General features: G+C 38.9%; 1 long non-coding RNA gene and 2 pseudogenes across 1 annotated transcript; all 3 read right to left on the bottom strand.

The window, feature by feature from the left end:
• Nucleotides 1-16,411: 16,411 nt before the first annotated feature.
• Nucleotides 16,412-25,866, bottom strand: LOC128379718 (uncharacterized). Its single transcript, XR_008323459.1, has 3 exons — nucleotides 25,595-25,866; nucleotides 24,753-24,893; nucleotides 16,412-16,451 (listed from the first exon to the last, which is right to left on the bottom strand). It is a non-coding gene; the product is annotated as an uncharacterized LOC128379718 (long non-coding RNA).
• A 9,922-nt stretch (nucleotides 25,867-35,788) lies between these two features.
• Nucleotides 35,789-39,636, bottom strand: LOC128365923 (uncharacterized protein K02A2.6-like; annotated as a pseudogene).
• Nucleotides 39,637-48,664: 9,028 nt separating this feature from the next.
• Nucleotides 48,665-68,342, bottom strand: LOC128365914 (uncharacterized protein K02A2.6-like; annotated as a pseudogene).
• Nucleotides 68,343-119,920: the final 51,578 nt, after the last annotated feature.

The following is a 119,920-nucleotide window of genomic DNA, read 5'->3' as shown; positions in this document are numbered from 1 at the left end:
ACCCGATTCAGTCTTGTTTGGCCTCTAGTGTCAGGTGTTTGCTCATCAACTTCAGGTTCCTTAGCTGCAGAAACAAATACATGATTATAAAATGGATAGATAGATAGATAGATAGATAGATAGATAGATAGATAGAAGTGCAACATCTTCTCCCATTCATTTCACTGTTTCATCAGTAAAATCCTGGTCATCACACCTTGTTATAGCCAAATTCATATAATAACAAATTACAGGTTTATCTGAATCCAGGTTTCTTTGTGATTCAAGGTTCATTTTGTAGATTAGAGAATTGAAATAAAAAAGCAAAACATAAAAAGTGACATACACAGCAGTTACCTGTTTTGTGACTAAGGTGATAAACCAACAGAGACGAAAGGAGAGAGGAGACAACGGCAAATGTTGGACACAGAGAGAACAGTATCCAGGATGAACTGCAGTCTGGTGGAGTCTCACAGTGAGGTTCAGGAGAGTCTGGATCAAATACAAAGCTCAGTCAGTTCCTTTCATTGAACGCTGATGCTATAGAAGAAAAGAACCCTGCGAAAATGCAAACGTGTTTTTATGTGTCATATATGCATTCACACCGTAGATTTTCAGTTCATTCCAGCAATAAGTGCAATGTGAAACTGTTGTCTCCGTTCATAAGTCACAATGAAGAGGTCACTTATTTGGAGGGAATTCTTCATTTTAAAAAATTACTATTTAAATTCAGATTTTTGTGTGTTGCAGCTAATTTTCACATACATGTTGAACGTACACTTTTATATGGTAGACTTCAGAACATAGATACAGTATTTCAGTCAAATGATTACATTTCTTGAAACCATTCATAGTCACAGATCTTAAATCCACAAAGAAACTTACCAACTAGGATCCTTGTTATGACATTGCCATATTCATAAACATTTCTTTGCTTAATATATTCTTTATCCTCCACTCTTGTCTCTTCAGTTCCACAGTAGTAGAGACCCTCATCCAAACTAGTGATGTTTAAAATGAGAAGGTCATAGGAAGAAAAGTTTCTCAAAAATTGAAAATGGTGAAAGGGCTGCAAATGGCTGCTGTGCATTGTTTTTAAAACAAGAGACGGCTGGTTTTCATGAGAACAGTTCCTGTACCACAGTATGAATACTCCTGTTGAGAATTTGCAATCACAGTAGAGAGTGATATTGTCTCCTGGTCTGACTGTAACCTCCAACACTGATCCAGAAGACTGATCCTGACTGCAGGAAACAACTCCTGGAAAAGAAAACACAATCACAAAAACAGGTTAAAATGTACACAATGTTACATGATTTTCATAGCAGCAAAAGTAACACTGAGAATAGGTATTGCTTGATTGTCATAATGGAACCTAACAATTGTAACCAAATCATCAAACAAAGAGAATTAAGTGAATTACCTAACAGAATGACCAGAGTGTGTACTGTATCCATGTCTAAAAGTGTCCAAGAGTTAAAAGAGAGAGAAACAGGTAATACTTATAGACATCATGACCTGCAGAGACATTTCCATTAAAGGAAATGTAAGCGGTGATTGGCCAGATGAGTGGAAATTTTTTTACTGTGGTTTTTTCTATAGGTGTTGATGTTTTCTAAGTGATGACCTGGGTTCTGATCTTTCCTCAGTAAACACTTGATAGTATGTGCAACCTGCTAAACACCACTACATTTTAACATTCACATGAGGCGTTACCATTTACACGTTAGACTGCAGCCTAACTATATTTGCTGTAGCACCTTTGTTGTCGGTGTATTGGTTGGCGGCTACAGACATTGAGATTCTGATACATATAAACCAGATGTAGACAGTACTCTAATCTGGCAAAGCTATGATATAAACAGCATATGGATAAGAGGTTTACTAATAGAGCATTATAATAGTAGCTTCCAGTTGCAACAAGTTCAACACATATTTATGTGCCTTGTAAGGTGTCCTTGAGTGCTTTGAAAGGCACCTTTAAATAAAATGCATTATTATTATTATTATCATTATTATTATTATTATATGGCTGCTTGAAAAATAATGAACTTGAGCATTTTCTAATCAACCAAATTCACCAAATAACACACCCCAGCCTTTTTTCAAGGACTTGTGACAATGCCACATCTGCTTTTCTACACAAGAGGATTGACAATATTTGCTTGAGTACAAAATATCTCATGTCAGGAAAATGTAATGTTGACTGCTTTAAAAGAAAATATTTAAAACAAACCCTAAATGCTGTTTCTATAGTTATACTATTGATCAGGCTGGAAAGAATGATAAAAATACCCACTAAAGTGCACAAGAACCTTATTTTCTTTGAAAGTGATGTTAAATGTGTTTAGGGTCGTTGATGTCTTGAGGGCTATCTTTTTTGAGAAATGTTATTATTGAAGTAAAACAGTACTAGTATATAAGTCAGCTATTTCTCAAAGTATATATTGGACAAAATCATGTTGTGTTGAAGACTGCACTCACAAGAAAAAAACAGGATCAGTAGTTTATGCAAGTCCCTCAAAACAAAACATTTTCACACTCATATAAAAGAGGCCCAGTGTCCGTTAGATGGTAGATCACTGTACTGTGTTTCTAAATGCAAGTCGACTCTGTATACCATGTCCATTATCATCACCTAATCTTAATCATGTAGTTATTATTGTACCCATGACAACAAAGGTCTCCTAATCTTAAGACAGCATTCATTTGAACTTTGTAAGGCAAAGACAAAATATGTCTCCCTAAATACTGTTGATAGGAGGAGATAATACATCGGAAAAATGATTGCATTTGTCACTCTATATACTATAGCCTGTGAGGGTAACAAGTGTTTGGCTTTTCCTGTAGCTAAAAATACTTTTGCAGCATTCACACCTACAGTAAACAGCAGATCACTTTCATTTAGTGCAGATCAGTACCATGTAAACAATTCATAAACATTTTTAAAGTAAACTTATAAAATGAATGTTTTAATTGATCTCTTTAGTTCAATTTTGGTTATTATTCAAAGTAAAAACAAACAAAACTACAAGTAAAATTAAAATATTATTAATAATAAAAAACACAGTATAAGGGTGTGCACCAACACCTTCAACAGACCACTAAATAGCAGCTTTAGTCCATCTGCAACATGCAACATGTGCTGTTGCATGAGGGGCTGTTTCAGTGTGGGTTTCCTGTGAGCCTTACTCATATCAGGGGCTACATGATGGTTGATGTTAACTTCACTTTTCACTCTTTATCGTCTGGTAACATCTTTGAATCTGCAAACCAGTTTGTAATACATTTATTGAAGAAGGAAAAAGTATCCATGAAACACATTCATTATTTTGAGTCTTACTCTCTGAGAAGAATCAGACCCAACATTACAAGTACTTGGAACTGTATAAAACAGGGGATCAGGGCTAACGACTAACTTGAGACAAACTCCTGAAAACTTATCATGATACAGACAAGCAGTTCTAACTGACATTTTTAATCTAACAGATTGATTAGATTGACAAAAAACATAAAAACAAAACTTAAAGCACAAACAAACAGTTTATATTGACTGATTAATTAAACAGTGACATGACAAAAACACACAAGATGCATTTGTTTAGTTGTAAATCGATATGAAGAGAAGAAAAGCAACAAACCCATATGTAATGTGGTTAATGTCACTACCACCAAAGCACCAATCACCTCCTCATCCAAGCATACACCTGTTTACATACATGCACACACTGCTGTCAGACATCAAGCATCATTTCTTACTGTTGGAGAGAACAGCAAGGTTCAGACAATATTAACTGCCCCACATTTAGCTATTCATTCTGTAGCCTTTGTCACCAAGGTTGGGTTGGGCTAAAACATTTACAGATGTACTTATTTCAGAAGTTTCCATTTTGAGTAAAGAACAAGAAAAAGAAGTGAAATCCAACTCTGTTTAAGTGGGAACCGTTGGAGGTCTGTTGAGCGTCCAAGAAGCTAAGTAGAACACAGTGGGCTCAATGGGACGGTGTGCTCAGAGAGACAAGAGCTAAAATGGTTTCAGACAAAAGCTGAACTGGGGGGCTTTGTAAAGGCTCAGTACTGGTAAATAAGGAGTTTTTAGACTTTAAGTCATACAAAGATATTCCAGTAGAGCCCCAGAATATAACTATAGACCTGGGAAATTGCATGTTTGACTATAATCTACTTCCGGGGTCAAAGGTCAAGTTTAAATTCAAGTGTCTCTGTGACTAAAAAAAATGGTTGATTTGAGTAGTGAAAATGTGTCAGATTTTTAGAATCCTGAGTAAAACTTTTGATACCATTGTTTTTATATTGGCTTACAGAACATACATCACTATGTTTCAGCAGGGGTCAGAAACAAAACTGTTTGTGTTGGTAGTTTGCTTTATTGTTCAACTTTACCAAAGCATGGGAGCTAAATGACACAAGACTTCTAATTCATTTCTAATGTCAACTTCCTTAATAGTGGGTACTAAATTGCGTGCACAGTTTTTTGTCTGGACACATGACATCGCACACTTTACTCATACACCGCTCTCTCCTCGGTAAAAGGCCAGGCTATTTTTTCAACTACCAGCTTTTACAGCTGCCTCACTTTGTGATTTTACTTTTGTGAACATAGTCTGCTGTGACACCAGAGTCCTTTTGAACTAATCTGCCTTCTGCTGTGTCTGCTGTCTGTCTGCTTGAATGTGTCTTGGTGTTTTGTGTCATAGTGCTGTCTTATGTTATATTCTTTAATTATGGCCACGCCAGCTCCACAAACAAGGCAAACTGTTTAACTATTTCTTTTGAGAAGCTTGTTGAAAAGTAATTACAGGTAAAGAGCATAGTTGGCTTTTGACCTCTGATGAATGGGAAACAGACTGGGGGGGCAGGGGGAAGGTGTAGCTGGTCTCGCAGGACATGACATGCTTGCTGTTGCAATGCATTCTGGGACTTGTAGTATCAGCAGTGTGCGCCCTACATACTGTCAGACCAGTTATGATGGACATATGATATTTTATATAATTGTACTGCTGGCTGAATGTGGCCTGCGGTCCTTGAGTTTGACATGCCTGCACTAGAGAAAGCAAAACATTATTGCCTGGTCATTTCTGCATTAAAATGATAATATTGAGCTGAAAGTCTTCAGGAAGAATGTTTGGGGTATTGTCACAGTAGCTGTAAATAGTAAAGCTACTGTTTTTTACTGACTTTATTCTGTTTGAAAAACATCTGGACTCTTACCTTTTTAACCACATGGATCAGAAACCAGTATTTGGACATTGGCTGCATGGTCATAACTTACAACAACTAACAACAAACAACTTACTCATTCTGAATTAATACAGTGCATATCTCTGTTTCTGCTCAAGTATACATGCTCATGACTGTTGGTGTGCACATAAGGTGTGATCTGCTCAGCAACCTGCTCTGTTGTTTTAAAACCACTCTGCTCACCACATAGTTATACGCTGTGAAAGTTTATGTCTTCATGAGAGCAAACATGTCCGTTTGTCTCTGGCTGAGAGCATTAAGGTGTTTTTTGTGGTCACTCTATGACATAGTTGGAAACACACTCTACATTAAAACATAGTTGTGGTAGCTGCAGAGCTGCTAAAATGTTATAGTATCTGCTTTAACAAGAACCACCAGTTCAACAATTAGTGGAGATTTACTGTATACCATTGTACCATTTTAAAGCATTTATTAATTTTGAATAATGTAATGATCCAGATGGAAAAAAAACTAACCATACATTTTTCATCATCAGTGGTTTGTGTGTGTATGATTTGAAGGATGATCTGTCTTTTCAACATCTACAATGAAATGTGTAAAATTAAGCTGTTTAACACCTTCAGCAGGCCACAAACCTGCAGCCTCAGTCTGTCTGCATGTTGAGTGCTGCAGTCATATTATGGACTACAGGATGTGGCATCACTGCCAACTGTGTATTATTTTCTAACTTGGAAACTAGGTGGCAGGGCTATTCTGTAAATAAATAAGCTAAGGGAACAATATTTAAAAACAACATTTTTATTTAATCTCAGTAACATAGTCAGCTTCAACACAACAAATAATGTTGTACAAAAGCTCTACAGGTGAAGGACCAGGGCTGATGGCTAACTTGAGATAGAAGCAAGAAATTGCCTGAAAACAGCCACCGATTCTTGTTACAGACAAGCAGTCATTACTACCTTTATGAACTATGACAGATCGATTTCAAAATGAGTGACTCTGAAGTAATTTAGTTATCCAAATATCAATAAATTATTAAAATGGTGTTTGTTAACTGTCAGGTTCAGGCAACCTAAAACATTCAAATATCAGACAAAGGGAGACAAGACACAGCGTTTAGAGTTTTTACTTGCAAGGAGAACAGAGAGATATGCCCAGTACACATCCCCTTCCTGTTCTGGGGCATATCTCTCGAACCCTTGCTATTTATTAGATTTAGGGAAGTTCCTGGTTACATAATTGTTGTTGCGCTAAAGGATGGGGGTCACATAGCAACAACGTAATCAAGACTAACATCTTTGCATATTAACATATCAGTTTCTTTGCACATGTTGTTTTCCTCTCGTCGGACGGCTCTTTCGTAAGATTGGTTCCGCTTCTCTCTTGAAGTCCAGCGCGGCTCCTGTTTCGCAACGACAACCCGAACTTCTGCGAGTCATCCATCTCCAGACACGTACGCACTTACAGAACTTCCTGAAAAACAACTCAAAGCACACAGCACACTTGTACAAACTAATAACAGATTAGTTACAGTAGTATAATAGGTAAATATGAGATAACTTATGTACAATTATTCCAACATTAACATTGTCAAAAAAGTGATAATTCTACTTTACTGAGGTCGTACTGAATGGTGGTTGCATACTGGGGTGCATTATACTGACTGGTGTTCCTAATATTTTGTCCGTCTCATGTAGGCATACGTTAATGGAGTGGACAAAATATTATGAACACCATTCAGTGTAATCGGTGTTGGGCACGTTACTTTGAAAAAGTAATTAATTATAGTTACTCATTACTTCTCCCAAAAAGTAACTGAGTTAGTAACTGAGTTACATCAATGACAAAGTAATTAATTACCAGGAAAAAATTGTTCAAATATGTCAAATTACTTGGCTGTCCCAATCAACAACAACTGGCCCAAAACACATTCAAAATTAAATTATGCTTAAGAAATGTATTAAAAAGAAGTAAATAATAAAATTGTACATATAGCAGATGTGCAGCAATTGAATTTTATTCCTCAAAAAGAAAAAAAAATACAAACTTCTCTTAATATAACTACAGAAGAGGATTAGGGCCACTGTAAAAAAAAAAAAAAAGAAAGAAAGTGAGTTCTGACTTTTTTCTCAGAATTCTGACTTTCTGAGAAACATATCAAAACACATATCGACGGGGGAATAGACTTCAACATAACACAGTGGAGGGAGCGGCTCGGTGGCAGCATTAAAACTTTCAAAGTAAAATATTATTGGTTGCATTTGAAGGTGGGTGTTTCAGTAAAAAAAATAAAGAAAGAAAGAAAGGTGCCATTGTAGCTGTGGTCTCGACTGATCTTGAAAAAAAATCCTGAGTCTATATGTATCACCACGATTCATTATACAACATCTTACAGCCTTGTATAAATGATGGCAGTATAAGTGCTGAAGTCAGGAGTACTCCTCTTCTTTGGTCTCTGTGACACCTGATAGATTTCCAGCGCAGCGTAACACACATCTTCACCCTATAATTTTACATTAGTTATTTAGAATCATGTACATGTATTATAATGATGTATGACTTTGATTTCCTATAATTCACTATTAAACACAATGTAGCAAGAATCGGGTATCAGTGTTTTTTAGTGTAAAACATCACATACTGTACATACACAAATGGAAAGATCTCTGTAATTAGAGATGAAACATGCAGACATTTCTCATTGTCAACACTTTAAATCACACATCTTTCTCAGTGTATTAATGATTAGTAATTATTAGGCATCATGAATAATTGCTTCATTATATTTAGCTGTGCCAGTGAGTCAGTATACACAATACCAAGTTCCCAACATTAAAACAGCAAATTAAATGGGGTCATCATTAGTTTAATTAGATAACATATTTTATCTGAGATAGGATTTATACCTGTGTGACAAGTGAAAATGTTCAGCATGAGAAAGTCACATACTTCTAATGAGTGATTCAAGTTTATTTAGTAAATTACCAGATTCCCTGTTATTCCTCTGGTGTCAGGTCTTTGTCGATCCACTTGAGGTTTTTTGCCTGCAGACATGAATATATTATCATCGCACCATAAAAACCAACCTCAAAAATACAAAAAAATTGAGATTAATTTTTGACAATGTCTCTGGTTAAGAAAAACATTTAAGGAGTCAAAGTAATGTTATGAACTGTGAGGATAGGAAAACAAAATGGATAAAAGTGACATCCTGTAAAGTAGGTACCTGTTTTCTGGCAGAGCTGATAAACCAAAAGAGAGATGTGTAGAGAGGGGAGAACAGCCAGAGATGGACAGAGAGAGAGCAGCAGTGTCCAGCACACGCTACAGTCTTGGAGTCTGGAGTCTGAATCAAACACAAACAATGACTGAATGTTTGTGATTTTAATTTTATAGATATATGATGGAAATGAAAACTGTTTTATTTTGTTGGACAAACTTGTAACTTATATTCTGCATGTGTTATTTGTTCGAGTCCCTAATATCAGTAAATGCAACATGAAATATTTTCTCCATTCGAGCCTGTTATCTGTAAATGGAAAATCATCTAAAAATGTACTCTGCATTAAAATAAATGAATAAAATCTTGAGTTTACATTCATCAGAATACATAACATTTCAGTCCTTTGTAACAATTAAACAGCATTTCCTTTGAGATTGGCAGTTGTTTCCCTGTTAATTCAACCTCATAACTAGCTAATGATAATGTCTTTAATATATTTTATATGTGAACTGTGACATCATGAATCTGACATCTACTTTTTATTTTTTAAATGTCCACATTAATGTAAAATCACATTTGTTGCCTGTGTGGTAATTAGTTGGTCAAATGGTGGTCAAATGTACTCTGTAGAATATTCACACATATAAAGAATAGAAGATTAGACTACTTACTGACTACGATCCTTGTGGCATTTCCATAAGTGTAAACAGTTCTGGAAGAAATTATTGTGCTATCCTCCACCTTGGTCTTTTCAGTTCCACAGTAGTAGAGGCCCTCATCTGAATCTGTGATGTTCTTGATCAACAAGTCATAGGATTCAGTTGATTGGTTCTTCACCAAATGAAAACGAGGGAGTGGATTCTCCCATTTTGGTTTCAGAACAAGAGAAAGCTGGTTCTCATGAGAATAGTTCCTGTACCACACAATGAATACTCCTGTTGGTGCTTTGCAGTCACAGTAAAGAGTGATGTTTTCTCCTGGTCTGACTTTAACCTCCGACACTGATCCAGAGATCCCAACATGACTGCAGGAAAGAACTCCTGGAATACAAACACAACAATAAAAGCAGGTTGAAATGTTACGGTACAGTATTTCACATTACAAAAGATACAGGTTACTGCATGAGTTCATTCTGAAAATGGGAGCAATTATAAATCTTCAAAATGTAATATCAAAATAATTACCTGAAAGAACAATCAGAAAACCATGCAGCCCGTCCATGTGTGATGATGACCTGTAAGTAACAGGCAGCAACATTGTTATTACTTACGGATGTCACCAACGCACACTTTTCCATTAAAGGAAATGTAAGTTATGATTGGCTAGTCAAATGGAACATTTTTTTCTGTGGTTGTTTTCTATTGGTGCAATGCTAAGTGTTGGTTTTTGTATTGATGTTAAGATTCGAAAGATTTCTTCAGAAGACACTTGAAGAAAAGTACCTCATAAAATCCACTGAGGAGCCAATATAGAAGTGCATTTTTATGCTCATGACTATACTGATGTATAGAGACTACAAATTCTAATAAAGCAAAGGTATAAAACATGAGGACACAGACACATAGTGCACTGTACAGTATTGTTAGACTTTAAATTGTCAATTTGTTTTCACTGTTACTCCAACAGGGATGTGATCTACTAGAGGAAGCAAAACATTATTGTCTGCTTATGTCTGCATTAAATTGATCATATGGAGCTGAATGGCTGTAAAAGTAGGAAGACTGTTTTGGGGTAATGTCACAGTAGCTGTAAATAGTAGGCCTACTGTTTATTACTGACTTTATTCTGTTTGAAAGTTTGAAGCTCTTTATTGAAAAACATCTGGACTCTTGATAAGAACCTTTTTAACCAAATGGATCAGAAACTAGCATTTGGACATGGGCTGTATGGTCATCATAACTTACAACAAATAATTTACTCATTATGAATTAATAAAGAACATATCTCTGTTTGTGCTCAAGTATATGTGCTCATGCCTGTGTTGTTGTGCACGTAAGGTGTGACCTGCTCTGCAACCTGCTTTGTTTAACAACTCTGTTCATCACATACAGTATACAGTGTGAAGTGTGACACAAAGGTTTATGTCTACATGAGAACAAAACATTTCTTCGTCTCGGGCTGAGAGCAATAAGGTGTTTTCATATTCAAATACAAGTGACATGTTTTACTTTGCTCAAGAATGTCTACTTCTGGTGTTGACTCTAAGACATAGTTTGAAAGAGTGGACATCAAAATGTAGATTCTGGCTTTGTTGTATAGTGTTGTTGTATAGCTTTGTTGCTTTAACAATCAGTTCAATAGATGCTAGAGATTTACTGTTTTCTATGTAATATCAACTGTCCTAAAGCATGTTTTGAGTTAGAATTATGTAACTGTAATGTTACATGAATTAATATTAATGCCATTTTCTCCTCCGTGTATTTTGCACACTGGGGTTGAAATGCCCCATATTACATATTCATTATGGCAAACGTACTGAATGGACAGCGCAATGCACAGTTGAAAGACGCAAACCTCAGTGCGCTGCGTTAGTAAATCAGCTTGCACATTTTTTGCAGGTGATGTCAAGTTTGCACATGTTTTTACACACCTTTAGTAAATCAGGCCCTCTGTGTATACTTCCAACCCAGTCTCACGATAATTTGTGAAATAGTCATGATAAAAAAAGGCTCTGATGTAAAGCAATGGGAGACCACACACTTTGCTATATATGTGTCAGAAATGTTAATGTAGGTAGTACAATCTCATGTTGTGTTGGTTGTCCTTGGACTCAAACCTTTTCTGGTGGTCATTTTGGTGTATTATTTCACATATCTTACAAGACTGTCAAAAGAAAAAGACGGGATCAGTGTTTCTAAATGTCAGTCAACTCACTCTTTTTATACCATGTCCATTATCATTACTTACAGTAGTTTTAACAATGTAGTTATTATTGTACCCATGACAACAAAGGTCTCCTAACCTAAGAGCGCACTCACACTAGGGCCAGTTGTTCCGTACCGTGCTGAATCACAAATGTCCCCCCTCCCCTGTCCCCCGCTGACCTGCACTCACATTATATTACTCAAACCCAAGTGTACTCAAGCACGGTTGCCTCCGACACATGCGTTGCACAAAATCATATAGGCAGACAGTTTACTCTCATAAAACATGCACAGGTGTGTGTCTGTGTGCTATGTGCCGGTAAAACACAACACAACCGATCAATTAACACAACGTACTATGATTAAAAAGTGCAAGCTTGTTCTTCTGAGTCATGCCTGTGTAGTATGCAGTACTACAGATACTTGTGTAAAAAAGACTTGTAAAAGCAGACGTACTGATTCAACTCTTTACTCCAGTAAAAGTAAGACTTAGTTTAATGACTTAGAAGTCGCTAAATGACTTACTTTAACAGATTTCGTTAGTTTATATAATGCAGATTTGTAAAATATTACTTTTATGAGGGTCACAGTCACAGACAATAAACTTACCATTTCATAATTGATATTGATATACGCCAGCTCCACAAACAAGGCAAACTGGTTTACAGCTAATGCAAGAAAAGAAATAATCTGCCTCCCACCTGACTTGAATGTCCACCTTTTGTTTAACAATTTCTTTTGGGAAGTTTGTTGAAAAGTAATTACAGGTAAAGAGCATAGTTGGCTTTTGACCTCAGATGAATGGGAAACAGACTGATGGGCAGGGGGAAGGTGTAGCTGGTCTCGCAGGACTTGACATGCTTGCTGTTGCAATGCATTCTGGGACTTTTTATATAATTGTACTGCTGGCTGAATGTGGCCTGCGGTCCTTGAGTTTAACATGCCTGCACTAGAGAAAGCTAAACATTATTGCCTGGTCATTTCTGCATTAAAATTAATAATATCGAGCTGAAAGTCTTCATGAAGAATGTTTGGGGTAATGTCACAGTAGCTGTAAATAGTAAAGCTACTGTTTTTTACTGACTTTATTCTGTTTGAAAGTTTAAACCCCTCATTGAAAAACATCTGGACTCTTACCTTTTTAACCACATGGATCAGAAACCAGTATTTGGACATTGGCTGCATGGTCATAACTTACAACAACTAACAACAAACAACTTACTCATTCTGAATTAATACAGTGCATATCTCTGTTTCTGCTCAAGTATACATGCTCATGACTGTTGGTGTGCACATAAGGTGTGATCTGCTCAGCAACCTGCTCTGTTGTTTTAAAACCACTCTGCTCACCACATAGTTATACGCTGTGAAAGTTTATGTCTTCATGACAACAAAACATGTCTGTTTGTCTCTGGCTGAGAGCATTAAGGTGTTTTTTGTGGTCACTCTATGACATAGTTGGAAACACACTCTACATTAAAACATAGTTGTGGTAGCTGCAGAGCTGCTAAAATGTTATAGTATCTGCTTTAACAACAACCACCAGTTCAACAATTAGTGGAGATTTACTGTATACCATTGTATCATTTTAAAGTATTTATTAATTTTGAATAATGTAATGATCCATATGGAAAAAAACTAACCATACATTTTTCATCATCTTTGGTTTGTGTGTGTATGATTTGAAGGATGATCTGTCTTTTCAACATCTACAATGAAATGTATAAAATAAAGCTGTTTAACACCTTCAGCAGGCCACTAACCTGCAGCCTCAGTCTGTCTGCATGTTGAGTGCTGCAGTCATATTATGGACTACAGGATGTGGCATCACTGCCAACTGTGTATTATTTTGTAACTTGGAAACTAGGTGGCAGAGCCATTCTGCAAATAAATAAGCTAAGAGAACAAGATTTAAAAACTACATTTTTATTTAATTTCAGTAACATAATCAGCTTCAACACAACAAATATTGTTGTACAAAAGCTCTACAGGTGAAGGACCAGGGCTGATGGCTAACTTGAAAACTGAAAACAGATTCTTGTTACAGACAAGCAGTCATTACTACCTTTATGAACTATGACAGATCGATTTCAAAATAAGTGACACTGAAATAATTTAGTTATCCAAATATCAATAAATTATTAAAATGGTGTTGGGAGCAAGCAGACAGTGCCTAAATTACTGAATGAAGTTGTGATAACTGCTGTCTCTGTGTCTGCATGGAGGACTCAGCTCCACCCTCACTGAGACAGAGGAGAGGAGCAGCTAACATTATCCTCTGCTGTTGTTAGTTGTTATTGCATTGCTCTCCTCTGCTCTCAGAGAGTCTGTTCCATGCAAGAATACTACTCCTTTATTCCTCCTTGCTGTTCTGTATAAAAGGTCTGGACACTGAATAGCAGATAGAGTAGCTCTGCCAATAAGAGGCTTCAGAACGCTGTTGTATTAGCTGTGGTGGAGTGAGGTAGAGAGTGAATGAAGTGAGGGAGCGTTGACAGTAAGAGAGCCGGTGAATCAGATCAATAAAATGTTATTTTCTGACTATTTCACAGCCGTTACGTTCAACAGCATAAATAAACTTTCCCACACACGTCCACTCAACCCTGCAGCTTCACCTCAAACCTCTGAATCTGAAACACCTGCATGCTATTTAAAAGTATACAGCAGAGACATTATGCTAGTTTTGGTTGCTTCAATCAATGTTACCCAGGATTTCCACTGCATACTCTGAGAGAGAAATATGTCTGTTGCACTGTTAATACAGTAATTACGGCAGCCCAATCAAATCCCAACAAGTGCATTTAGTCTATTATTACTGTATAGCAGCACAACTAAATGGCCGGATTTTGTTAACTTGCTCAAATTTAGTTGATTTAGTAATTTTCTTTGATTTTTGTGCTTCTATCGTGGGTCAGTAGGCTACATACATAAACGGGGTCTTTATTTGTCTCTTTTATTCATGTTTGTTGTTGGAATACGATCGGGAGGCTGCACGGGTTGTCTTATTTTGAAAGTGGACGGAAGTTTTATTATGCTGATTCTGTGTCTGACTTCCTCTCTGGTGCGATCTGTTCAGTTAAGCTTGACGCGATTTAGAAACAGCTGTTTTGTTTCTGAGTTGTGCATTTGAGTCCTTGTCTTATTTATTTTTTTATTTATTCATTTTCATAGACCATCCATTTTCAGTCATTTATTTAAGTGGTGGAAGAAAATAAAATACAGAAGATGTACAATATCATACTATCGTTATATAGCATTTATATAGTGCTTCACATACAAACAACCACAGCAATAAAAAAAGAATAAAAGTTGCTGCTAAACAAGCATAAAAGTACAAGAAGAGAAACACAAACTGAGATAAAACGTACAATGAAAACCAGAATTACGTGAAATGAGGGAAGCTGTGCTATAAGTACACTTTGAGCTTAGATGAAAAGGAAGCCACTGACTCAGCCTGCCTCATTTCGTTGGGGCTCTTATTTTAAAAGCTCTGTCAGGTCAGTGACTATAGCGTTGTGGTCAAGACCACCTAACCCGAGACCGAGTCAAGACCAAGACCAGAGTATACCAAGACCAAGACAAGACCAAGACTTTAAGGGGGCGAGACCGAGTGAAGACCAAATCAATACAAGACCATTTTCTAGACCAGTACTGTAATCATAGTCATGTGGCTCAAAATGTGCATTATTCCTCTGCTAAAAAGAAAAGGGGGTGGGGGGGGGTGCTTTGCTCACACATGCTGCATTGATAGTCACTTAAACACACACGCGCAGTCATACACCGCACTCTTGCTCCCTCGCTCCAGATTCCAGTAGATTGTGTCTCATTTGCGTCCTACTCTGTCTTTGGTTTATACCCCTCAGTGCAACCACTCTTTGGTAGGGAGACAGAGAGAGAGCAGCGCTTGCTCGGGCATAAACCGCTTCAGTGAAGCTTTTTTGGCAGTAATGGTAATGGTATATGAGTGTATGACGAGAGAAACACCTATATTGTTTCATATTTTGCTGTAGCCCAACGTTTATCGTCAGATCACTCATCATTTGGAGTCTTTTTTCATGCAGATTATGTTGTTAACTTCAATTATGACAACTCCACCTGTCTGTGTCTGCCGCACATGGAGGACTAAGCTCCGCCCCAATGAGACAGGAGAGAGGAGAGGAGCAGCTAACATTAGCCTCTGCTACTATTTGCTGTCATTTCTCATGGTGCTGCTCTCCTCTACTCAGGATGAGAATGCTGCCACTTTATTCCGCCTCGCTGTAAAGGTCCAGATACTGAATCGGGGGAGTTTCTGCTTCTTTCTTATGTCTGTTTCTTAAGTCTGTTCCCCCATGAATAATGTTCCTCTCCTTATAAAATTGTGCTTCTCGTGGCACCACATCTGCATATCAAAACACATATCAACGGGGGAACAAACTTCAACATAACACGGTGGAGGGGGCAGCTCGGTGACAGCTTTAAAACTTTCAAAGTAAAATATTATTGGTTGCATTTGAAGGTGGGTGTTTCAGTAAAAAGATAAAAAAGATAGAAAGAAAGAAAGAAAGGTGCCATTGTAGCTGTGGTCTGGAGTGGTCTTGAAAAAAAATCCTGAGTCTATATGTATCACCACGATTCATTATACAACATCTTACAGCCTTGTATAAATGATGGCAGTATAAGTGCTGAAGTCAGGAGTATTCCTCTTCTTTGGTCTCTGTGACACCTGATAGATTTCCAGCGCAGCGTAACACACATCTTCACCCTATAATTTTACATTAGTTATTTAGAATCATGTACATGTATTATAATGATGTATTACTTTGATTTCCTATAATTCACTATTAAACAATGTTTAAATCACAATCTTTCTCAGTGTATCAATGATTAGTAATTATTAGGCATGATGAATAATTGCTTCATTATATTTAGCTGTGCCAGTGAGTCAGTATGCACAATACCAAGGTCCCAGCATTAAAACAGCAAATTAAATGGGGTCATCATTAGTTTAATTAGATAACATATTTGATCTGAGATAGGATTTATACCTGTGTGACAAGTGAATATGTTCAGCATGAGAAAGTCACATACTTTTAATGAGTGATTCAAGCTTATTTAGTAAATTACCAGATTCCCTGTTATTCCTCTGGTGTCAGGTCTTTGTCGATCCACTTGAGGTTCTTTGCCTGCAGACATGAATATATTATCATCGCACCATAAAAACCAACCTCAAAAATACCTTAAAGCAGATTGTAGTAGGACTACTATTGTAGTAAGTTCTAAGATTCATTTTTTACAATATCTCTGGTTAAGAAAAACATTTAAGGAGTCAAAGTAATGCTATGACCTTAGGATAGAACAACAAAATGGATAAAAGTGACATAATGTAAAGTAGGTACCTGTTTTCTGGCAGAGCTGATAAACCAAAAGAGAGATGTGGAGAGAGGGGAGAACAGCCAGAGATGGACAGAGAGAGAGCAGCAGTGTCCAGCACACGCCACAGTCTTGGGTTGAGGTTGTGTCATCTGGCTCACTGGAGTCTGAATCAAACACAAACCAGTGAGATATGTAATGGAAATTAAAACTTTATGTTTTATGTTCCTGCACAAACCATAATTTATATTATGCATTTTTGTTATTTGTACCAGTAGTACCATTAATCATGAACAAATTCATGCCAATGTTGAGGTGAGATTGTTGTTTTTAATGAAATAGTTATTGTGGCAAACTGTTTAAATGGGCAACAATGACTTGATGCTGCATTTCCATGATGTGCTGCTCTTGATGTAATATCTACCCTGTATGGCACTTATTAAGAATGTTTTAAAAACAAACAAATAATCATGATCATTATTATTCCAGAAAATGATGTAATGTGTAATTTAGATTAGTCAACATCTCAAACTCAACATGTCTCCGATGCATGAATATTTCATGCATCAGAGTTTTTTTTCTGTAGATTCTGTATATACACAGCCTCATTTTCACACACACACACACACACACACACACACACACACACATACTGTACATACAGTAAATATATCGTATGCAAAATCTTGTGTTGGATTTAGCATCATGATGCTGATTTACATACTCCATCCCATCATCTCTTTGGCCCAAATTCAGAATTTCCTTTAGACTAAAGAAACAACCAGAATAACATTAACAATAATTCTAATTTGGCCAATGTCTTGAATTATGATTTAACAGTAAGTGCAACATGAATCATTTTCTCCATTCGAGGAAAAGTCATCTGAAAACTTACTCTGCATTAAAGTAGATATAGAAAATATTGGGTTAATATTCAACATGATTCATAACACTTCAGATCCACGAGGTCTCTGATTTGGCAGAAATCCTTTGTTACAATTTCCTTCCAGATTGGCAGTTTTTTTACTGTCCGGCGAATGATGATTAAGTTAATATATATTGCATATGAACTGTGACAACATGAATCTGACATCTACTTTTTATTTTTAAAAATGTCTACATGAATCTAAACCTAGGGGAGACCAGGTACAGTTGTAACACAGTACGGTTGTAACACCTCAAATTGCTCCAATCAGAAACAAGCTGGAGTGATGACACTCACTGTGCACATGTTCAGTTAGATTGTCTTCTTGCCCTCAAAAAAGGAGCCAAATCTAACCTTAGCTAGCATAACATCAGCTAACTAAATTACATCACCACAGCTAGCCAAATGGGAATGGTGAAATGTGATTGGTTGATGCTTCACTGTGTCTTATTACTTATTACTAGCTTATTACCAGCTTAGGCTGGCTTATTTGTACACACGCAGCAACAAGTGTCAGGTGTCAGAAGCATAGCTCCATGTTGCTGGCTTCCATTCACAATGAATTGTAGCCTGTCGCCTTGCAGCCGGTAGTGTGAATGCCTTCACTAGCCACGTTTCTTTTAGTTTAATGTATATCTTTAAAAACCTAAATGTCCATATAAACTAGATTATATGCTTGTTTTAATTATTAAAAAGTTGTTAAGAGATGTTGCATGATAATAGTCAGTTTAAACACTTGTTTGCTTACAGCATGCCAAATATCAGAAAGAGGAAGACAGACAGGGGAGTCCCACTTCCTGTGCTGGAGAGGGCTTCAGATGAAGTGAAGCAGGGAGAGAAAGTCAGGGCAGCTACCAAATCATATGGCATTTGCCATGTGACCCTGTACCGCTTTCATAAGAATGCTAAGTAATATTTACCCTTTTGGATATTGTTGATTAATTATTTATTTCTTAATTATGTAGCCTTGCAGACATGTTACAACCGTCCCTGGCATGTGTTACAACTGTCCCTGTACACTGGGACGGTTGTAACATTGGAGTCACTGTCTTTAGATGCATTTTGCAACCTGAATATATTTCTTAAAAGCACTTTAATACATTGTTTCTGTAGTTGACACATTAAAGTTTTTAATATAGCAAGACGGTTTCTGATTTATTGGGAAAAGTGCTACAACCGTACCTAGTCTCCCCTACTATACATAACGAGTTTTGTAAAATACTGGGTGTGCATACAGGAATGGAACCCAATAAAGGGGTCATTTACCAGTATTTGGAAATAATTATTTATTAAAACTATTCTACACTATTTTACTTCAGATTCAGTTAATTTAGCCATACTGTATAAGTTACACATGAACTTTTAAATGGTAGACTTCAGAGCATACATATTTCAGTCAAACAATTATTTTACATTACTTGAAGCCATTCATAGTCACATATTCCATTCACACACAAAAATCCTTACCAACTATGATCCTTGTTGAGTCATATCCATAAACTGTTTGATTAAAGCATCCTTTATACTCCGTTCTTCCCATTTCAATTCCACAGTAGTAGAGACCAACATCTGAATTAGTGATGTTTCCAATGAGAAGGTCGTAGGATTGAGAAGAATCGTTTCTCACAAAATGAAAACGGTGGGAGAACTTCACAGGACCAGCAACCATAGTGCCTTTCACGTAATTGCGTTCTGGTCTTATAGCAAGATTCGGCTGGTTCTCATGAGAACAGTTCCTATACCATGTTATGTATACTCCTTTTGAGAATTTGCAACGACAGTAGAGAGTGATGTTGTCTCCTGGTCTGACTGTAACCTCCAACACTGATCCAGAAGACTGATCCTGACTGCAGGAAACAACTCCTGGAAATCAAACACAATCACAAAAACAGGTTCAAATGAGCACAACGTTACATGATTTTCAAAGCAGATGCTAAACAGCAACAGTAACAAAGAAAATAAGTATTGCTTGATTGCATAATGGAACCTAACAATTGTAAAATAAAAATAATCTAATCGTCCAAAATGTTATCATGTGAATTACCTAACAGAAAGACCAGAAAAGTGTGCACCCTCTCCATGTCTGATGGTGTCCAAGAGTTAAAAGAGAGAGAAACAGGTAATACTTATAGACATCATGACCTACGTACACGTTTCCATTAAAGGAAATGTAAGCAGTGATTGGCCAGATGAGTGGAACATTTTTTACTGTGTTTTTTTCTATAGGTGTTGTTTTCTGAGTGATAACCTGGGTATTGATGTTTCCTCAGTGAACATTTGATAATACATACAATCTGTTAAACACCACTACATTTTAACTGCAGCCTTACTATACTTGCTGTGGCGCCTTTGTTGTCTGTGTATCTGTTGGCAGTTACAGTCATAGAGATTGTGATACATATAAACCAGCTGTTGGCAGTAGCTACTCTAATCTGGCAAAACTATTAAATAAAATGCACATTTGTACATTGCAGAGAGGTCCTTGTCTTGGGATTGATTCAAGCCTAATAATCAGCCCTAAACCTATTCTTATTCATCTCTCATTTGAAAGCCTTGTGCTTCATCTTTCACACCCACCCTGGAAAACATTACAGCCAGTTCAAATAGTTACAGTGAACTGTCCTCCTTCATCAAGATAAAGTAATTATCGTAGATGATTTTAACATTCATGTGGATGTCAATAATGATAACCTTAGCACCGCATTTATCTCATTATTGGGCTCAAATGGCTTCTCTCACAGTGTAAATAAACTCACTCACTGTCTAAACACACCCTTGACCTTGACCTTCACCCTTCCCAATGACACGCTCAGCTGTCCTCACCACCCACTGCAGATTCCTTCTGCTGTGCAGCTTCCGTATCACACAGTGCAGCTGTAGGTCAGGAGGCTTTCCATGGTAGCTCGATAAAAGTTTGTCATTGTGGGAGGTGGGCTTGTGTGAGTGCACTCTAAATGTGAGTGCACCCTAAGGCATCACTCATTTTAACTTTGTATGGCACAGACAAAATATATCTCCTTGATAACTGTTGATAGAGCAGATAATACATCAGAAAATGATTGTGTGTCACTCTATATACTATAGCCTGTGATTGTGAAGGTAACAAGTGGTTGGCTTTTCCTGTAGCTAAAAATACCTTAGCAGCATTCACACCTACAGCAAACAGCAGATCACTTTCTTTTAGTGCAGATCAGTACCATGTGAACATTCGACTTTTACAGTAAACTTATATGATGCATGTTTTAATTTAAAACAAGAAAAACACAGTATAAGGGTGTGCACCAACACCTTCAACAGACCACTAAATAGCAGCTTTAGTCCATCTGCATGTTGTAGTGTGCTGTTGCATAAAGGTCTGTTTATCACTGTGGGTTTCCTGTGAGCCTTACTAATTTTTTGGGGGTTCAAGATGGGCGGTTAACTTCACTGTTAACTCTTTATCGTCTGGTAACATCTTTGAATCTGCAAACCAGTTTGTAATAAATTTATTGAAGGAAAAAGTATTCCTGTGGTTGTGCCATACACTGATTTTATTACCAAAAGTTCCTCTGTAAGCACAAACTGGAGTCCACAGCAAGAGAATATGCAATAAGTTTTTTAACATTTCCACCAACTGCTCTTGTAAATCGTTGGCACGTTCACATACATGATCAGCAACAGTATTTCTACTTAAGCTTATATTTGAAAACGCTTTTCGTCTGGACACATGACATCGCACACTTTACTCATACACCGCTTTAGAAACTCTCTCCTCGCTAAAAGGGCAGGCTATTTCTTCGGCTACAACAAAACTAGCTTTCACAGCTGCCTCACTTTGTGATTTTGCTTTTATGAACACCAGAGTCCTTTTTAACTAATCTGCCTCCTGCTGTGTCTGCTGTCTGTCTGCTTTAATGTGTCTTGGTGTTTTGTGTCATAGTGCTGTCTTATGTTATATTCTTTAATTATGGCCACGCCAGCTCCACAAACAAGGCAAACTGGTTTACAACTAATGCAAGAAAAGAAATAATCTGCCTCCCACCTGACTTGAATGTCCACCTTTTGTTTAACAATTTCTTTTGGGAAGCTTGTTGAAAAGTAATTACAGGTAAAGAGCATATTTGGCTTTTGACCTCTGATGAATGGGAAACAAACTGGGGGGCAGGGGGGAGGTGTAGCTGGTCTCACAGGATTTGACATGCTTGCTGTTGCAATGCATTCTGGGACTTGTAGTATCAGCGGTGTGCACTCTACATACCGGCAGACCAGTTATGATGGACATATGATATTTTATATAATTGTACTGCTGGCTGAATGTGGCCTGGGGTCCTTGAGTTTGACATGCCTGCACTAGAGAAAGCAAAACATTATTGCCTGGTCATTTCTGCATTAAATTGATAATATCGAGCTGAAAGTCTTCAGGAAGAATGTTTGGGGTAATGTCACAGTAGCTGTAAATAGTAAAGCTACTGTTTTTTACTGACTTTATTCTGTTTGAAAGTTTAAACCCCTCTTCATTGAAAAACATCTGGACTCTTACCTTTTTAACCACATGGATCAGAAACCAGTATTTGGACATTGGCTGCATGGTCATAACTTACAACAACTAACATCAAACAACTTACTCATTCTGAATTAATACAGTGCATATCTCTGTTTCTGTTCAAGTATACATGCTCATGACTGTTGGTGTGCACATAAGGTGTGATCTGCTCAGCAACCTGCTCTGTTGTTTTAAAACCACTCTGCTCACCACATAGTTATACGCTGTGAAAGTTTATGTCTTCATGACAACAAACATGTCCGTTTGTCTCTGGCTGAGAGCATTAAGGTGTTTTTTTGTGGTCACTCTATGACATAGTTGGAAACACACTCTACATTAAAACATAGTTGTGGTAGCTGCAGAGCTGCTAAAATGTTATAGTATCTGCTTTAACAACAACCACCAGTTCAACAATTAGTGGAGATTTACTGTCTACCATTCATCATCTGTTGTTTGTGTGTGTATGATTTGATTCTATCGTGGGTCAGTAGGCTACGTACATAAATGGGGTCTTTATTTGTCTCTTTTATTCATGTTTGTTGCTGGAATACGATCGGGAGGCTGCAAGGGTTGTCTTATTTTGAAAGTGGACGGAAGTTTTATTATGCTGATTCTGTGTCTGACTTCCTCTCTGGTGCGATCTGTTCTGTTGAGCTTGACGCGATTTAGAAACGGCTCCATCAAAAATAGAAATGCTGTGGATTGATAGCGCTGTGGCGTGGAGAGCCGCTGCTGAGACGTGCCGTGTAGTGGCACTCCCAGTGGGGTTACAGTCACATTCATTGATTAGAGTGGCAGTGATCAGCTGACGTTCCGCGTTGTGACGATCCTGGTGGAAATTGGGCTTTAAGTCTTTTTTATGGCCATGATGATGATCTCTGTATTAAAGAGCCATATGTTTCACCTGGTGGAGCTGAGCCCTGTTCACACTGAGACAGTGAACCATGTGAAAACTGGAGGTGACAACTACACTCGTTATGTTACTGTAAATGCAATAAAATCTACCAGAGTAAACAACCAAGAAGAGTAATTTAATTTAAACCACCCAAAAAACTAGTGGTTACTTGATTTATATTTTAAAATACAAAATATTAAATTGAAATACACACTGTTTTTTTCCTGGTCAAATAGGGATGAGGAGAAATTTGGAATAATAAAAGATAAAATCACTGGCCATAAGAAATGAAAAATGACCAGAATTGCTGAAATGAAGGAAGCTGTTTAATATTTTTGAGGTTTATTTCTTTATTATCATTGTTTGTTAATTTTCAATATTTTATTCAAGAGGTGAAGGTAAGTGAAATAGATAAGGTGTACATTATGTATTCTTACAATAACAACAATAACAATAATACAAAGCACCTCACATAAAAGCAAACAAAACACAGCAATCAGGGTGAAATCAGGGAGGGAGGTGTGATAAAAGTACTTTTTGAGCATGGATGCCACTGACTCAGCCTGCCTCATTTCCTCAGACTACATGTTCCAGAGCCTCGGGGCTCTTATTTCAAATGCCCTTAGTCTTCAGGCCAGAGTCTGCGAGCAGTCAGGGATAAACGACCTGAGATATATTGAGGAGTCAGACAATATAATATGACTTCAAATAAGCTTGAAATTAATTATAAACTGGAGGCCAGCGTAAAGGGGCTAAAAGTGGACTGATGTGACCTGTTTACTGTTTCAAAGCCTGGCAGCTGAGTTCTGTACTGTCTAGGGCCGCTCTACCGTTTTTCTATTTAGGCATGTAAAAAGTTGTTACAGTAATCCAGCTGTGATGAGATAAAACCATGTATATTCTTAGAAGAATGAATGAGCAAATTAAACCATGAATGAATGAATATAAATCGTGGTTAAGGTCATTAACAGTGGACAGTGGATTTAGTCTCATGGGAGAATTGACACAAAAAAGGAGTTTAATGTGAACTTTTCCAAACAATTGCTCTCAACTTTCACCAGAACGGCTACATACACACCTTCTTACAGGTCAGTTATTGATGGCCATGACTGTTGCTTAACTCTAAACTAAATGACAGAATAGTCCCTATTTATCACCACTAATTAATTCATTATGTACCCTCTTGTGTCCTTTTACATCCTAGAAGTATTGATGGCAGAATAAGTGCTGAAGTCAGAACTCTGAGTTTTCTTCTTCTTTGGTCTCTGTGATGCCTGACGGATTTCCAGCGCAGCATAACACACATCTTCACCCTATGATTTGACAGTTGTTATTCAAAATCATGACAATATGCATATTTAATAATACCGGTTTGATATATTATGAACTACTGTTAAACCTTTATTTTAATATTATGTGTATCATCTGTAAGTGTAACATATGCTCACTTATTGGCACAAATGAAAAGATGAGTCTAGTATGAAAAGAACAAAACCCTGCAAACTAGAATCCATAAACTTCTGTAAATTACCTCATTCAGTCTTGTTTGACCTCTTGTGTCAGGTGTTTGCTCATCAACTTGATGTTCTTTAGCTGCAGAAACAAATATAAGTTCTTCAAACCATGTTATAGCCAAGCTTACATAATAAATTACAAAGGGAGAGCTTATCTGAATGCAGGTTTCTTTTTTGATTCATTTTGTAGATTAATATTACATTTTATTCCTGGATGATTGGAAGTGAAATGTAAAAAGTGACAAATACAGTACTTACCTGTTTTATGACAAAGGTGATAAACCAACAGAGATGAAAGGAGAGAGGAGAGAACACCAAAAGTTGGACAAAGATAGAACAGCAGAGTCCAGCATGAGCTGCATTCTTGTGGAGTCTCACAGTGCTGAGGCTCAGAGGAGTCTGGCTCAAATACAAGAATAAGTCAGTTCACTTTGTTAAAGTCATGAAGACATGACATGTGTTCATGTGTGCAATCATACAGTATGTAGTTGTTCCATGACAATAGTAATATAGAAATACAGTATTTATATTATGTATTTATTTATATTTTATATGAATAATATTTCTAAGGATTAACAATTATAAATTGCACAAGACTTTCTGTTGAAGAAAAATCATAGATTTCATTTGTCATTGTGTCTGATCCCTCTTTCAGGGTTTCTGGTAATATTTTGACCCTGCACTTTGATGGATATTTTCATCTTGGTGCTTAAATTTTATATTTTTAATCATTTTTATTTGAATAATAGATTTTGAGCTTATTCCAGCAGTAAGTGGAATGTAAAACTTTTTCCCCTGTTTTCAAATCTAAACGTTTCCCAAAACGTATAGTACTATACATAAAGAGTTATGTAAAATACTGGGTGTGCATACAGGAATGGCACCCAATAAAGGGGTCATTTACCAGTATTTGGAAATAATTATTTATTAAAACTGTTCTACAATACTTTACTTCAGATTCGGTTAATTTAGCCATATAAGTTACACATGAACTTTTAAATGGTAGACTTCAGAGCATAGATATTTCACTCAAACAATTATTTTACATTACTTGAAGCCATTCATAGTCACATATTCCATTCACACAAAAAAATCCTTACCAACTGTGATCCTTGTTGAGCCATATCCATAACCTGTTTGATGAATGCATTCTTTATACTCCATTCTTCCCTGTTCATTTACACAGTAGTAGAGACCATCATCTGAATTAGTGATGTTTACAATGAGAAGGTCGTAGGATTGAGAAGAATCGTTTCTCACTAAATGAAAACGGTGGGAGAACTTCACAGGACCAGCATCCATAGTGCCGTTCATGTAATTGCGTTCTGTTTTTATAGCAAGAGTCGGCTGGTTTTCATGAGAACAAAACCTAAACCATCCTACGAATACTCCTTTTGAGAATTTGCAACGACAGTAGAGAGTAATGTTGTCTCCTGGTCTGACTGTAACCTCCAACACTGATCCAGAAGACTGATCCTGACTGCAGGAAACAACTCCTGGAAAACAAACACAATCACAAAAACAGGTTCAAATGAGCACAATGTTACATGATTTTCAAAGCAGATGCTAAACAGCAACAGTAACAAAGAAAATAAGTATTGCTTGATTGCATAATGGAACCTAACAATTGTAAAATAAAAATAATCTAATCGTCCAAAATGTAATCATGTGAATTACCTAACAGCAAGACCAGAAAAGTGTGCACCCTCTCCATGTCTGATGGTGTCCAAGAGTTAAAAGAGAGAGAAACAGGTAATACTTATAGACATCATGACCTACGTAGACGTTTCCATTAAAGGAAATGTAAGCAGTGATTGGCCAGATGAGTGGAACATTTTTTACTGTGTTTTTTTCTATAGGTGTTGTTTTCTGAATGATAACCTGGGTATTGATGTTTCCTCAGTGAACATTTGATAATACATACAATCTGTTAAACACCACTACATGTTAACTGCAGCCTTACTATACTTGCTGTGGTACCTTTGTTGTCTGTGCATCTGTTGGCAGTTACAGTCATAGAGATTGTGATACATATAAACCAGCTGTTGGCAGTAGCTACTCTAATCTGGCAAAACTATTAAATAAAATGCACATTTGTACATTGCAGAGAGGGATCCTTGTCTTGGGCTTGAATTCAAGCCTAATAATCAGCCCTAAACCTATTCTTATTTATCTCTCGTTTGAAAGCCTTGTGCTTCATCTTTCACACCCACCCTGGAAAACATTACAGCCAGTTTGATTGAATGATTTTAACATTCATGTGGATGTCAATAATGATAACCTTAGCACTGCATTTATCTCATTATTGGGCTCATTTGGCTTCTCTCACATTGTAAATAAACTCACTCACTGTCTTAAACACACACTTGACCTTGACCTTCACCCTTCCCAATGACACGCTCAGCTGTCCTCACCACCCACTGCAGGTTCCTTCTGCTGTGCAGCTGCCGTATCACACAGTGCAGCAGTAGGTCAGGAGGCTTTCCATGGTAGCTCCATAAAAGTTTGTCATTGTGGGAGGTGGGCTTGTTTCAACTTTCTGAGGAAGTCAAGTCTTTGCTGGGCCTTCTTCTGGTGAGAGATGTGTGTGGACAACCCAGTCTCACATCAAAACGTATCACAGCTACTCACGTGTGTAAGTGGGAGGGGGCAGCGGGGCAGAGGGGTTTCCTTATGGGAGCGCATGATGTCACTCCGGATTCCTCCGGTTGTCCTGTTTTTTCTTTATTCCTCCCAACAATGACAGACAGCTGATCAAAAAGTGGTTATGATGCACAAAACATGAGATATCAGTGGAGCTATAAGATACACAGGAATTATAAATGAATCTATTAATTAAAATGAGCATGTACCGTGAAAAAAGTTTATATTTTTTAAAGATTTGGGCAGGACCCTCTTTAAGTTGCCATGATTAAAATCTCCTGCTGCTATTACACTGCTGTCTGGGTGTGCTGACAGGTGGCTGCTGATAGTACTCTGTAGTACTCCAACACTAGTCTAGTGTGAGTTTGCAGTGGCACATAGACAGCTGTTATGATGACTGATGTAAACGCCCTCGGTAAGTAAAAAGATCTACAATTTAACATCAGAAACTCTGGTGAACAGTGTGTGTCGATTACTCTGACATCATCTTTTTAAACGTGCGATTAGTGCACGAATGTTGTGTTTGACATTTGTATTGGGCTGTAGTTTGGAAATAAGGAAGTGATGCAGCAGTAATGTTTTGGATAACAAGCAGAAATGGATCAAGAGAAGAGTCTTATGAATAGCAAATTCAGCTCAAAGCCCTGCCAGATGTTCTATCCACAAGACCAAAGTTATTTTCATTACGGAATACGTTGAGTCTCAAATACCAGTCACTGGCCAAGCAGCTGATACAGAGAGACCTCCTCCTGCTCAACAAAGGCAGACCACAGTAGGTGTGTATGTGTGTGTGTGTGTGTGTGAAAAAGAGAGAAAGAGAGAGCAAGAGAGAGAGAGAGAGAGAGTGTGTGTGTGAATGTAACTAGTTCCTAACTGATATTATAACTGACAGCAGGTTTTTGGAGCATGCAGTATTTCATTGTCACTGCCTGAAAACATTCAAAAAATGTTTCAAGATAGAGAAGGTAAATATCATCTCAGAGGAAAACTACATTTTAAACAACCTTGTGTAAGTACTGCTCTTAAAAGCATGTGCATATCAGTCTGTGGGGTAACATTGTGGAATGGTCTTCAAGAAGAACTCAAACAAAGCACTAGCTCTATACAGTTTAGAAACAGATACAAGAAAACAATTCTTGACAAATATAAAAATAAGGACCTCTAAACAACTCTATTTACTTTCTGTATGTATTTCTTCTATAATATTTCTGTTCTTTATATGAAACAATACGTATAATACAAATATAACTAACTGCAATCTTGGCTGGGTCATGGATCATTGAACATGTTACTTTGATGGTATATGGGGAGTGACTGGGGAATACATTTTTTGAGTCATTGTCATTATTTTGTATTTCTTTTGTTGTATTTATTTATTTATTTTTCATTATTTTATATTTTTTTGTTGTATTTTATTTTATGGTGTTCTGAGGAAGTAGTGAAGTAGGGACAGGACTAAATAAGCTTTCTGTTTCCTCCTGTTCCCTCTCCAACACATTATTATGTTGTTCTGACATTTCATTTTGATGACTATTTGTTGTTGTTGTTCGAGATCAAACCAAACAATAAGCAATAAAAACATTGTTGTGGATTGTTTCAATAATAATAAACATTAATTTGCATAAAGCAAGCACATGTATCCACTCCCATGTTAATAAGAGTATCACAAACTTGATAAAATATTCCTTTAATGTACATTTAGATACAAATATTTTGGCATCAAACCTCATATGGTCGTCTTTTTGGTGTATTATTTCACATATCTACCAAGACTGTACTCACAAGAAAAGACAGGATCATTAGTTTATGCAAATGTACATTCAAATATGTTTGAACTCTGTCAAGTCAACTTTTTATTATTTATCGTTATACTATGTCCACTGTCATCACTTAAACATAACCATGTACTTATTATTGTGCCCATGACAATGACGGACTTCTGCTGTTAAATTTGGAGGACATCTTTGAGACACTGTAACCCATAACAGTAACCACTGTTTCCTCTAGCTAAAAATACTTCAGCAGCATTCACACCTACAGTAAACAGTGGACTACTTTCTTTTAGTGCAGATCAGTGCCATGTGAACAATTCATAACCACTTTACACTAAACTTATATGTTTTAATAGATCTTTTTAATTTAATTTGGGTAATTATTCAAAACAAAATTAAAACAAGAAAAACACAGTATAAGGGTGTGCAGCAACACCTTCAACAGACCACTGAATAGCAGCTTTAGTCCATCTGCATGTTGCACTGTGCTGTTGCATGAGGGTCTGTTTGTCAGTGTGGGTTTCCTGTGAACCTTACTCATATCAGGGGCTACATGATGTGTTGATGGTAACTGCACTGTTAACCCTGTATTGTCTACAGGAAAGCACTTATTGCTGCCATTTTTAATGTAACACATTGATTACAATAAATAATAAAACAACTTGAAACAAATTGTGATCTACAACAACAAACAGTTGATGTAAAGCTGATTAATGAAGTGGTGACATGAAAAAACCCACACAAGATGCATCTGCTCTCTTGTATATCTATATGAAGGAAAGAACAGCAACAAATCCATGTGGTTAATGTCATTACCATTGTGGACAACCCTAACAACTTTAAAACTATTAAGAAGCAGTCAACAACAACAAAATGAAAATAAAGAAAAGCACAGTAGTACAATTTACAGTGAAATGTGATGCTCTCTACAATGGGATATGATAATAATACATCAAGCTTTTATTGCTGGAAGCCAAAAAAAGGTCACATTTAATCAAAGTGAGGATAAATGTCAGCAGTTAAGAGAGAAGGGAGATAAGTTTTGCCACTTTGCAGTGACAACGGTGCCATTAACCAAAAGGAGCCAATCAAATGCAGGAACCGGTGAGCCAATCACAGTGGTTAGATACATTCTCATACTCCTGTCACAAGCACACATTCATACTGATGGATAAAACACAGACTTCTGAAAATAAAATATGAGTGTGGTCTTAACAGCAGGGTTCAGAAAGTATTAACACTTCTTATCTGGTGCCCACATTCAGCTGTCTGTTCTGTAGTCTTTGTTGCTTGAACATGTATGAATGTATGTATTTGAGAAGTTTCCATTTTGAGTAATGAAAGAGAGAAAGAAGTGAAATCCGACTTCTGTTTAAGTGGTCTCTAGAAGCAGCAGAAATCTACACAGTGGGCTAACTGGGATGGGGGCCATAACGAGACAAGAACTAAAATGGCCTGTTTCAGACAGAGGTTGAACTGAGGGGCTTCAGCATTGATAAACAAGGAGTTTTTAAAACTTTAAATCATGCAAAGATATTCCAGTTGAGCCCCAGAATATAAATATAAACCTGTAAAATTGCACAATGAAGTAGATTCCCTTTAACAGTCTGTTTCAGGGGCCAAAGGTCAAAGAGAATAGTTGATAGGATGATGGTAAACAATGATTTATTTTTCTTTTAGAAAGCCTTGGCATTACTATTGTTTCATATTGACACCCCTACTTCACACCCCAGAAGTATTGATGGCAGAATAAGTGCTGAAGTCAGAACTCTGGATTTTCTTCTTCTTTGGTCTCTGTGACGCCTGACGAATTTCCAGTGCAGCATAACACACATCTTCATCCTGAGATTTGACATTTGTAATTTAGAATCATGAACATGTACTATAAATGATGTATTATTTTGATTTTGTGTAATTCGCTATAAAACACATTGTAGTGAGAATCAGGGATCAGTGTTGTTAGTGTAAAACATCACATACATGCAAAAGTGAAACGATCTCTGTAGTGAGGGATAAATTGAAACATGCAAACCAAATTACATTTCTCATATTCCAATATTTTCTCTTGTCATAGCAGAAAAACAGACATTAGTGTATTAATGATTAGTAATTATTAGGCATGATGAATAAATGCTTCATTATATTTAGCTGGGCCAGTCAGTCAGTATACACAATACCAAGGTCCCAGCATTGAAACACCAAATGAAATGCATAATTATTTTTATTGTTTATATTGTTTAATTAGATGACATTTTATCTGACACAGGATTTATACCTGTGTGACAAGAGAAAATGTTCACCATGAGTCACATACTATTGAAGAGTGATTCAAGTTACGCTGTAAATTACCAGATTTCCTACTGTTCCTCTGGTGTCAGGTCTTTGTCGATCCACTTGAGCTTCTTTAGCTGCAGATATTAATATATGATGATTACACCATGAAAGCCAACCTCAAAAAATACCTTAAAAAGCATTACATTAAAAAACAAGTTTTTAGATACAATTTTGATGATACCTCTGGATAACAAGTTGAGCTAAAACATTCAAAGAACTAGTCATCAAAGTAATGCTATGACCTTTAGGATAGAACAACAAAATGGATAAAAGTGACATACTGAACAGTAGGTACCTGTTTTCTGGCAGAGCTGATAAACCAAAAGAGAGGAGAGGAGAGAGGAGAGAACAGCCAGAGATGGACAGAGAGAGAGCAGCAGTGTCCAGCACACGCTACAGTCTTGTTGGGTTGAGGTTGGGTTGTAGTCTGAATCAAACACAAACAAGTGACTGAATGTTTGTGATTCTAATTTTATAGATATATGATGGAAATGAAAACTCTTTTATTTTGTCAGACAAACTTGTGACTTATATTTTGCATGTGTTATTTGTTCGAGTCCCTAATATCAGTAAATGCAAGATGAAATATTTTCTCCATTCGAGCCTGTTATCTGTAAATGGAAAAACATCTAAAAATGTACTCTGCATTAAAATAAATGAATAAAATATTGAGTTTACATTCATCAGAATACATAACATTTCAGTCCTTTATAACAATTAAACAGCATTTCCTTTGAGATTGGCAGTTGTTTCAATGTTAATTCAACCTCATAACTAGCTAATGATAATGCTGTTAATATATTTTATATGTGAACTGTGACATCATGAATCTGACATCTACTTTTTATTGTTTAAATGTCCACATTAATGTAAACTCACATTTTTTGCCTGTGTGGTAATTAGTTGGTCAAATGTACTCTGTAGAATATTCACACATATAAAGAATAGAAGATTAGACTACTTACTGACTACCATCCTTGTGGCATTTCCATAAGTGTAAACAGTTCTGGTAGAAATGTGTGTGGTATCCTCCACCTTGGTCTTTTCAGTTCCACAGTAGTAGAGGCCCTCATCTGAATCTGTGATGTTCTTGATCAACAGGTCATAGGATTCAGTTGATGGGTTCTTCACCAAATGAAAACGAGGGAATGGATTCATAAGGTCTCTAAAACCAGTTTGCTCCTGTTTTGTTGTCAGAACAAGAGAAGGCTGGTTCTCATGAGAACAGTTCCTGAACCACACAATGTATATTCCTGATGATGGTTTGCAGTCACAGTACAGAGTGATGTTTTCTCCTGGTCTGACTTTAACCTCCAACACTGATCCAGAGATCCCAACATGACTGCAGGAAAGAACTCCTGGAATACAAACACAACAATAAAAGCAGGTTGAAATGTTACAGTACAGTATTTCACATTACAAAAGATACAGGTTACTGCATGAGTTCATTCTGAAAATGGGAGCAATTATAAATCTTCAAAATGTAATATCAAAATAATTACCTGAAAGAACAATCAGAAAAGCATGCAGCCCGTCCATGTGTGATGATGACCTGTAAGTAACAGGCAGCAACATTGTTATTACTTACGGATGTCACCAACGCACACTTTTCCATTAAAGGAAATGTAAGTTATGATTGGCTAGTCAAATGGAACATTTTTTTCTGTGCTTGTTTTCTATTGGTGCAATGCTAAGTGTTGGTTTTTGCATTGATGTTAAGATTCGAAAGATTTCTTGAGAAGACACTTGAAGAAAAGTACCTCATAAAATCCACTCAGGAGCCAATATAGAAGTGCATTTTTATGCTCATGACTATACTGATGTATAGAGACTACACATTCTAATAAAGCAAAGGTATAAAACATGAGGACACAGACACATAGTGCACTGTACAGTATTGTTAGACTTTAAATTGTCAATTTGTTTTCACTGTTACTCCAACAGGGATGTGATCTACTAGAGGAAGCAACACATTATTGTCTGCTTATGTCTGCATTAAATTGATCATATCGAGCTGAATGGCTGTAAAAGTAGGAAGACTGTTTTGGGGTAATGTCACAGTAGCTGTAAATAGTAGGCCTACTGTTTATTACTGACTTTATTCTGTTTGAAAGTTTGAAGCTCTTTATTGAAAAACATCTGGACTCTTGATAAGAACCTTTTTAACCAAATGGATCAGAAACTAGCATTTGGACATGGGCTGTATGGTCATCATAACTTACAACAAATCATTTACTCTTTATGAATTAATAAAGAGCATATCTCTGTTTGTGCTCAAGTATATGTGCTCATGCCTGTGTTGTTGTGCACATAAGGTGTGATCTGCTCTGCAACCTGCTTTGTTTAACAACTCTGTTCATCACATACAGTATACAGTGTGAAGTGTGACACAAAGGTTTATGTCTACATGAGAGCAATAAGGTGTTTTCATATTCAAATACAAGTGACATGTTTTGCTTTGCTCAAGAATGTCTACTTCTGGTGTTGACTCTAAGACATAGTTTGAAAGAGTGTACATAGTATAGTATAGTGTTGTTGTATAGCTTTGTTGCTTTAACAATCAGTTCAATAGATGCTCGAGATTTACTGTATTCTATGTAATATCAACTGTTCTAAAGCATGTTTTGAGTTAGAATCATGTAACTGTAATGTTACATGAATTAATATTCATGTGCCTTAATCGAGACTTAGATTTATGAAACCTGTTTTGTTTCTGAGTTGTGCATTTGAGTCCATGCCTTATTTATTTTTTTATTTATTCATTTTCAGTTCATTTATTTAAGTGGTGGAAGAAAATAAAATACAGAAGATGTACAATATCATAATGTCTTTATATAGCATTTATATAGTGCTAACAACCACAGCAATAAAAAAGAATAAAAGTTGCTGCTAAACAAGCATAAAAGTACAAGAAGAGAAACACAAAACTAAGATAAAACATACAATGAAAACCAGAATTACGTGAAATGAGGAAGCTGTTTAATATTTGTGAGGTTTATTTCTTTATTATCATTGCTTGTTATTTTTCAATATTTTATTCAAGAGGTGAAGGTAAATGAAATACATAAGATGTACGTTATCTATTCTTACAATAACAACAATAACAATAATACAAAGCACCTCACATAAAAGCAAACAAAACACAGCAATCAGGGTGAAATCAGGGAAGGAGGTGTGATAAAAGTACTTTTTGAGCATGTATGCCATTGACTCAGCCTGCCTCATTTCCTCAGACTACATGTTCCAGAGCCTCGGGCTCTTATTTCAAATGCCCTTAGTCTTCAGCCCAGAGTCTGCGAGCAGTCAGGGATAAACGACCTGAGATATATTGAGGAGTCAGACAATATAATATGACTTCAAATAAGCTTGAAATTAATTCTAAACTGGAGGCCAGTTTAAAGGGGCTAAAAGTGGACTGATGTGACCTGTTTACTGTTTCAAAGCCTGGCAGCTGAGTTCTGTACTGTCTGGGGCCACTCTACCGTTTTTCTATTTCGGCATGTAAAAAGTTGTTACAGTAATCCAGCTGTGATGAGATAAAACCATGTATATTCTTAGAAGAATGAATGAGCAAATTAAAACATGAATGAATGAATATAAACGGTGGTTAAGGTCATTAACAGTGGACAGTGGATTTAGTCTCATGGGAGAATTGACACAAAAAATAAGGAGTTTAATGTGAACTTTTCCAAACAATTTCTCTCAACTTTCACCAAAAAGGCTACACACACTTTCTTACATGTCAGTTATTGATGGCCATGACTGTTGCTTAACTCTAAATGACAGAATAGTCCCTATTTATCACCACTAATTAATTCATTATGTACCCTCTTGTGTCCTTTTACATCCTAGAAGTATTGATGGCAGAATAAGTGCTGAAGTCAGAAGTCAGAACTCTTTCAGTTCCACAGTAGTAAAGACCATCATCTGAATTAGTGATGTTTACAGTGAGAAGGTTGTAGGATTGAGAAGAATCGTTTCTCACAAAATGAAAACGGTGGAAGGACTTCACAGGACCAGCAACCATAGTGCCTGTCTTGTAATCGCGTTCTGGTCTTATAACAAGAGTCGGCTGGTTCTCATGAGAACAGTTCTGTGGTGTATGAACGAGAGTGAGGCCGACATGCTGTTCATTGCTTGTTTACTCAGCCATGCTGCTTTTCTGAACAATGCGCATGCGCGCAGCACCTTGACCTGCCCTGGTTACACATAGATCTAGCCAACATAGATCATGAACATAGTTACCATACAATAACTAGCTGGTAAATAGAATATGTGGTAAATCAATAAACCACATTATCTCCCCTTTTAGTTGAGAATAACCATGGAAATATTAACAATATCAATTTTCCTGTTTTGTTAGTAAACATGTTATGTCAAGAGACAAGTAACAAGAAATGGCTACAATCGAACTCCAATTACTCACAATAACATTATGTAGCATTTTTGGTATTATCCTTTCTGATCTACATCATACAGTATCAGTACTTCTGGCAAATTGGCAACAACCATTTATGACCATTTACACAGTGTAAACGTACAGTCTCATTGCATAAATATCTGGGGTGGTTTAGTCACTCGTGTGGAGCGCCTCAGAGCCACAGGTTCAGGCTCCAGGAGCTCCGGTGACTGCACAGTGGAGTCAACAATGTCCTGAGAACTACTACAGTCCTTATCAACTAACTGTTCAAAATGAGGGTCAGTTAACACAGTGTCAGGTTCAGCCATGGCCCGAGCTCTTAGCTGGTCTCCATGGCGTCTGTGTACTGTGTCAGAATCCCGCTCTCTGACCTCATATGACACAGGGCCAGTCTGTCTCACCACCAACCCTGGAATCCACTTGGTGTCTCCTCCCACAGTGCTACGCAGGTACACAGCATCATCCACGCTAAACGATCGGTCTGCAGCACTGCAGTCATGGCGGTCTTTCTGTTGGTACTGTCTTTTGCACACTCTCTCTTTTGTGCAAGACTTCAGAAAATCCAGCCTTGTACGGACGTGTCTGTGTAAAAACAGATCAGCTGGAGACTGTCCTGTTGTGCAGTTTGGTGTTGTCCGATACTGCAACAAGAACAGGGACAGTCTGTCATCAATGTTCACAGTTGTGTGGGCAAGTTTTTTCATACCCGTTTTAAAAGTCTGGACATATCTTTCAGCCAGACCATTTGTCGCTGGATGTCCTGGGGCACTTGTTGTGTGCAGAATCCCATTCTGCTTGACAAAAGTCTGAAACTCCTCGGAAGTGAAAGTGGTGGCGTTGTCTGTAACAATCCATAGGAGGCAAACAGTCTCCTCAGCTTTGTCACAGTAGCCTGCGAAGTGATTTGTGACATGCGAAACACTTCCAACCACTTTGTATAAGCATCCTCGACAATCATGAACATGTTGTTTAGAAAAGGTCCAGCAAAGCCCAAATGAAGTCTCTTCCAGGACTTACCAGGAAATTCCCATGGGTTTAGTGGAACGTGTTGAGGCCTTTTTTGCTCCATTTGACATGTTTCACATTCTTTACACATTTGCTCCACATCTGAGTCAAGATTTGGCCACCATACAAAGTTACGAGCAAAAGCTTTAGTCTTCACTTTACCTTGGTGCCCTGAGTGAATTTCCTTTAACACTGCTTTTCTAATTTTTGAGGGTACAATGACTCTGGTCCCCCAAAGGACACAACCTTGCTCTGTAGATAACTCGCTTCTCTTAGTGAAAAACACTTTCAATATATTTTCTACTTTGTCTGGCCAACCCGCCATGACATACTTGTAGACATGGGCTAGCTCACTGTCAGTGCGTGTCATCTGGGCGACTGAAGTGGCTTTGAGCGGCGCCTTTTGTAGATGTTCTGCTAGCAGTGAGTGGACAGTAGCCGATGCTACAGTAGTTCCTGTGTCGCTGGTCTCAGGTAAAGGGCACCGGGAGAGTCCATCAGCATTACTGTGCTTTTCTGACTTACGATAGACGATGTTGTAGTCATACGCTGACAGTATAATTGCCCACCGCTGAATGCGTGCAGTGGCCAATGTAGGCAGACTCTTGTGCTCGCCAAAAGGTGTCAATAGGGGGCGATGGTCTGTGACTAAAGTAAAATATCTACCCCATAAATACTAGTGGAATTTCTTTACACCATAAATCAATCCAAGAGCCTCCTTGTCAATTTGAGAATACTTTTTCTCCGCTGGAGACAATGTGCGGGAAGCATAAGCGATTGGTCTCTCCTCCCCATTTGACATGGTGTGTTGGATCACTGCTCCAATGCCATATGCCGAGGCATCGCATGCTAGAGTGAGAGGAAGATTGGGATCATAGTGTGCTAAAACCTGGTCACTCATCAACAGGTCCTTGCACTTCACAAAAGCAGACTGTTCTGCCTCAGTCCATTTCCAAACTACATTTCCTCGAAGAAGTCTGTACAGTGGTGCCAACACTGTGCTCTGTTGGGGCAAGAATCTCCCATAATAGTTCAAAAGACCCAAAAAAGCTTGTAGCTCTTTAACATTGGTAGGTGCAGGGGCCTCTTGTATTGCCCTCACCTTTTCCTCTGAAGGGTGAATGCCACGCTCGTCCAGTACGTGACCCAAATACTCGAGCTGAGTTTTCCCAAACTCACACTTTGAGCGTTTAACTCGTAGTCCATTTTCCTGTAAGCGTTGCAGGACTCTTTGAAGGTTGCGGAGGTGATCTTCCTCCGAGCGTCCCGTAATGAGAAGATCATCAAGGAAAACTACCACAGGTAAATCTTTCATTATGTTTTACATAATCCGCTGGAAGATCGAGGGAGCGGAACTGATCCAAAAAGGAAGTCTGTTATACACAAACAGCCCTCTGTGGGTGTTGATGGTAGTGTATTTCTTGGAGTCATCATCAAGCAAAACTTGCTGATAAGCTGCTCCTAAGTCAATCTTAGAGAAAATCTTACCTCCACTAAGGGTAGCTAAAAGCTCTTCTAAGCGAGGTAAGGGGTAAGTGTCTGTTTAAAGTGCCTGATTAACTGACACCTTATAATCGCCACACAGGCGAAGTGACTGATCCTTCTTTACCACCAGAACTATTGGCGCTGCCCAGTCACTATGCTTTACTGGAGATATAATGTTAGCTTCCTCCAGCCTTTTGAACTCTATCTCTACCCTTTCCTTCATTGCAAATGGGAGGGGCCTGTGTTTGCAGAATTTAGGAGGCACCTCTGGTCTGACCATGATTGAGTGTCCCTAACTCCTCATGAAACACTTCTGAATATTTCTTTAGCAACTCCCCGACTGAGCTACATTTTGTTTCCTTCAAAAAACTGAGTATCCTCAGTCAGTCTCTACCACATAATGTTGATCCATGCCCTTTAATAACTAGAAGTGGCAAAACTGCTCTCTGACCCTGATACTCAACTGTGGGTGTGATCTGACCCAAAACAGGGACGCGACCTCCATTGTAAGCTCTAAGCTTTACGTTAGCTCTCTGCAGTGGTATGTGTGAAAACTGCCTTCTATATGTTCTCTCTGAAATGATGCTTCTTCTGGCACCAGTATCAATTTCCATCACTAAGTCTACACCATTAACTGAGAATGTTGCTTCATACAGCTCAGTATCTTCACTTGTGACAGTCAAAACAGTAAACATTTCAAGGTCAGAATTTTCTTCTGCTGTAACATATTTAGTGTTCTTCTTTTGCTGTCTTTTGTCTCTTGATCTTGTATCTTCAGCCCTTGCCTTTGCACGACATGCCTTTTTAATGTGTCCAATCTTTCCACAGTTATGGCATTTAGTCTCTTTAAAATGGCACTCATTTGCATTGTGATTTTTCCCATTGCACCTGTAACAGGTCCTGGCTCTTTGCAGCTTCACTTCATGGACGCTTGCAGCTCCGCCTGTTTCGCTCTCCATCCCTCTCAACTGACGTGCGTCCCTATCAGCCGTCTCCATGTTGAGGGCGAACTCAAACGCTTTGGCAAACGTGAGGTCACTTTTGGAGAGTAGCCTCCGCTGGCAGGCTTCGTTTCTTATTCCACTGACGAACCGATCTCGTAGTGATGCGTCCAGGTTCGTGCCGAACTCACAGTTAGCGGCACACTGCTTCAGCTCTGCTACGTACTCTGCAACCGGCTGTGTAGCTTTTTGATTGCACCAGTTGAAGCGGAATCTCTCTGCCACCAACAATGGCTTTGGCTCAAAATGTTCCTTTAAAACAGTCACTATTTCGTCAAACGTCTTGTCTTTAGGCTTGTGGGGCTGTACTAAATTTCTCAAAAGTCCATATGTAGTTGTGCCCCTTAACACTCAATAGCGTAGCAACTTTCTTCCTGTCTGCAATGTCGTTAGCTTCAAAAAACTGTTCAAGCCGTTCAATATAAGCCGAACCATGGCTCGTTTTCTGGCTTAAACTCATCAATTCTTCCAAACAGGGCCATTGTACTCACTAGTACCGACACCGTGTGTTGTCTGGGTGTGTCTGGGTGTGCTGACAGGTGGCTGCTGATAGTACTCTGTAGTACTCCAACACTAGTCTAGCGTGAGTTTGCAGTGGCACATAGACAGCTGTTATGATGACTGATGTAAACGCCCTCGGTAGGTAAAAAGGTCTACAATTTAACATCAGAAACTCTGATGAACAGTGTGTGTCGATTACTCCGACATCAGAACACCAGGCGTTGTTGATGTAGATACTGAAGACGACTCATCCTACTAACTTGACGGCTGTATCTGGAGTGTTTGGGTCCAGCCACATCTCTGTTATCACTGCGCAGGAGTCCAAACTGTGTGATGTAATCGACAGTCTTATTTCGTCCATTTTATTGTTAAGGGTTAAGGAGTTGGCGAGAAAGAGTGTTAACGCAAATTCATTTTAAAAGCATTATCTTTTTAAACGTGCGATTAGCGCACAAATGTTGTGTTTGACCTTTGTCCTGGGCTGTAGTTTGGAAATAAGGAAGTGATGCAGCAGTAATGTTTTGAATAACAAGCAGAAATGGATCAAGAGAAGAGTCTTATGAATAGCAAATTCAGCTCAAAGCCCTGCCAGATGTTCTATCCACAAGACCAAAGTTATTTTCATTACGGAATACGTCGAGTCTCAAATCCCAGTCACTGGCCAAGCAGCTGATACAGAGAGACCTCCCCCTGCTCAACAAAGGCAGACCACATTAGGTGTGTGTGTGTGTGTGTGTGTGTGTGTGTGTGTGTGTGTGTGTGTGTGTGTGTGTGTGTGTGTGTGTGTGTGAGAGAGAGAGAGAGAGAGAGAGAGAGAGAGAGAGAGAGAGAGAGAGAGAGAGAGAGAGAGAGACTGTGTGTGTGAATGGTTGAATGAATGTAATGTCACTGCCTGAAAACATTCAAAAAATGTTTCAAGATAGAGAAGGTAAATATCATCTCAGAGGAAAACTACATTTTATACAACTTTGTGTAAGTATTGCTCTTAAAAGCATGTGCATATCAGTCTGTGGGGTAACATTGTGGAATGGTCTTTAAGAAGAACTCAAACAAAGCACTAGCTCTATACATGCTAGTTTAAGTATGCCTTGATTTTTGTTTATTCATTTTTTGTTGTATTTATTTATTATTTTGTCATTATTTTGTATTTTTTTGTTGTATTTTATTTGATGGTGTTCTGAGGAAGTAGTGAAGTAGGGACAGGACTACATAAGCTTTATTTTGCTGTTCTGACATTTCATTTTGATGACTATTGTTGTTGTTCGAGATCAAACCAAACAATAAACAATACAAACATTGTTGTGGGTTGTTTCAATAATAATCATTCATTTGCATAAAGCAAGCACATGTATTCACTCCCATGTTAATAAGAGTATCACAAACTTGAAAAAAATATTCCTTTAATGTACATTTAGATACAAATTCAATATTTTGGCATCAAACCTCATATGGTCGTCTTTTTGGTGTATTATTTCACATATCTACCAAGACTGTACTCACAAGAAAAGACAGGATCATTAGTTTATGCAAGTCCCACAAAACAATACAAATGTACATTCAAATGAAAGAAGCCAATGTTTGAACTCTGTCAAGTCAACTTTTTATTATTTATCGTTATACTATGTCCACTGTCATCACTTAAACATAACCATGTACTTATTATTGTGCCCATGACAATGACGGACTTCTGCTGTTAAATCTGGAGGACTTCATGGAGACACACTGTTTCCTGTAGCTAAAAATACTTCAGCAGCATTCACACCTACAGTAAACAGCAGACTACTTTCTTTTAGTGCAGATCAGTGCCATGTGAACAATTCATAACCACTTTACACTAAACTTATATGTTTTAATAGATCTTTTTAATTTAATTTGGGTAATTATTCAAAACAAAATTAAAACAAGAAAAACTCAGTATAAGGGTGTGCAGCACCACCTTCAACAGACCACTAAATAGCAGCTTTAGTCCATCTGCATGTTGCAGTGTGCTGTTGCATGAGGGTCTGTTTGTCAGTGTGGGTTTCCTGTGAGCCTTACTCATATCAGGGGCTACATGATGGGTTGATGTTAACTGCACTGTTAACCCTGTATTGTCTACAGGAAAGCACTTATTGCTGCCATTTTGAATGTAACACATTGATTACAATAAATAAATAAAACATCTTGAAACAAATTGTGATCTACAACAACAAACAGTTGATGTAAAGCTGATTAATGAAGTGGTGACATGAAAAAAACCACACAAGATGCATCTGCTCTCTTGTATATCTATATGAAGAAAAGAACAGCAACAAATCCATGTGGTTAATGTCATTACCATTGTGGACAACCCTAACAACTTTAAAACTATTAAGAAGCAGTCAACAACAACAAAATGAAAATGAAAATAAAGAAAACCACAGTAGTACAATTTACAGTGAAAAGTTATGTTCTATCTACAATGGGATATGATAATAATACATCAAGCTTTTATTACTGGAAGGCAAAAAAAGGTCACATTTAATCAAAGTGAGGATAAATGTCAGTAGTTAAGAGAGAAGGGAGATAAGTTTTGCCACTTTGCAGTGACAACGGTGCCATTAACCAAAAGGAGCCAATCAAATGCAGGAACCGGTGAGCCAATCACAGTGGTTAGATACATTCTCATACTCCTGTCACAAGCACACATTCATACTGATGGAGAAAACACAGACTTCTGAAAATAAAATATGAGTGTGGTCTTAACAGCAGGGTTCAGAAAGTATTAACACTTCTTATCTGGTGCCCACATTCAGCTGTCTGTTCTGTAGTCTTTGTTGCCCAGGTTGTTCCATGGGGTGTTTATGTTGTCAACTCACATATTTTGAATTGGATTTGTGCTTGAACATGTATGAATGTATGTATTTGAGAAGTTTCCATTTTGAGTAATGAAAGAGAGAAAGAAGTGAAATCCCACTTCTGTTTAAGTGGTCTCTAGAACCATCAGAAATCTGCTGAGCTTACAGAAGCAAATCACAACACAGTGGGCTAACTGGGATGGGGGCCATAACGAGACAAGAGCTAAAATGGCCTGTTTCAGACAGAGGTTGAACTGAGGGGATTCGGCATTGATAAACAAGGAGTTTTTAAAACTTTAAATCATGCAAATATATTCCAGTTGAGCCCCAGAATATAAATATAAACCTGTAAAATTGCACAATGAAGTAGATTCCCTTTAACAGTCTGTTTCAGGGGTCAAAGGTCAAAGAGAATAGTTGATTGGATGATGGTAAACAATGATTTATTTTTCGTTTAGAAAGCCTTGGCATTACTATTGTTTCATATTGACACCCCTACTTCACACCCCTGAAGTATTGATGGCAGAATAAGTGCTGAAGTCAGAACTCTTGATTTTCTTCTTCTTTGGTCTCTGTGACGCCTGACGAATTTCCAGTGCAGCATAACACACATCTTCATCCTGAGATTTGACATTTGTAATTTAGAATCATGAACATGTACTATACATGATGTATTATTTTGATTTTCTGTAATTCGCTATTAAACACATTGTAGTGAGAATCAGAGATCAGTGTTGTTAGTGTAAAACATCACATACATGCAAAAGTGAAAAGATCTCTGTAGTGAGGGATAAATTGAAACATGCAAACCTAATTACATTTCTCATTGTCAATATTTTCTCTTGTCATAGCAGGAAAAACAGACATTAGTGTATTAATTATTAGTAATTATTAGGCATGATGAATAATTGCTTCATTATATTTAGCTGTGCCAGTGAGTCAGTATACACAATACCAAGGTCCCAGCATTAAAACACCAAATGAAATGCAGTAATTATTTGCTATTGTTTATATTGTTTAATTAGATGACATTTTATCTGACACAGGATTTATACCTGTGTGACAAGAGAAAATGTTCACCATGAGTCACATACTATTGAAGAGTGATTCAAGTTACGCTGTAAATTACCAGATTTCCTACTGTTCCTCTGGTGTCAGGTCTTTGTCGATCCACTTGAGCTTCTTTAGCTGCAGATATTAATATATGATGATTACACCATGAAAGCCAACCTCAAAAAATACCTTAAAAAGCATTAAATTAAAAAACAAGTTTTTAGATACAATTTTGATGATACCTCTAGATAACAAGTTGAGCTAAAACATTCAAAGAACTAGTCATCAAAGTAATGCTATGACCTTAGGATAGAACAACAAAATGGATAAAAGTGACATACTGAACAGTAGGTACCTGTTTTCTGGCAGAGCTGATAAACCAAAAGAGAGGAGAGGAGAGAGGAGAGAACAGCCAGAGATGGACAGAGAGAGAGCAGCAGTGTCCAGCACACGCTACAGTCTTGTTGGGTTGAGGTTGTGTAATCTGGCTCACTGGAGTCTGAATCAAACACAAACAAGTGACTGAATGTTTGTGATTCTAATTTTATAGATATATGATGGAAATGAAAACTGTATTTTGTCGGACAAACTTGTAACTTATATTTTGCACGTGTTATTTGTTCAAGTCCCTAATATCAGTAAATGCAACATGAAATATTTTCTCCATTCGAGCCTGTTATCTGTACATGGAAAATCATCTAAAAATGTACTCTGCATTAAAATAAATGAATAAAATATTGAGTTTACATTCATCAGAATAGATAACATTTCAGTCCTTTGTAACAATTAAACAGCATTTCCTTTGAGATTGGCAGTTGTTTCACTGTTAATTCAACCTCATAACTAGCTAATGATAATGCTATTAATATATTTTATATGTGAACTGTGACATCATGAATCTGACATCTACTTTTTATTTTTTAAATGTCCACATTAATGTAAACTCACATTTTTTAATTAGTTGGTCAAATGGTGGTCAAATGTACTCTGTAGAATATTCACACATATAAAGAATAGAAGATTAGACTACTTACTGACTACCATCCTTGTGGCATTTCCATAAGTGTAAACAGTTATGGTAGAAATGTGTGTGTTATCCTCCACCTCAGTCTTTTCAGTTCCACAGTAGTAGAGGCCCTCATCTGAATCTGTGATGTTCTTGATCAACAGGTCATAGGATTCAGTCGATGGGTTCTTCACCAAATGAAAACGAGGGAATGGATTCATAATGTCTGAAGGGTCTCTAAAACCAGTTTGCTCCTGTTTTGTTCTCAGAACAAGAGGAGGCTGGTTCTCATGAGAACAGTTCCTGTACCACACAATGAATACTCCTGTTGATGGTTTGCAGTCACAGTACAGAGTGATGTTTTCTCCTGGTCTGACTTTAAGCTCCGACACTGATCCAGAGATCCCAACATGACTGCAGGAAAGAACTCCTGGAATGCAAACACAACAATAAAAGCAGGTTGAAATGTTACAGTACAGTATTTCACATTACAAAAGATACAGGTTACTGCATGAGTTCATTCTGAAAATGGGAGCAATTATAAATCTTCAAAATGTAATATCAAAATAATTACCTGAAAGAACAATCAGAAAAGCATGCAGCCCGTCCATGTGTGATGATGACCTGTAAGTAACAGGCAGCAACATTGTTATTACTTACGGATGTCACCAACGCACACTTTTCCATTAAAGGAAATGTAACTCATGATTGGCTAGTCAAATGGAACATTTTTTTCTGTGGTTGTTTTCTATTGGTGCAATGCTAAGTGTTGGTTTTTACATTGATGTTAAGATTCGAAAGATTTCTTCAGAACACACTTGAAGAAAAATACCTCATAAAATCCACTGAGGAGCCAATATAGAAGTGCATTTTTATGCTCATGACTATACTGATGTATAGAGACTACAAATTCTAATAAAGCAAAGGTATAAAACATGAGGACACAGACACATAGTGCACTGTACAGTATTGTTAGACTTTAAATTGTCAATTTGTTTTCACTGTTACTCCAACAGGGATGTGATCTACTAGAGGAAGCAAAACATTATTGTCTGCTTATGTCTGCATTAAATTAATCATATGGAGCTGAATGGCTGTAAAAGTAGGAAGACTGTTTTGGGGTAATATCACAGTAGCTGTAAATAGTAGGCCTACTGTTTATTACTGACTTTATTCTGTTTGAAAGTTTGAAGCTCTTTATTGAAAAACATCTGGACTCTTGATAAGAACATTTTTACCCAAATGAATCAGAAACTAGCATTTGAACATGGTCTGTATGGTCATCATAACTTACAACAAATCATTTACTCTTTATGAATTAATAAAGAGCATATCTCTGTTTGTGCTCAAGTATATGTGCTCATGCCTGTGTTGTTGTGCACGTAAGGTGTGACCTGCTCTGCAACCTGCTTTGTTTAACAACTCTGTTCATCACATACAGTATACAGTGTGAAGTGTGACACAAAGGTTTATGTCTACATGAGAACAAAACATTTCTTTGTCTCGGGCTGAGAGCAATAAGGTGTTTTCATATTCAAATACAAGTGACATGTTTTACTTTGCTCAAGAATGTCTACTTCTGGTGTTGACTCTAAGACATAGTTTGAAAGAGTGTACACCAAAATGTAGATTCTGGCTTTGTTGTATAGTGTTGTTGTATAGCTTTGTTGCTTTAACAATCAGTTCAATAGATGCTTGAGATTTACTGTATTCTATGTAATATCAACTGTCCTAAAGCATGTTTTGAGTTAGAATTATGTAACTATAATGTTACATGAATTAATATTCATGTGCCTAAATCGAGACTTAGATTAATGAAACCTGTTTTGTTTCTGAGTTGTGCATTTGAGTCCTTGCCTTATTTATCTTTTTATTTATTCATTTTCAGTCATTTATTCAAGTGGTAGAAGAAAAAAAAATACAAAAGATGTACAATATCACAATAACTTTATATAGCATTTATATAGTGCTTCACATACAAACAACCACAGCAATAAAAAAAATAAAAGTTGCTGCTAAACAAGCATAAAAGTACAAGAAGAGAAACACAAAACTAAGATAAAACGTACAATGAAAACCAGAATTATGTGAAATGAGGGAAGCTGTTTAATATTTGTGAGGCTTATTTCTTTATTATCATTGCATGTTAATTTTCAATATTTTATTCAAGAGGTGAAGGTAAATGAAATTGATAAATGAATAAGATGTACATGATCTATTCTTACAATAACAATAATACAAAGCACCTCACATAAAAGCAAACAAAACACAGCAATCAGGGAGGGAGGTGTGATAAAAGTACTTTTTGACCAGGGGTGGATTGGCCATTGGGAGTACCGGGACTTTTCCCGGTGGGCCGATCAATAATGGGCCGATGGCTGCCCGTTTTTTATTTTTTATTTGTTCATTTATTTTTCGTTGCGCCTTGCCATGGTAACTCTCCCGGCCCAGAGCAGAGACATGCACCGGCCCACAGAGCTCCGCTGCAGCCTGCAGACACAGCAAAGGTCCATTGGCTTGTCTGTCTAAAGAATACCTGGTCCAAGGGCCCTATCATAGGCTACAGAGACCCAGGAGACTAATAAAACTAAAAAATAAAACTAATTCAAGCCTATTCAAGTCTCCAGAATATAAAGGATATTGTTCAGTATAGTACTGTTATTAAGGGCTTGTGTGTTTACATGTACATCAACGTGAGTTGGCACAGTATCTGCACGCGGATTGTAGTGGGCCGGTCTGGACCAAAAAGTCCAGGGCTGAATTTTTGTCGCAGTCCAGGCCTGTATGCCACTGACTCAGCCTGCATCATTTCCTCAGACTACATGTTCCAGAGCCTCGGGGCTCTTATTTCAAATGCCCTTAGTCTTCAGGCCAGAGTCTCCGAGCAATCAGGGATAAACGACCTGAGATATATTGAGGAGTCAGACAATATAATATGACTTCAAATATGCTTGAAATTAATTATAAACTGGAGGCCAGTGTAAAGGGGCTAAAAGTGGACTGATGTGACCTGTTTACTGTTTCAAAGCCTGGCAGCTGAGTTCTGTACTGTCTGGGGCCACTCTACCGTTTTTCTATTTAGGCATGTAAAAAGTTGTTACAGTAATCCAGCTGTGATGAGATAAAACCATTTATATTCTTAGAAAATTGAATGAGAAAATTAAAACATGAATGAATGAATGAATATAAATCGTGGTTAAGGTCATTAACAGTGGACAGTGGATTTAGTCTCATGGGAGAATTGACACAAAAAAGAAAGTTTAATGTGAACTTTTCCAAACAATTGCTCTCAACTTTCACCAAAAAGGCTACATACACAACTTCTTACAGGTCAGTTATTGATGACCATGACTGTTGCTTAACTCTAAATTACAGAATAGTCCCTATTTATCACCACTAATTAATTCATTATGTACCCTCTTGTGTCCTTTTACATCCTAGAAGTATTGATGGCAGAATAAGTGCTGAAGTCAGAAGTCAGAACTCTTTCAGTTCCACAGTAGTAGAGACCATCATCTGAATTAGTGATGTTTACAGTGAGAAGGTCGTAGGATTGAGAAGAATCGTTTCTCACAAAATGAAAACGGTGGAAGGACTTCACAGGACCAGCAACCATAGTGCCTGTCTTGTAATCGCGTTCTGGTCTTATAACAAGAGTCGGCTGGTTCTAATGAGAACAGTTCTGTGGTGTATGAACGAGAGTGAGGCCGACATGCTGTTCATTGCTTGTTTACTCAGCCATGCTGCTTTTCTGAACAATGCGCATGCGCGCAGCACCTTGACCTGTCCTGGTTACACATAGATCTAGCCAACATAGATCATGAACATAGTTACCATACAATAACTAGCTGGTAAATAGAATATGTGGTAAATCAATAAACCACATTATCACCCCTTTTAGTTGAGAATAACCATGGAAATATTAACAATATCAATTTTCCTGTTTCGTTAGTAAACATGTTATGTCAAGAGACAAGTAACAAGAAATGGCTACAATTGAACTCCAATTACTCACAATAACATTATGTAGCATTTTTGGTATTATCCTTTCTGATCTACATCATACAGTATCAGTACTTTTGGCAAATTGGCAACAACCATTTATGACCTTTTACTCAGTGTAAACATACAGTCTCATTGCATAAATCTCTGGGGTGGTTTAGTCACTCGTGTAGAGCGCCTCAGAGCCACAGGTTCAGGCTCCAGGAGCTCCGGTGACTGCACAGTGGAGTCAACAATGTCCTGAGAACTACTACAGTCCTTATCAACTAACTGTTCAAAATGAGGGTCAGTTAACACAGTGTCAGGTTCAGCCATGGCCCGAGCTCTTAGCTGGTCTCCATGGCGTCTGTGTACTGTGTCAGAATCCCGCTCTCTGACCTCATATGACACAGGGCCAGTCTGTCTCACCACCAACCCTGGAATCCACTTGGTGTCTCCTCCCACAGTGCTACGCAGGTACACAGCATCATCCACGCTAAACGTACTGTCTTTTGCGCACTGTGCAAGGCTTCAGGAAATCCAGCCTTGTACGGACGTGTCTGTGTAAAAACAGATCAGCTGGAGACTGTCCTGTTGTGCAGTTTGGTGTCGTCCGATACTGCAACAAGAACAGAAGGGACAGTCTGTCATCAATGTCTGTCATCAATGTTCACAGTTGTGTGGGCAAGTTTTTTCATACCCGTTTTAAAAGTCTGGACATATCTTTCAGCCAGACCATTTGTCGCTGGATGTCCTGGGGCACTTGTTGTGTGCAGAATCCCATTCTGCTTGACAAAAGTTTGAAACTCCTCGGAAGTGAAAGTGGTGGCGTTGTCTGTAACAATTTGCTCCGGCAATCCATAGGAAGCAGTCTCCTCAGCTTTGTCACAGTAGCCTGCGAAGTGATTTGTGACATGCGAAACACTTCCAACCACTTTGTATAAGCATCCTCGACAATCATGAACATGTTGTTTAGAAAAGGTCCAGCAAAGTCCAAATGAAGTCTCTTCCAGGACTCACCAGGAAATTCCCATGGGTTTAGTGGAACGTGTTGAGGCCTTTTTTGCTCCATTTGACATGTTTCACATTCTTTACACATTTGCTCCACATCTGAGTCAAGATTTGGCCACCATACAAAGTTACGAGCAAAAGCTTTAGTCTTCACTTTACCTTGGTGCCCTGAGTGAATTTCCTTTAACACTGCTTTTCTCATTTTTGAGGGTACAATGACTCTGGTCCCCCAAAGGACACAACCTTGCTCTGTAGATAACTCGCTTCTCTTAGTGAAAAACACTTTCAATATATTTTCTACTTTGTCTGGCCAACCTTCCATGACATACTTGTAGACATGGGCTAGCTCACTGTCAGTGCGTGTCATCTAGGCGACCGAAGTGGCTTTGAGCTGCGCCTTTTGTAGATGTTCTGCTAGCAGTGAATGGACAGTAGCCGATGCTACAGTAGTTCCTGTGTCGCTGGTCTCAGGTAAAGGGCAACGGGAGAGTCCATCAGCATTACTGTGCTTTTCTGACTTACGATAGACGATGTTGTAGTCATACACTGACAGTATAATTGCCCACCGCTGAATGTGTGCAGTGGCCAATGTAGGCAGACTCGCCAAAAGGTGTCAATAGGGGGCGATGGAATTTCTTTACACCATAAATCAATCCAAGAGCCTCCTTGTCAATTTGAGAATACTTTTTCTCCGCTGGAGACAATGTGCGGGAAGCATAAGCGATTGGTCTCTCCTCCCCATTTGACATGGTGTGTTGGATCACTGCTCCAATGCCATATGCTGAGGCATCGCATGCTAGAGTGAGAGGAAGACTGGGATCATAGTGTGCTAAAACCTGGTCACTCGTCAACAGGTCCATGCACTTCACAAAAGCAGACTGTTCTGCCTCAGTCCATTTCCAAACTACATTTCCTCGAAGAAGTCTGTACAGTGGTGCCAACACTGTGCTCTGTTGGGGCAAGAATCTCCCATAATAGTTCAAAAGACCCAAAAAAGCTTGTAGCTCTTTAACATTGGTAGGTGCAGGGGCCTCTTGTATTGCCCTCACCTTTTCCTCTGAAGGGTGAATGCCACGCTCGTCCAGTACGTGACCAAAATACTCAAGCTGAGTTTTCCCAAACTCACACTTTGAACGTTTAACTCGTAGTCCATTTTCCTGTAAGCGTTGCAGGACTCTTTGAAGGTTGTGGAGGTTATCTTCCTCCGAGCGTCCCTTAATGAGAAGAAGAATCAAGGAAAACTACCACAGGTAAGTCTTTCATTATGTTTTCCATAATCCGCTGGAAGATCGAGGGAGCGGAACTGATCCAAAAAGGAAGTCTGTTATACACAAACAGCCCTCTGTGGGTGTTGATGGTAGTGTATTTCTTGGAGTCATCGTCAAGCAAAACTTGCTGATAAGCTGCTGCTAAGTCAATCTTAGAGAAAATCTTACCTCCACTAAGGGTAGCTAAAAGCTCTTCTAAGCGAGGTAAGGGGTAAGTGTCTGTTTAAAGTGCCTGATTAACTGACACCTTATAATCGCCACAAAGGCGAAGTGACTGATCCTTCTTTACCACCAGAACTATTGGCGCTGCCCAGTCACTATGCTTTACTGGAGATATAATGTTAGCTTCCTCCAGCCTTTTGAGCTCTATCTCTACTCTTTCCTTCATTGCAAATGGGAGGGGCCTGTGTTTGCAGAATTTAGGAGGCACCTCTGGTCTGACCATGATTGAGTGTCCCTAACTCCTCATGAAACACTTCTGAATATTTCTTTAGCAACTCCCCGACTGAGCTACATTTTGTTTCCTTCAAAAAACTGAGTTTCCTCAGCCAGTCTCTACCACATAATGTTGCTCCATGCCCTTTAATAACTAGAAGTGGCAAAACTGCTCTCTGACCCTGATACTCAACTGTGGGTGTGATCTGACCCAAAACAGGGATGCGACCTCCATTGTAAGCTCTAAGCTTTACGTTAGCTCTCTGCAGTGGTATGTGTGAAAACTGCCTTCTATATGTTCTCTCTGAAATGATGCTTCTTCTGGCACCAGTATCAATTTCCATCACTAAGTCTACACCATTAACTGAGAATGTTGCTTCATACAGCTCAGTATCTTCACTTGTGACAGTCAAAACAGTAAACATTTCAAGGTCAGAATTTTCTTCTGCTGTAACATATTTAGTGTTCTTCTTTTGCTGTCTTTTGTCTCTTGATCTTGTATCTTCAGCCCTTGCCTTTGCACGACATGCCTTTTTAATTTGTCCAATCTTTCCACAGTTATGGCATTTAGTCTCTTTAAAATGGCACTCATTTGCATTGTGATTTTTCCCATTGCACCTGTAACAGGTCCTGGCTCTTTGCAGCTTCACTTCATGGACGCTTGCAGCTCCGCCTGTTTCGCTCTCCATCCCTCTCAACTGACGTGCGTCCCTACCAGCCGTCTCCATGTTGAGGGCGAACTCAAACGCTTTGGCAAACGTGAGGTCATTTTTGGAGAGTAGCCTCCGCTGGCAGGCTTCGTTTCTTATTCCACTGACGAACCGATCTCGTAGTGATGCGTCCAGGTTCGTGCCGAACTCACAGTTAGCGGCACACTGCTTCAGCTCTGCTACGTACTCTGCAACCGGCTGTGTAGCTTTTTGATTGCACCAGTTGAAGCGGAATCTCTCTGCCACCAACAATGGCTTTGGCTCAAAATGTTCCTTTAAAACAGTCACTATCTCGTCAAACGTCTTGTCTTTAGGCTTGTGGGGCTGTACTAAATTTCTCAAAAGTCCATATGTAGTTGTGCCCCTTAACACTCAATAGCGTAGCAACTTTCTTCCTGTCTGCAATGTCGTTAGCTTCAAAAAACTGTTCAAGCCGTTCAATATAAGCCGAACCATGGCTCGTTTTCTGGCTTAAACTCATCAATTCTTCCAAACAGGGCCATTGTACTCACTAGTACCGACACCGTGTGTTGTCTGGGTGTGTCTGGGTGTGCTGACAGGTGGCTGCTGATAGTACTCTGTAGTACTCCAACACTAGTCTAGCGTGAGTTTGCAGTGGCACATAGACAGCTGTTATGATGACTGATGAAAACGCCCTCGGTAGGTAAAAAGGTCTACAATTTAACATCAGAAACTCTGATGAACAGTGTGTGTCGATTACTCTGACATCAGAACACCAGGCGTTGTTGATGTAGATACTGAAGACGACTCATCCTACTAGCTTGACGGCTGTATCTGGAGTGTTTGGGTCCAGCCACATCTCTGTTATCACTGCGCAGGAGTCCAAGCTGTGTGATGTAATCCACAGTCTTATTTCGTCCATTTTATTGTTAAGGGTTAAGGAGTTGGCGAGAAAGAGTGTTAACGCAAATTCATTTTAAAAGCATTATCTTTTTAAACGTGCGATTAGCGCACAAATGTTGTGTTTGACCTTTGTCCTGGGCTGTAGTTTGGAAATAAGGAAGTGATGCAGCAGTAATGTTTTGAATAACAAACAGAAATGGATCAAGAAAAGAGTCTTATGAATAGCAAATTCAGCTCAAAGCCCTGCCAGATGTTCTATCCACAAGCCCAAAGTTATTTTCATTACGGAATACGTTGAGTCTCAAATACCAGTCACTGGCCAAGCAGCTGATACAGAGAGACCTCCTCCTGCTCAACAAAGGCAGACCAAAGTAGGTGTGTATGTGTGTGTGTGTGTGTGTGTGTGTGTGTGTGTGTGTGAGAGAGAGAGAGAGAGAGAGAGAGAGAGAGAGATTGAGAGCGAGAGAGAGAAAGAAAGACTGTGTGAATGAGTGAGTGAATGTAACTAGTTCCTAACTGATATCATAACTGACAGCAGATTTTTGGAGCATGCAGTATTTCATTGTCACTGCCTGAAAACATTCAAAAAATGTTTCAAGATAGAGAAGGTAAATATCATCTCAGAGGAAAACTACATTTTAAACAACCTTGTGTAAGTACTGCTCTTAAAAGCATGTGCATATCAGTCTGTGGGGTAACATTGTGGAATGGTCTTTAAGAAGAACTCCAACAAAGCACTAGCTCTATACATTTTTTGAGTATAGGATATTGTAGGAGGCTAGTTTAAGTATGCCTTGAGTTTTGTTGTATTTATTTATTATTTTGTCATTATTTTGTATTTTTTTGTTGTATTTTATTTTATGCTGTTCTGAGGAAGTAGTGAAGTAGGGGCAGGACTAAATAAGCATTCTGCTTCCTCCTGTTCCGTCTGCTCGAACCCATTATTTTGTTGTTCTGACATTTCATTTTGATGAATATTTGTTGTTGTTGTTGTTGTTCGAGATCAAACCAAACAATAAACAATAAAAAAAATTGTTCTGGATTGTTTCAATAATAATAAACATTAATGTGCATAAAGCAAGCACATGTATCCACTCCCATGTTAATAAGAGTATCACAAACTTGATAAAATATTCCTTTAATGTACATTTAGATACAAATTAAATATTTTGGCATCAAACCTGATATGGTCGTCTTTTTGGTGTATTATTTCACATATCTACCAAGACTGTACTCAAAAGAAAAGACAGGATCATTAGTTTATGCAAGTCCCACAAAACAATACAAATGTACATTCAAATGAAAGAAGCCACTGTTTGAACTCTGTCAAGTCAACTTTTTATTATTTATCGTTATACTATGTCCACTGTCATCACTTAAACATAACCATGTACTTATTATTGTGCCCATGACAATGACGGACTTCTGCTGTTAAATTTGGAGGACTTCTTGGAAACACTGTAACCCCTAACAATAACCACTGTTTCCTCTAGCTAAAAATACTTCAGCAGCATTCACACCTACAGTAAACAGTGGACTACTTTCTTTTAGTGCAGATCAGTACCATGTGAACAATTCATAACCACTTGACACTAAACGTATATGTTTTAATAGATCTTTTTAATTTAATTTGGGTAATTATTCAAAACAAAATTAAAAGAAGATAAACACAGTATAAGGGTGTGCAGCACCACCTTCAACAGACCACTAAATAGCAGCTTTAGTCCATCTGCATGTTGCACTGTGCTGTTGCATGAGGGTCTGTTTGTCAGTGTGGGTTTCCTGTGAACCTTACTCATATCAGGAGCCACATGATGGGTTGATGTTAACTGCACTGTTAACCCTGTATTGTCTACAGGAAAGAACTTATTGCTGCCATTTTTAATGTAACACATTGATTACAATAATTAAATAAAACAACTTGAAACAAATTGTGATCTACAACAACAAACAGTTGATGTAAAGCTGATGAATGAAGTGGTGACATGAAAAAAACCACACAAGATGCATCTGCTCTCTTGTATATCTATATGAAGAAAAGAACAGCAACACATCCATGTGGTTAATGTCATTACCATTGTGGACAACCCTAACAACTTTAAAACAATTAAGAAGCAGTCAACAATAAAAAAATGAAAATGAAAGTAAAGAAAAGCACAGTAGTACAATTTACAGTGAAATGTTATGCTCTATCTACAATGGGATATGATAATAATACATCAAGCTTTTATTGCTGGAAGGCAAAAAAGGTCACATTTAATCAAAGTGAGGATAAATGTCAGCAGTTAAGAGAGAAGGGAGATAAGTTTTGCCACTTTGCAGTGACAACGGTGCCATTAACCAAAAGGAGCCAATCTAATGCAGGAACCGGTGAGCCAATCACAGTGGTTAGATACATTCTCATACTCCTGTCACAAGCACACATTCATACTGATGGAGAAAACACAGACTTCTGAAAATAAAATATGAGTGTGGTCTTAACAGCAGGGTTCAGAAAGTATTAACACTTCTTATCTGGTGCCCACATTCAGCTGTCTGTTCTGTAGTCTTTGTTGCCCAGGTTGTTCCATGGGGTGTTTATGTTGTCAACTCGCATATGTTGAATTGGATTTGTGCTTGAACATGTATGAATGTATGTATTTGAGAAGTTTCCATTTTGAGTAATGTGAAGTGAAATCTGACTTCTGTTTAAGTGGTCTCTAGAACCAGCAGAAATCTGCTGAGCTTACAGAAGCAAATCACAACACAGTGGGCTAACTGGGATGGGGGTCATAAAGAGACAAGAGCTAAAATGGCCTGTTTCAGACAGAGGTTGAACTGAGGGGCTTCAGCATTGATAAACAAGGAGTTTTATATATAATATATTCCATTTGAGCCCCAGAATATAAATATAAACCTGTAAAATTACACAATGAAGTAGATCCCTTTAACAGTCTGTTTCAGGGGTCAAAGGTCAAAGAGAATAGTTGATTGGATGATGGTAAAAAATGATTTATATTTCTTTTAGAAAGCCTTGGCATTACTATTGTTTCATATTAACACCCCTACTTCACACCCCTGAAGTATTGATGGCAGAATAAGTGCTGAAGTCAGAACTCTGGATTTTCTTCTTCTTTGGTCTCTGTGACGCCTGACGAATTTCCAGTGCAGCATAACACACATCTTCATCCTGAGATTTGACATTTGTAATTTAGAATCATGAACATGTAGTATACATGATGTATTATTTTGATTTTCTGTAAGTCGCTATTAAACACATTGTAGTGAGAATCAGTGATCAGTGTTGTTAGTGTAAAACATCACATACATGCAAAAGTGAAAAGATCTCTGTAGTGAGGGATAAATTGAAACATGCAAACCTAATTACATTTCTCATTGTCAATATTTCCTCTTGTCATAGCAGGAAAAACAGACATTAGTGTATTAATTATTAGTAATTATTAGGCATGATGAATAATTGCTTCATTATATTTAGCTGGGCCAGTGAGTCAGTATACACAATACCAAGGTCCCAGCATTGAAACAGCAAATGAAATACAGTAATTATTTTGTATTGTTTATATTGTTTAATTAGATGACATTTTATCTGACACAGGATTTATACCTGTGTGACAAGAGAAAATGTTCACCACGAGTCACATACTATTGAAGAGTGATTCAAGTTACGCTGTAAATTACCAGATTTCCTACTGTTCCTCTGGTGTCAGGTCTTTGTCGATCCACTTGAGCTTCTTTAGCTGCAGATATTAATATATGATGATTACACCATGAAAGCCAACCTCAAAAAATACTTTAACAAGTGTTAAATTAAAAAACAAGTTTTTAGATACAACTCTGGATAACAAGTTGAGCTAAAACATTCAAAGAACTAGTCATCAAAGTAATGCTATGACCTTAGGATAGAACAACAAAATGGATAAAAGTGACATACTGAACAGTAGGTACCTGTTTTCTGGCAGAGCTGATAAACCAAAAGAGAGGAGAGGAGAGAGGAGAGAACAGCCAGAGATGGACAGAGAGAGAGCAGCAGTGTCCAGCACACGCTACAGTCTTGTTGGGTTGAGGTTGTGTAATCTGGCTCACTGGAGTCTGAATCAAACACAAACAAGTGACTGAATGTTTGTGATTCTAATTTTATAGATATATGATGGAAATGTAAACTGTTCTATTTTGTCGGACAAACTTGTGACTTATATTTTGCACGTGTTATTTGTTCGAGTCCCTAATATCAGTAAATGCAACATGAAATATTTTCTCCATTCGAGCCTGTTATCTGTAAATGGAAAATCATCTAAAAATGTACTCTGCATTAAAATAAATGAATAAAATATTGAGTTTACATTCATCAGAATACATAACATTTCAGTCCTTTGTGACAATTAAACGGCATGTCCTTTGAGATTGGCAGTTGTTTCACTGTTAATTCAACCTCATAACTAGCTAATGATAATGCCGTTAATATATTTTATATGTGAACTGTGACATCATGAATCTGACATCTACTTTTTATTTTTTAAATGTCCACATTAATGTAAACTCACATTTTTTGCCTGTGTGGTAATTAGTTGGTCAAATGGTGGTCAAATGTACTCTGTAGAATATTCACACATATAAAGAATAGAAGATTAGACTACTTACTGACTACGACCCTTGTGGCATTTCCATAAGTGTAAACAGTTCTGGTAGAAATTTGTACAAGTTTGTTATCCTTCACCTCGTTCTTTTCAGTTCCACAGTAGTAGAGGCCCTCATCTGAATCTGTGATGTTCTTGATCATCAGGTCATAGGATCCAGTTGATGGGTTCTTCACCAAATGAAAACGATGGAATGGATTCATAATGTCTGAAGGGTCTCTATCAACAATTTCCCCTAGCTCCCATTTTGTTCTCAGAACAAGAGAAGGCTGGTTCTCATGAGAACAGTTCCTGAACCACACAATGTATACTCCTGATGATGTTTTGCAGTCACAGTACAGAGTGATGTTTTCTCCTGGTCTGACTTTAACCTCCAACATTGATCCAGAGATCCCAACATGACTGCAGGAAAGAACTCCTGGAATGCAAACACAACAATAAAAGCAGGTTGAAATGTTACAGTACAGTATTTCACATTACAAAAGATACAGGTTACTGCATGAGTTCATTCTGAAAATGGGAGCAATTATAAATCTTCAAAATGTAATATCAAAATAATTACCTGAAAGAACAATCAGAAAAGCATGCAGCCCGTCCATGTGTGATGATGACCTGTAAGTAACAGGCAGCAACATTGTTATTACTTACGGATGTCACCAACGCACACTTTTCCATTAAAGGAAATGTAAGTTATGATTGGCTAGTCAAATGGAACATTTTTTTCTGTGGTTGTTTTCTATTGGTGCAATGCTAAGTGTTGGTTTTTGCATTGATGTTAAGATTCGAAAGATTTTTTCAGAAGACACTTGAAGAAAAGTACCTCATAAAATCCACTGAGGAGCCAATATAGAAGTGCATTTTTATGCTCATGACTATACTGATGTATAGAGACTACAAATTCTAATAAAGCAAAGGTATAAAACATGAGGACACAGACACATAGTGCACTGTACAGTATTGTTAGATTTTAAATTGTCAATTTGTTTTCACTGTTACTCCAACAGGGATGTGATCTACTAGAGGAAGCAAAACATTATTGTCTGCTTATGTCTGCATTAAATTGATCATATCGAGCTGAATGGCTGTAAAAGTAGGAAGACTGTTTTGGGGTAATGTCACAGTAGCTGTAAATAGTAGGCCTACTGTTTATTACTGACTTTATTCTGTTTGAAAGTTTGAAGCTCTTTATTGAAAAACATCTGGACTCTTGATAAGAACCTTTTTAACCAAATGAATCAGAAACTAGCATTTGGACATGGGCTGTATGGTCATCATAACTTACAACAAATCATTAACTCATTATGAATTAATAAAGAACATATCTCTCTTTGTGCTCAAGTATATGTGCTCATGCCTGTGTTGTTGTGCATGTAAGGTGTGATCTGCTCTGCAACCTGCTTTGTTTAACAACTCTGTTCATCACATACAGTATACAGTGTGAAGTGTGACACAAAGGTTTATGTCTACATGAGAACAAAACATTTCTTTGTCTCGGGCTGAGAGCAATAAGGTGTTTTCATATTCAAATACAAGTGACATGTTTTACTTTGCTCAAGAATGTCTACTTCTGGTGTTGACTCTAAGACATATAGTTTGAAAGAATGTACATAGTATAGTATAGTGTGAAATGAGGGAAGCTGTTTAATATTTGTGAGATTGATTTCTTTATTGTCATTGCTTGTTAATTTTCAATATTTTATTCAAGAGGTGAAGGTAAATGAAATACATAAGATGTACATTATCCATCCATCCATCCATCTTCTTGCCGCTTATCCGGGGTCGGGTCGCGGGGGCAGCAGCCTAAGCAGGGAAGCCCAGACTTCCCTCTCCCCAGCCACTTCATCCAGCTCTTCCAGGGGGACCCCGAGGCGTTCCCAGGCCAGCCGAGAGACATAGTCTCTCCAGCGTGTCCTGGGTCTTCCCCGGGGCCTCCTACCGGTGGGACGTGCCCTGAACACCTCACCAGGGAGGCGTCCGGGAGGCATCCTGATTAGATGCCCGAACCACCTCATCTGGCTCCTCTCGACGTGGAGGAGCAGCGGGTCTACTCCGAGCTCCCTCCGGATAACTGAGCTTCTCACCCTATCTCTAAGGGAGAGCCCAGCCACCCTACGGAGGAAGCTCATTTCGGCCGCTTGTACCCGCGATCTTGTTCTTTCGGTCACTACCCAAAGCTCATGACCATAGGTGAGGGTAGGAACGAAGATCGACTGGTAAATCGAGAGCTTCGCCTTTCGGCTCAGCTCTCTCTTCACCACGACGGATCTGTGCAGAGTCCGCATTACTGCAGACGCCGCACCGATCCGCCTGTCGATCTCCCATTCCATCCTTCCCTCACTCGTGAACAAGACCCCGAGGTACTTGAACTCCTCCACTTGAGGCAGAATCTCATCCCCGACCCGAAGAGTGCACTCCGGTTGAGGACCATGGCCTCGGATTTGGAGGTGCTGATTCTCATCCCGGCCGCGAACCGATCCAGTGAGAGTTGGAGGTCACGGTCTGATGAAGCCAACAGGACCACATCATCTGCAAAAAGCAGTGACCCAATCCTGAGGTCACCAAACCGGACCCCCTCTACACCCTGGCTGCGCCTAGAAATCCTGTCCATAAAAATTATGAACAGGATCGGTGACAAAGGGCAGCCCTGGCGGAGTCCAACTCTCACTGGAAACAAGTCCGACTTATTGCCGGAAATGCGGACCAAGCTCTGACACCGGTCATACAGGGAACGGACGGCCCTTATCAGGGAGTCCGATACCCCATACTCCCGGAGAACCCCCCACAGGATCCCCCGAGGGACACGGTCGAATGCCTTCTCCAGGTCCACAAAACACATGTGGACTGGTTGGGCAAACTCCCATGCACCCTCAAAGATCCTGCAGAGGGTGTAGAGCTGGTCCACTGTTCCACGGCCCGGACGAAAACCACACTGCTCCTCCTGAATCCGAGATTCGACTACCCGACGGACCCTCCTCTCTAGCACCCCCGAATAGACCTTACCAGGGAGGCTGAGGAGTGTGATTCCCCTGTAATTGGAACACACCCTCCGGTCCCCCTTCTTAAAAAGAGGGACCACCACCCCAGTCTGCCAATCCAGAGGCACTGCCCCCGATGTCCACGCGATGCTGCAGAGTCGTGTCAACCATGACAGCCCCACAGCATCCAGGGCCTTGAGGAACTCAGGGCGGATCTCATCCACCCCCGGGGCCCTGCCACCGAGGAGCTTTTTAACCACCTCGGCGACCTCCACCCCAGAGATAGGAGAGCCCACACCCAAGCCCCCAGGCCCTGCTTCCTTACCAGAAGGCGTGTTGGTGGGATTGAGGAGGTCTTCGAAGTATTCCTTCCACCTATCCACAACGTCCCGAGTCGAGGTCAGCAGCACACCGTCCCCACCATACACAGTGTTTACGGTGCACTGCTTCCCCCTCCTGAGACGCCGGATGGTGGTCCAGAATCTCTTCGAAGCCGTCCGGAAGTCTTTTTCCATGGCCTCACCGAACTCCTCCCATGTCCGGGTTTTTGCCTCAGAGACTGCCCTAGCTGCGCTCCGCTTGGTCTGCCGGTACCTGTCTGCTGCCTCCGGAGTCCTACAGGCCAAAAAGGCCCTATAGGACTCCTTCTTCAGCTTGACGGCATCCCTCACCGCCGGTGTCCACCAGCGGGTTCGGGGATTGCCGCCCCGACAGGCACCGACCACCTTGCGGCCACAGCTCCGGTCAGCCGCTTTGACAATGGAGGCACGGAACATGGCCCACTCGGACTCAATGTCCCCCGCCTCCCCCGGTACATGGTCGAAGCTCTCCCGGAGGTGTGAGTTGAAACTCTCTCTGAGAGGAGACTCTGCCAGACGTTCCCAGCAGACCCTCACAATACGTTTGGGCCTGCCAGGTCTGCCCGGCATCCTCCCCCACCATCGGAGCCAACTCACCACCAGGTGGTGATCAGTTGACAGCTCCGCCCCTCTCTTCACCCGAGTGTCCAAGACATGCGACCGCAAGTCCGACGACACGACTACAAAGTCAATCATCGAACTGCGGCCTAGGGTGTCCTGGTGCCAAGTGCACATATGGACACCCTTATGCTTGAACATGGTGTTCGTTATGGACAATCCGTGGCGAGCACAGAAGTCCAATAACAGAACACCACTCGGGTTCAGATCAGGGGGGCCGTTCCTCCCAATCACACCCTTCCAGGTCTCACTGTCGCTACCAACATGGGCGTTGAAGTCCCCCAGCAGAACGAGGGAATCCCCAGGGGGAGTGTTTTCCAGCACCCCCTCCAAGGAGTCCAAAAAGGCTGGATACTCTGAAGTGCTGTTTGGACCATAGGCACAAACAACAGTCAGGATCCGTCCCCCCACCCGAAGGCGGAGGGAGGCCACCCTCTCGTCTACCGGGGTAAACTCCAACATACAGGCACCGAGCCGGGGGGCAATAAGTATTGCCACCCCTGCCCGGCGCCTGACACCAGTGGCAACTCCAGAGTGGACGAGAGTCCAACCCCTCTCAAGGAGACTGGTTCCAGAGCCCTTGCTGTGCGTCGAGGTGAGGCCGACTATATCTAGCCGGAACTTCTCAACCTCACGCACCAGCTCAGGCTCCTTCCCCACCAGAGAAGTGACGTTCCACGTCCCTAGAGCTAGCTTCTGCAGCTGAGGATCGGACCGCCAAGGTCCCCGCCTTCGGCCGCTGCCCAGCTCACATTGCACCCGACCCCTTTGGCCCCTCTCACTGGTGGTGGGTCTGTGGGAGCGGGGTCCCATGTCCCTTTTTCGGGCTATGCCCGGCCGGGCCCCATGGGGGAAGGCCCGGCCACCAAGCGCTCGCCTCCGAGCCCCACCCCCAGGCCTGGCTCCAGGGGGGGGCCCCGGTGACCCGCGTCCGGGCAAGGGACACGAAAATCCAATTATCTTGCTCGTCATCGGGGTTTTCTGAGCTACCTTTTGTCTGGCCCCTCCCCCCGGACCTGTTTGCCATGGGAGACCCTACCAGGGGCATAAAGCCCCCGACAACTGAGCTCCTGGGGTCATTGGGACACGCAAACCCCTCCACCACGGTAAGGTAGTAGCTCAGGGATCTATTCTTACAATAACAATAATAACAATAATACAAAGCACCTCACATAAAAGCAAACAAAACACAGCAATCAGGGTGAAATCAGGGAAGGAGGTGTGATAAAAGTACTTTTTGAGCATGGATGCCACTGACTCAGCCTGCCTCATTTCCTCACACTACATGTTCCAGAGCCTCGGGGCTCTTATTTCAAATGCCCTTAGTCTTCAGCCCAGAGTCTGCGAGCAGTCAAGGATAAACGACCTGAGATATATTGAGGAGTCAGACAATATAAAGACTCAAATAAGCTTGATATTAATTCTAAACTGGAGGCCAGCGTAAAGGGGCTAAAAGTGGAATGATGTGACCTGTTTACTGTTTCAAAGCCTGGCAGCTGAGTTCTGTACTATCTGGAGCCGCTCTACCATTTTTCTATTTAGGCATGTAAAAAGTTGTTACAGTAATCCACATGTGATGAGTTAAAACCATGTATATTCTTAGAAGAATGAATGAATATAAATCGTGGTTAAGGTCATTAACAGTGGACAGTGGATTTAGTCTCATGGGAGAATTGACACAAAAAAGAAGTTTAATGTGAACTTTTCCAAACAATTGCTCTCAACTTTCACCAAAAAGGCTACATACTGTACACACCTTCTTACAGGTCAGTTATTGATGGCCATGACTGTTGCTTAACTCTAAATGATAGAATAGTCCCTATTTATCACCACTAATTAATTCATTATGTACCCTCTTGTGTCCTTTTACATCCTAGAAGTATTGATGGCAGAATAAGTGCTGAAGTCAAAACTCAGAACTCTTTCAGTTCCACAGTAGTAGAGACCATCATCTGAATTAGTGATGTTTACAGTGAGAAGGTTGTAGGATTGAGAAGAATCGTTTCTCACAAAATGAAAACGGTGGAAGGACTTCACAGGACCAGCAACCATAGTGCCGTACATGTAATCGCGTTCTGTTCTTATAACAAGAGTCGGCTGGTTCTCATGAGAACAGTTCCTATACCATGTTATGTATACTGCTGTTGAGAATTTACAACGACAGTAGAGAGTGATGTTGTCTCCTGGTCTGACTGTAACCTCCAACACTGATCCAGAAGACTGATCCTGACTGCAGGAAACAACTCCTGGAAAACAAACACAATCACAAAAACAGGTTCAAATGAGCACAACGTTACATGATTTTCAAAGCAGATGCTAAACAGCAACAGTAACAAAGAAAATAAGTATTGCTTGATTGCATAATGGAACCTAACAATTGTAAAATAAAAATAATCTAATCGTCCAAAATGTAATCATGTGAATTACCTAACAGAAAGACCAGAAAAGTGTGCACCCTCTCCATGTCTGATGGTGTCCAAGAGTTAAAAGAGAGAGAAACAGGTAATACTTATAGACATCATGACCTACGTAAACGTTTCCATTAAAGGAAATGTAAGCAGTGATTGGCCAGATGAGTGGAACATTTTTTACTGTGTTTTTTTCTATAGGTGTTGTTTTCTGAGTGATAATAACCTGGTTATTGATGTTTCCTCAGTGAACATTTGATAATACATACAATCTGTTAAACACCATTACATTTTAACATCCAAATGAGGTGTTACCATTTACATGGTAGACTGCAGCCTTACTATACTTGCTGTGTATCTGTTAGCAGTTACAGCCATAGAGATTGTGATACATATAAACTACCTGTTGGCAGTAGCTACTCTAATCTGGCAAAACTATTAAATAAAATGCACATTTGTACATTGCAGAGAGGCATCCTTGTCTTGGGCTTGAATTCAAGCCTAATAATCAGCCCTAAACCTATTCTTATTCATCTCTCATTTGAAAGCCTTGTGCTTCATCTTTCACACCCACCCTGGAAAACATTACAGCCAGTTTGATTGAATGATTTTAACATTCATGTGGATGTCAATAATGATAACCTTAGCACTGCATTTATCTCATTATTGGACTCATTTGGCTTCTCTCACAGTGTAAATAAACTCACTCAGTATCTTAAACACACCTTTAACCTTGACCTTCACCCTTCCCAATGACACACTCAGCTGTCCTCACCACCCACTGCAGGTTCCTTGTGTTCTGCAGCTGCTGTATCACACAGTGCAGCAGTAGGTCAGGTGGCTTTCCATGGTAGCTCGATAAAAGTTTGTGATTGTGGGAGGTGGGCTTGTTTCAACTTTCTGAGGAAGTCAAGTCTTTGCTGGGCCTTCTTCTGGTGAGAGATGTGTGTGGACAACCCAGTCTCACATCAAAACGTATCACAGCTACTCACGTGTGTAAGTGGGAGGGGGCAGCGGGGCAGAGGGGTTTCCTTATGGGAGCGCATGATGTCACTCCGGATTCCTCCGGTTGTCCTGTTTTTTCTTTATTCCTCCCATCAATGACAGACAGCTGATCAAAAAGTGGTTATGATGCGCAAAACATGAGATATCAGTGGAGCTATAAGATACACAGGAATTATAAATGAATCTATTAATTAAAATGAGCATGTCCCGTGAAAAAAGTTTATATTTTTTAAAGATTTGGGCAGGACCCACTTTAAGTTGCCATGATTAAAATCTCCTGCTGCTATTACACTGCTGTCTGGGTGTGCTGACAGGTGGCTGCTGATAGTACTCTGTAGTACTCCAACACTAGTCTAGTGTGAGTTTGCAGTGGCACATAGACAGCTGTTATGATGACTGATGTAAATGCCCTCGGTAGGTAAAAAGGTCTACAATTTAACAGACCACTAAATAGCAGCTTTAGTCCATCTGCATGTTGCACTGTGCTGTTGCATGAGGGTCTGTTTGTCAGTGTGAGTTTCCTGTGAGCCTTACTCATATCAGGAGCTACATGATGGGTTGATGTTAACTGCACTGTTAACCCTGTATTGTCTACAGGAAAGCACTTATTGCTGCCATTTTTAATGTAACACATTGATTACAATAAATAAATATAACAACTTGAAACAAATTGTGATCTACAACAACAAACAGTTGATGTAAAGCTGATTAATGAAGTGGTATGAAGAAAAGAACAGCAACAAATCCATGTGGTTAATGTCATTACCATTGTGGACAACCCTAACAACTTTAAAACTATTAAGAAGCAGTCAACAACAACAAAATGAAAATGAAAGTAAAGAAAAGCACAGTAGTACAATTTACAGTGAAATGTTATGCTCTATCTACAATGGGATATAATAATACATCAAGCTTTTATTGCTGGAAGGCAAAAAAAGGTCACATTTAATCAAAGTGAGGATAAATGTCAGTAGTTAAGAGAGAAGGGAGATAAGTTTTGCCACTTTGCAGTGACAACGGTGCCATTAACCAAAAGGAACCGGTGAACCAAGCACAGTGGTTACATACATTCTCATACTCCTGTCACAAGCACACATTCATACTGATGGAGAAAACACAGACTTCTGAAAATAAAATATGAGTGTGGTCTTAACAGCAGGGTTCAGAAAGTATTAACACTTCTTATCTGGTGCCCACATTCAGCTGTCTGTTCTGTAGTCTTTGTTGCCCAGGTTGTTCCATGGGGTGTTTATGTTGTCAACTCGCATATTTTGAATTGGATTTGTGCTTGAACATGTATGAATGTATGTATTTGAGAAGTTTCCATTTTGAGTAATGTGAAGTGAAATCCGACTTTTGTTTAAGTGGTCTCTAGAAGCAGCAGAAATCTGCTGAGCTTACAGAAGCAAATCACAACACAGTGGGCTAACTGGGATGGGGGCCATAACGAGACAAGAGCTAAAATGGCCTGTTTCAGACAGAGGTTGAACTGAGGGGCTTCAGCATTGATAAACAAGGAGTTTTTAAAACTTTAAATCATGCAAATATATTCCAGTTGAGCCCCAGAATATAAATATAAACCTGTAAAATTACACAATGAAGTAGATTCCCTTTAACAGTCTGTTTCAGGGGTCAAAGGTCAAAGAGAACAGTTGATTGGATGATGGTAAACAATGATTTATTCTTCTTTTAGAAAGTTTTGGCATTACTATTGTTTCATATTGACACCCCTACTTCACACCCTTGAAGTATTGATGGCAGAATAAGTGCTGAAGTCAGAACTCTGGATTTTCTTCTTCTTTGGTCTCTGTGACGCCTGACGAATTTCCAGTGCAGCATAACACACATCTTCATCCTGAGATTTGACATTTGTAATTTAGAATCATGAACATGTACTATACATGGTGATTATTTTGATTTTCTGTAATTCACTATTAAACACATTGTAGTGAGAATCAGTGATCAGTGTTGTTAGTGTAAAACATCACATACGTACATGCAAAAGTGAAAAGATCTCTGTAGTGAGGGATAAATTGAAACATGCAAACCAAATTACATTTCTCATTGTCAATATTTTCTCTTGTCATAGCAGGAAAAACAGACATTAGTGTATTAATTATTAGTAATTATTAGGCATGATGAATAATTGCTTCATCATATTTAGCTGGGCCAGTGAGTCAGTATACACAATACCAAGGTCCCAGCATTGAAACACCAAATGAAATGCAGTAACTATTTTGTATTGTTTATATTGTTTAATTAGATGACATTTTATCTGACACAGGATTTATACCTGTGTGACAAGAGAAAATGTTCACCATGAGTCACATACTATTGAAGAGTGATTCAAGTTACGCTGTAAATTACCAGATTTCCTACTGTTCCTCTGGTGTCAGGTCTTTGTCGATCCACTTGAGCTTCTTTAGCTGCAGATATTAATATATGATGATTACACCATGAAAGCCAACCTCAAAAAATACTTTAACAAGTGTTAAATTAAAAAACAAGTTTTTAGATACAATTTTGATGATACCTCTGGATAACAAGTTGAGCTAAAACATTCAAAGAACTAGTCATCAAAGTAATGCTATGACCTTAGGATAGAACAACAAAATGGATAAAAGTGACATACTGAACAGTAGGTACCTGTTTTCTGGCAGAGCTGATAAACCAAAAGAGAGGAGAGGAGAGAGGAGAGAACAGCCAGAGATGGACAGAGAGAGAGCAGCAGTGTCCAGCACACGCTACAGTCTTGGAGTCTGGAGTCTAAATCAAACACAAACAAGTGACTGAATGTTTGTGATTCTAATTTTATAGATATATGATGGAAATGAAAACTGTTTTATTTTGTCGGACAAACTTGTGACTTATATTTTGCACGTGTTATTTGTTCAAGTCCCTAATATCAGTAAATGCAACATGAAATATTTTCTCCATTCGAGCCTGTTATCTGTAAATGGAAAATCATCAAAAAATGTACTCTGCATTAAAATAAATGAATAAAATATTGAGTTTACATTCATCAGAAAACATAACATTTCAGTCCTTTGTGACAATTAAACAGCATTTCCTTTGAGATTGGCAGTTGTTTCACTGTTAATTCAACCTCATAACTAGCTAATGATAATGCCGTTAATATATTTTATATGTGAACTGTGACATCATGAATCTGATATTTACTTTTTATTTTTTAAATGTCCACATTAATGTAAACTCACATTTTTTGCCTGTGTGGTAATTAGTTGGTCAAATGGTGGTCAAATGTACTCTGTAGAATATTCACACATATAAAGAATAGAAGATTAGACTACTTACTGACTACGATCCTTGTGGCATTTCCATAAGTGTAAACAGTTCTGGGAGAAATTACTGTGTTATCCTCCACCTTGATCTTTTCAGTTCCACAGTAGTAGAGGCCCTCATCTGAATCTGTGATGTTCTTGATCAACAGGTCATAGGATCCAGTTGATTGGTTCTTCGCCAAATGAAAACGAGGGAATGGATTCATAATGTCTGAAAGGTCTCTAGAACCAGTTTGCTCCATTTTTGTTTTCAGAACAAGAGAAGGCTGGTTCTCATGAGAACAGTTCCTGTACCATACAATGTATACTCCTGATGATGCTTTGCAGTCACAGTACAGAGTGATGTTTTCTCCTGGTCTGACTTTAACCTCCAACACTGATCCAGAGATCCCAACATGACTGCAGGAAAGAACTCCTGGAATACAAACACAACAATAAAAGCAGGTTGAAATGTTACAGTACAGTATTTCACATTACAAAAGATACAGGTTACTGCATGAGTTCATTCTGAAAATGGGAGTAATTATAAATCTTCAAAATGTAATATCAAAATAATTACCTGAAAGAACAATCAGAAAACCATGCAACCCGTCCATGTGTGATGATGACCTGTAAGTAACAGGCAGCTACACTGTGTTTACTCAAGGTGTCATGACCAATGCACATTTTTCCATTAAAGGAGATGTAAGTCATGATTGGCTAGACAAATGGAACATTTTCTTCCGTGGTTGTTTTCTATTGGTGCAATGCTAAGTGTTGGTTTTTGCATTGATGTTAAGATTAAAAAGAAAACACTTGAGGAGCCAATATAGAAGTGCCTTTTTCTGCTTATGGATGTACTGATGTTTAGAGACTACAAATAGACCGTCTTGGACTGTTAGTCAGTCACAACTAATTACTGGGTTTGGGTTAGTGTAGTCCAGTAGAGGGAGCAAAACTGGGTAGCTTGATGCAATGGATCAGCTTGAATTCATATTATTATCAACATAAAATAATCTATTATGAAATGGAAAACTCATGTATAGGTATTATGCACTGTAATTTTGTGTTAACATTTTAAAAAGTCATGACTACTTCAAAACTCCCTGTGTTAATTTACAAACTACAATGCTTTGTAAATGAACCGGATTACATCTTTATCAATATAATGAACGTTTTAATAAGCCTATCATATCTGCTCACAGCAACTAAAGCATGACCAATGTTCATTATTTTTAACCAGGTTAGGGTTAGGGATAGATTGTGGTTAACCGGTCCATTTTTATGTTATATCAAATGTATAATAACTAACAGTTAACACCTTCACATCCATATCATATCATATTTCAGACAGCAATTACTGTTCCTATTTCTTAAAATGTAATGCTGGGTACTTCAAGCCAAACGATTCATCTTGTTTTGTGAATCTTCTTAAACAGTTCATATTAAATTTGTTGTAGTTTAGCTTTCTATGGAAGCTTAGACCGGCTGTACATGGAAGTATTTTTTTACTACTGTCGTTTCAATATCAGGTCTTAATTATTTCACATTTTGGAAAGAAAGCTGCAGAAAGAAAGTAACAAGATAATCAATCTGTTATCACAAGGAAACAAAAAGGTTTTTCCAAAACTGAATTGTTACAAGAGTAGCTTCAAGCACAAATTGAAGAACAAATATGTTACAATTCAGAACTTCTTCACAGAAACCACAATTATAACATGCCACAGCAGGCTTTTTATGTAATTGTCTTACATATGAAAGCTGTCAATCTGAATTTTGGAGGGGGCACAAAAGCCATCAGACCACAATAACATGAAAAGCAGTTGACCCAGATTTTCATACATTTCACCTCAAAGGATTTTTGAGAGCGTGACATGATTGAAACAATGCCCTTTATATCAAAGCTATGATTGTAACTTGCACTTACTGTACCACAGGACTCATTCTTTTTCAGAGGGACATAAACAGTTTCACACTTCAAAAGCCTTCCTGAGTTACAGACCAAACTGAATAGCAGCAGATGCTGAAGCGTGGTGTGTAAAGTGTGTGCACCACTGCAGCAGTGACACAGTATGAGCACAGATCTGCTTACATTTTTTACATTACAATAGAGAACAAAGTTCCTATCTAAATAAATCACCTTGGTCATCCTGCTCCAATTTACAGCGCGTCAGTCCGCGATGAGAGAGGAGCAAAGCTGCATTCAAATAAATAAATAAGGATTTTGATTGACAGCGTTTCTATCGTTAATCAAATGGCTCTGAAAGTGATTCCAATGATATAGTTCTCTTCTATCGTTACCGTTATAGATGTGGTGTGGATGCCACCCACTTGAATTAAAATTACATTTAAAACTACACATTTATAATTATCAGTATAGTTATCATTCTTAGTGTGGATGGTCATTTGACCATAGAATGTAAATGCACATTGCTAACCAACTTAGCACCTAATGTGCTATATCAACCCAACCCTCTCGTCCAAATATGGACATTTGGCTCCAATAATCAAGGATGGCGCCAGTCAAATTGCTAAATTTGAGGTTTCATAACAAAACACCTGCACACAAACCAATCAGTGACATTACGGTGACTTCGTCTATGTTTGATTTACAGTCTATGCCCCAAACAGAAAAGATGGTTAGCAGTAGCTCTAAGCTTTAAACTGTCGCCAATACTAACCAATGGATAATATCACTCCTTGCTACATCTATCTATAGATCAAAACCAAGGCTGCAAGATAATTATTGTTCATAATAAAAAGTTACAGCCATTTTAGAATTTGTAATATAGATAGGCCTGGTACAGAATAATCAATCAAGACTGATCTCACAAGAAAAAGACAGGAACAGTAGTTTGTGCAAGTCCCCCAAAACATATTTACATTCAAATGAAAGAAGCCTAGAGGCTGTAACCTAGCCTGGGTAAACCCATGCTCTCTTTCCAGCGACATTCTACTTCGCTCAGAAAGTTAGCATGGCCACCAAGACAAAATATTCGCCTGAGATAGGGGAACCAATCAAAGAACGGGGAGGTGGGCTCAAGGCGATGACGATCGTAGAGCGACTCTGTTTACATCCAGCATGGCGGCCACGGAGGTGCAGCAACTGTTTGAAGTAGCAGTAGATTGTGTGCTAAATAAATTGGAAGGCAAGTTCACTTTGAAAATAGAACAAAAATGTACGCTATATGATTTTCCCTTCATAAAAAGGATGTGTTCGCGCAGCTCCCTACAGGCTCTGAATACGTCATCGTCTATCGTTGATATGATTGGCTGTAAGTTTGTCCAGTAGCGTACAGAAGCATTTGATCCGCATTCGTTGATCCCGCCTCAAATACGAGGAAATGAATGGCTCCTCCTAGCCAAGCTAGCAGTGACCTACCGTGCTTCTAAATGCAAGTTACTGTTATTTTATTAACCATGTCCACTGTCATCACCCATGTAGTTATTATTGTAACCATTATAAAAAATTCTGTGACCTTAAGGCAGTAATCATTAAAATTTTTGTAAGGCACAGACACAATATGTCCCCCTGATTACTGTTGATACAAGTCGATGATACATCAGAAACTTTTTTGTCACAATAGTCAGTGTAGGTAAACAGCGTTTGGTTTTCCTGTAGCTAAAAATACTTACAGCAGTTTTAACACCTCCAGTACACAACAGACCACTTTCTGTTAGCCAGTGCAGATCAGTGTCATGTGAATTTCATAACTAATTTTACAGTAAGCTTATATAATGCAAATTTGATTTTATCTTTTTAATGTCTTTATTCATTTTGGTTTTTTTTGTAATGGTTCAAAGTATGAACTAAAACATCTACAAACCAGCAATAATTCAAGAAAAAAACAGTAAATGTGTGAACTAGCACCTTCAACAGACTGATAGTTATATAGCAGTTTTGGTCCATGTGCATTGTGCATTGTGATGTTGCATAAGAGGCTGTTTGTCAGTGTGGGTTTCCTGTGAGACTTACTCATTTCAGGGACCTCATGATGGTTGAGGTAAACTTCATTGTTAATCCTGTATTGTCTTGTAAAAAACAAACAACAATGTACAGCATTTCACATTACAAAAAATGTCGGTTACTGCATGAGTTAATTCTCAAAATGGGACCAATTGTAACATTATCTTCAAAATGTGATATCAAAATAATCAACAAACAGAAAAAATTCAAAAATTGTCCATGTGTGATGATGACCTTTAGGTCACGCTGTAGGTGACGCAGTGACACTCTTACGGATGCCACAACCAACGTACACTTTTCCATTTAAGGAAATGTAAGTCATGATTGGCTAGTCAAATGGAACATTTCCTTCTGTGGTTGTTTTCTATTGGTGCAATTCTAATTGTTGGCCTTTGCATTGATGTTAAGATTAACAGAGTTCTTCAGAAGACACTTGAAAAAATCTACCTCATAAAAACAACTGAGGAGCCAATACAGAAGTGCATTTTTATGCTCATGAATATACAGATGTAGAGAGACTACAAATAAACCTTCTAATTAAGCAAAGGTATAAAAACACGAGGACACAGACACACAGAACCCCTCTATATTAAAAACCATTTGGACCTTTGATAAAAACCTTTTTAACCAAAGGGATCAGAAACCACTATTTGGACATGGGCTACATGGTTATAGCTCACAACAAACAACTAACTAATTCTGAACTAAGTATATACCTCTGTTTGTGTTCGAGTATACATGCGTTGGTGTGCATGAAAGGTGTGATCCGCTCAGCAACCTGCTCTGTATAAAAAACACTCTGCTCACCACATAGTTATACGCTGTGAAGGTGTTTTCATATTCAGTACATTGTCACATTTTACTTTACTAAAGAATTTCTAATTCCAGGTGAGAAACTATAACCCCCATTTCATCACTTAACATTTCCACCAGAGGACAGGGGAGTTTCACATGCAGTGAACGTGAGTAACTGTTCAAAGATGACACCATGTCTTTTTTTGGGTAGGCTATATCATTCGTGTCTCTCATCTGATGCAGTTTTTTTTTCAATACTTAAGATTTACACTAGAGGTCAGGAGAGTTTCACATACAACTAATGTGAGTAACTGTTCAGAGATGAAGCCATCATCAACAGCGCCCAATTCAACAGTAAGTGGAGATTTAATGTCAGCTGTTTTAAAGCATTTTTTGAGTAAAGATAATGTAATGATCCAGTGTGTGTGACTTGAAGGATGATCTATGTTCTCAACATCTACAATGAACTGTGCAAAACAAAGCTGTTTAACACCTTCAGCAGACCACTAACCTGCAGCCTCAGTTTGTCTGCATGTTGAGTGCTGCAGTCATATGAGGGTATGTTTGTCATTGTGGGTTTCCTGTAAAACATTACAGATATTATGGACTACAGGATGTGGCTTCACTGCCAACTGTGTATTATCTTGTAACTTGGAAACTAGATGCCAGGGTCATTCTGTAAATAAATAAGCTAAGGATGAAATTTAAAAGCTATGTTTTTATTTATTCGTTGTAATAGAATCAGCTACAACACATACTTTTGTACAAAAGCGCTACAGGTGAAAGACCAGGGTTGACAGCTAACTTGAGATAAAAGCAAGAAATTGTCTGAAAACAGCTCACAAATTGAAAACAGTATAAAGGCTGCAGATGACCATTAACAGTGGTGCCCCTCTGTGTATTTCCTAAAACAAGAGACGGCTGGTTTTCATGAGAACAGTTCCTGTACCACACTATGTATACTCCTGTTGAGAATTTGCAATCACAGTAGAGAATAATGTTGTCTCCTGGTCTGACTGTAACATCCAACACTGATCCAGAAGACTGGTCCTGACTGCAGGAAACAACTCCTGGAAAACAAACACAATCACAAAAACATGCACAATGTTACATGACTTTCATAGCAGCAAAAGTAAGTAGGTATTGCTTGATTGTAATAATGGAACCTAACAATTGTAACCTAATCATCAAAATTTGTATTGAGCGAATTACGTAACAGAAAGACCAGAAAAGTGTGCGCCGTGTCCATGTGTGATGGTGTCCAAGAGTTAAAAGAGAGAGAAATACATTTTGTTTATCATGATCTGCGCAGATGTTTCCATTAAAGGAAATGTAAGCGGTGATTGGCCAGAGAAGTGGAACATTTTTGTCTGTGGGTATAGGTGTTGTTTTCGAAGTGATGATCTGGGTACTGATGTTTCCTTGAAGTCAAGTAAACACTTGATAGTACATGCAATCTTCTAAAGCGCACTACATTACCATTTACATGCTAGACTGCAGCCTACTTATATTTGCTGTTCTGAAACATATGAACCAGATATAGACAGTACTCTAACCTGGCGAAACTGAAATAAAATGTATACTTGTACAATGTAGAGAGGCATCATCAACAGGATCTATTATATAACTCAGGATGAGAGGGAGGACTAGTGCTAGTGATCAGTGATCAGTGATCACTTAATAGTAGCTCCCAATTCTCAGTTCTTGAATGTAGGTCATTAATCAGTTATGGCTGCTTGAAAAATTAGTAACTTTTCTACACAAGAGGATTGATCACAAAAAGTCATTTGTCAGGAAAACATACAGTAAAGTTGGCTGTAAAGAATGAGGAAAATCAACCCACAGGGCACAAGAACCTTATTGTCTTGTGATATTAAAATGTCTTTAGTGTACCTTTTTGGGGCAATGTTATACTTGAAGTTAAATACTACTTTCTAATACAGCAAGTAGTATTCTGATGCAGCATGTATGTAAAGTAATAGGAGATCATACACTTTTGTTATGTGAAAAACCTGTAACTCTGATTTCACACATTTTTATTTATTTCCATTTAATTCATTTGAAGAATTGGATCCTCCTTTGCTGACAAACCTTCTCAAATGAATGTATCAGGAACCAAGGCTGCTTGCCTTTCTTGTTATTGAAGGTGTGACATAATGTCCAACTTTAACAATATAAAAAGCACTTTTGACTACATTTTCACAGTGTCTGACATATCATCTCAGAGGATCTGCCTCAGAAGTTGAGATAATAGAAACAGTGCCTTTAGTGTCAAATCTCCATGGTGATACCATGCACACACCGCTATACTCTTGTCTTTGCTGCAGGGCAGAAATGGGTACAAGTATGCATGTCCCTGTATTGATGTTGACATTTTGTGGTTTGATAATGCGCAACTACTGATGCCGCATGGTTTTAAAAACACTCGCCACATAAAACGGTGCGATGCAGAAGTCTGTCTGAATGAGAGCAGAAGCTGTCCTCAATAAGGGTTGACCTTTTTTCGTGTGACTCAGAAAGTCGTGGCACAAACCTGGTTACGTTTTTATCAACATAATTAACATTTTAACAAATGTATCCATGAAACCATCACCGATAATGTATTTGATTTATTTTCTCTGCAATATCTGTTCACAGCAACTAAAGCCAGTGTGACCAGCGTGTTTATTATGTTTAACCCACTACAACAGTTTGTTTATGCCTTCACACTAACGTCCACATCAAACTACAGACAGGATGTGACACGCATCATAATTATAACTGGGAAATGTATATTTTTCAGCTTAGACCATGTCCCAGAAATGCCTATAAACCAAAGAATGATATCCTTCCCTTCCAAAATATGGTGAAAATAAAAAGTACAATATTTAGGATAGTTACAGGATTGACAGCCATTTAAGATGCAGGTGCTTTGCTCTGATGATGGATTTCAATCTTATAGACCAAATTTGAATTCTTCCCATTAAAAAATGGTTTCAAGTGACTACATTCTAAATGAACAACTAAATTATTATATAATTTATTCCGTCTCATCTCATATAGTGATCTACATTCATGGCCTTGATTCAAATACAACTGCTGACCAAACACTGAGGCCTGACAAAACTGGGCCACACAGATGACACTATTGGCTAGACTCCAAACACAAATGCTTTTAATGAGGCTGTGTGTTAACATAATAGACAACTGGGTATATGGATTCACAAAGTCAATATGTTGCAGTTCAACCAATATTTCTTTATGAAATTATTTTGATATGTTTTTTTATAAACAGATGTATCGGACCTTAAAACAAAAGCTGAATGGTCCAAAGCAGTGGACTTGGCAGCTGACTTTTATGTTCACCTGGTGCCCCCTCAGTGAAAGATGTTGAACAAAATAGATCACTTCAATCTTAAAATTATCTTTTGCTAGTATAATTTGTGATAATTGGATTCTTTATTAGAATTGTTTCTACTCTTTATAATTTATCTTTTAGTATTTGTGATTGTATCTAACCTTTGTATTTATGGTTGTTATTTCCATAAATACCAAAATCTATAAATATATATATTTAGAAAGTAGAACAAAAGTGATTCATTACAAGATGATTAGTTAAAACATTTAAATTCAATTTTTTCACATTTTGTGAATTTCAAATAAAAGAACAGTCATGTATTTCCTCATTGAAGTTTTCTTCAAAATAAAGTTAAAATCTCGTCTCGATCTTGTGAACCCAATATCGTGTCTCGTCTCGTGAGCTGAGCTGAGTGTATCGTCACACCCCTAATGTTTATATGGATGAATTATCAAATCAGTTAAATAGGCTAAAAACGGGTTGTCTTGGGGGCAAAACTATTGTTAATCATCTTATGTATGCAGACGACCTGGTCTTGCTCTGTCCATATAGTGCTGGGCTGCAGCAGATGTTGAAGGTGTGCTCTCAATATGGCCTTGATTATGACATTAAGTACAACTCTAAGAAAAAAACACATTATGATAGTTAGAAGCGCTGGGGACAAGAAATCAATTTTTCCAACCTGTTATTTGTCTGACAGTCCTCTTGCTGTCTGTGAGGAAATTAAATACCTAGGTCATGTCATATTCGATGACTGGAAGGATGACAAAGACATCCATCGACAGCGCTGTAAGACCTATTCTCAAGCTAACATGCTCATAAGGAAGTTTTCTATGTGCTCTGACTCTGTGTTCCCTGTTCAGAACCTATATCACTCCATTTTATACTGCCCAATTATACTGGTCTAACTATAAGAAAAAGAGTATGCAGAGGCTCAAGGTAGCATACAATGATGCAATGAGGCTGCTACTCTGTGTTCCTAGGTGGCATAGTGCCAGTCAATTGTTTGTGTCCACTAGAGTGCCAACCTGTGAGGCACTCTTAAGACAGCTGATGTTTAGTTTTATGTGTCGCCTGGACAAGTCAGAGAACCACATGATGGAAGCCCTAGTCAGTCAGTTCACGTCTAGGCTAAGACAGCATTGGTGCAATAGCTTGTATATCTTATAATATGTATATGTTTTTGTCTGCATTAAAGTTTATTATTATTATTTGCAAATCTTCTTAAACATTTTTTTTGTTGTAGCTTTTTATGGAAGCCAGAACAACTGTGCTTGCATTTTATTTATTTTTATTAATGCTTAATTATCTGGAGATCACAAGTTAATTATTTGGTTATCTTGATATGAGATAATCAACCTTTTATCACAAGAAAACAAAAGTTTGTTTCCTTTTATTACTTATAATATTTATCAGAGATCAAGAGTGCCAAGCCGATAAAAGGCGTCTTGATAATTGTAGCAGCCCAAGCCCTTAAGAGCCACCTGAAGGTGTCTTTTGTGTTTATCTATATAGTTGAGCTATGAGACGACCATAGAGGAGAAAACAGAAATTAACAAATGAGAATGAGCTCCACCAGTGATAAATCTTGTGATAAATTACCTTGTCGTCTAAAGAAATCTGCCTTTTATTTTCTTGAGCTCACACAATAGATAAAGTTGTGATCTCGAGATAACAATATTGAAAAAATAATTCTCAGCTTGCATGGCTTTTCAGTCCTAAAAGCTAGTCTGAAATATTATTATATAATAATAAGACACCCTCTCTACCTTTAAGAGTAGGCTACACCGATAATATTGAACAGACGGCTGTTGTCAGACAGGAAACCGTTGGTGAGCTAGATGAACAAGTGTCATGCCAGGATGGAAACGCCATCTAATGTGCCTGTGGAGAGGTTCCTCAGCTTGGCCAGTCTTGTGCTGACTCAGGTCAGTACAGGTGGTCTGTATATTATTTTGAGGCAGTTATTATTTAAGCACAACATGGTGTTATGATGGTCAAGACCCATTTTATTTGTTCATATAGACTTTTTACACAACATCATAGGCGTTGCTAAGGAGTAACACAAAAGCAATGAAACAAATTGATTACTTTCCACAGGGAGTAAAGTAACACATTATTTTTTAGTATCGAGTAATGTGTAATTCATTATATTTTCTGAGTAATGACGACAACACTGTCAATGGCAGTGTGAGATACAAATAACCAATCTCAGTTCAAACTATAAAATGGTATGTCTTGAATGAACTTGTAAATTAGAGCAACAGAATGTTCATATTTAAAGTGACATTAGCCTCAGTGTTCCTATCTTATAACAAAGGTTACGATATTGTAACCCTCGTTATATTAGCACAGGTGGAGCCCTCAACTGGACTCTATGGGTACTATACTCCAGCAATCGCGTACACACGATAGCCCACTGAAATTTGCATGTACGTAGCAGGCCCCTAGGGCGTGACTACTTGATCCACCCCCTTCGGCTGGTATATAAGCAGGTGCATCGCCAGCTGCCCTCATTCCACCAAACTTCAGCGTAAGGCGAAAGAGTGGCAGGGTCCCTTGTAGAGGGCTCCGCCTGTGCTAATATAACTAGGGTAACAATATCGTAACCTTCGTTATATCTCACACAGGCTTCGCCCTCTACTGGACTCTATGGGTACAGTAGGCGAAACCCGATTTATGTACTCCCTGTCGCGGGAGAGGCTCTGCCCACTGACCAGGCCAGCTACAGGTTAGGTACCAGACCCAGCCATCACTTAATTGATCTAAGCCACCATGCGGAGTGATAACGGATCCAACCTCCTCCCAGTTAGCAGCACCTGGCGAGACTGGGTGAGGTTGTGGTCTAACCCCGCACCTCATTGCCCACGTCTTAGTTGAGCGCGACCCAATGCCGGTGCATGACACCCTGTGGGGGCCAAGTATAAAACACTCAACACATCTTCTCTTCGTCCTGTGACCCTATGGTGAGCACAGACCTGGAGAAGGAGCCTGACACGTCCAAGAGATAGAACCTTATGAACAGGCAGGGTGAAGACAACGATGCTGCCGTACATATGTCCTCAACACTTGCACCGCTGAACAGGGCCGTAGACATCGCCACACTTCGTGTGGAGTGCGCGCGAACCGCAGCGGGCGGCTCCCAATTCACTTGACTGTAGGCTGCGGAGATACATTCACACAGCCACCTCGCCAAGCGTTTCTTGGACAAGGCTCTGCCAGTCGTCCCGTCACCATAACAGACCAAAAACTGTTCTGTGTTTCTGACGGTGGCCGTGCGGTCGACATAGCATGTCAACGCGCGTACATGGCACAGGAGATGCAGTTTCGCCTCCCTCGAATCTCCATGAGGGGGAGGGTGAAAAGCCTCCAGTTGAATAGTTCTTGACCGAAATGAACATATTATGTTTTTGGGAACAAAAGAAGGGTTCGGTTTAAGGATGGCACCGCTGCGGTCGCGCAGGCAGCTGTGGAGCGGCTTTCAGAAAATTGTGGTACACAATTTCGGCCCTCTCTGCCGCCAAACCCGCCATAAAAGGGAGTTCCGCCCATGGGGGGGGCCTCTGTGAAAGGGCTGAGTCGTTCCTGAACGCACCAGGACCGGTTTTCGAGCTGCCGTGGTCGTCCGTGAACGCAAGTCTGATGTCCGAGGCGGTGAGGTGACACATGAATGCACCCTCACCGTCCGACATTTTACAGTCACAGGAAAAACTTTCAGACTGAGAAGCGTCCTGCCTCGGGGCAGCGAGCTCCACTCGGCGATCGCAAGGGGCCCGCTACGCCGTTAGCGAGCAGCTAGCTGCTAATGCCCGCCTCGCGGTCAGAGGCCTTGACTGCTTGGTCAGAGGCTTTGACCGTTCCACTGCCATTTGCCGGGGGCTGGCTCGTATTAACCCGGCCGTTTCGATGTAGCTGCGCGGGTTAAACGAACCGAGGCTAACTGTGTGGTCGCTATAACCGGTGGGGAGCGATATTTTCTTATGCATCGCCGACGGTTGTAGCACTCATATGGAGGAACAGCGGATCTTTCCCGGTTAAAAGAGACAACAATGTTCCGCTCCGCCGCGTTACTCACAACGGAGGCGGCTGAGGGTGTGTGTTGTGTGTGCTTGTGTTTCCGTGACCGGGGGGCCTCATACGCCGGGCCCGCTGCGGGGATGCAACGGTGGAGCACACATTACCGTGCAGCGTATGCTACACCGACTGGGGCTGTCCAGCAAGCCGGGGGTATGGGAGGGGAGGATTTAGCTCTTTTAATGGTGTAACGTGTTTTAATAAAAACAGTTTCAACCTTTTCAGCACAAATACACTCAGTTGCACAAGCAGAACATACAGAACCATAACATGAACCATGAGGGAGGGTGGCGGAGCAACCCGCTTGCACCATCCCTCCCGTTAGCAATTATTTAGGTTGCTGTGTGCCCCAGGAACAGGACAGCTTCGGCCGGGGCCTCTGTCCGCTGGTGCCACGTGCCAAGACGCGCTCGCGTCTCGCGGAGGGCGCCGCTGGGGTGGGGCCGACGGAACCGGCTGCTGGTCAGCTGGGGGGGTCGCCGTGGAGACCGCTGGCGACGCTCTCTCCTCCTCGCCGTCTCGTTGCGACAGCGTGCTTTCTCTCTGCTTGGCGGCGACAGCGAGCGGCAGATGGCGGCTCAGCTGTGCCTTTTCCTCCTCTAGCCTCTTTAGCCACTGCGTCATCGTGGTGAGAGAGCCAAAGAGGCCGTCTGATGAAAGTGGTGCGGCCAGAAGATCCTCTCGGTCCCTTCTGGGGAGGGCGGTGAGGCCAAGCGTGGCGAGAGCTGACGACCTACGACAACACACGCCCAGCAGCAGTAGTGACACCCTGGATGAGGTTGTTAATCTGACTGATGGTACAGCCGAGATCATCCACAGCGTCAGGGGAAGGGGGGGAGTCACGCGGCACTGAAGCTGCTGCCGCGACGCCCAGCACGCCCAAATTGTTTGCTGCTGCTGCAAGTTGCGCGCCCAGCTGAAATAATTTGTCAAAATATTCCAGCGTATCTTTATCCTGTGGCAGCGGTGGTAGCGGCTTCCTTTGCCCTGACCAACCAGCTGACTGTGGGATAATGAGCGCAGCGAGAGCCTCTTCCAGCGGGGGCACACCGGGGAACACAGGCTCCGTTTGGCCCTGCACACGCAGGAATGACGTCATACCCACGACCGTCGCTTTGGTTTTCAGTGGCTCCTGCCAAGACGCTCTCACACATTGCCAAATGTCAGGGAGCGCTGGGGAGATGAACACAGAAATTAGGGCAGCTGGCGATGCACCTGCTTATATACCTGCCAAAGGGGGCGGGTCAAGTAGGCACACCCTAGGGGCCGGCTACGTACATGCAAATTTCAGTGGGCCATCGCACGTACGCGTTTGCTGGAGTATAGTACCCATAGAGTCCAGTAGAGGGCGAAGCCTGTGTGAGATATAACCAACAAGTGTTAACTTCTTGTTCTTTGCTATTATTAGTAGCTAATTGTTTTTGATAAACACACTTGCACCATTGAAATTCAAGAGTCAAGAGTTATGTATTGTGTGTTTATGAGCTTGCTATACTTAAAGTTAAATTATCAACAGTGCTTGCTAGCTAAAAAGCTAACATTACCCCTGAGTTTAATTTCAGCATTGCTATTAAATGCAATATAATGTTATTCATAACATAGAAGGCAAAGCAGATAATTACTGGTTACAATTTAGTTTGGTGAAAACATTAACCACTTAACACAACTGTTTTTTATGCTGTTAGCCTAAACGACATGCCCAAGTTGTGAGCAGCACAGATCCCACATAGTTTGAGACTCAGAGATGTGTCTGGTATCATTGGAAAGGAAACACTCTCAGGATTCTTGTAAAAGTGTCTGTGTGATTCTGTGACTTACTGACAAAGAGTGGCAGAGGTTACAATGATGGGGTTGTTTACTCGCCCATAGGTTTGCCTTTACAATGACATGTGTACAGACATTCAGGGACCTCTCAGCAGGATATAGACACAATGAGGCCACAGCCACAGGTCTTGGCTTCATACAGTCCAAATTTGGAGTCAAAAGACCAAAAGATGAATTTTTCTGAATTATTTTTCAACAGGTATGTCCATGTGTTTTCCTCAGGTCCTTTTTGGAGACTCCAAATGGACACTTGGTTACCAAAGCTGTATAACCACAATCAAACACCTATAACTTCACATCCCCTTTGCCTACATTCAAAATCTTGGTCTCTAATGAAAGCTGACGCCATATCATTATTATTATTATTATTATTATTATTATTATTATTACATATAACCATATTTTTTTGTTTGGCCATATCTATTTATCTATCTATCTGTTTATTTTGGTATAAGTCATATGTCAAGTCGAAGAAGAACCAACCGTGTACCAAAATGCCGTGTGCGTAATGATATATGGTTCAACTCTTTTACGGACAGGGCGCACGCCGGTTACGCTTGGAGTTTGTTTATGGACAGCCAAACTGATAGCTTAGTGTCATACACCGTTGGAAACCTCTGACTATTGGCTAAAAGGTTATCAACTTCATTTCACCGAATATTTCCATAGGCTAGAACAGCAGTCAATCAAACCATGTTGTCATTGTTGTCGGTCACATGTCCTCATTGGCTTTGGAGACATGTACTGCCTAAACCTAAACACCGATTGGCTTGTGTGTGGTGTCGTCAGAAGCAGAAGAGGCTCACGGTCGTAAACATCTAGTCACGTGTACTCTGAGATGGACGTGCAGGTCAGGAAATGACGTAAACCGACCGTATATGGTTTGTTATTTGTGTTATTACGTTACGTGTTGGACTAAATACATAGACATATTGAGGAAAGTATTTCGGTTTTATGGAAAACGGATTTCATATTTCACAAGAATGGATACTTGGCGAGCTGTACAGAAAGTCCTGTGTCATAAGATGATCGTTGTGGATAAAGGGAAGACTTTGAAGGTATGTAGGCATTATAGCTTTTCTTACTTAGCTCAGGGGCTAGCCGAGCTAATCGCTAATACTATTACGGCTGTGAGCAACCATATAAGTTGTGAGTGGTCTTGAATGAATCAGGACAATCTAAGCTTTCCAACGATGTACGGCATGAATATATATGTTTAAGGGTTGGTGTTTAAAACATTCAGAAGAACTTGTGGCTACCTCCTAACATCCGTTCCGTTCCGTAGACGGAACAGCGTACATTAAGTGTTTAACATGGAAAGTGAAACTGTAGACTCTGAAATAATTGACAGCATGACACCCCTGCCCCTAGTCAAGTTATTCTACACTGTTTCACAAAAAATGAGATGTGAACGCTAGTCCTAGCAGAGTAGTAAACAAAATGGTATGTGACAAGAGTAAAGCCTGGAGACTTATTAGATGATGCTGATTAAAATGAGCTAAACTGGGCAGAAATATTAACACAGCTGCAATGCAATGCAGGCTGGAAAAGGGAGCATTTGAAAACTGCTTGCCATTCTCTGTGTGTATGAGGTGAGGGTGTTGCCTGTGTGTTTCTGCAAGTGTATGTGCATTTATTTTTCACAATACTGTTGCTATGTGAGCTGGTGCAGATGTTATCCAGAGGATTTTCAGCTTTGCTGTTTTCAGCTCAAGCCCTTCTGCAGCAACAAGGGAGGGGCCTACTGAAACCACAACTGTTTCCATCCACTTGTCAAACGTCAACTGCTTGGTCAACCACTGCAGCCCTGTGTTTGTCTAGGCATATATGTATGTGTCTATTTGTGTGTGTGTCTGTGTGTGTGTGTGTCTGTGTCTGTGTGTGTGTGTGCGCGCACACACATTTGTGTGTTTTACATTTGTTCCTGTAACAGCAAGTACACAGGAAACAGTTTACTCAGGCCCCCAGGGCAGTGTGAACATTTGCACATTTGCTTGAGACATGCAAATCATTACCGACAGAATGACTGTCTTGTCAATGTAATGATGATGGCTTTATTATTGTGCACTTTATCTATTTATTTATTTTTTTCCATTTGACCTTTACTTGACCAGGGTGGGCTCTTGAGACTACAATCAATGTTTTATGTCTTAGACAAAATAGTAGCACAATTATGTAATGAACCATAACATTCACAGAAAGAACATTAATAAGGTAAAGTGGAAAAGGGAAAGGCAAAGCATTCAAACACACCATTTCCTTATCAAATTATTCACTAAAATTGTAACAAAAAACAAAGCACTTTTTCAGTGCTTTAAAAAGTCTATGAGATTGTGTTATCCATCCATCCATCCATCCATCCTTTTAGTAGCTTACTCAGAGAAGATGGTACTGCCCACTTCTACACATTTCCAAATGTAGCCTTGGTATAGACAAGAGTACTAACAAAAGTCCTGAAAGCACAAGCTGTCTTATGACCTTGATGGTGTAAGAATATATGAGAAGAGATTTGATAGAAGGTGTTAAGGGATACCCATATAAATGAAGTAACAGATGAGGAGTTGTTAAAGAAGGTCATCACATATTCTCATTTATAACACATGTAGGGGTGTAAGAACTGCAGGCAGTAATTAATGTTAAGGATTCATGAGAAACTCAGCTTATGAAAAATATGCACATTCGCCATGATCACAAGAAGGTGGCAGTCTCCAACCATTTCCCAGCACTCTTTTTAAAGTTAAAAATTTGGTTTAATTGAAGATTCTTTAACAAACTGTCAATAACATCTGTAAAAAGACTAAATGTCATCAAGCAGAAAGCAAAAATATTGGAAGCACTTTGTTTGTTTTTTATTTAGTTGAATATGTTTATAAGCCTTCTTTTACGTGCAGTGTGCTAGTCACCATGTTAGAATAGAATAGAATAGAATGTGTGTCTATTTGTGTGTGTGTGTGTGTGTGTGTGTGTGCGTGTGTGTGTGTGTGAGGTTAATACCCCCAATGACATACACAAGGTCAGAACTACCATGTACATCAGCAGCTTCTAATGGAATTTAGACTGCCAGCTTTCAAGCTACTGTTCTCTTTCACTGTCACTAGATGGCGATCTGGCAGTTTATTGAGGCTGTTAAGAGACAAACTGCCTGTTAAGTACATCTGTTACACACTTACTGTACTCATCACCATTTAGCACTGTACATGTGCTATTTGCATTCCTATAGCTGTTGGTGTATATTAATTGTATTTGAGGAGTGAACATTTGTTTTTGTGTATTAAGAAAATTCAGTTTCACATTGGTAACACTCAACAGTGATTTTAATTGCATGATGGCAAAAAAGGCAGGATTTGATTACTGCCCTCATTTTGTATTTTCTACTTTCTGTTACACATTCTCTGTATCTATTGTGAATACACAAATTCAAATGGAAGGTGGCATCAAACATAGCACTTTCAGTAATCAGTAAAATCGTGAATACCTCACACAAACACATCTAAATATAAATTGTCACCTCTGCAATTATAGTAGACTGAATATTCAGTACTTCATGGACATTATTCCATTGTGTGTAATAAAGAGACATAATTACATACTTAATAGGACACACTTGCCCAGATGTTAGTGCAGTATGATGTTCTTCATATGTTTGAGAAATTGTCAAAGTCAAATGCTGATATGGTGTTACGCCTCAAAAGAGATAATACATCTGGACATAATAACCCCTGTAAAGTGTAGTGCAGTCCAGTCCAATACAACATCCCTGCAATTTTCTGAAGCTTTAATCATCCAATTTCTGTTGATGCTGTTAGAGGTGTTGACTCTGCGGGCTCTAAGGGGAGACAAAAAAACAGAAGCCCATTACAACACAACATAATCAACATCACAAGCTCCGGTCTCAGAAATTACCTTGGATTTGAATCAACACTGCTCTGAAAAAGTCTCAACAAAAATGTATCATTAAGCTTGACATAGGTGATTCAGCTTCAGTTGAATTTGATATAGTTTTTCCGTTCAAAATGGCATCCTTGCAAAATCACACTCTTCTATAATGCCTAGCTGAACGTTTCACATCTCATCATAGCAGTTATAAACACAGGTATATTGGTATAAAGAATCCTTGCAATTACACCATTGGGGCTGTTTAACCATCTAAATAGGTGTGAACTCCCCTTTGGTGCAAGATATTTGATTGTTGTGTGCAGTCTGATTTTAAAAAAAACAAAAAAAAAACATTACAGAGTTTGATGATAGGTTGACATCAAGTTTCCTCTCTATTTGTTCAGTGGTCAAACTGATATATTAAGGGTTAGTGAGCAACTGATTATATTTTTCAAGCATCTTGCCCTGCACTGCTCTCATCATTGATTTGTAATTAATGACAACCCAAGTCAACAGTGCCCAGGTTCAACATAGTTGATGAATTCAGGAAACCTTTATTTAACAATAATGACCAACTGAGGCATCTTGGTTGGCTGATGTATTCATTTGATCAAGGGGAAAGCTGCTACAATATCGCCCACTCACAGGCTCACATTATTTGAGACATTTGGCAACCAAACAATGGCACAAATGACAACCTGTTGCAATTAATCGAATTTGACATCATTAAGTCACCATGTGTCATAGCCTCGTAAATGACTTCCAGACCTGTCAATGGTTCAGTGCATTTGAGACAATACAATTGCACCTCAACCCCAAATTACACCTTGCATTATTTCTATGTTTTGACGTGAGATATCTCTAGTTCTATGGTGCAGTGAACTGTTAAAGTTTAAGTTATTTCTCTGGAGATGCCATCTGTGCACACATTTGAACACTTGGACTTGGCCTAGCTAGTTTTTCTCTGTGTTGTCAGAATATCATTACCTGTAGTTTCAAGTCCAAGGGATAGCAGTAAGGATAACATTTATTTTCTAAGCAATCCTCAGGTCTTTCATGTGTCAAAGTCTTCTTGAGCAAGGCACTGAACCCCAAGTTGCTCTCGATGGTCAATGTGCATCTTAACCACCACCACTGTGTGAATGGGTGAATGAGAGGCAAAAATTGGGAAATGCTTTGTCCGTTAAGGTAGAAAAGCACTTTAATTGCAATCCATTTACCATTTACATTCTGAAAGCTATAAGCCAAACACACAGCTGGGCATCATCAGTAACATTTGTGCTTTCATCTATGATTCAGAAGCAACATTTTATAGACAAATCTGCAATTAACAGGTCACTTAGCTTTTCCTGATGTGCTTCATTATAGTTGATTCAAGCATCTCTACCGCTTTTATTTGCCTTACAAAGACATTTTTGTTATCAAGGTCTGCATACAATAAGTCAGCCGTAGCTTTCTTTGTCCTTGCAATATCCATGCAATCTCAATAGATGCTTTGAAGGTTGCTCCGTGGATGAATTTTGCTGCTCACAAAGCAAAGCAGAATGCTGCTTGATTTAGTTGCACCTGAGGTTGCTCCCAGGTGGATGAGTATTATTGAATTTTGTGTGCATGGTTTGGCAATGGCATTCCAAGTTACTACACTGAAACCATGCCATTTTCATATTGCATGCTAAACACAAAGACTTGAAAAGAGATTATTTTGTATAGTTCATACCGTCCCTTTTTTTTAGTAACATGACTTTACATGGCCTTGTTTCTTGCTTTTTGTCTTTGCTTGTGGAACTTTCACATATAAATGAACGTCCGTTACATTCAACCCCTTGCAAGATCACACAATGCTGATTGAGCCTATCACTGCCAGATACATCTCTTTGTATTTCATAGTGTAGGGAGTTTTTAAATGTGGTGTTGGTAGCAACATTCCCACACTGACCAGATGAATGCATACTGACCCCCAGAGATATCCGCTGGATGAGCAGCTAATTTCCAGTTAGCTCTCTGCTAAATTGAATGGGGAGAAAATAATTTATTTGTGTGGCTCTTCTAGATGTTCCAAATATTATCAGACTGAATAGATCAAGTTCTGACAGTAAAATAAATAATCTTGCGGGGGATATGTGATGCTCCAAACAGTTTTTCCTCTATTTTACAGCTGCAACAGTAGTGACCGTAGTAGGCTACAGCAGAGCCTGTGATGTGTGTGTCAACAGTGTTTTATGTAATATATAATCAAAATTAATTTCACTACCAGAAGGGTGAGACAAAAGTTCCACACTCCAGCTTTAAGTATCTGTAGCATAATTAACAAGTTTAGCTTTCAGCAAACACTCAAGGATTCCCCAAACATGTATGACATGACATAGAAATACTTTCTAATACAATACAATAACTGTTATTACTGATATTCTTTTTCCACAAGAAATTACAATTACCATGTTACAATCCTTAAAAGGACATTTACTTTTACTGCCTCATTAAAAAGTAAAGAATATATTAATATCTATATATTTTTATTTTATTTTATTGTTAGGGTGTTTATTATTTTCAAAAGTTTAACTGCAGGACACAAGTTGTCTCCTACATCACTGAAAAGTTCATTCTTAATGTTTGTGCACTTATGTAAATTTCATACTGAACTGGCAATGGCTTTATGATGTTACAAATCTTGCTTATAGGCCCACCTCTTAAAATCAGAGATATTGTAAATGTTCCACTTTAACAGATGAATGTAAAAACAGCCTTCAAGTGTCAACCTGTTCACTACATCACTGTGCAGAGTGAAGAGTCAAATGTCCGGCTGTAAGAAAAGAGGGGAGTTGAACAGTCTTGTCAGTCTTGTCAGGTAGAACCATTTGACACAACAATACCTCAGTGAAAAAATGTGTCTAAGATTTAAAAGCTATATAGTTAACTCATATAATGCAGTGTGTGGAAGCCATCATTTATGAAAAAAAAAAATCTACAGCAGTTGCCCAACAACATTTTTCCACTCCAGTTTAATTAGAGACAGGGCAGCCAAGTCAGGCAATGGTGTGAAGTTAAGTGGCCTTAAGCTGGGTTCTTTTTAATTGTCCCAAGTTTTTAACTCGTGCTGCCACCTAGAGGATGAATAGGGTGCTTTTTAAAAAAAATTTAATGTGATTGTGTGTACTGGCCACATTATTTTTCAATAATTACAATTTCAGCAGCCAGTTAAAGCTAATTGACATGGATTCAAGCCAATAGGACTGACACTGTCATTGGAATGAAATACAAACTACCATCATTATAATATCCACCAATAAAACAACAACAACAATAAAAGAAAACACTTTTCAAATTATATGTATTACAACACAAAGCACAACTTCAGGGGGAAAGATAAAGAAAAGGGCCAAAAGCTACTCCTATCACGACAACATCCCATCAAGGTCAATTTGTGCCACTTTTTTCATATCGCCTCAAGAGCACTACACGCCTCATCTTGTGAATACACATTTTAAGACAAGATATTCAGTCTGTCAGTAAGACACATTCAGCCTTTTTGGCCTGACCGCTCTATGGTCCACAGAACAGGGCAGAGCAGCTCTGCAGCAGAGTCACTGTGGAGCTGTAGACACATGAGACAAATTGCCCAAAATCATTCTCTGGGTGACTCCCACTTAGCTCCTTTCACGCAGAGCCAATTTTGAACACACACACACACACACACACAAAGAGCCATAGACCCATGGCGTTATAATGCATGTGAGCATCCACCCAATGCACATGCATGCACGCACACATACAATCGCTCACTCATACAGCTTACTCTCGCGGCATGCCAAAACTGGGGTCACAGCCACTCATGGCAAATGAGTGCCAAACAGACTTGAGCAGATGAAGAGATGGGGAGAACCCAAATACACAGACACACACTCACACACACACACACACATACACTCTGTGTCTCTCTCTCAGTGCAATGCTTTGTGTGTCCCCCTGATCCCAGTCATGTCTGTTTGTCTCAGCGCTTCAGCCTAAACTGACGCTGTTTTTCACCCATTAGCCTTATTAATCTTTTTAATCAGCAGAGTGTTCACACTCGTTAACATCAGGGTTAGCCGCACGCCAACCCAGCGGGGATTAACATTCAGCAGGTTGGTCATGATGTCAAGCTAGCCCAGAAGCTAAACGCATCCCATTAGCAGCCAATAGGTGACTTGTTTGCAATTACTGACCAATACCAGATAGTCACCCTTAGTTACATTTCAGAAACAGGCTAGGTATGGAACACACACAGATGTTCAAATGATTATATACACATACACACACAAACACACGCAGACGCACTCACAAACTGAAGAAGTGGAGCAGGTTAAATGAAGCGAGGGAGACAAGGAGGGACGAGTTAAATGAAGGAGAGAAGAGGAGCTTTCCCCTCCACCTCATTCTAATCTGTTGTGATTGTATCCATAGTCAGGTCTGTCCATGGCCAGATGGTCCACAACACACACGCATGCACACATGTGCGCACACACACATTCATGCACAAGGAGCCAGAAGCCTACATTCTCACAGGAAAGCAATGTGGAATGCAGTAAATTTGCTAAACCTCTCAACGTACCATATTACTTTTACACTAACAGCAAATTGATGGAAATTGAAAAGAACAAAAATACTAGAAAAGGTTAAATGATATTCAACTAGAAAACGTAGCATTTAAGATGAAAGAGAACCAAAAATAAAGAAAGGGCAGTATGAAGACAGAGAAGAGGGAAAATAAAGGACAAAATAAGACTCCTTTTTTTATCTGCTCTTGTGTTGTTGCAGCGTGTGACTGTTTCGACCCGCTGGCGAAAGGGTTTGTGTTCAATCACACTTTCCTCTGAGACGGAAATTAGAGTGCTCTCTTTGGAGCCTTACGGCACATACATTCACACACATGCACAAGAGGCTTGGACTTGCACATGTGCACACACACAGAGACGAATGCCTGCCTTTAGCACATGCACTCACATGTATCCACACACACAGTGCTTGTCTTTCTTTGAATAACCAGAGAATGCCTGCTTTACTGGCTGGCTGGCTGGCTGGATGCTTAGGGGCAAGTCTGACATGAATCCTGTCTGATGCCTGTTTTTGCACTCTGATAATTCAATTAGGAGGGAGGATGGCCCGTGCACACACCGGTCAGAAGTTATGCCAAAACCCCAGGCCATGGGGTTATAGTGAGAGGAGGGATACATTACATGATGTTACCTGCACGCGCTGACAAGAAGAGACAAGGCGTGACCTACGGGGCATCTTAGCCAGCTCAATAGCAACATGACCAGACCAACTGTGCAGGAAGGCAGCTTAGATCCACTAACACATGGACATGCACACTTACATACACACACTTTTTTATATGCAAAAATATGAATGTTATGGATAGAAACAGCCTACATACAAACACTATTTAGAGTGTGTATGCTGCATAAACACCTACAGCCTCTATTTATATTCATATTTACAAGAAAGTGACAAATAACAAACCTGAATTAATGAGTGGAGAAAAATAAGAGATTAGTCCATTCGTGGCTCAAAGAGTCATTAAACTCAACCTGACAATCTGTGGAAGATTTTGTCAGTGTGTTAGACACTCGTCACAATCAAAAACACCACTTGAGGGAATTTCTTTTGGAAAAATTGTGTTCATACCTCCAGTAGAGTTCCAGAGATTTGAAGAATCTATGCCAAGGTGGACTGAAGCTGTTTAGGTAAAGTGTGGTAAAGATGATTTATAGACTTTAGTTTGACATCCATCTATATCTATTATTATATCTAAATTCAGTAGAAATGAGATTGAAGATTTTGTTTTTGTTTTGGGAAGGTTTAGAGAATTTTTGGGCTATTTTTTGTCTTTCTTAAAAGAGATAGAAGAGAAAGACAGAAAAGAGGAAACATGAAAAGAGAAAAGACTAACATGCAGTGAAGTACACCAGCTGGAATCGAACTTTACAGGTATTAGAATATAATGGATATTGCTGATGTTGATGCTGTTTTGATGATCAAAGAGGCAAAAATTGGCAAAATGATTGAAATTGCAATACAATCCATGTATATTCTCCATATACACAGTGGGGAAAGCTTATAGCTCATACACAATGAAAACCACAAGCAGACACAAAAGCAGATCACATATGGTCAATTCTATTGACAGAGAGAAACACAGAAAAGTCACTCAACCATAACTCCCCACCCCCCACCACCACTACCAGACACACACAAACACACACACGCAATGCCTTGTGTTTCTTGCCCTCCTTCTACTCCACTGCCCTGCTAATGTCATTCTTGACATGACACCAGTGTTTCTCCCTCTTTATACATGTTGAGGAGCATTGAACATCATGTCCTCTTAACTAGGGCAAGCAGAAGGCCAGTGCGGATGTTTCTGTTCTGAGGATTTTGTGTGTGGATGTGTGTGTGTGTGTGTGTGTATTTGCTGGTGTGTGCTGTTCTTAGTATCTTTAAAAGGGAGCACTATTGTTGGAGGGGAGATTGCGCCTCTGAAAGCAAAATTCACTCAGGAAGCATTTGTTCCGGGAGGAGATGAGTAAGGAGATGAGTTGTTTTTCCTACGTACATAGACACACACGTATGCAAACACACTCTGAACTCACACACACGCATGCAAACACACTCTGAACGCACGCACACACACACACACACACACACACACACACATCCACCCCTCCTGAGGCAGAGAGAGGCGAGATGAGTTGATGGAGGGTTGCAGGTAGTGGATGATATTAAGGGTGTCTTATTTTTAGGGGGAAAAGAAGGGAAGCAGAGGGCTTAGACTGCACCCTTTTCACAGATGAAAACTACACAAGGGGCATGAAAAATAGATGAATGAAAAGCCTTCTTTCCGGAATCAAAGTGAGATCGAGGTATAGAAAGACAACAGAGGGACAATGACTGAAGATAGAAGTTATTTATCCTTCCTCTGAGTGGTTTCGCTGTGACCACCCTTAGGGCACTTTGCCGTCAAGCATGACTGAAGATATGCACACATACACACACATACACACACAAACACACAGTTCAGAAGTTCAACAGGACCCCTTTAACATGTGAACTGATCACATATGATGCACTTTACAAAGTCAGGCATGCATTATGTGTAAGCTGTAGCCTTTATTTTAGCAAGGCATTCCCACTGAGATGTGAGGAAAGCCAAGCTGAGAACATTGCAGGACACACACGTCACGCAAAGTCACATAATATAGTTTGTCTATAAAGAAAACCCAGAAATGAGCCAACGATGAAAGTGAGGAAGAGAAAGAATGTAAACGGCAGGCAGGGAGGGAGAGAGATGGGGGGTAGTACATTCTAAATGCCATACAGACAGAAACTAATTCAAAGCCTTAACAACTCCCAATAGAATCATCTTTCAGAACCAACTGCTTTGAACTCAGCGAGAGGAGCTCGTTCTTTAAATCTGAAATCTTCCTGCAGGCTGTTCCTCACAGTGAGGGCAGACATCTAGATAGATTTCTAGCCCATATTTGTTGACAAAGCTTTTGGGATGATCAGCAGAAGGGAATCTTGGGAACTCCTGCCAGAGCCACATAAACAGTTTTCTGTAATCTAAATACATAAATAACTGGAATACAGACAGAGTGGATACATGAATAATTATAAAATACCACAGTGACTGAACATTGACATGGACACACAAAATGTGTGTTTAGTTCTGGAGATTTTGCAATTCCTTACAAATGTCAGAACAATATTATAAAAGTAGTATGCAAAAACTCAGAGCGAATGTCCAGAACCATACAATCACAATGCTCACACCCATATTACAAACATAAAAACAAAAACTGCTTTTCTATAATTCATTCAGAGTTTTGCAAATTAATAAATAACTACATCATCAGCATAAAAATCACAATGATTTTGTTTTTTGTCACAAAATTGAAAGTAAGTAAAAGAGAACCCTGACATTGGATGTCGGATCTCATTTTCATTTTAATACATTTTAAGTGAGTCATTTGAAAGAGAACAAATTGAGCCAGTGGGTGCCAATTTTAATACATATATTTTTAATTTAATGTTTTTTATTCATTAATTTTTTTCTACCACTTCTTTTATTGCCTGAAGTTTCATTATGTTTTTCGTTAAAGTCATGGGCCTCTTACAAGCGCAATTTAAAGCACAAGTGGAATTAATAACATTCTCTCTCTCTCTCACTCTCTCTCTCCCTCTCTCTCTCTGTTTCTCCCCAGCTATGTGAAACAGTTTTAGGTGTGTCTTTGCATGAAAGGTGGAATATAATTGATATAATTTCCACTGAGCCAGCACTTCTCAAGCGCAATGTGTACATTTCAAGTCTCTTATTTTATATTCCCTTGCTCCTAGATCCTTGCTAGCTCTTATTTCTGCTCTGAGGAGTGAGGATACATGACAGCAGCCTTCACAGAAGCCTTTTACTGGCAAACTAACCGCCTTATTGGATATCAGTTATTGATTGGATGCTGCAATATATCTGATACATCACAACAGTTGCAGTTTCTGATTCACCATATAATTAAAAATCTGCTTATTGTAAGTTTGAACAACAAAAGAACCATTAATCAATTTCTTCATTTATTAGAAAGATTTAACTTTTCCCAACCTTGTATTTACCCAATTCACTTTTTTATGGATAAAATTAAAGTCAGGGAGAATCTGTCAGCAATTTAGAAACTTTTAAGCCTAATTTTTAGCTCAATATATGATTTCCAGTGTTCAAAAGACACCCTAATCATATTCTGGGTTATTCAGTGATGAATTAACAATCAGAATATCAATAAATGCAGACACAAATATTGAATAAATTATATAAATGTATTCTGCCTGTAGAAATTTTTCATGTGCCTCTGAGCAGGACACAGTACACAGTATAAATACAGAACACAGATTCTAATTCATGTGCAGATGTTTGTCAAAAAGGTTACAGGCTAAAGAGATAGAACAGCTGGTCCAGCAGTGGTAACTGTGCTCCTTTATTAGTATTAGCACGTATGCAGATAATAACTCCATCCATCTCTACAGCTGTTAAAGCTAACTGACAATTGATCCAGCTGTGATCAGCTGCCGCTGTCATCAGTAACGGGCATCGTTTCACGTGAGGCTTCAAAGGAATGATGTCTCATTCTCTAAAAACATATGAGTGAGGTGGGTGAAATTTTGAGATGTATTCACATATAGTCACATCTGCCTCAGTAACCTCTCCTGACACTCCCTCCAAATCCTATTCTGTATCTCCCTAACCTGTTGTCACTTCCCCAGTGGCTCCTTCCCTCTCTCTTCCAGTGTGTTTGTGATTGTCTGAGTGGAAGCAGGTGTACTGGAGGCAGAGCAGAGCCCCACACCAGCTGCACCTCATCACCGTAATCAAGCCTTCTACAAAATAAATAAATAAACAGCTCTGCCACTATCACTGTGCCAGATTGTAGCCTCTACATCACTTAGGCTGCGTTCACACCGCAGTTAAAAGTGACCTCAGTCCGATTTGTTTGCTCAAATGTGACCCATATCTGATTTGTTTCTGACCATGTGAACAGATCCGATCCAGGCCACTTTGGCTACGTTCACACTGTAGGGCTTAATGCTCAATTCTGATTTATTGCTCAAATCCGTTTTTTTTGTTTGGCTGTTCATATTACACTTTTAAATGTGGCCTGTCTGCGGACTGCGATGTGAACAGCTCACGCTCCTGAAGTGACCCGCATGCTCAGTTGATCATTAATGATGTCACGCACAGAACAGTGTTTACGGAAGTGAACAAAAATTACTACTTTTTTTTTTTTAACATTAGACCATAAATGAGACTACCAGTAACTTCACCAGCTGTTGCTGTTGCCATGTTCGCTTCTGTAAACACCGTTCTGTGCGTGACGTCATTAATGATCAACTGAGCATGCGGGTCACTTCAAGAGGCCACATTTAAAAGTGTAATATGAACAGCCAAACAATGAAAAAATCGGATTTGAGCATTAAGGCCTGCGGAGTGAACGTAGCCTAAGTCCACACTTCCAGGCTTTTTTACCAGCATATACTGTATCTAGTCATCCTGCAGTTGACTGTCATGTTTCACCTAATACCTATTTTTCCTCTCTCCTGCAGTCCCACTTGTTCAGACTCCGGTCCCATTCTACTGTCCCTTGTCTGGTCAGCCCTGCTTTCCTGCCCTGGACCCCGGCTATACTCAAATACCTCAGACCCTGCTCCAGACCTATAATTACCTTGGCCTCCAACTCCAATTGCTCCAGCCTCAGTTCCTGGTTCCCACCTATCAGTCCTTGCCCCAACTTTCCAGCTACCAGCTTGAGCCTGTACCCCATCTTCCCCCATGCCTTTCTATAAAAATCTTATTTTCCTTACTCCTGTCTCTTCATCTGCACTTGGGTTCACCTGTTCAGCCCCATGTAACAAACAATACAATTCCCTAAATATATGCAGGTTAGATAAATATGTTGTTTAATTTTAATTGTCCATTAAAGATCCACTGTACAAGGCACACTGCTCAATTTACAGCATATAAATTAATCTGTTGTTGGCAGGCATCCTTTATGTATATATTTACTGCAGCCTTGCATTTGTGTATCACTGTACTCCAGTGTTTATGCATACTGTATGTGTGTAGAAGTATGTATGGTAAGTGTGTTGTGTGTGTCATCTGGCCTGTGTTAGCACTTTGATGTGATCTGATCACTTGTGATCAGTGCTTTTGGGGCCTCAGTGGCCTGTGGGATAAAAAACACCATGGTGTCATCATGTTTTAAATCTCTCTTCTGCTCTGCTAATTGGTAAGAACCACAGGCCCTATTACAAGACAAATGCAGCGCCATCGGGCCCACGGGGACACCGGTGTGTGCGTGCGTATGTGTGAGATTGTAGGTGGGCGGATGATTTGGTATTCAGGAGTGGATGTGTGTGGGGAAGATGTGTTCGTTGTAAGAATGATGATGACTGTCTAATATAAAACATATGCATGATTATTTGGTGCAAAAGTGTAAGGCTTGTCATGTCTGTTTTTGTGGCCTGTTAGCTGTCACATTCTTTTATTGAGTATAATTTGTGATTTTTCTTTCTTGGCTGTGTGTGTATATAGGTGACTGTGTTAGTACAACTGAATCTAATGCTTGTGCTTTTGTTACTGCCCAAGACTTTCTCTGTCTGCCCCCTGCTCAACCTTATCCAGTCTACAACTCTTGACAGCATGCTTGAGGTGGACAAGGTCAAACCTCTTCAGCGTGTCTAAACAACAATTCATACTTTAAACGGTCCCCTCAGCGAGTCCTGCATTGTCCGCCAGCAGCCATCTTGTGCCCTGAGCCGCCAGTTCCTCTCTGACAGGTTCAATGGCTGCCTGGCTGTGGGTCATGCCTGAACACGTGGGGCTGTATCTTGTCAGGAACCTGATGGCTCTACACTGGGACTGCTTATCTCACTGACAGCCTCACTGCCGGCACTGTGGCAGGTGAAAACGAGGGAGTGAAGGGCAGGAAGGAATAGGGAAGGAAGGGAGAGTCAAGAGAAAGGTATGGGAATGAGCAATGAGAGAACTGGGGAGGGTATAAGTGACAAAAGATAAAGAGAGAGAAGAAAAGGAGGGCAAAGTTTGGAAGGGATAGTAGAACTGAGAGATGAAGCAGTAGGGATTTGAGTGGGACTAAATTAGTGATGAAGGGAGAGATTTAAAGAAGGAAATGGGGAATTTAAGAGGATGGGATGATGGGACGTGGACAGAAGGAAGGAATATAATGCAGAGGAGAGAGTAAGGAGGAGGGAAGGGATGACAGTCAACGATAAAGGCAAAAAGGTTGAATGAAGTGAGGGATACCAATTATTTGAGCTAAAGGGTAACATCAAGGTGAATTGAGAAATGTTGATGACTCTGAACAAAAAAGAAAGAGTACTGTAACATGGGAGATCTTAACAGGAAGTGGGGAGACAAGGAGGATAAGAAAATAGAAAAAATGCAGGCTGATAAAGCTCCTTTGCGTCTTATGAGTGAAAGGCGAGGGGAGGCAGCCAAACAAGTAAGACAGAGGTGAAGACAGGTTATCCACTCATGCATTCAGGCATCAGAGATACAAGGCTGATAGAGAGGAGAGATACAGATAAGTCAGCAGCAAATGTTACCACCGATGCTGATGCTCATTTCACTTTTGTTCACTGTATTGAGAAAAAAAATGAAAATTATGTCAACACCTTATAGCAAATAGGCTACACTATAATAGAACAGATATTTGATGACAAAATCATTGAAGTGAGAAAAAAACTTTAATTCCTGTGTGTGTGTGTGTGTGTGTGTGTGTGTGTGTGTGTGTGTGTGTGTTTCATAGACTGTATATACATATGGGCTTAATAAGGCATGACATCATCCTTTGGTTTGAATTGGAGCTTGTTTAAAGCCTAGAGTTAAATATTAATATATTAAGCCTTGTTTAAATATTAATATAATGTTGACAATTTGTATATTTTGAGCTGGAACAAACTTGAATGGGAGAAAAAAGGCAGAGAGATATTGCCCATGACCACGACAATAGAGGAAGCTGATGGCATTTCAAAAGACATGGCACATAAGGTTGGGGCTTACAATAACCATGTGCCATGGATTTAAATAAACTTGTGTTAGAAAATGTTAACTGGTTTGAAGCTAACCCAGACCTCCAATATGGCTATGCAATGGCTTGCATTTCTACTTTTTTGAAACCTCCAAGGAAAAAGGTAAAGCATGACAACAGAGAAAATGCTGAAATTTTAGAATCAATCCATGTGCTATCTGGAAAACATGAGGAGACTTTCCGGAAAATCTTCATATCGCCATAGGGAAAACAACAGAATCAACTTCAAAACAGATGGAGAAGGTAACCTTGACAGTCAAGCAGTAACTTTGAATGTTAATCAACAGAAACAAATACTGGCAGGCATGAAAAACCTGATCCGTAAATTACAAGCAGAATATAAGACTCTGAAGACAGATATCACTGACTGTCAGTGTTATAGCTGAAGGTGTTCCTTTAAGATTCATAGCATGAGGGAGGAAGATGGAGAAGACATCACGAGCAGGATTATTGATATCCTAGGGAAAGTGGCTCCCAAAATTTGTAACAGTCTAAAGGAGGGGGTTGACATCATCCCTTGCATTAGGTAACAACGACAACATGGCTCAAGTAGATCAACCATTCTCCTGTTTGCAATGTAACTTCATTGTGATGCTGTCTGGAAGGGGGAAAAAAGCTCAATGTTTCTATTTGACAACAAACTAAGAAGCAACCAAACCAAACCGTGAAAGATTCTTTCTGTGGCGCTTTTGTCTTCATAAATGGAAAAAAAAAAATCGACTGCACAGAGGAAAAATAAATTCTCAAGAGTAAATCCTAGCTTACTTGAGAAGTCCCATACAAGCAACTTTTACTTTAACCACAGAGTTGCCAGAGTTTTAGCCATTGGAGGTGTCAACATATTTAATTATAAAACCGTTGATCCGCTTATTTCATAGCTTCTAACACCTACATTATTTTCATTTTGAATCCTCAAGGACTAGAACCACGCTCTCTGTTACTATGGTTGAAATGGTTAATCACCACCTCATTCTTGATTGAATCCTTTCAGCACATTTCAAGGTCTTTTCGTGTTCAATTGGTCCAAAGGTAAACCGCTTTTTCTTTAGTCTTTTTTGTATGTTTAACACTTTGACTTTCATGTCTTTAAATGTCAGGGGTATTAGGAATATTACTGAGAGGAAAGCAGCCTTTTTATTATGCAAGACAATTGAGGTTGATTTGATTTTACTTCAGGAAACACAATTCTGGAAAACGCAATAGGGTAACTTAGCTTGCTTTAGCCATGGTACTAGTCATTCAGCTCGGGTATGTAAAGGTTTCATTCCCACGCTTCTGACAAGGTCTTACTTAAAGCACCCCTCCAGTGAGTCATTTCCTGATCATGCTGATGAGCAACACTATTTGCCAAATATGTTTTGACAAATAACTTAATTTTGTGCGCAAAATTTAAACAAATTAAAAAAAAAAATATTACTAAAATAGAAGAATGATGTGTGAGTAAAACGCTGCAGTCATAGTCATCCTTATAAATCCCTTGGTTTTTGTGAGCATCACATACTGTAGTGTAGGCTGCTGATACAGTATGAGGCACCAGTGTTTCAAACTAAAAACGTGATGCAGACTTGATGCAACAACAGATTAATGCTTTAGGTATAAATAATTTATTTCAATTAAATACTCTCCAACCAAAATTGAGACAGGGTTAGGGTTATTAATTTAATGTAGTTAAAGCAGGAAAGTCAGTAAATCAGTCTGCACTGAAAAAAAAAAAAAATTATATATATATATATATATATATATATATATATATATATATATATATATAGAGAGAGAGAGAGAGAGAGAGCGAGAGAGAGAGAGAGAGAGAGATAGATAGATAGATATTAGGGATGCTCGATATTGATTTTTCTGCCGATATCCAATATTACCCAACTCCCCAACTCCGATACCAATATCACCCGATACTGATACATGCAGGCTTTTTACACCAAAACTGTTGGATAACAACATAACATATCTCCTATTGTGGTATTAACACATTATGCCTAATTTTATTGTGATGCCCCACTGGATGCATAAATGCAACAATTCAACTTAAGTTATGGAAAAACGTGCCAATATGGCACTGCCATATTTATTATGCTGCTTTGCAGCAAATCTACTATCCATAGGACACACTTGGAAATAGTACCAAACCACAGACATAAGCCCCATTTCTCTAGGCAGGAAGTCCTCTCACTCGCTCCTCTCGGCTGTTGTGTCTCCAGCAGAGTAGGACCCAGATAGGACCCACCGGACTCTGACGGTGACGTCACAGAGGCGACTCTCCGAAAGCATAACAGAGAAAATGACAACGAGGAGGTAAGCCTTGTTTCTGGTTTGTGTGGACGCTATGAACTTGTTAGCCATGGTTAGCGACCCGTGAGTCTAGCGTGTTGTTGATGTACGTCATCAAGCATGCGCCGGTAAACGTCCCATGCTGCGTTCAGGCTCGGAAATGCTGAAGCCAGCCGATAGGCTATACCAATCGGTATACCAGTCGGTTATACCGATACTTCCCGATATTATATTTTATATTAAATACGGACATCCCTAATAAATACTGTACCATTCACAAAGTGTAGGGCAGTTTTGTTTTAGAAAAAAAATTGACAAGATACAAAACACTTTTACAAGTGCTGAGACAAATTTACAAGTGGCGAAATACTTTTGTCAGTTCCGAAACAAATTTACAAATTAAAGGGAATGTACTAAATACCAGAAGTGACACGGAAGTCATAAAGTGAGCAGTGACAGTCCACCAGTATGTTTCCTTAAATGCTAAATAAATCATAGACATATATACTTAACTCAACTTTTAGAACTCAACTTAACTCAACTTTTAGAACCAGGTCTGGCAACTGAGGAGAAAATTTAAAGCAAGATGTCATTGTTTAGGACAGGTGACCCATTAATAAAGTGGCTATTATCTGATTTCACCTGGTTTTCATATACAGTATCTCGCCTGTTATTGACAAGTAATGTAGTCTATAGCTAATGATGTAGTACATGGAGGGGTAAGGCTATTATATCACTACCATTCTGACACATAGCCAATGCATTAGAATGACAATTTGGTTGTCATGGTAATGGATTTTGTCTGATTATTAACCATGATCTCAGTCTTTGTTTGAGAAAGAACGTTAATGGTTAAACAAGAAGTAACAATGGCTGGAGTGGGGCTTTAATGAAATAACATTCAAAAATTGAAGGAATTAAACAATAGGTACCAAGGTTTGTCTATAATTATTTGCAGTGACTTTAATGAATGTCCTAATGATATGGAGAATAGATACCCTCCTTCACCAAGCTTCACAGAACAGTAACCTATAGTTTCATTGCTCTGCTCCAACCTTTCCTTGACTGATGTTTCTTCAACCCTAGAACAAAAGAATACACTTAGTGTAATAGAAGACAGATTTTAAAATCAGTAATCAATCTTTTATTAATTTCTACCTCTACCCTTCAATTAGTGAAAGAAGTAACTCATTTTTATGCTCCATTATCGGGCCATAAGCCAATCTTTTAGAAACTGGCTTCTATCCAGGAGACCTCTGGTATGCAAGGCCATTGGAAATTCAACAGTTCTTTTAAAAAATAATTCATTTAGACATTATTTAACAGACCAGCAGATGAAATCCACAATGGTCAAACAATGACTATAGGAAAACATGGGAATTCTTTAAAATGTTGATATAAAGGAACAAGGAACTAAAGAAAGAAAATAATGCAAGAAGCTGAATACTTAACCTTCTACTAACAAAAGACATTTTATGGGGGGAAATATAATTGAAGGACAACTGCAACTACAACCAGAACACAAATTACTTTTCTGCTCTTGAGAAAAGAAATTTTAAAAAGAAATTATTATGTGGCCTTTATATTAATGGAGCGCTAAAGATATTTTCTAATGTTGTCACTCAGTGTATTTAATGGAACATTATATGAATCAAAATTTAATGCAAAAGTTTGTGCAAGTATTCGGCAAAAAAAAATGTATACCAATATCTTGTCTTGTATCTTTTTTTATAACTATGTGTGACTCTGATTTGTCAGCTAATTATATTAAATATGCATTATTAAGCGTTAGGTTTTACATACACATTAGGGAACTTATTCAAAATCCATTAATCTGTGTACAAAGAAGACATCAAAGAGAGATGGCAGCTACAATTAAACAAGGCATTATCTCTTATTCCCAAACCCCATAGGACCCATTACTAGATAACCAACATTGTATTATTCTTTTCACAATATTTATGAAAAACAGACATATTAGTTATTATAAGACTCATCTTATTATTTGTTGGATGCAATTAATTAAATGTGATTGTTGACATTGTCAGTATGTTTTACAAAGATATTAATAGGTTGGTTATAATTAATTTCAATACATAAAAAAAAATTAAAAGCGGGTTCAGGCAGGGTTGCTCTGTTTTTCCTTTTTTTAGTTGCCAAATAATGGTTGATTTAATATTGTAAATACCAGAAATTTTAAAGCAATTTCAAAAACAATTAAAGCTGCAAGCAGAGTTGGGCGGGACTTAACGTAACTCTACTCCTAGTGACTGCCAGTGCTATTGCACTCTAAGGGAATTCCACATTGGCTTTAACTTCAAACCGTGGTTGTTGCTGCTTAGTGTGCTCATAGCGGTCGAGCACAAGACATCACAGGTGACCTTTTAAAGCTGGAAGGTGTGTGTCTTTAATATCTCGCTTCCTCGTCTTCCTCCCCCCTCATCGTTCCCTTCTTTTCTATAATAGAGGCAATTACCTCTCATCTTCTCATCTTATCGGGAGCCTCCTTCACCCACTGTCTCTTTTTCCCTTTCTCCTCTTCTCTATCACTTTATTTCTCGACAGTCTCCTTGTCTTCTACCACACCCTTTAACTGTCAAAAGCCCTCTTTTCTTTGAAAAAAAGAAGTCTATTTTCTTAAAAGCTGACAGGGAGGTTCTGATGGTGATTTGGTAGCGTGTCATTGCGGGTAATGGCGTTTGGAGTTCCCAGTTTCACTGGACTACATTATGAAGTGTTTGATCTATACGCACCCTTCTTAGCAATCTTCTCCTTTTTTTAACTGTAGAGATCCTTTGACAGGCGTAGAAATGAGACGGAAGACTCCAAGAGACTTTTCAATCTCTTCTGAAAGGAAATGGGAGCACAGGGGCGGGTGGCTGGTGGGAATGGACAAAATCTCATATATTTTAGGAGTTTTCATACGTTTTTTTCACAGCAGAATGGTAGTTTTAATATTTCAACTCCCTGATTGAGGTATTATGGTTCAGGACTGCATTAGAGCTTCACCACAGCTTCCCTTGTGCAAGTGATATCCCTCTCCAAAGCAGTGAATACATTTACAATGGAATCCTATTTCTGCATTGAAATGGGGTTTGGGTGTTTTGAACAGAATATGTGCCATACCAGAGTATCTGATTATGGTGCTTTCTTCCAGTAAAAGAGAAATTGATACAAGGCCTGTACAACAGTTGAGGTCTTGTGTCTTATCTGAGCATATTGATTGTCGAGGCTTTGTGTAAGCAGTGAGTAACTGAGCAAATGGTGAGAAAACAGAGGCTGGAGAAAGTCTGATTGAGAGGGATAGATGGATGAGAAGAGGAGCTTTTCAGATGTGTTAACCCATAGTATCATACTGTATTGAATGCATGCCATCTGTCTCTGCACCTCGTATTAAAAACTCCTTCAGAGAAATCACAATTACATTGCATACATACACACTCACACACTCTCCCAACACCTCTAATTGCTGCGTAGGCAGCCACCTTTGACATCCTCAGTCAAAGGACCTTCACACTTGCGCAAGCAGACTCACAAGCCCATGTGTCTACATGCTGCTCACAGAGACACACCTGCACCTCGGCCCGCACAAACATAGATGCATACTTGGCATAGAAAATTAGTAAATAAGAGTAAGATCAATTTCATGCATTTCAAAATCCCTTTTCTGCAAAGTTGTGTAGAAGTGTTGGTGAAAAGGCAATCATCTAGACCGTGTTTGTGGAGCTGTGAGAGTTTGAGAAAGTGTGGGTGGATGTCTTGCTAGCAATCTTAATAAACATCACAAGCACCTTTAATTAACTACATTCTCCTGTGACGACAAGGTACTAACAAGACCAACGACACTCAATCGTGCCTGAGGAAGAGTGTTTGCACGTGTGTGCTTTGGTATCAGTGTGTATGCAGCATGTGTGCGTGGAGGTGTGTGACTTTGTGTGTGTGTGTGTTTGTTCGTGTGTGTCTCCGTGTTGGCGCACAGCACCTCCCCCTCTTCATGCTCTGTGCCTTTGTGTCAAGAATTAGTGGAGATTCATAATTGCATGAAAACTAATTTCATCTCTGAAAACCCTATTTAATGGCTGAGATTTTATTGCCTCATCCTCTGTGGTTATAAATTATGTGAATTACTGTTCTTTTTGCTTATAAGTATGCAGTATGCAGAAATTAAGCTTCTCAGTGGTTAAAAGATACAGTTTGAATAATGGTTACTTGTAATACATTATGTGTTATCTCCCATACAACAATAGGCCCTGCAACTTTCAAGAGCAGTTTATATCTTAGAAAAGACCTGCTTCATATCTGCGAGGCTGATTTGATTTTAATGTGCATTTAAATGCCTGGAAGAACTCCGATACATCATTAATGTCCACTGATCTTCCACTGGTGCAGGGCTGGCCTAGCACAGTGAACACACAGTAAGTGATGCTCTGAAATACAGACCTTTCCATGTCCTCTCCAACATGTCAAATTTATATTTATGAGTTTTTGGTGGAGAACCATCTTGTGTCTACATTATGTCTTTCCTTCGATACAATATGTGAGAGGCATACAATTTAAGCTCTAATTAATGATTAATGCCCGCATCAAGCGTTTTCTCGTGTTATTTCATTTTACATGTACTTTATTGTTTGTATATTTATTTTAATTCATTGTTCACTTTGTTTTTTTTACCCGTGCTTCTGTAAAGCATCTTTGAGTACCAAGAAAAGCGCTATACAAATAAAATGTATTATTATTATTATTTAATCCAGATAACTAAGACTACCCCAGTAGGCAAGTCAGATCATGTGTTCAGGTTCCCAATATCATGCATTATTGACATTAAGATATTTTCAAACTTAACTCTAGTGGTAGCTGGCCATGTAGATATTTCTGGTTTAATGTGTTAAGGTTTTGAGATATCTGTCTCTCAGATTTCTTCTTTAACATTGATACATTTAAAAGATGAAAAGTGAATTGAACTGTTTTTTTTTTGTTTTTTTTTAGCACTGATAAATTACATTAGATAATGCTATTGTGATATATTCCTTTTCAGAATCCTTGACCAAGTTATTATGGATAATCTGCAATGTTAAAAGTTTTAATATGAAACACTTTGTACCACAGTTATTCAGGGTAACAAGGACATCGGGCCTCATTCACTAATATGGGCACAGAAATGTTCTTACTCTACACAAAACAAGTGCTTGCACAAAATCACAGCTGGATTCATGACAGGTGCCCACCAGACAATTTTGTTCTCACCACTGTGTGTATGTTTGTGAATCAGAATCATTCTAAATTACCACCACACCTCTATTTCTCTATATAAGGACATCTGTTTAGTGTATCATAAAGAGCGCTGTGCTGAACAGAGAAGTTGAGTTATAAGAGATGACCCCGAAAGTTAAAAAGTCACTCATTTCATAATTGTTAGATGATATTTGTAATTTCTTGTGTGTTTTATAATTAAGGAGTGCAACAATTGTATTTAAATGAAAATAGCATTGCTGCTTGCAAAAGTCAATTAATACAAAGAATATATTTTGTACGCAGATGATGCAATACAAAGCATTAATAAAAACACTGGAACAGTTATTGGATGTCCTCGCAAATAAAAAAGTTCATGATGTAATATATAATAATATGTGTGTGTGTGTGTGTGTGTGTGTGTATGTGTGTGTCATTTGCTTCAGAAAAATAAGATAAATCCATAAGGAAAAGTAAAATATTTCACAAATGTATTCAGTATACATTTGTGCGTATGCGCTGAATGAGGCCCATTGTTTCTGGAAATACATCAAAACAAAATAAAACCTCACCTCAAATTTCTGTAAAAATTAAAACAAAATTATCCTTCTAAAAGTATGACTAGATACCACTAAAGGGGCGTTTTCTGTCTTGCAATTTGGGCAAACTAAAGTGGTACTTCAGCCGAATCTATTTATTGCGTGGCAAACACTCTCTGAAATGTGGGTGTAAAAGGTTAGTAGTTTACGCACTGAGGGAGAGCTATAGCTTTTCACAAAGGAAAAACATATTTACCAACATAAACCCATCAAACCACTTAACAACAATCATTTACTATGCATTACAGAGATCTCAAACTACCTAACTGCCAGCATTGACTATAGAATATTGCCAAATGGATATTGTCATAGATATTTGTCAGACCTCAGTGTCACTGTGAAAACCGAGTGATGCAGAAATGTGGAGAAGTGCTCAGTTTGACTGGTGTGTGGTGAGCAGGTGTAGAAAATGGATCATCTCTCAACAGTGACTAAAAGGTGTCTCAGAGAAGAACTAAAGTAACAAGGACATTACTCGATCATATCCCAGTCCCGAAGAGTTGGTTGTGTACATACATGTATGGAAACTTTTTGCACCAGGTAAAAATATCTGCAATTAACAGAAAATCAATAAAATTGTTGCATAAGCCCTATAAACACAGTGAGGGAGCAATTACTCTCACATGGAATTTTTATTTCTGTGTAATTTTGATTTATTTTGATACACTTTTGTTCAAATGTGAGCTCTTGTATTTTATTTGCAATAAACACTCCAGATCTACCTAGTTTTGGCACAGGAATTCTGTTTATTTGGTCATTTGAATATACACAGCCCATTTTTTTTCACTCCAATCAATATCCATTTCATTGCAATTACATATTGATAATTACAGATTTGATTTAAGCACTGCAGCTCCACATTGGTGTTTCAGTGTAACTTTTTCCATTGTTTTTTGAGGGGGGATACAGTCTCTCCCTCTCAGAACAGTTTTGTTTTACTGACATGTTGGCAAAGATGCAGAGCCACATTCTAATTGTTGTAACTTGATGTCCCCCTTGCTGACTGCCTCTGTGTGTGTGTGTGTGTGTGTGTGTGTGTGTGTGTGTGTGTGTGTGTGTGTGTGTGTGTGTGTGTGTGTGTGTGTGGAGCAGATGCGTAAGTGAGAGGAGATTGAGAGACGGAAAGAGAACAGGGAAGAAGAATTTCTAAGATAATCAAAGTCAGCCAAATTACATTGAACACATTCCTGTTTGAATTCAGAATATATACAGTTGATATTATTACATCATCACTTCTTGCAAGAACACATTAAGCGAAACACAGCAGATAATTATTCACTGACATTTGTATTAAAATCACTAATTTAAAAAAGCCTCTCCTTATCAAATGTTATGATGCGTGACAAGATGATGATGATCATTAGTATATGAATAAGCTTAATGGCAAAAAGTGTGACCAAGTGTAGCAGCAGCTTAAAATGTAAAACAAGAGCTCAACAATTTAAATGTAATTTATATTAACAGGAGAACTCTGTTGTTTTTGAGTTTCTCTAATGTATAGCTGGATTTAACATGTTTGGAGAAAATGTGGTTGTGTTTATTTGTCTTGTGTGATAAAGCCAAAGTGAGTTTTTTATGAATCCAATAATATAGGTAAAATGAGTGAATGTGTGAAAATCATGTTTACATGTATAAAGCCAATAGTTTATACAGTGTATATTTCTTATACAGTATCTTATTTTATTTTATTTTATTTTATTTGTATGCTGCATTGGACTGCTCAAATGAAGTTTTGTTGTATACTTGCAATGACAACAAAGATCTATTCTATTCTATTTCATTCCTGCATAAACTAAAAACATTAAAGGAATAATTCAATATTTTAGGAAATATGCTTACTTGCTTTCTTGCTCAGAGTTACATGATAAAACTGATACCACTCTCATATCTGTCCAGTAAATAAGAAGCTACAGCCAGCTGCTGGTTTATTTATATACCCTTAAAGGCAGGAAAAAGCGGTAAACAGCCAGCCATGCTCTGTCTAAAGGAGACAAAGTCAGCCCACCAACAGCTCTGAAATTCATTTATTAACAGGCTGTAGCTTGTTTGTTTCATCCATACAAAAAAACAAGTGTTAAAATGACATGTTGATTTGATTTTACAGGGGTTATGCAAGAACTGCTGTTTGTTGGCGGAGTGCAGTAACTTTCTGGAGTCTTGTTTCTGTGAGGTTGCCAGGCAACCAGTGGTATCACTCTTCACACCTAACTCTCAAGAAAAAGAATAACCACATTTCCTACTCTTTTAGTGTCACAATGCACATGGCGAACAACAAACAAAAGAAAACCGCAGCAAGAGCTTCACTCATGATTATCATCACATTGGTGACAGATGGCAGCAGAAAAAGAACAAAACCAGCAGTCATCAGACTCCATAACATCATTCACAAGTAGATCTTCAGGAGAGCAATAAAACAAACAGCAGCATCGCTGCTTTATGATTTTGCTGAGCACACAACCACCAACCGAACAGATCTAAGACATCAAGTCACCACATACATTTTAGTGCAGGTAGCATACTTAGTTTGTGGAGAAAAGCAGTTATCACCCCGGTAGAGGATATACCCTATGAGATTAATCAGTCCCATTCCGTCTTATTTGCTTGCCATTAAAATTTAACATGCTTGTCTGTTCATATCAGCATCTGATGTAATCTATCTGTGGAGATATACAGTTAGAAAACACTGTTTTAACTCACTGAAGCTAGCTATTGCAAATACCACAAGCAGCAGCATAAACCTCAAAAAAACTAAAAGTACATTGTACTGTTACCACCTCTGAAAGGTGACTAAAGAATAAGGATTGGGAAGTAATATAAACCAGCTGTTGTAAATAAAGTAGAGAATTAAAAAAAAAAATGCAAATGCAACATAGTAAACTGCCTGTGGATGCTGTTCCAAATAAAAACCCAAATGTAACAAAAAGAGGACTCCTAAACTTGAGCTAAAACTAAAACACAAAGAAAACAAGGAAAACTAAACCTCACTTTCTAGACCTATTCTTCAGTGGCTTCGACAAGCATGAACAAATTAAGAACTGCATCCCCGCTCCTGATGTGTGTAAACTTGACATCACCTGCAAAAAAATGTGCAAGCTGATCTAAAGTTGCTGTCACTGTGGAGAGGAGGAGACAGAGGCACAATGACAGAATACGCAGAGAACAGGTTTTTTCCACCCATGTTAATATTTATGGAGTGGAATATTTTTTTTGCTGTAACTCATTTGTTCCACTTGTTCAACTCTTCCAGAACCTTTAATTCCATGGGATCAAATTTATTTTTGCTCATACAGGCTTATTGCTCGTCCAAACTCTCCATTAAGACAAGCAAAACCCTCAGTTAAATATTGCTGTCTCCACCTTGTTGTCATTTGTACAGTTATTCTTAGTAGATCACCTGCAAAATGCATGTTAACCAAACTGCAATTTAATACCATTTATTTTTTATCTAAGTATATCAGGCCTTAAGCTGTGTGTGCAATCAATGGTAACCAGAACTATACCTGGCCCATTCTCCAGGTAGCAAATGAGCCTTGTACTAGTTTCACAGCAATAGATATCTATAGCATTGACAAGCACAGTTATGGACCGAGTACTGCTTACTAATTTCACAGAGCTCCTAAACATAACAACAATGACACAGCCTGACTGACAGGCTGGCCAGATGCTGCTCCAATCACAATCACCGCCGAGGTTAACCAAGAAGTGGGAGAAGCCTTGGAGACTGGAGTTTAAAAAAGTAAAGAAAAAAATTACACACATACAAACACAAGGCAGGGGTTAGTGGTGGATGTAACAAGGATGTGTATGGAGAACTGGAGGACCAGTCTACACACAGATAAACTCACCTTGTGTTAGTATTCAGGCGTGATACTCACTACCTAATGGGGAATGAAGAGGTCAGCAGCCTTTTCCTTCTGAAACTTTATTATTGCATAATCTCTACAGAGCTTGGCGAGATATTTTATCTGGGTTGTACTAATAAAACTTCTACTAATAATAGGACTATATAAGAACAGGTGTCGTGGTGGTGTTAGAATTAAGTACTAAGCATAACAGGAGCAATAATGATTGCACCAGGTCATTACAAGGTATCATAAAGCTGTAAATATGCTTTGCTAAAAAAGATTATGAAGTCAGACAATAAAAACAAAACCAAGAAAATGATGAAAAGCAAAAGTGTCATTACTCAGCACACATGCATACTGTATGCACACAGTCCCACACAACCACAGTCTTTAAATGTGTCAAGGCAGCTGCTTACTCTGCAAGCATATTGTCATGGGAGAATGCTGTATCAGAGTAAAGTAGGAAAGAAGAAGAAAAAGCAATAATAAAGTGTGTCGCTTCTTAAAAATGAAACCCCGAATGTCTCAAAGGATGGGACTTGTGTGTGTCTGTGTGTGTAGGTTTGTGAGTGTATGTTTTATATTCAGGCTCACAATTTTGCTTTTGATATTAATGTTTAAGTTTGTGAGAATAACATACTTTAGATCCATCTCCGACCAGACACTGCTCCCTGGGGGTGTTCACGGCTTGACTGTAATAGTCAGGTGTTTTGGTAATATGACTGTATAAATGGTCTGTCTTAGGCTACTTTTCGGGACAATTTTCAGACTTTGGACCACTTAATTGCCAAAGCTTGTCCAACTGGGGACAAAAGCCATGTGCCTAATGGGAAAAAGCTTGTTTTAGGGTCAGTGGTTAAGGTTAGTGTCACATTAAGGTTAGGCGAGTTGTGGTTAGGGTTAGGATAAATCTCCAGAAAATGAATGTAAGTCTATGGAATGTCCTCAATAATACCAAAAATGACAATGATCTGATGTGCTGTGTGTGTGTGTGTGTGTGTGTGTGTGTGTGTGAGAGAGAGAGAGAGAGAGAGAGAGAGAGAGAGAGAGAGAGAGAGAGAGAGAGAGAGAGAGAGAGAGAGAGAGAGTGTGTGTGTGTGTGTGTGTGTGTGTGTGTGTGTGAGACAGTCCCCACTCCACTAAACAATTCAGGTGATGGTCTTATGCGCACAGTTGTTTTTGTTCATTATGGATTCAATATATTGACTCAAGCCAGTAAACAAAACTGCAATGCTCTTTATTATTAGCCTCTCATACTGACAAGTGTCTGACAGCACACTTTCTCACATTTTGTTCCTTTGCCTTCAAACTGCTTTATGTCTGTGACAGATTTGTATTGGCAAATATCAGACGGCAGATTTGCCATTAAAAACTGGATGAAAGGGTTGCACAAAGATAAAAGAGATAGTGTTATGGAAGTTTTCTTTATGTTGTTGCCTCTTATAAACTTTAAATATTACAAAAATGTCTCATACAACCAGAAGCAAGAAAATATATCAATCGTAAGAGAAGCATCTCATCATTGTATTGTGAAATGCATTTGCAAAAACCGCATCTTGCAAAATGTAGAAGATGTTTAAATATTGAATGTCTGGCAAACATTCAACAGCAGAAGGGACCACTTATATTCATTGTTACTTTGGCCAACAGGGGCATGAAATAAACTAACAGCCACTTGAGCTCTTTAATAACCTGCAATAATTGTAATGATATAGTGTATTAAAGATAACCAGTGATGTTGATGAGGCCATTAATCAAGAAAGTTAAAGCGATATGTTAACACACTTGAGGTCTGCAACCTCAATATGAACCTAAGTTGTTGCAATAAATTAATTATCCTGACTAATTTGCAAATGTATGCTACTACAGATCAAAATCAATTCTAATCAGTTGTTGCAGTCACTGTTTAAGTTTCTACCATGTATCATTCTTAAGCTACTGTGTTGATGAGTTTATACATGCTGATGCCACCATGTTGGTGCAACGTTCTGTATTTAGTGCTCATGGGGCCTGATTTACTAAGATCTCAAATAATGGGTATTAAGTTGCATGCACAGCACAATAGATTGCGCATTTAGTTAGCGTGAGTTTAACAGGTGAGCTACTAAGAATAACTGCGTAAATGAAATCAGGTGTAACAGGGTGGAGACAGCAGTATTTAAATGAGGGTTTTGCATGTCTTAATGGAGAGTTTGGACAACGAGAAAGCCTGCAAGTGCAAAATAAAATTAACCAATATATTGAGTTATAACAAAGAAAATATTCCCAGAAACAACACCATATGGGAGAGTATTTGTGTGTATTAATATTAACACGCGTGGAAAAAATCTGTCCTGTGCATATTCTGTCAGTGTGCCTCTGGCTCCTCCTCACTGTAGCAAATTATGGATATTATAAGATATTAAAAATAGTTCTCGTAATCAGGGGCACCACCGGAAGTTTTCCAGAAATTACGGGTATTAATTGAATCAAATACCGTAATTCAATTTAATAGACTTGCCTAAAGTCAATTAATTACTCTTCTCTCTTTGCCCAGTGTGCAGCCCGGTAATACCTGCCCTTCAAAGGTATTATTTATAGACGCAGTTACCAACAGAAACATTTCCTTCAGGTTTGGTAAATCACAATGCGTGTGCTAAATAACATATTAGCATTTTCTCCTCCCTGTATTTTGCACACTGGGATTAAACGCCCCATATTACATATTCATTATGGCAAACGTACTGAATGGACAGTGCGTATTATCTTGCACAGTTGAAAGACACAAGCCTCATTGCGCCATGTTAGTAGATCAGCTTGCACATTTTTTGCGGGTGATGTCAAGTTTACACATGTTTTTACATACGCACACCTTTAGTAAATCAGGACCATGGTGAGCAGATTGAAAATGTGGGAAATGGTGACTTCACAGCCAAATGTGAGGTCTATAGGCGCGTTTCCAATGCAGGAACTTCGGGGTAATTTTACGGGGCCAGCCCCGTTGGTGCGTGTCTCCACTGCCTCCCCCACAGGGCCATTTACAGGAACTTTTACGGGGGCCAACGGAGTACTCACTCCAGGGTAGGTACTCCGTTCGGCCCTGAAAAGCTCCTGGGTGGGGCTTGAGGTTAACCTATGGCAGGCTCTGATGCCATCAGAAAGCACCAAAACAACCGGCATTTTTAAAATCCTGCAGAAGGGGAGCATTAGCCTAGCAGACACCGCTGTAAACAACAAGAAAACAGGAACTTTTTTTACCAGGAACTCCTGCAGTGGAAACGCCGCTTATGTCTTTGCCCCACATATGCAAAAACATTTGCATTATGCATTTAGGCAATGATAAATATTTAAAAAAGACATGCAACAAGGTGTTCAGTGTGACAGAGAACTTGGAGGTTTTTTTAGCAGAAGCATGGTGTTTCTATGACTCCATCCTAAGTTTGTTCTTGGTTTTCTCTTCATCCCTCCAGGCACAGAATGACTCAAGTCGTGTTCCATAAGTGAGCCCATCATGTCTTTCCCATTCTGTATGAGAATTGAATAGACTCAGAGAACAAAGAACAGAGCTTCATTTTTCTTTTGTATTTTTTAAAATACTCCCCAAGAAATAAAGATGTGTTTAATTCAGACTCCATATGGGGACTCCAGATCACATTGATTATTCAGATCACTACCAGCCACTTCGCAGAACTTGATTGTGGTAATGTGATGATTAAGAACTTGGTACCTGTGCTGGCTGTGGTGATGCAGATTTAATGTGTGATGCTGCTGCCAGACGTCTATATGGCCAAAAGTAAAGCTTCAGGTATCTTTTCCTCACCTACAAACAGACGATCCACGGCCACCGCTTTTGAGCTTGTCTCATGTGTTCAGCTGTCTGAAATGGATGCTCACTGCAGTGTCAAAACACAGTCAAACTGCCTCATCCAAGTCATCTGGAACCTTTTTCACAGAGCTGTTTGCTTGATCAGAAATCAGGACTTTGAATCCCTGAGGTGCTCCAAATGTAACAAACCAAAACTGAACAGAAAAGTGTATAAACACTATGAAAACGACCTGAACACAGCTGGTAGCAGCATTGAATAAAAATGTTTATTCTGAAACAAAACCAATTGTCTGGGGTTTGAACAAGCCAGCTGTGTTTTTATTTAACTTTATTGTGTGTGCCTCTGTATGTGTCTGGTTTTGTTTGCTGCATGATAGCCCGCAGTGACAAAGTGACATTTTGTACCAATTCAGAGAATTTTCCCCAGGGGTGATGGCGACAATACACAGGTGCACACACACACACACACACACACACACACACACACACACACACACACACACACACACACACAGTTGTACACAAACACTAATGTGAAGTCTGACTTTGGACAAGTTTGACTGAGGGGAAATGAGATACTATTTCTGCTCACTCAGACAATAGTGTTCCTTTTAACTCCATGACAGAATCTCAGCAATCACCTTGAGATGAAGCCTGAAGATAAGGCCAGATTAGATGGGCATGGAGATATGAGGGAGATAAAAGTCTTTAACAGACAGCAAAGGATCTAATTAGCACAATGAAGATTTCTACCATCTGGCTGACTCAGCTATGGTGTCATCAACCTTTTGTGTCGGAGGAAGGAAGTCTTGTCAGGGATAAAAATTTTGTATGTTTGGCTGCAAACCTCTGTGTGTATGTGTGTGTGTGTGTGTGTGTGTGTGTGTGTGTGTGTGTGTGTGTGTGTTCATGACACAACTATTCACCCAATTACTGTAAATACAAATGTTTCCTATTGTTTGATGTTATATTGTGCCCACATACAGTATATACACAAGGTTTTTGTCCACATGTGTGTGTGTGTGTTTGCTTATATTTCAATGCTATGTTCCCTAAGACATTTACATTTTTAAGGGGATGCAACTTATCCCAGGCCTTTCTCATCCACGATCCATTATGTATTACTTTAAAAATATAAACGCTATATTATTAAACATTTAACCAGGAGATTTGTGTCTTTATACATCCTGGAAAGACTGGTTAATTCACTGACGATTTTATTTATATTTATATCCATTTCTTAACACAAAAACAAGAAAGTGACACTTCACTGGGTTGAGTCCTAGCAACCACCATAGCAACGATAAACACTGATAACATTTTGTAATAAGAACTGACAAACTACAGTTTGTTTATCGTTACTATATGAAGCTTTGGACAATATATTGTACATTTATCGACATAAATGTCATCAACAGGCATTGTAAAGACTCAAAATGTTGCATTTCCCACAGTATGGAGCTGTTCAGCTTGAGGGTCTAGTTTCAGGGGTTTGCACAGGCGCACTGATCGCTCTATCTAATATCTACTACAGCTGAATTAATAAATGCATTGCATATAGATGACCTGCGTTAAGAAAAAGTAAAGATGTTGCTTTATTCCAGATATTAAAGCCATAACGGTCACCGCTTTGTTTCTCTTTTTATTCCTCACAACAAGTTACGTTTGCTGAGGATCATGGGTAGGCTAAAGTAGCCACTTCCACTAATGTCCAAAGCGGCAGAAACAAAACGTATTTCTCACAATCGAAAGTGAAATAATTAAAACTGATGATCATAACATTCACCCAACATTTCAGTGAGTTATCCAGGACACTTTCTTGTTTTTGTGTTAAGAAATGTTGAGGATATAAATAAAATCATCAGTGAATTAGCCAGTCTTTCCGGGACGTTTAAAGACACAAAAGGGGTCAAATCTCCTGGTTAAATGTTTAATAATATTGCGTTTATATTTTTTAAGTAATATATAATATTCATGGATTACTGGATATGAATCAGTAGATTAAATTTTCAGGGCTATTTTAAGAACTGCCGTGAGATTTGGTTGCACAGGCGCACTGATCACTTGTGTCACTGCATGTATTTAGATTCGTATGATATCATATGAAAAGTACTTCACAACTTTTCGTACAATATCATACAAACAGAAGATGAGGATACAATCCATAGAGCATGCAATAATGCCTGTAGATTTTTTGCACACTTAAGGTGAAAAGCAAACTTGTAATGATAAAAACATTGAGTTAAGAGGAGGATACCTTCATATCTTTTTTTTCAAAGTTATTTTATAATACTGTGTATAATCAGTTTTCTTCTAAATGTATGTTTATACTCTCAGTTTGCCTGTTGTCTGACTTCATCAAAATACCCTGTATAAAAATATATCTGGCACAGAGCTTAAAAGGTGACACTTTTGAGGGATTACTTTTTTTTCCTGTGGATGTCAGGTGATTGACAGTCAGTGCAGCATAGGTGTAAAATGATAAGAAAAAAACTAAATGAACTCAACTCCTAAAAGTTCAACAAAACACGGCAACTATGGGAAACCAAATTAAGGCTTCTTGTTTATTGTGGTGGTTTACCAGGCACAAACCATTTTCAAGTCTGTGGAAGTTGTTTTCCAAACAGTAAATGAATTCCATTAATTTATGTCTACCTCCAATATCTTGACTACACCACCAGAAATAAGCTGAAAAGCCAGAGACAATTGGCAGAAGTTTACAAAAAACACTTTTAAGTTGAGATTGGAGTTTTGAAAATAGTCAACAAGGGTATTCACATAGGAAGGCACAATCCCAAAAGAGATCTTATGACATCTGTTCCTAGACACAAATGTGCTTGTTCTAACACTAAAATGAAAACAAGGGAATTCTCTGCATTTTACTTGAGAGAGAGCAATAATCATAACCATAGGCAGGCATGCAGTATAGCAGTTATATATGACAATGACACTTCTTCAGTAAATTTAAAGATTTGATGCATTGCCAAGCTACATTCTGGGGTAGCACCGGAGGCTGCATTCAATATCACAACAGCACAATCACTCATTTGCTCTGCATTTAATCACAGTCAACTGACACTTTTTAAACCTTATTCAGTGTTTCAGAAAATAGTGCTGCAAATACAAAACCTGGTAAAAATGGTACAATCAGATTTTTGGACATTTTGGGTGTTTTGGTGCTTCAATGAGGTAAAATATTTTCCATAATATTTTTTTTGTTCTGACACCGAGAACTTAAGAACATTAATAAAAGTATGTATTTAAAAGTATCACATAAGACATAAGAAACATCTTATGAGAAATAGATCAGATTACAAAGTAATTAAGCAGAATAGAGAACATGAAATAAATAAATAACGTTTTTCCTCTATCCATTAAATTTAAGTTCTTGATTGTATTTGTGATTTTTTTTTTTTCTTTAAGAAGGATGCTGTGTCTGTTTGAAAATCACAAAGTCATCTCACAAAAAACACACTAACCCACACAACTTTATTTCCATGTTAATTTTGTGTGGGGTAATTTGTGACAATTTAACAGGACATGCAATTTTGTGGCCTTGAGCTACTGTATCACCATATATATATATATATATTTATATATATATTTACTGTGTTTACCTTTTCTCTTGCTTCCCTCTGTGTTTAGAACAATACTGGAAAAGATGGGCATGGAGGGGAAGGTCCAGCCCCAAAAATTACATCAGGAATAACTATTTACAGATTATTATTATTTTATTATTCTTTCTCTTGTGTGTTTTCCTTCTTTCTTCTCCTTTCCTTTATTCTTCTCCTTTCTTCTCTCTTATAATTTTGTCAGCTTTTTCACCGTCTTTTCGGTCGTGGCGTCTTTCTCGTCTTATGGGCGGGAACAGCTGGTGACGCAACCAGGAAATGCCTCGAAGGCTAGACCGTCTCATTTAACAACGGTTGATGCATCCTTCGGAGGTTCCTCAGAAGTTCCTCGCAGTTGGGTCGGAATTGTGACACAGCCATGTACTGAATAATCCTAAACACCGATTCTGCTTCTTCAGAAGCAGAAGAGGCTCACGGTCGTAAACATCTAGTCACGTGTACTCTGAGATGGACGTGCAGGTCAGGAAATGACGTAAACGGACCATATGTGGTTTGTTATTTGTGTTATTACGTTACGTGTTGGACTAAATACATGGACATATTGAGGAAAGTATTCCGGTTTTATGGAAACGGATTTCATATTTCACAAGAATGGATACTTGGCGAGCTGTACAGAAAGTGCTGAGTCATAAGATGATCGTTGTGGATAAAGGGAAGACTTTGAAGGTATGTAGGCATTATAGCTTTTCTTACTTAGCTCAGGGGCTAGCCGAGCTAATCGCTAATACTATTACGGCTGTGAGCAACCATATAAGTCGTGAGTGGTCTTGAATGAATCAGGACAATCTAAGCTTTCCAACGATGTACGGCATGAATATATATGTTTAAGGGTTGGTGTTTAAAACATGCATAAGAACTTGTGGCTACCTCCTAACATCCGTCCCGTCCCCTACACGGAACAGCGTGCGTTAAGTGGATAACTCTGTTTTATGTATTGTAATTCAACACAGCCACATTCCAACTATTATAATCAGTCTCAAATTTAGAAATTGAAAAGCAAAAGGTTAATTTCACTGAACAACAGTAATATCTCAGGAGACCATCCACTTGAATTCAAGGCATTGAACCTTTTGTTAAACACTGAAATGTTAAACATTCATGTTTTTAAGAGATAATCTTTTGGAAACACCTGTGAAGCTGAAACATGCAGAACAAAATGGTTTGACATTATTTGAATGACATTTAAAAAACTGTACTGTCAGTATCTGAATGTTTGTGTCAGAACAGAACAGATATTAAGTCAGATACCACAGGAAAATATCTACTGTAAGACAAATATGACTGTAGCAAACAAACCTATTTTAGACTCCTTTTTTTAAATGTAACCATTGTACCAGCTCAAACTAGCAACCCAGGTCAAATTTGTACCTCTGCTGTAAACATTATGAGACATGTGGTTTCTAGATTTTCTTAAACTTGTATTAACTCATTTTTTGGTCAATTGGGTAAACACGCTAAAGTGTTTCACGATATATGGAACACACTATTTCTTTTATTTATTGGGGGGTTAAACTGGGAAGGCACATCAGATATTTTTTTTGTTATTGGGAGGGACTTTATTTATTTATTATTTTGCACACACAACTCTTAATGGTTGCATTTTAGATTTATTTGAAACATGTTGTTTTCTTTTCAAAATATGTATTTTATGTGTGTATAGTATAGCATTGCATTATCTGTTTTTACTGTAAAGCACTTTGTAACTTTGTTTAAGTGCTATATAAATAAAGTTATTATTATTACCAGTATTATTATTTTTATTATTATTATTATTATTAAAACCTTCAAATCTGCCTGTTCAGTTTGTGTTGGAAGGTGAAGGGTTAAATGAAAGACAATCTCTTTGCCAGCATTTTGTGCCTTTTTTAAACTCTTAATTTTGTTTTAAAGTAACTTTCATTAATGTGATCATCATAGAGTAATCCTATAACAGCCTCAGTGCCAAATGA

The sequence above is a fragment of the Scomber japonicus genome, chromosome 2, assembly GCF_027409825.1.
Source record: "Scomber japonicus isolate fScoJap1 chromosome 2, fScoJap1.pri, whole genome shotgun sequence".
Classification (NCBI taxonomy): domain Eukaryota; kingdom Metazoa; phylum Chordata; class Actinopteri; order Scombriformes; family Scombridae; genus Scomber; species Scomber japonicus.
This window is presented reverse-complemented; position numbering and strand designations above follow the sequence as displayed.